Below are 103609 nucleotides of genomic sequence, written 5' to 3'. Positions count from 1 at the left end.
CATAGCGAAAAGGAGCTAAACTAACGTGCACCCATTTAAGTGAATACGTGTATTTACTCCTCGTTTTTTTTCGATTATGCAGACGGAATCTAAACAGTTGCTTGGTTAATTAGACGCTTTTTGTGCACGGTCTCGTGTAATCTGAGTGATAAATGAAACCTGCACGCTTTTCTTTTGTGTCACAGTGTTTAAAAGCAGCCACTGCACCCACAGTTTCCCTGCAGTGAACCCAGTGCTCGGTCCCACCGCATGTTTAGCTGCACGTGAACGCATCACTGTAGTTGGAAACATGCAAGCTCATATTGCATCAAAAAACATGTTCAAATAACTCTGAACGCCTGTTTTTTTTTGTTTGTTTGTTTTCTTTTTTCCAGCCTCAAGCTAATTCTTTTAGCCAACAATCAACAAGGTTTTGAACACTCAGCTCTACAGCCTGCTGGTTATTTATCTTTTTTCTTTTTTCTTTTTTTTTTAATAAATACAAATAAAAATAAGCTGCTTGTGGGAAACACGTCCCTGTTGTGCAGCTGTTTGTGCTGGCAGAAACGCACATGTGTGCAGGAAATGTGCGATTATTTCATGTGCGAGTTTGTCATTTACTGGCTGCCCATGTTTGTGTAAAATAATAGAGAGAGCGACGGAAGCCCAACAGGGCCAATCTGTGCAGAGATGATGCATTAAGAAAGGTTAGGCTTTAAACAACAAACAACAACAACACACACATTGGCTGTGTGTGTGTGTGTGTGTGTGTGTGTGTGTGTGTAGGGGTGTGTGTGTGTGTGTGTGTGTGTGTGTGTGTGTGTGTGTGTGTGTGTGTGTGTGTGTGTGGTGTTGTTTTGTGCCAAACGTTAGGTCCACAACTGACATCTAAAAGAAAAAAAAAAAAAAGCTATTGGAAATTGGAAAGGGGTTGTATTGTGTATTTTTTGCATTATCCGATTAAACCTTCAATCGTTTTTGTTGTTTTTAATGACTAAAATGATTTGAAATGATAAATAACTCATTTATTTTCTAATGAACCCTCTTTTCATTATTGCTGAGAAGCCGAATCGTTGGTTTTAAAATAAGGAAATTACAAAAAAAAAAAAAAAAAGAAAAAAAAAAGACGAGATTGAAACGCGTAATGGAGCAGAGAGTGTCCCACGTGATTTATCAGTGACGCTGTTTGGCTCCGTGGGTCTGGCAGCGTCAGGCCTCCTCTGCTCTCTGCTCTCACACCTTGACATTAAACACACCGCCTTTGATTTTGCCTCAAAAGCACTAAACGCGTTTTGGTTGTTTTGTTTTTTATAATGCGTTTTAAGTCACGAACATCCTGTAGGATGTAGGATGCACTTTAGGCTCAGCCTTAACAGCCTCTAATTGTGCTCCTCACACATGAATAAATGATCAGGAATAATTGAACTGTTTTGCAGCCAAATGCAGCCTTTAACGAAATCTTCTTTTATTCATCTGATCCGCCTCGTCCGCTCTCCTCCTTCCTCCGTGTCTCCATGTGTCTGAGACGGGTCCATTTTTTTCACCCCCCCCCCCCCCCCCCCATCTCGTCCACAATCTGTGCTGCATGCAGGCCTCCCCTCTGTCAGCACTCAACTTACTGCTTTCCACTATTTGCCAAACACAGTCGATACATCGATGCCTCCGCTCGATATTTGCCATTTAAAACAAACAGCCTTGATTAGATCTTCGACAAAGTGTAAATACCAATCGGGCACCACCGCGACGCACGACCCCGAAAAACACGCCAGCGCGAGGCAGGGGACGGTGTCCTTCCGCTCTGATTGGCCCGCAGCGTGCAGAGCGTGGGCCCCGGGCTCACCTGAAACTGACACACTTAACACAAACACGGACCCGGTTCTAAAGGCCCCTTTCTGTCCGCCCTCCCTTTGTGGGACTCGAGGAGGCCTGTGCGCTCTCTCGTCGTGGCGTTCGGCCAAACACAGCAGTGATGAATGTGAGTCTGCAGCAACAGATGTCCATACACAATTCTTGGGGTTGAATTTGTGTTTACTCAAGAATTGCGTTTGGACAATCAGTCGCTAAAGACCCCGTGCGTCCTCTGCCAGGGTTAAAGGAAATTGAGAGGAGGAGGAAGAAGAAGAAGGAGAAATTAAGCATTTGGTTATTTCATTCACAAGTGAGCACGGAGCAGTTTGTGTGCAGGCCCCATGGCTGCACCTGCTGCGGCTGCCTAAATGCCCTTTGACAGCGTGAGCTGCGTCTCAACCCCCCAAAAAAACTCTCCTCTTCACCCCCGGTGCCCCCCCTGCAAGACCGGGAGTTGCAGCACTGTGCGTTATTTTTGACATTCTCATTGCTCAGCAGAGCCTCTGATTCGCCTTTGAAAAAAAAAAAGAAGCATCTTTCCCACTGTGCAATTCCAACCGAGCTGTTGCAGCAAAAACTAGACCTCGAGGTATTTATTTACGATGAGAAATATTAAAACACAGCCTGTGGAGCAACTTTCCTCTAAACTAGACTTCTCCAACACGCTTGAGCACGCTCCCTGGAGTCTGGACTGATCACCATCTAACTGTCCAATCCTTTTTTAAAATGTCTTTTTCCTTTTCTTTTCTTTTTCCTTTTTTTTTGTGGATAATGCTAAGGAGGCATTGTTGCAGCCACTTTGTGACTCTTTCCACTGTTGCTCCCCTATTTCCCCCCCTCCCCTCCCATGGCTTTACGCTAGTTGGTAGTTGTAAAGTTAACCCCCAAGTCTGGTCCACGTCTCTGGGCCTCTTAAGATGGCTGATGGCCGCTGCATCTTTAAGTAAAAAAAAAAAAAAAATGTCATCTCCCTTTTGGTTCACCGGAGAGTTTCACTTCCAAGAAAGTGCCTCAAAAATGAAAAGAAAGGAAAAGATACATTTTTTTTAAAGACAGGAAAAGGAAGATAGACGCTCAGCTAGACTTTCTTCTTTTCATTTTTTTTTTAAAGTCCGAGGGGAGAGCGCCAGCAAAACGTTTCGCCATTTCTGCACCTGTGTACTGTCATCGATTTAGGGAAAGACTGTTCAGTTCTGGTGCCTCAGGATGCACAAAGGCTTTTCCACGGATGTTAAGGCGAAAAGAAAAAAGAAAGAAAGAAAAAAGAGAGAATGAGAGAGAGAGAGATGAAAAAATAATAATAATAAAAAAGATCCTATTTGAGGAGAGAGGCTCGGAGCGTTTAGTTTGATCGCTGGTGATGAAGCCGGAATATTAACAGAACAAATAAGGAAACCCCTTTTTTTTAGTTCCTGTTGGTGCGTCCTTGGTTCAGTTCCCACGACGTGCGTTCTCTCGGATCTCGGTCCAAAATGCCCCCCAGCGAGCAGCGGTGGATGGTGACACAAAAAAAAAAAAAAAAAGAAGAAGAAGAAGAGAAAAAAAAAAAGGAGGCTGTGGAGCAGAAGAGGAGAGGAGGCTTCGGTACACTCCGGGCAGACGCTCCTGCCTGCCTGCCTTCTCGCCTGCCTCCCTTCCGTCCATCCTTCCTTCACGGGTCTCTCGGACTGACTGACTGGCTGACTGGATGCGTGTCTCTCTGCCCTCCTGGCTTTTTCTTTGCGCCGCTCCTCCAACAATACGCGCTGCGGCCGCGACGCGAGGCGGAGAGAGAGGAGTGGAGAAGGTCCTCGCTTGGTACTGAATTTGAATAACACCACGGGGTGATAAATGTCTATTGTACTGCTTAAGTAATGAATCTCCGCTGTCCTCTATCACACACACACACACACACACACACACACATGCACACACACACACACACACACACATACACACACACACACGCCAGCAGCTGCGATGAGGGACCAGCAGCCCCTCTTAAAGACACAACAGCCCTATTTTCTCCCCAAAAAGAGATTACAATCCCGACACTGTTTACTCTCTGACCGCACTGCATGACGTTTAGTGTTTGTCTTGTGCCCCCTCTCTTGTGTGAGCAAACTAGTGCAACGCTGTAACCAGGCACTTGGGCATAAAGCGGTGCCTTCAGCGCCATGTGCGGCCATTCTGCTGCAGGAAAAAAAAAAAAGAAGAAGAAGAAGAAGAAAAAGAGGGCAGCCTACTGTAGGCCTGTGTGGCAAGTGTTGTCCGGTGGGACGGAAAAATGAGTGGATTATATGACGCTCGTGTGACAGAGCACAGACGCCGCTTGTGTAATGTGTGAAACAAGACGAGTGTTTATTTATGTTGCGCATTTGATTTTTATTCTTATTTATTTATTTATTTTTAGTAAAACGGGATTAAAACATTCAAAAAGCGCACAGACGGCGTACGCGTCTCTCACACTTTAAACTCCTGATGGTTTTCACTCGTGCGGCTGTTATTTTATTTATTTTGACATAGCACATGAACACTGTGACTGAGTTTAAGTATTTTTCAAGCGTTAAAGCAATAAATAAATAAATAAATAAATAAATAAAAAAGATTTGAGGTGTTTTGAGCGTTTTCTCTGTGATCGCCCAAATAATTGCCTTCCAGTGCGCACCGAGAATGCGTAAAAACGGATTTTGGGTACATGTCCTAATATGTATATGGGTGTCATTCAAGAGGTAAGGGTCTCACCCTCTTTCCCTCTCTCTTTCTCTCTTTTTCTCTGGAAACTGGAATCCGAATCCATCCTCATGCCGTGCATATCAGCACTTTTGGATGCTGCGTTCGCGCTGCAGCGTTTGGATGCTTACAAACGCCACCTCTCTCTCTCTCTCTCTCTCTCTCTCTCTCTCTCTCTCTCTCTCTCTCTCTCTCTCTCACTAATAAATCATCCTGTCTGATCCCGCCCCGGGCGCAGGGGGTCCTCCTCTTTAAAGCTCAATCCGTTTTTTCCCTTTTCATCCTCCTGAAGAAGCCGAGTTAACCTCTGCTGATCCACAGGGCCAGAGCCCCTCTCAGCCCCGGCCCGCCTCTCATTCATTCAGCCAGTCACTCATTCATTGCTCTTTTTTTTTCTTCTTCTTCTTCTTCTTTTTTTTTTTTGGGAGCAGTGAAAAGCAAACCCCTCCATCTCCACTCCTCTCTCTCCCTCTCTCTCTCAAACACACCCTCTCTCTTTCTCTCTTCGCCTTTTCACGCCCTGACCCTCCAAGAGGCGGGAAACCCGGGAAGAAGTCAAGAGGGTCCACTTTCACTCTCACCTTGACTTCTCAGGGCAAAACCTCACTGACAGCTCAACAAACGATGTCTATGATACGTGGGATCAAGTGCAGCACAAATAAATAAAACACACACAGTAAAACACATTCTTAAATGAATATATGGAACTTTTTTAGTCACCCATGAACAGACACAGCGGTCTTGATACAAGGAATAGAAGTTTGCAAAAGCTGGCGTGAGTTTTAGATTTACTTGAAAGACATATGTTTGCGTTTTTGTCCTACAGTTCAATGATATCAGACCAAAAAACAATTTTAAAACAGTTACACACTGTGCCTTTCAATGTGCAGATTTGTTTTTTCTGACAGGAAACATTTTAAAATGTTCCCTAGATTATCCGTTTGCAGTCATGAGCACAAGTTTGATCCTTCAAAATGTTCTTACCTTTTTTCTCTCGTAAAGAATCAGTCCACGCAAGAATTTAAAATGCATCTGCTCGCCCCAACAAAACTGTTCTGGAGCTTCACAGCAAAAGAAAGAACAGCAGCGTTGCATCATTCTACCAAACAACTGAAGTAAACACACACACACACACACACACACACACCAGCTCACACACAAATTTCAGAGAGGATGGATTACCTGATTCTGTCACCACAAACATGGATCAAAATTTTCTTGATGTCGCCTTATAAACACCCAGTTTTCAACTACCAATTGCTCAGACCTCTCATCAGCAATATACAGTTTAACACAGCTGGAAAAAAAGTCCTGACCGCACATAAAAAACATATCCAGCGATGTCACCCTTACAAATGTTGAAACAGCAGCACAAACAGTGGTCTCTCTCAGTAGCTGCCTCAACTAGCTGTTACGCGTCCTTGTCGTGACAAAGTCAGCTCATCTTCGTGTACATTATGTGTCACGTATTGTAGCAATGTTGATATGATACATACGAAATGTACAAATGTAACATTTGCAGAGACGTACGATGCCAACATTTCTTTCTGGCATCTGGGCCGGAGAAAACACAGAGCTGAATGTAGAAATGTGTTCCAATTATGCGGTTTAAAGACTCTAATAATGCCAAAAGAGTGGCACAAAAAAAAAGATTTTTTTTGAACGCTATCCACGATCATCATTTGTTGAATTAAGGCCTTTTTAGCTCCCAAGCTTTCATCTCGGCTGTTAGTCTTGGTGGTGTATAGTAGGGGTGTGTGTGTGTGTACACAGAAACAGTAGGGGACCGCTGCACTCCACGCAGGGGCCACTGTGCTTCCCTCCATTCACAAATCAATGTTTAACCCGCTGGCTAAAAGGCCTGGCAGGGGAGAGGGAGGCCCAGTCGATGGGGTGGGCTATGAAACCATCCCGTCGAGAGATGGAGAGGAGAGAGAGGACAAAGGGAACAGGGGAATCCTTAAAATAAACCTCCTCTGGTGAAGGCATCTCCTCCCTGCTGCTGGGGGCACGGCTATAGAGAGCGGAGAGTGCAGCAGGGAGGTTAGCTGGAGAGAGAGAGAGAGAGAGAGGCAACGCCGCTGGCAGGAAATGTCAGTGAAATTTATAGTGGGAGGCATATTTAGGCAAAGACAGGACACAGAGTCAAACGGACAAAGAGGTGAGTTTGGGAGGAGAGTTTTGTTGTTTTTTTTTTGTTTTTTTTTCCGAGCGGGCTCAGTGGACGAACACAAGTCCTCCATCCACACATCCACATGTATCTACCTGCACTCAAAGGGGTCATTATGGGGGCAGTTACATTAATTCCATCCGGTAACCATGATTAAAGAGGGATTGTGCCGACAGATAGTAATATTTAGAAGGATACATTTTAAGAGATAGGCAAGAAATACGATGCACTAAAGGAGACAGACAGCGAAGCCAAGAAGCCCATTACAGAGAGGCACTGAAGTCCTGAAGGGGGACTTTTAAACCTGGGCCCTGTGTTTACATCGTTTGGTTCAGCAGATTGTTTCAGCTGACGGTTGTGACCCGGCTGCAATGTGATCCTTTGGGGCAACTGTGACTGGCAAAGCTGCGTCTACTGAAAGCAGAGATAGAGCTTTTTGTCAAAGAGCAGTTTTCCTTTTTGTAACCAGGAACACAACTCTCGCTGGTGGAGAGGTCTCGCTCTGAGCTCTCGCGAGAGGTGAGATGTCGCAGGGTGATGGAAACGTTGGGGAGAGTTGGAGAGAGGAGTTTGGAGTTGACCTGGACTAGAGGAAATGCCAGCAAGAAATTCAAAAGACACCGCAAAATACTGAGCCGATTTTGAGAAACTAGATGAGACAACAACTGAAACAACTTCTTGCGAGATTTCAGAGCGAGACTTTTTTCAATTAGTATTGCCCTCATTAGCAGTAAACTGTTAGTCGGTGCTTTAATTAGGTAACCCAGTAGCTGCCAAACACACAGTTAACTGTTAATACATTCATTTAAAAAAGTGTGTCTTACCCTTAATGAAGCAAAGCTTTGTAAAGCTGTAACAATTATCACGATTATTAATGCATATATAGTCTTAGTAATGATAATAATTGTGTTATAAGGACATATAAGGGCCTTATTACCTATCAACTAAAGCTTAATAGAAGGAGTGTAATATCAAGCGGTGCCAGCTGCGTTTCCGTCACTACAGGGGTGCTGCAGCTGCCAGTTGATGCAATCTGACCGCGTCGAAAACTATTGGTAAGAATGTATTATTTACACATAAGGTGACCAGATCCCACAAAACAAATGGGAATCAAATAGTAAGTAGTGTGGGACAGTGTGGGGCATGTTACCAATGCTGAGAGGTGGTTAATAATGTAGAATTCTATTCTGTCCTTTTGCCCTGTGCTGTCTTGCTACTTGTATCATTGGGAGGGCTGCACTGCTGTTACCAGTCCTACTTTACATCATATGTTGACAGCCTTCCCTGTTTCCTCTTCACAGCCATTGGATGAAAGCTAGATTTTAGGAAAGCATGTCAAAGCATCTGTCCTGCAGTGGTTTCTACTGGCAGTGGACTCCAGCCAGTCAAAATGTGGGGCATTGTTTCAATATGTGGGCCACAGGAGAGGGGATAAAAATGCTGTTCAGCATGAAATAAAATGGGACACCTGGTCACTCTATACTTGCAAAATATAATATAATATATAACACCAAAAAACCCTGCCATGACACATGAGAGAGACAGTTTTAGCTTATACTATGATGTCTGTCTCTAATGTCATGTGTGAGCTGGACCAAACCTCACATCGGGAGACTGCTTCACGACGTGGGTCAGGAATTTGACCTCCTGGCACCATGGAAACGCACTGCAAACATCAAAAAACATACATTTGTGTGAATGCAGCGAGCAAGTGCTGAGAAAAGTTCACTCATCGCCGATCAGCGGTGTACTTTGTGACACTGATGAGAAGGCCGGAGTGTAAAAATAGGTCTTGAAAAACATCCGAGGTTAAAAGATTAAAAGAAAAATGCTCATATAAATGCACAACAGAGAGTGTCCCGCTACTCTCTCCATTCAGACCAACACACACTCCTGGCTTCTCCTCTGCCACTACACACACACACACACACACACACACACACACTCCTTCCCCCCAAGCATGCCGCTGCCTAAACATCCCCCAGAATTCTTTGACAGTGGCTGCGTTGTTGCTTGGCAACGAGGCGACGGACAGCGTCATCCAGGGAGTAACAGCGAAGATGAGAAGCAGGGAAGTCTACACTAATCTCGCCATTACTTTGTAGAGATCACAGAGGCTGGAGGGTCTCACAAATACCCTGCCATTTGTTATTGTGTGTGAGTGTTTGCAAGATTTAAAGACACAAAAGTAAGCCCACCAACCTTTGAGGCGCAAAGTTGGAGATTTCTGTGAGTGTTTTAAAGGTTAAAGTAGCTGAACTGAGCTCTCTAAAATGACTCTAAACGGTAGCAGCTTAAAGAAAGATGATGAGCCAAAGACAAAATCTCTTTATTCATAACCTCTTCACTTTAAGGCATCAGCTACTGTAAAATCAATTCCCTGGGCAGGTATTCTATTTGACAATATTAAAATTGAATACGTTTTTATGAAGAAAAAAAAAAATGTTTTGTTGATTATCCGTTTCATATTCATGAGAGCAGATAATGCAATCACACCTGTATCACTGACCTCATAATCACATTATTTCAGGCACTGCTCGAGCATTTAGTCTGGGCATCAGCTTCTTTGTGCTGACTAAGTGGTGTTGTGTAAAGACTGGACCTGACAGTCATTTTTTTTACTGAAGCAATTCTGTTTAAGTGCTTGAGTCAAATGGCAGTACTGGCCACCTGGGGTAAAAAAAAAAAAAAAAAAAAAAAACGCCCAGCCCACTGGTCTGGCAGTCAATTTATCTATACTGCTGCCGGCTCCTCTTCTGACCAGAAACATGACGTCTGTAGGGTCGAGGATCTGTGAGTTAAACATCACTCTTTACAAACACGCACGTGCACACTGACCTGTCGTTGACTTAAATAGAAACTCTCGCCAAAATGCAACCTAGGCTTTTTGTTGTTGTTGTTGTTGTGAATGAATATGAGTCAAACTTTCATGTAAAAGCATAATTATGACAAAAGAGGCACTTTTAAGATTCACCGTATTTTTGTTTTCGGGTCAAACTCATCATAAATGGGAGTGCCACGGGCAAATTAGCAATAGCATCAAAATTGCTATTTTTAAAACACTAAGAAGACTCGACACAGTATGAAACTTTGCTTGTTGTATCACCAGGGTCTCTACACATGAACAGGAGCATTGAGAACACTGTTTGTGTACACAGAGTTTACTAAAAAGAGAGTTTTTTCACCTCTGCTGAGGTGAGTTGTCCAAAGGTTTCTTCTGCAAGCTGCCGTCCAGCCTGTGGAAAACTATCGATTTCTGAATGCGATGTAACATGGAGGTGAGTTAAGGTGGAACGCTCCTAAATGTTAGTTCCATAAATAATGCACGGATAATTCCTTGTTATGTCTTTAGCGAAAAACAATATTGACCTTGAAGTTGAAAAAGGAGCCTCATATAAGAAACAATACTAAAAACAAAAGATAAGTCACGTGAGATATTGTGTCGCATTGTTGCCGGAAGACAGTTGTGTTCCACCTTAACTCTGCGCCAAGTTACGTCGCATTCTGAGGTCGATACTTCTCGGCTGCCATGATGGCAGCTAGCGCAACAAGCTACTGCTAAGGTGAGTTAAAAGTCACCTTTCTCAGTTGGAATGTCCTCTCCAAAACTACATAATGCACCTCAAATGTAATGAAACAGTGACTGATTTAAAATGATCATACTTCAAGTCACAAGGTTACATTTTCCTTCCTGACATTCTTGAAGAATGTCTACGATGCATTACAGCACATTATGAACCTGCTTTTATTGTGTTACAATGCAAATATAGTGCTGTATAATCATAGATAAGTAATCATGACTAATGATAATGCGTTAAAACAATAATAATAACTCATTATTACACTGATGATTATTTGTAATGCATTATGAACGTTAGTATAATGGATCGTTTGTTCATACCTGTTCAAAGAATGTGTTTTACAGTGTGGTGCTGTTTTTGCATTGACTTCATCTTTTCTTTTCACTTTTCCCAAACAAACAGTGACCACTGATAAAGATTTATAACCACACTGAAATGCATTAATCCTCCAATACCACAGGGATTTTGTTACTGCATTAAAAGCACCCAACGGCTACTCACAGTTACGTATAATCACACAATATTACACATTATAATACATTATAATTGTGATTATAATGTGTTAATAGTGTATTACAACAATAAGAATTTGAAGATTTTTACTTGTATCAGATATTCCGTCAGTTATATTTGTAAACTGTAAACTGATTTGATTTGAATACACTGTGATGCTCGCAGTGAGTGACCAGCAGGTATGAAGTATTTATACGCCACCTTCTAAGCTGTCATAAAATGCTTTATAATGCGTGGTTGTTGGTTTACAGCATTCCGAATAATTATGTAATAATTATGTTTAAGTATGTTTATAATGTGTTGTAGACAGGTGAATTACAAAGCATCATTAATATTCATGAATGCTCATAACTGTGTTTAAACAGTGCTACAGGCGCATTACAGTGCATTACAACATTTGTTAAGGTAACATAATGCATTTTAGACATGGGCTTCATTGACAGTGTGGCCACTTTTTTGATTCATAAAGATCTTCGTAAGAATTTTCTCAACCAACAAACGATTATGTAATCGTTCGATTCTTCAATAAAACAACTGACCACAGCTGGAATTCAGTGCTGGAAAGATTAACCAATCAGTGGATTGACAGAATGATTTATTTATAACAATGCTGATGCTCTTTTTATCAAGAAAGAAAAATGCGAAAACATTCTCTGGCTCCAGATTCTCAAATGCAAAGACCTGCTGCTTTTCTCTGTTTTATATCATTGCAAACTGAACACTCTAAGTTTTGGATAAGTTTCATAGCTCAGAAACAATACATTGCCCCATCAGAGTCACCGTAGATTTTCACATTTGGATAAAAAAAAACAAAAACAAAAAAAACCACAGGACTCTGTAGATTGTGAAAACACCACACTCCTGAGATACACTGGATGACATGGGAGGAGGCGAGCAGTCAGAGCAGGGCTGCTGAGGCTGCTGAGTAAGAGGGTATGTGCCACGGCTCAGACCCTGAGTGACAGGTATTGACCCGCCCAGCCAAAAGACGTCTCTGTGGGAACGCTATTGATTATTGCCACAGCAATAAAGGTCCCGGAAGCTTGTGAGAATGTCACGACTCTGTGCTGCCGGTCCCAACACACAAACACACAAAGACAGAAACACTTTGAGTCTGACACATCCTAACCTGCAGCTACTCCTTCTCCTCTGAACAGGCGAAGAGAAAGATGAAGGAGAGGTTGGCAGAGCTGTGCATTTGTGTGAGTGTGGCTGTGAGTGAGTAGCTCCATAATTTGCCCACTTAAGTTTGGGATTTTTTTATCGTGTTGATATCTGCTGCCAGAATAAATATTGGTGACGCAAATTTTTGCAAACCACAGATATGTTGAACTTCACATTTCTTTGCGTCTCGACCGTATGTTCCTTCAGGTTACATTTTTCGATTTCATGCTGTGACAACACTGTGCTTATGGTCTGGTTGGGTTTAGGCACCAGACTCACTTGGTTGGGGTAAGGAAAAGATATGTTCTGACTTCCCAGGTACTGTCGCCACAAACAGCACAAGCTAAACAACCTAACCTAACCCTGACAAACACAGCTGGTAACTGGTTATAGAGTTTCATCAAAAACACCTGGCTTTGCGCACACGAACATGGCTGGAAAAGGTATCGAGGTCTCATTAAGTTATCCAGTGGTTTAGTGCAGACAGAAGTTGGAACCCCTTCTTGTACAGTTGTCCATGGCTTAACCACCATCTCGCCCAACTGTGCCACCACCAACATGACAGTCAGCTCATACAGTACACTTGGAATGTGCACATGAGACTTTTTGCAGAAATGTTTATATGGTTAACTACAAATGACAACATTGGACTTATAATGGAGGTGAGTGCATTTCTTTTGAGGTGCTTAAGCAATGAAAAATTAAAAATGTTTCTGTCTTTCCAGAGTCGGTGTCCCAGACTACGTAGTTAGCTTGCTGTTTTGATGTTGACACATCAATGACAAACTGTAATTTGCCTCCATTGTATCAGGAAAGGGGGAAAAAACTTTAATATCTCTCATACATCTCAGGTGTTGATACTTTGAAGCCTGCATAATTAAAACTATATCTATCTGCAGGAGCATACAGACCTACAGGCCCTACATGTTCATCCACTTTTCCTTTTTTTCTCGCTCCTACAATCTGCTCAAAACAATGAAGACTTTTCTTTTTGTCTTTCCTTCCTTCACACACCCCCACACGCACAAACGCCATCTCCACCCTTGACCTCGCAGTGAAAAGTTAGCGCACCCAAGGTTGAACTCTCCCAGCTCTGCCTCAGCCACAAACGCTGGGAAAGTGCCCCTGACATACGAATATGTGCGCACGAAAGCGTGTGTTTATGTGTGTGAGTGTGGCAACACTTGGGGTGTCATGAATAGGAGAGATCTGACCCTCGACCCCCTGACCTGTCCACACAAACGGCCCCCTTTAACCCAGCTCGGCTATTGTCAGCCATGACTGCCTTCGTTTATTCAGAGAGCCCACCGAAAGAGTCAAAATTCATTATATACCACTTTGCTTATTATTTTCCACCCACATTTACGCCTCATTCTCCTTCTCCTGCTCCCATTCCCGCTCTCCTTGCTGTTCTCACAGTCTCTGTCCTTGATGCTTCACTTGAGCACTGAGAAGATTGAGCATGAGCACTAACATATTTGCATCTTCAAATTCGTGACGGTTTTAGCATTACTCAGTTCTCAGCTAATCACGCAAAAAATGAGTCAACGCCTCATCGTAAGTGCCACAACATCTTTCCAAAAAAAATGATAACTTTCACTTGAAATGAATGTTTTCCCCAAGTTGCTCTAACATTTATCATTTATTCCCAGAAAAGCTGATGTCACATCTGAGATGTGTAAGATTTCCTTGAAGGGTTAAAGTTGCAATATGCAAGAATTGTAGTTTAAAAAAATAAAAAACTAACAGAAATTATCGACATAACGGGAAGAAATAAGAGTTTCAACACTATGGTATGTCAAAGACATCTATGCATGTATTTTGTTGCAGGGGTGTCTATTAAAGTTAGCATGCCAGCCATGTGGATGTGCATATGATGTGTTTTATGAGTGATGACTGCTGCACATGATTGAACATGATAGATCTGACATTGTTAATATAATCTAGAATGTGATATTGTGTCTATTCAAATTAATTTGGATCACCGGCTCCAGTTATGTTGTTTATTACGTGGAGGAAAGTTGCATGTGATATTATGAATTTTGACGGTCTTCCGACACTGGTGAAAACATGCTGAATTCAACCATTAGAAGGATCTTCTTTTGAAAACAGTCCTGACAACAGCCGTCAAAGGACTCTCTCAAACTGGGCCCCTGGGACCCCAAATGGGTCACCGAGGAGGTTCAAGGTGGTCCCCTGTAGCAAAAACCTGGTCTGAACCAACACTTGTGTTGATCCGACATTTTGAGGAAACACAATGGGAAGTGGAGCCTGGAGACGCGAGTAAATACCAGTTAGGACCTCATTAGGAAGGAGGCTATTAAATAAAAGGAACCTAGGACTGAGAGTAACGGCAGCTTCTGTCTCTGGTTGGCACAGTCCTTCGCTTTGTGGCTGCTGGATTTGTCCCATCAGTGAGAGACCGAACACACATTTAATCCTCTGGCCTCGTCCATTCACGGCTTTGAAACTCACCCCACTTCTAAACTCTGACCCCAGTGTGGCTGTCTGCTCCTACATCCTCTACTCAGGTATGGATTGTCTCTAGCAACCAGCACATTAAAGAAGCATCTTTGACTCTCTTGTGTGCTGGGGGACTTAATGTGTGTTTTTCTGTTTTAATAATGGACTCTGTGAAAAAAGTGCTGCAGCCAAGACCACCAAAACAGAGTAGACCACAACTTTGAGGGGATTAAACCAACTCAACTCCAGGACCAGACCAGTGTGTATAACGTATGCACGAGTGTACCTTGACAGATGTCTTGTTGAAATGATCAGAAGGCACTACGGAGGTCATTAGTATGTGTGCGGATGATCCTTTTGTTTCTATCAGCAAAGAAATACAAACATTTAAGGTGCTGAAATCAACTTGACCATTTCTATTGAGCAACCCTTTTCTATGCTTTACCATCCAACTAACACAGTGCAATATTTTGTGCAAGCATCAGGTTTCCTGGGCGACTCAACTTCCCCTAGAATCCAACATGTCAAGCCTGTCTGCTGCTGTATGCAGACTATGCAGAGTCATAGAGGCCCTGAAGCAATGATGGGGGTGTACTGTAGTGACAATCTGGGCCCATTTATTTATTGTTTTGTTTTGTTTTTTCGGATGGGAAAGGGATGTTTGTATTTATTTAGTTTAGTGGGCTATTTTTGTTTATACCTTAACACATTTGTTCATGATATTGAATTAAAATAAAAAAATTCCCTATACATTTCTGGGAGTTTCTTACCGTAGGGGAAGCACGATGTTCCCATTTATTATCATTTTCTGTTGTTTTGAATTGCTGGGGTAAACTTGGAAAATGTCAGACCTGAAAAAGTTAAAGGTTTATACACATCTAACCTCTTTTCCTCTTGGGCTGCACAGAATTGGTGCTTTTGAATGCTTGTCTTAGAGGGTTTGGAATCCCCCACCAGTTTCCCAAAACAATGGCCTCTTGGCATAGGGCCCCCCTTACAGCCCTGCAACAAGTACATAACAGTACACGTATCAAAACTTTATTCAATACCACGATGTTCACACAGTTGTAGTCTTGCCTGGCTATGAAACAGAATCTCAAATCCTCTTTTCCTGAGACCAAGACAGGGTAATTAGATCGCGACCATTCTCGAGTATTACAACACTTCTGTGAAAGTATCAAATCCCATCTCTTCCAAACAGACCACTCAAGCGCCGTGATAAATAAATGAATAAAGCCAGAGTGCAAATGGAAATTGACAAATTACAAGTTGTATTTCAAATTTTAAAGAAGTCCTTTTGGCTGAATTCCAGAAACATTCTGATTCCAGTGAATATTAGACTGGACCTCAGGCCCATTGATCACTCCTCCGCTGATCGAGCCTCCTGTGTTTACTACTCTAAACTCATTACTTAACCCTCTTTATTGGAGTCTATTGTAGCCATGAGGCCCTCCTGCAACTGTGGCACTGCATTCCACCAGACTCTGCGTGTTTCAGAATGTGCGGCCACCCAACACCACCTTCACAAACGCAGTTAGATCACCATTAGCTTAAATAAGTTCGTATCTATATTCAAATTGCCTCTTGACTCTCACTCACATCAGCTGTTTTTAGAACCTTTCTGGATTAATTTCAAGCAGCATATGTAAAAATAATAATAAAAAAAAACCCTCTGACTTGTGTCTTTGAAAGCTCAGTGTGACTTTCGACACAGTCGGTCATATACAGTGGAAGCAACAATACCAAAGTGTAACAGATCACGCATCCCCACGGCCATCAGACTGTTTAACTCAAGCACTACCTGAACAATCGCTTCTCACTCACTTTGTTTTTTGTATATCTTTTTTTTTTTCTATTTATTATTTTCTATTTAACTTCATGTGTATTTGTCTGGCTTTTTTCCCACTGTACTTGTTGCATTTTAAGCTTTTGTAACAAGTGAATTTCCCTGTTGTGGAATAAATAAAGTCTATCTAAACTAATCTAATTTAAACAAATAATATTTATGTAAAAGTACAGAAGTGTTAAGAGCAAAACAGACTTGAAGCATCTTAAGTAGTCAAAATGAGAATGTCCCCTTTCATTGTTACATTTTTACACTTTTGCAGCCAGTTATGTTCCCTGCTTTACACTGCAAGCACTGTTGTGTACTTAATCTACCACAATGCATCATATTTTCTAAACTGATCATGTTTTTTCCATGTTGTTGCTGATACTAGTAACTATTGTTGCACAATGAATGCAGCAGGGTTCAAAAGTATAATGAATTCCACTAAGTGCAGCAGATTATAAGTATGGAGTTGCATTGAAATTGTTCCTCATTACTTGTAATTAGAACCCACACAACAAAGGCCTCAGACAGACACACTCCTGACTGACGGGCTCTCTCTTGGATCAAAACCTCCCTCTGCTGGCGAATCTGTGGAACTTCTGCCAGAATAAACAACCAGAAACAACCTGGACTGATGATGGTACATGTGTTCACTTCCTGGACTGATGATGATGGTACACATGTTCACTTCCTTGACTGATGATGGTACATGTGTTCACTTCCTTGCCTGCCATATCTCTTTTCCAGATGTTGTTTCCCAGCATGAATGTGGATGACACCAACTTCACTGCAGTCAAAGTGTGTGTCCCCCAAACTTCCATCAGTTGACCCACAACTGATGGAAGTGGAAAATTGTGACTTTGATGATTACATGTCTCCACACATGTATCCTGCAGTAACTTCTGATAAACTGATGTTGTTGTTTTTTTTTTGTTTTCCGTCTGGATGTTAAATGATAAACGTCATAGTTTCCCCTCTCTCTGTGTGTGTGTCACCACTGTGGAACTACTTCTGGCCAAATCACGCCTCCTTCATCTTTCTGGATAACGTTGTCAGATTGTTTTCCCCCTTTTCTCTCTCGTGCCACAGAGCCTACCTAAAGCGGAAGTTGAAACTGAACCTTCTCTCGTGACTCGGTTTGGACTTGCTGGGGGAAAAAAACGAGCCAGCTTGTATAAAATGTAAGAAGAAAAAAAAAAGGAAAAAAAAAGAGGGGGAGGCTGAACATTTGGGAAAGCCCTTCTTTTTCTTCCTGGAGTGCTGACGCGTCCGGCTGCTTCGCCTACGTGCCGCGCCGACAGCACCGTGGACCAGACCCCAGACCCCCTTCCACCTCCTCCACCATGTCGCTCCGCTTTCTGCTTTTAGGGGCCCTTTTCCTCTCTCGAGCCGAGTGTTACTTTTCGGAGGAGAAGTACCCGGAGGAGTCGAAAATGCAGCCTCCGACGGTGGTTATCGCCATCATAGCCAGGAACACCGCTCACTCCCTGCCCTACTACCTCGGCGCTCTGGAGAGACTCGACTACCCCAAAGATCGCATCACTGTGTGGTGGGTTTAGCCTGCATGGGACACTGTGTGGACTGCATGCACTGCCGGGCTCGGGCTTTTCTCTCTCTCTCTCTCTTTTTTATCCGACTATAGCAGCCGTTCAAAAGGTCAATGGCATTTAAATGAGTGTGTGAGAGCAGCAGCAGCAGCAGCAGCGGAGTTCTACCCCCTCCTCCCCTAACCTAACCCCTCTGTGCCTCTCGCAGCACAGGCTGCCTTTCACTCCGACTCATTCAGCTCCTGCTGAGGGCTGCATGACATTTTATCTGCTGTACACCTAAAACTAACTCATGTGCTTCATTAGCAGCGATTCTGATATAAAGTGTGTCTGATGCTAATGATTGAAAAACCCACCAACTGATCTGTCCTCTAGGGGTTTTTCCTCACCATCTGCCTCTGTGGGGTACTTCATGTGATCTCATCTGTCTGCTCAGTTCAGAGTCTGATTTTAGTGGACCTGTACCTCAGCAAAGGTGGAAGAAGTACCCAGATCTTGTGCTTGCGTAAAAGTGCAAAAGTATCAGTGACGAAATCCTCTTAAAACACCAGAGGTAAAAGTAGTCAGCATGAGGAATAAAGAATCTGATGTCATCTATGTCAGCTGGCAAAGGTGGGGAGGATTAATCAAGTTTTGTCTTTGTAACATTACATCATATCACATTTATTTAAGCACATTTTAAACTTAATCTGCAATGTAAACAGGTAACTAAAGTCTATGTGTTATAAATTGTTTAACAAAATCTCTCGACAACTTTGTAATGAATCAGGGTGTATGTGCGTTGCTTTCTGTCCAATCAGAAGTTCCCAAGTAGATATTGCAGCTTGTTGGTGTTGAAAACTATCAAGTATCACTTCTGAGGATTACGCCCAGTTGCTAAAAGTTATAGGTTAGTATCATGAAAGAGCCAGTGGGACATCCTCATTGAAATCACCCCACTAACTAGTTCCCACTCTTATTTGGCGATGCTCTTCAAAGTGCTCTTCCCTTTTCTAGAAAGCTTTTTCAGAAATGGTCCTCTGAGGGAAAAGAGATCTGAAGCATGTTTCGGGAGGAATGTCATACGCAGTTATAGCATGAAAGTGGCTCTTAATCACAGAGTGAAGCTAGTGATTATTTTATAGGTCTTAAAGATATGTCGGAATTCATTTTCGTCTACCATTGAGGCAGCATTCGAAAACACGTCAGATCTTCTCTCGTGCCTTCATTTCACTCTCTGTTGTCTCTGTGCTCCTCAGGGCGGCCACGGATCACAACGCGGACAACACCACAGCCATACTGAAAGAGTGGCTCACTTACATGCAGAAATATTACCATTATGTCGAGTGGAGGCCGATGGACCAGCCTACGTAAGTCAAGATCATTTTTAACGTTCTGGGTTTTAATTTACAGCCGTGTTCTGTTCCTGTAGGTCTAAGCAGATCTGGACACGTCAGTAGGTGCGTTAGTGTGAAGAAGAAGAAAGAAGTAAGCCGACTTTCTCTCTCTCTTTTTTTTTTTTTTTTTGTATCAGGGTCGCAATGAGAGATTCCATCCAAGTGTCACTCTGTTGGTGATGAGTTGAATTTATCAACTGGGGGTAACCAAACGAGTCAGGGAAAACGGTCCGAGACTGCACCTTAAGCGGCCGATCTTGCCCGCTCACTCTCACCCTTTTTTTTTTTTTTTTTAATCCGAAGCACCGTGAAACTTTATTAGCGCACCTTTACAGCACACCTGTTAGTCATGGCGGGGGCCCACTGTACAGCTTCAGATAACACTCACTTTCACTTTGCATAATGAGGAATGATGCAGCACGCCCCTGCTTGTCCGTACGCGTCCGTAAATCTGTGCAGACATCTGAAGAGGCCGTTAGTGGAAATTACTTGCCGCATGTTTAATTATACAGTCTGACTGAACTCTGCTAATCTGCTTACCGTCACTGAACTTTACAGGCTGTATTTCAAGCTGTCATATATGGACCATATATAGAATTTATTTGGGAGACACATCCAAATAGATTTACTCCACTTCCTCAAGTTTTTCTCTGTATTCTGGTGTTTTTACGTCATTCTCTGACAGTTCATAAAACCTTTTTACGATCTCCATTAATTTAAGAATGGCTCAGTACAATGTCTGCATTGTTGCTCTCTGTTTTAGGTCCTATGTAGGCGAGTTGGGACCCAAGCACTGGCCCAACAGCCGGTACGAGTACGTCATGAAGCTGAAGCAGGCAGCGCTCAACTTCGCCAGGAAACGCTGGGCCGATTACATTCTGGTACATAAGTAAAGAATCTTTAATGTGACAGCCGTGTAAGATTCATATCGGGGCCCCTTCTGTTGATTTATCTGATGAGATTTGTTCCTCTTTGCCGCTGTTGTCTCATCCAAGAAAAAGTTCTGGCGCCAGTTCCAAATAATTGACACCACACTCTCTCTCTCCTTTTTTCCCCCCACTTTCTTTCCTTTCTTCCTTCTGTGTCTCTGTTACAGTTCGCCGACACAGACAATATCCTCACCAACCCAGACACCCTCAACTTGCTGATAGCGGAGAACAAGTCGGTCATCGCTCCCATGCTAGACTCTCAGGGAGCGTACTCCAACTACTGGTGTGGGATCACTCCGCAAGTGAGTGTGTCCTTCAACATCTCTGATACGTGCACCTGTAAATATTTGCATCTGTAATGAGTGTAATTGTTTTATTGTTAAACTTCATGCCAGTGTCAGAGATTGAAAGTTATGTTCGAATTCACCATACTTTTTAATATGTGCACACTTTCACTGTATGACCCAATCCGTCTGTCTGCCAGGGATATTACCGGCGAACCGCAGAGTACTTCCCCACCCGCCACCGTCACAGAACGGGATGCTACCCCGTGCCCATGGTCCACTCCACCATGCTGCTGGATCTACGGAAGGCAGGCATGAAGAAACTGGCGTTCTTCCCTCCTCACAAGGACTACTCGTGGCCCTACGACGACATCATCGTGTTCGCCTTCTCCTGTCGAGCTGCGGGTTAGTTAGCCCTCGTTTGTGGTTAGATTTTCGTAATCTTAAGAAAAGACAAATAATCTGTTCAACTCGAATGTTTCGATCATTCATTTATCTAATTGACTGACTCTTCTTCGACGCTGATTAGAGATACAGATGTACCTGTGCAACAAGGAGCGCTACGGCTACCTGAACGTTCCGGCCAAACCTCACCACACGTTGGAGGACGATCGCTTAAACTTTGTCCATGTCCTTCTCGAGTCCATGAGTAAGAACACAGTTTCCTTTGATTATCTACATCTGAGAGAGAATGAAAACAAAGTGATACAAGGACAGAAAAAAATAAGAATGTTTCTTGTCTCTTCTAACTTGTGTTTCCTCTTGGTCAAACAGTCGATGGACCTCCAATGAGCCCCTCACGCTACGTCCATATGTTCCAGAAACAGAGAGACCTCATGGGCTTTGATGAGGTGAGAGACCTCATTGTTTATCTGGAAGGGATTCAACGAGCTATCGTTTATTCTTTATTTACTCTGATTCTTGACTGGTACTAATCAATGTCTGATGTTCAGCCTGTCTGTGTCTTGCTTGTCTTGACGTGTGTTTTTAATTACACAACAAATAAAACAATAAAATGAGTGAGAGAGAAGCACTCACAGCACAGAGAAGTGTTTCTGAAATGGACTTTTTGAGGAAAAAAAACAAAACGTAAACTTCCCTACCGAGTTGTCTGTGTACAACTCGGCAATGACACACAGTTAAAGTAACCATTCGCCTCCCCTCTCCAGATCTATCTGGTTAATCTGCGGCGGCGTCCTGACCGCAGAGAGCGGATGCTGTTCTCTCTCAACGAGCTGGAGATTGATGTCAAGGTGGTGGATGCTGTGGACGGAAAGTGAGTACATTCTCAGGGAAGGACTCAGTTCAGCGAGAGCACTCGAGTAGTTTTGATGGAAAGTGTGTTTTGAGTGAGAAAAATCAATACCAAAACTAGCAGGAGCAAAAAGGTGTATTGGTTGTTGAGAGAGAAAGAAATTTCTCTGCAGATATGTTCTAAAACTTCAGCAGGTACTGGGTCCCAGTAGTATCCCGATGTTTTAAGCAAGTTCTGAATGACGGTTATTGGAAAATATCTGACTTTATGATACAAAAGAAGATGTGCCTGAACGGAACCGTGCCTGAGTATAAATTCACATTACATATTGAGAAAATCTAAATGAAGGCTTGAGACCAAGTAGATCTACTTTAGTATTTGTATGCTCTGCAGCCTGGGAGTAGTAGTGTTGATGGAGGTTTTGTACATTATGGAGCATGTTTCTGTCTGTTGTAATCTCAGACACAAAGATCTGTATGATGTCATCACCAAGACTTTTTTATGAAATGGCGCACGTTGAGGTTGCCTGTGGAGATTTGGTATTATTATAATATGATACCTGTCCATGTTTTTTTTTTGTATGCAGTGCACTGAACAGCAGTGACATTAAGGTCCTGGGTGTCGACCTCCTTCCGGGCTACTATGACCCTTTCTCTGGACGCACCCTGACCAAAGGAGAGGTGGGCTGCTTCCTCAGCCACTTCTTCATCTGGAAGGAGGTGAGAAGACACACACGCACAAACACACACACACTATACATGACAGTCTTTATAGGCATGGCTTTAATATGTATTGCCCTCTTGCATTACCGCTTTGATGTGGTTTTTCCGCCCCTGCCCCTCAAACATCCTGAGTCTGCCACCAACAGCAATTTGGTCCCAAAAGGAAACAGCTATTACAACACAAGCCTGCAAGGGACAACATGTACTTAAAACACTCTCAGCTCATATTATGACTTTTTAAGTGTTTGATCTTTTCTTCCTCAATCAATTTTTCAAAACAAAAACTCAAGTGTTTCTTTTTCTGTGTGCCTCAACCATCTCTCAACTAAATGTCTGTCCCTCTTGCCCTCAGATGGTGGACCAGCAGATGGACAAGGCTCTGGTCTTTGAGGACGACGTTCGTTTCCAGGCCAACTTCAAACGACGTGTCCTCAGACTGATGGAGGAGGTGGAGCAGGCGGAGCTGGACTGGGACCTCATGTAAGATGGCCACTATTTATTCACGTGGATCTTGTTTTAACAGGATGCAGGTTGAAGGCTCGTAGAAAGTGAGACTTCCATATCTTTTTTGATTGACGGATTGAGGAAGAGGAGCAAGATGGCGGTGACCGCGAGCCTTGAACACGACAATGGCGGAGCAGCGCCTTCCGACCTGACACGTGCCTTTAATCACAGTGTGGTGTTGGACAGAGCTGAATCCATCCCAAAGTTAGGGTGTGCGTTACCGCGCACGTGTCAGAGTAAACAATGGCTTGGAGGCCAAGTTAACACCACTACCAAACGATGTGCTTCCGAGAGAGTGTTTGTGTGGTTGCGTGTAGGTGTGTGTGTAAGTGTGGGTTAGGAAAGGAAATAGAGGGATAGAGAGGAGGAAAGAGAGCTCACACTCATGGAGGTGTCCTGACGACACTAGAAAGACACAATGATTGCTTTTCCTTCAGTCAGAGGCCGGTGTACAGCCACCCCTCTATCATCTTTGTACCGGATAGAAATACGCTTTATTGTACGCTCACATGGTGGCAAAACTAACACGGTCAATAAACAAAGTGGGAAAGCTCAAATCAGCACGGCTGTTGATGCAAAAACAAGAGCAGAGCTTGTGTGGAAACGTGGTATGTGATGCCTGCTTATGCATGCGAGAGCTAACCAGTCAGAGCAGACTGAGCTTTTCAGGGGGAGGGGGCCTTCCATCGCACATGGAAAAATGTAAAGAACTGGCCACCTGTAAGAGGCAGCGTGTAACTAGAGTAATTGCTAACTGCTGCTAAATGTAGCTGCTGTGAGCTGCTCGGCTCAGTTAGCCATGCAGTCAGCGGTCCGGACTGGGAGCTTGAATCATTGGCGCTTACACCCGAGAGTTTTGGACTGGCACGGGCTGGGGCTAGCTGGTTGGTGTGCTAACTTTGGCAGATATCTCTGCAACACAATACATAGATGTCATATCATTAATATAGTTATTTCTTCTCATTTTGGTGTTAAATCTTAGACCATTTTTGAATGTTTTCAACTAAAATTCTTACACTTTGCTCCTTGGAAATAAAAGTATGAACCTGAAAATGAGCGCTATATGGAACCTATAAGGCTGAGTGTTAGGCAGGAAGTGTTAAGTCAGGTTGAGTCAATACAGGACGCGCAATAGTATGTTGTGTGTTTGTTTATTAGGGGATGTGATGCTGGAGTCCAGGAAGGCACATCAGTCATTTGCTTGTGAGCATTTCTATGGTTTCCACAGCACATGGTAACCAGTGTTTTACGTTGAAATCATGCTGAAATGACGGGACAAATCTTCAGACACATGATAAAAGCTTTTTGAACATGTAAGGAAGATTTGAACATGTTTTTTTTTTTGTGTGTGCGTTGCTGTTTCCATAACTTGTTGTTGTTTAAACACACATGCAGGACAAATGGTGCAAAGTGACAAGAACAAAGACAATGCTTCAATAATGATTTCCAAACCATTTGGCAACAGATTTCAGCATCCAGATGTTTTCGATATAGTGCCTCCTTTCTTCCTCACTGCTGTTTTTTTTTTGTGTCTTTTTTTTGTTGCTGCAGATACCTCGGCAGAAAGCAGGTGAATCCAGGAAAGGAGGAGCCGGTGGAGAACGTTCGCAACTTGGTGATGGCCGACTACTCGTATTGGACTCTGTCGTACGCCATCTCACAGCAGGGAGCCCAGAAACTGCTCAACGCTGAGCCACTGTCAAAGATGCTGCCAGTCGATGAATTCCTCCCCATCATGTATGACAAACACCCAAAGTACGTATGACACCAGCACCGAATCCACCGGCGGAACAGCTTGTAATTTGCTTGTGTTCAGGATGAATGTTACGATGAAATCTTGTTTGTGTCAGTCATATTCACATATGGAGACTTCTATGGTAAAACTTTCAAAACTCTACAGCCTCCATCTGCCAGACCTATAAAGCTAAAGCAGACATCATAATTGCTAAATACATACTTCCCTATAGTTGCCTGAACTTGTATACTTACTATATATTTAGCTAAGTTTTGTTTTGCTGTTGGTAGATTAAAGAACTATAGTGAAGTCTGTGGTGAACCTCTACATGTTTCTTTTAATTAGGTCAGCTTTCGGACATGATCTCTATTCTTGTCACATATATAGTGCTTGTTGGGTTAAATCTGAACACCACATTTCAAAGAAGGGCTCTAATCTTTCTGAGCATTTTTCATTTTATGATGTACAGATTTTATGACACTACCTCTTCTGGGATTGATGGAATCTGGGCAATGTGAATTTCCACTTTGGGTGCCGTGTGGTTGCCAGATAGACTCGAGCAGCCAGAGGGGATTCAGATGTGTTTTCTGGTCTGCTTGTGCTGAACTTCTCTAAATGTAACGGCCCTTTTAAAGTTTTTAGTCACGCTATTGGTATGGCTAAAGGGATGGGAAAGTTGGCTGCTGTCACAGTCCGCTCACCACTTTTGTTTAGAATGAAATATTGCAGCAACTATTAGATGAGATATTTTACTGGCATTCAGTTTGTCCAGAAGATGACTTCCGGTGAATTTGTTTACCCCTTGATTTTCCTCTGTGTTACCATAAAGTTTCTGGGTTTTTTGGTAAATGTCTCCTGCAACCACACGGCAGCAATTTTCCGTGGCGGGATGCTCAAATATTGTACAGCTGTGTTCAAGGTTGCAAGTCCAAGATGTGTGTTGATATTTCAGAATTTATATACCCCTCTCCTAATGTATCACCTAACAATGTCAAACAGAAACGTTAGCGAGGAGGTGGCTGAATGCTAACAAAAATGGAAAATGGCTGCCATGTGAATGTTCAGTTGGTGCTATCATCAGGTCAAAATGTTGACATTTCAAACTTTGTCCATCATAATATCCACCTTTGAGGAAACTAATGAGCCATCAGCCTCAGTCGTGCTTCATGTTTAGTGCCAATAAGCAAATGTTAGCATGCTAACATGCTAAACCCTGCTGGAAAAAAAAGCATCATAGATCAGCACCAAAACACAACCAGTCACCAGCAGCACCAGCATATGTTGTGTTTTGGTGCTGGTCTATGCTGTTTTTTCCAGCAGAGAACTCAAACAGTAAACATGGTAAACACTTTACTGGCAAAACTGCATGCTAGCATTGTCACTGTCACGTGCTGCTACCATACCAACTTTAATGATATGGTATGGTTTTCTCAGTGGACCGCTGTGCCTCACATCAGTGCTAGCATGGCTGCAGACAGTTGCACACTTTCTTTTATTCATGTTAGCTTCTCAGGTGGTCCAGCCACGGTTGTTCTCAAAACACCAACAACATCGAGGTCCTCCCAGCAGTCCAAAAATACTCTTCCTGCTCTTCCCACACTCACTCCTCCTCCATCCCATAACTGCCTTAACTCAGTCAAGATGGTTGTTAAGTCATTTGTGGTTGCTGTTTGTGGTTTATTATAGAGACGGAGTTACACGCATCAGTTGTGTTCCATCTTAAGTTTTGTAACATATGTCACCTTAATGTCGCTGCATCTATTTGCAACCCTGACCCCATCTGTAACCCTACCATCCAGACATTAGCCCCAACCAAACCAATCCCACTGTTATCACCTAGCCGAGGAACTGAGACACACGTGAGGCTCTGACTGTGAGAGATGAAATGCACCTTGGGCTAAAGGGCCTGCAAACCAGAAGGCTTGGCAGCGTCTGTGTGCTCCGTCATGTGTGGAAAACTGGCTCATGGCCAGCCCACTTTCTCTGTCCTCTCTCTCTCTCTTTCTTTCTCTCTCACCTCTGATTCTAATTCGATATGCTTGACTAGTCGGCGACGAATGCACAATGACCGCACACCAAACATTGGTCCTGCTGTCGCCCTTCATGCTAAGAGTAGCTGATCTGTGTTTGAAAGTCAGCCTCTGTCTCCATCTCTTGTCAAATCAGTGAATTCCAAGTAAAGGAAAAAATGCTCTGAGTACACTTAATCTCTTCTGTTATGCACTATGTATTTTTTTTTATTGATAAATCCTAAATCAATCAAAACCATATAATCTCTATCACTCTTCTCTCTCTGCAGCGAGGACTACAAGTCCCATTTCCCCAACAGGAACTTACAAGCCTTCAGTACGCGCCCCCTCCTGGTCCAGCCGTGTCACTACGCCGGTGATCCTCAGTGGGTGAGCGACACCGAGACGTCGACTCTGTGGGACGACGACTCCGTGCGCACAGATTGGAGGGGTTCCCACAAGACCCTTAAAGGTGCAGCGCCACCGCCCGACATGCTGTCAGGCACCTACAAGGATGAACTTTAGTGCACAGCTGACGTAGCTGTGGGAGAACCTGCGGGTCAAAAGGCCACGAGGTCAGAGAAGACAGACGCCGAGAAGAGAAAGTGTTCTCAGACTTTACTTCAGTCCACTCTGTGTCAGCGCTGCGACGCTTGAACTGGACTTTGGTTTCTTCAAAGCATGTTAGCAAGTGTACGGCACAAGATGACTTTTTTTTTGGGGGGGGGGGTTAATTAACTGTAAAGAGTTGTAAAACAAAAGTTGTTATAATACTTGTACAGATGTCTTAAGCAATTCAAATGCTTGAATTTGCACAACAGATTATTCTTGAGTACAATCCATGCCTAATTTTTTCTTCTTCAGTTTTTAGAGTTTAAACTGTTTGTATGGCTGCTGCCAAGAGCATTTTTGTTTGAATGTATGCCTGCGGTGGTGTGTGCTCGCGCTAACAAGAAACCAGAGAGGTGGTTTTATTCGTTCATCTGTTGAGCTCTGACTCCAGTACCTGCAGTGTTCACAACCCTCTGGCAAATCCGGACAAAGGCCTTATTGTAATCAGCACTATTATTTCTTGTTGATCTGTCCATCCATTTCTCGGGTATTCAACACAAAGTTAGACTGACCCTCATTAATGTTTCCCTTGGCTTCAGAGCTGATGTACCTCAAGGTTTCTACTGACAGATGTTTTTTGTGGTCTCCAAATTGTATCAAGAAGTATTTTGTCAGCAGAACTAACACATTGAATGTTTGCATTTGAATAATTTAAGCTTCTTGAAACTGTTTCTTTTTAAATATTGAGTCATTAATAGATTAACTGAGTAAAGTAAATAGGCAAAGTACACTGTCTGCATATGTGTCTCCCTGCAGGTTCACAGTCAGGGCTGTGACACAGCAGGTTAATGGAACAAACAACGTTGAACTGTCAGTGGGCGGCTGATAAATGTGTGTAAATTGCAGGTCGAAGCTGCTTTATCATAACAACACCTTGCATATCTTTACTGCTGAGTTGTCTGGTTTCAGAACATACGAGCTAACCGGCTATCGGATTTAGTCCATGTGGTGTGTTCAAGTGCCCCTTTTTGGCGACGTAAGGTCAGCTGGCTTGGTAAGGTTTGGTAAGTTTGGGCCTTAACACGGCACAATCGAAAAGTGTTTTCTAATTCAAACGTCTTTTTAATTGCTGTCTGTAAGCTTCTATAAAGCCCCTTGGTTTTCATTTTTAAATTATCAGTGTTTTGACAGTATTAGTAATAATACGTCTCCAACTGTCCACTTCAAATCCTGAAATTCAAGGGAATCGGGCCTGGAAAGTCATTGAGATTGATGTTTAAGAAGGTGTCTTAAGTTTCAGCCAATTTGAATCTCATCATCAGTACCTGAAAACAACATGTGTACATGTTGTTTCAGACTGTTTGAACTGACAGTAAATATGCTTCTTATGTGTTGCTGTATCCGGTGACAACTTCAGACACAAAAGTCATTTTCAGTGTGCTCAAATATTTGCACAAGATCAATGCGACGTGTCGAGATGGGAGCTTGAATTACAAGTCAAAGAGGGGTAACTTGTTCCGCCTGTTTGGCATCAAGCATTCCTCCCATTTGAGTGCCGCTACTTTTGTTAACAAGTTTACGTCCCTGTGCCACATCGTATGTTAGAGGTGACCCCACTCGTGTACCAGAAGTCTGTAACAGCCAGATTGAAACACAGCCTTGAACAGCCTTTTTGTAGCATCACTCGGCTCCTTAAATCCTTAACTTTGTCTGCACCGCGTTGCAGTGCAAGTGACTGATGTCATTTTGACGTGGATTTAAATTACAGCCATCAAGTTACGCTAAACATCTATTACTGTCGTCTGTCTTCGTAAACATTCCTGATAGTCGTTCATTTTCTATCCGTTATCGTGGGCGTTGCTTTTCCTTCATATGTCTTAATTTATTTGTCGAGTCTTTTGTCGTGGTCGATGGATGACAATCACAAGCAGCAATCAAAGTGCAATGGTGGCTTTTTTTTTGCCCAATTCCTCTCTCTGCGTGCCTTTGAGCAATACATTTGCATTCAAATGTTATCAAACAGGATGTCAGGACAACTGTATAGCAATCTTTTGAAATTTTAATAAAAAATGTTTTTCCTTTTTTTCAGTGACTGAATGTGGTGCATTTCTTCTTAAATTACTTATAAACCAAAATGTATGTGGACGTGGTTTGAAACAAGCACCACCAGATGTTGTACTAAAATCCAACACAAGAGGGTACAATACAGTTTTATATGCAAGAGCTAGGTGGACCAGATAAAAGCTGGCGTCTGCATTTGTGGCTTGAATAATTAAAAAAAAAATGTTGGGTCTCGAGATACTTCTGCATTTTATTTATTAATCAACTTCAACAATAATGATCATCAGTGTAATCCAATGTAATTTATTTTAAACACAACATCATACATTGTCTGAGTCTCGATCGCTGCATTTTCAAAAGCTACTGTAGTCAATAATGCGATGTTCTTAGAAACAAGTGGTCTAAAAATGTTTAAATGTTATGGCTACATGTTGTGTACAATAACTGTTACTACTTAACACATTTTAAATACATTTAAATTACCACCAAGGTGCACTGAGCCAAACCAGATCCTGTGAATATTCTCAGGTGATTTTGTAAGAACAGACTTCTTATGCACCAATAATACTTTTGTTACAACATAACTTTAAAACTTTCAAGTAATTTGATCAGTGTAATGTAATTTATTTTTCTCTCTCTGGACACATACACACAAACCTTGGCACACGTGACACAACCACAAGGCTGCATGTAAACACACTCTGCTACCCTGTAGCATACCTCAGCTGTCTACACACACACCCATCTTTCCAGATTACTCTCTGGGACAGCGTGTCACAGTTAATGAATGAAAAGTTACGGCCCAACGTACCACCCATGTGTATATATATACAGTGTTTGCACGTGCGCTTGTAAACGTGTGTATGTGTGCGTGTATTAATGCCACGCTGCACTTGATTACCATTCAAAAACTGTTATACAACCCCATGGAAAGGGTTTCAAGACGACGAAACAGTCCAAAGTATGGTGCCGGCCATTTTCTCGGTTTCAGACACATGCACACACACATATACACACACAGACAGTACATAAGCTAGAGACTTTCTGCAACCCTCCAGATCTTGCTGAAGGCTGTATAAGCCGGAGAGAACCTCCTATAACAGGAGGGAACCCAAAGTCAGTGCCTGATTGGCTGCTGGCTTGGAGGTGGGGATTCCTGGGGTCAACTTGGCAGGCAGAGAAGCTGCAAACACAGCATAAGGTTTCATAATGTCGACTTACAGAGGCAGCAGTGTCAGGGCTTCTCTCGTCTCAACCTTCACTCCTCAGCTGCAAGATCCCCAGAAACGCCTGGAACACACACACACACACACACACACACACACACACACATAAATGCTCCTCATACATGATGTCATATGTTAATAATCTGATGTGTTGCTTCTGCTTGGTTTGGTCTGTGGACCTCGAGGACTCGCAACAACAGCTGCTACCCTAACACTCCCCCCAACACACAGGCTCACATCAGATTAACACAATCTAAACAGAACAAACAAGTCATGCAAAGTTAATTGTACTCAAATTTGTAAAAAAAAAAAAAGAAAAAAAAGAAAAAAGAGACTGATCAAAGAAACCAAGAGACAGCCAAGAAACTGCAATTTTTCTATAGATGCACATACATTCCTTTGCACTGTTTGGTTGGTTCAATTAAATTACTCAAGGCGTAAAAAGAAAAATATTAACCAGCACCACATCCTGCACCCTGCTGAGCCTTGGACTTTTGTTAACCCCCTGAAGGATGATACCTCTGCAGGTTTTGACTCCATGTATTTTACCTTAAAGGGGCGCAAGAGAGAAAAGTCATTTCAATCAGAAGAGAAAGATCTTCCTCATCCGAAAGAACAAACTGACCCGCTGAAATCACACTGTTTCACTTCGTTGACATTTGGTGGACCTACCTTAAAGGGGCACCATGCAGTTTTGGAGAAGAAATTCATACCCAGAATTGAAATATTTACAATATCAATGAGGTAATACTACATTTTTTCCCCCATAAGTGAATAAACAAGATATTCTCAGGGGAAAATGAGGTCCCCAGAACACTGTTTATAGCTAGAGAGGTGGCAGGGTCCGCCACACATGAACAAAGTAAAACGGTATGAAATTGTGTCGGTCCTTTCAGGTCAGTTTGTTTATTCAGTCATGGAAACAAAGACAGTTTGTTTAGTAATCTTTCACTTCTGATTAACGTCGCTTCCCCAGAAACTACATGATGCACCTTTAACGTCGACCGGGCTCTGACACTTAGTCGATGATCAGTTATTAATTTGCCCTGTCCTTATGTGACTGACACACTTTCGCGTGTTTAGCAGCCTACTAATGTGCAGCGTGCAGTGGGGTCGGATGAGGAGGGGAGGGATCAAGACAGGAACTACAACTGCAGTCCCGGCTGCATCTCACATAACCTGACAGCTGCCGAGCTACAGCCACGGGGGCCAGACTTTGTTTTTGTTTTTTTATTTGTTTTTGTTTTTTAATCGCTGTCACACGCTTGTATTCACAACCATTCGGCCATTTTTCGCGACTAGAGCGCAAGCGGAGAAGTCCGAATTTTTTTTTTTTCTCCTCGCCTTTTCTTGATCCCCGTCGGGCTCGCGTTTTCTTGTTTTTACTGCCGGTCCAGGCTGTAACCGGCGGAACCGAGTGTAAGTGTGCAAAGTTACGAGTGTGATGAAACTTGCAGGGTTGGTGTTTGGGCTGCTTGCTGGCTGTGAGATCACGTGCGGAGGTAATGCCACGTTCACTGCCTCCACACTGGGCTGTTAGGCTGAAGCGATCGAGTCTGTGGACACGCTGCTCACAGTTCACGGTGCAGCGCGTCCGCAGTTTCTACACGCTTTCTCCAAGCTCGTTCTGCCAGTCAAGCTTATTCTCATGCACAACAGGACCTGAAGTCAATGCCACGTGGGCAGGAGAGTAATTATGTGTAAGTGTACATGCAAAGCAGATCCAAGCCTGTTTCTCTGCATTCTCTATTTGCACATGTGCAAACTGGTTTGTGTAATCAGGGTAACACGTCTGTCTTCTGCTAATGTACACTTCACACACCACTGTAGTTGCTTCTGAATGTGATGGTCCTCTGGCTGAGAGTGATCTTACAGTATGGCAAGAAACAATCCTGCCATTCATTGACCATATTAAAGTCACAGCTTGATCTTGTTCGGGAGACCGTGCAGCACTGTGAACCTTGATCTCCACAAAGGAGATTTGTTTTCAGGTTTGTCCAGATCGCAGCCAGCTGCAGGTTCGCAACCTTTGAGCATAGAAATCGAAGACACCTGTGGCCCCCTAACAGGGAGCCTGCATCAATAATACATTGACAGATTTCCTGCAATGATTTTGTACTGAAGGGAAAGGTGGAAATAAAGTGTCTAAGCAGTTTACTACCCAATCAAAATTACTGAAATTGTAAATACTGTCCCATTTATCCCTTGTCTGAATGAGGGATTTGTCCCCCCCCCCCCAAAAAAAAAGCCGGCCCCAACCTTGCCCCCCTATTAAGATGGGTCTAGAACCGCCACTGTGCGTTCACAATATCATCCTTCAAAAAATCTTAAAAATGTTTCTTAAGGCTTTGAAATAATAATAATGATTAAAAAAACAACTGAAGTTGCATTTAAACATGCTGGAGTCACTTCAACCTTACACTTTGTTGGGGAACGAACAACATTTTGCAACACAGATAGGATACATCTCTTTATTTTAAATTGTAAAAAAGTAATCATTAAATGGTGGTGACCTTATCTCTCTCTAGTTCTTTGGTTTTGAATCTGTAGTTACTGATACGGTCTAACTTGTTTTTGTGGGGGATACATTGTGCAAGCCATGCCTTCATTCATGGTGACGGGCGTAGGCAATTCAAATTTAAATCCAGAGAAACCAATAAAGGACTGTATGTCAGCGAGCTAGACTGCTTTGTCAGGTCATTCATGTGAAACTATTTTCCGATCATCTTGATTCACATTTATCCCACTGAACTGGACCGTTTCCTCACTATGAATAAGCATGACTTACCTTCTCGTGTCCTCTGACTGTACACAGGGGCCATGGCCTTCCTAGGTAGCGCGGTGCGGCGGGTGGTGTCGGCGGTGCGGCCCCCTCTCTCTCCCCTGTGCCGGACGACAGCTCGGTCCTACAGCTCGGAGCCTACCAGCGAGAAAAGTGTCCCCTACGAGAAGACGCTCAAACAGCAAGACGGCGCCTCCTCTGGACCCACGAAACCTTTACCCAGGTTAGCTTGTATCGCAAAGATGATTTAGGCTGAAGGATACGTGCATAGCTGGGTAAGCCGAGGGTTCGCTTCTACTTTTTTAAAAAATTCAGACAGGGAAAAAAGCTTCAAAGCTATAGGTTCAACATTTTGGGAAAGGAGTTTATTTTCCAGCTAAGAATTTGATTAGAAGGTTAATACCACTCTCATATCTGTCTGTTAAATATGAAGCTGAAGCCATTAGCAAGTTAGCTCAGCTCAGTATGGAGACTTGAGAGGCAGAGAAATAGCTAGCCATGTGTGCATCTCTTCATGGATTGAGCATGGTGATACTTAACAGTGTTTACACCATTGTACCTTAACTACATGTCTTATTCCTCATTTGTGTTAATGCAAGTTACTCATGCTATTTTGCCTGCATGCTAAATTGCCCCATTAGCTGTAAAATAGCGAGCTACAGCAGGCGCCAAGGGTGTTTGGTCAGAGGCTTAATGGCTGTACATGAACATTGACACAAAGTCAGCACTCACCAGTGACTCCAGTTCTTGCTGTTATCCTCCACTCTCTGTTGTTTTTCCCATCTCCTCTCTGCAAGGTCATGAGGTAAAGTACATTTCGCCTCCATTCGGCAGTCAAATAAGGGAATTGTAATACATTGCAGTTGATTTTGGCAGCTCCACGCTGGCTGCTGCAGAGGCTCAGAAGCAAATGTGAAGATAAATGAATTTTACATCCTAAAGTAGAGCAATAAACTGCAAGGCAAGCCATAATTTTTGGACAATATTTGCAGGAAAAAAAGCACCAAAAGCCACTAAAACCATAAACCCGGCCAAGAAGTACAGGTTCAGGACTTGAAATGAAGCTGAGGCGAGCAGGCGCTGTCGCTCAATACGATCATGCCCTCAATTGTGCATAACTTTGCACCTTGATATAAGTTAAAGTTGATTTCATAAAAATGTATGCTCTGCACAGTTTTATATAGAGACTAGGCCATAAACGTGTTTAATACAACTGTAAAGTTGAAAAGTTTAACACAGGGTCTTGTTGGGATTGACTTGTTTTTGCCCATACAAGGAGCTGCAGCTCCTTGTACCGCCACGTTAGCTCCATTTTCTTTTTGCCCTGGAGGTTGCCGCTTGACATTCTCTATGCTCAGCTTAGCAAAACGCTTGTAGGTTGGAACTTCATATATGTTATATAGCAGACAGATATGTAAGTGGTACTAAACATCCCTCTTTGAAAGTCATGAGCTCAGCTGTCATTCTCTGCCACCTGCCTCAGATCGGCAGATGCCGTGGTGATCGGAGGAGGCAGTCTGGGCTGTCAGACCATCTACCACTTGGCGAAAATGGGGATGACCAACGTGGTTCTGCTGGAGAGAGACAGACTGACTGCTGGCACCACCTGGCACACTGCAGGTAACAAACTGTGAGACGATGACATGTGTAAGGAATATTCTCTTATTGTTCGGCTGCGTTGGAAGCTTTTGGGACCGCGTAAGCTGGTAGTGCGGTACAGGGGTGTGACGTTCTGATGGCATTCAAAACAGATCCTTCACCCATCGAATAAAAGAGAAGTGTCCCTCACTTCAACGCACATAGCAGAGTTACAAGACCGAACAACAATAATATGGTAGTGTGTCTGGCAACTTAGCCAGGTGGCTCCCACAATTGATTAGCGACGATTATGTGACGCGACTTTCGAGCAAAAACTTTTATTCGCAATGTCTTGGTCACTTTCCGTTGTTGTGGTTACTGTCCTCGGAAAGGATATGGGGAAAAAAAATCACCAAACTTAATGAGGAAAGGTCACTGCGATGGTCAGCACTGCCGGGTGAACGCCTTGCGAACAGCATTCCTCTTTGCGAGTGAGAGCCAGACAGGTCCGCTCCTTACTGATGGTGATTATGTGATGTTACACATTATCTGTCACATCTCTTTGTCACTTCCCATGATGCATGATCAGTCAGGATCTCAAGAATCTCGGTCCAGTGTGAAAATACAAAGGCGGTATAGAATTTTGTACGCAAAGGACTTTACTCATTTCTTATCTGCCTGTAAATGTGTTCTTGCAAACAGGTTAATCAAGTATTGATAAGGTCGCTGTACATTTCTCACTTGCTTGTTGCTCACACACTCTGCATGCGTTCCAGTCTAAGACTCTTCAGTACATCCGTCATTGTGTGTTTCTGCTCACAAGGCCTGCTGTGGCAGCTCCGTCCCAGTGATGTTGAGGTGGAGCTCTTGGCCCACACCAGGAATGTGATCAGCAAAGACCTGGAGGAGGAGACGGGTCTCCACACAGGCTGGATCCAAAATGGGGGACTCTTCATTGCCTCCAACAAGCAGAGGCTGGATGAGTACAAGCGCCTCATGTCGGTAAGAGTGGAGATTGTTACAAGACTATTGGTGCAGTTATAGATAAAGGATAAAGGCTTATCAACAGACACCATACTTCTCTAGTGCAGGGACGGATTTTGGTGTGCTTTTTGAAGGAGGTTTTTTGGTGGGTTTTTTTTTCATGCGATGAAATGAGACAGGTTCAGTGCCTTAATGCTTGATGCAGAGGGAGATATCGAACTGGCTAACATCTGCTAATGCTAGGCTACATGTTAGGGCAGAGGAACCGTCCCTGTGAGAGCAGTGAGGCGGGATGAGCGGGAAGATCATCACACATTCGCTCTTATTCTTGTTTTCAAAATAATTTCACTCTCAACATCTAACTAAATTAGCAAAGAACAAGAAACAACCTTTTCGTAAAAACTCAGACCCGTCTGTGCTACAAGGAGAAGTTAATATTTGGGTTTGTATGTGGGTGTTGATTTGCTGAACAAGATGGTAGCACATGACGGAGGAATAAAGCTTTAAGTTTATCTCTATTATTTGTGCTGGAGGCTCAAGGTTCACTTGGAACGTGACCAAACCAATACATGGTGTTAAACTGGTCGAGCCCCTAAAAGAAGTAAACATTCTTAGATAAGCAGTCCTCAGTTAAAACCAAATTATGGACATGCATTTAATGCAGAATAAACATGATACAACTGATCCTGTTAAAATGAAATGCAGGACCATAGCCAATAAAAACACGCCATCTCTCCTTATTTCTAGCTGGGTAAAGTTTATGGAATCGAGTCCCACGTACTGTCACCTGCGGAAACCAAGGACCTGTATCCTCTGATGAACGTTGATGACCTGTATGGAACCCTGTACGTGCCAAAAGATGGCACCATGGACCCAGCAGGCACCTGCACCACCCTGACCCGGGCTGCATCCGCCAGGGGCGCCATGGTAACGTGAGCTGGTGTGCGGACTGATGTATACACAATGTTTTCAATTCAATTCACAAAACAAGTCAGATAGAATGAAACAGACTAGATAAACCAAATAAAATATTTACAGTATTTACATGAGGTGCCAAGTAGCATTGAGACAGGTTGGGTTTCACATGAAGAGGCAGCAGGAAGTTGGTGCAAACGGGAAAGAGTTTTTACTCTATTCATGGATATAAATCACATATAAAAGTGTATGTAGATGTTTATATGTGCAGTCTGGTCAACCCAACAAAAATCAGGAAATTTCTCCTTGTTGAGGTAGAGAGCTGCTAATTCACTACGACGAATCAGATCTCTTTAGTACCTGCAGCATGGAGAGAAGACCTGCAGTGTTCCTTATATTTCTGACTTAAATACAACAGAATAGGGGTTGTATCCTTTTACGACAGTCATTAGTCACTTCTTCCCAACACAGTGACCCCATGATGCGTTTCCCAGGGCAGTGACCATTTGATGTTTTGTTGGAATGTAAATGTCATCCGATCTCCCCTCCCGTAAACACCTCAGGCAAAGAGAATTGTCCCGCATTTGACGTTCTGACCTGTTCTGATACTAACACCACCCCCACACCTTAGGTAAAGGGGAATCTCCCCTCTTGTACACTACAACACAGTGTAACTAAAAGCTTTTACAGCCATTTGCATGGGACTCGAGCTTGAGTTCAGTTTTGCATACTTTTCTGTATGCAATATATCATGAACATTGCCTAGATGTGTTAAATCCCACTCATAAAAGTTGCAAATATCTTTAAAAGAAATGCTTTAGGATGTGAAGTTGCACTATGTCCTTTTTTGGGGAAAAAAAATGAATGGAAACCAACTGTCTTTAAAGGACAACACAAATTTCAACACTGAATATTATGTATACGAACAGTTTGGAGCTTTTATTTCTTTACAAAAAGTACATAGTGCACCTTTAACCTTTTGTGTTTAGTCATTTTGATGCCTTTGTTTACATTTGGAATGTAGTTTTTAAAGATTTCTATCGTGTACAAAGATCTGCTGTGCGACCTGTCACTCCAGCTATTTAGTGCTTCTGCCGAGCTGCAGCTTTTTGGGTGTGACACAACATCGACTGCGTAAAAATAGCACCCTTATCTGAGCAATAGAACCTAGTGTAGATAGCCACGCCACTACCTGTTGTACAGCTCGAAGTTAATGGCTGTTTCAAAAGAATGAAGTCCCGAGTGGCAGTGAGTGTGTGCAACACACAAGGCCACACACCACAAACTTTCTAGCCTGTATAAGAACTGCATATTAATGATGGTCGGTGCTTTTTAACAAAAGCTTTTTTCTCACAGCTTCAAAGGGGTCAGATATTATTCCGCTGGTTTACTGTACAACTCCTCTATACGTCACATCCAGGGGTGTAATGGAGCAGAGCATGTATCGTCTCCTTGTTGCATGTTGAGTAACTCCACACTGTCCTCTTTGAATCAGGTGATTGAGAACTGCCCTGTCACTGGCATCCAAGTGCGGACAGATGATTTTGGTATAAAGAGGGTGAAGGCGGTGGAGACCTCTCATGGGACTATTGAGACACCTTGTGTGGTGAACTGTGCAGGTGAGATTCAGAAAACGTATAATCCTGGAGTCCCTAAAGAGTAAAGGTTAAACACATTTTGGTTTTATTTGACACGGAACGTTTTCTGACTTAGTGTAACTGTGAGGTATTAGCAACATCTTGCATGCATAGTGTAATGCAGATACCCAGAGATGAACTTAATGTTTACTTCTAGTCATGAATAGGGAGAAGTCGAAAGCTTGCAGGCAGAGAAGAACAGGCTAACTTATCTAGACAGGGTTAGGCTGAGCAGCAGAGGACCAGAGGTAACAGGAAGCTGCAACACTTAGGTTTGAGCACAGTAAACATTTTGGCAGGGAATGATTGAAAGTGGCTTAGTGTATATACATACTACAGACCTAAGGAAGTGGTATCAGGTGTGCAGGTAGACAGGGGTAGATCAGGTGATGGGGAACAGTGGGGAGTAGAGATACTGCTGGGCTGGAGGGATTGTCATGACAACCTGAAATGACAGACGTGAGCACAGTACACGGGGAGAGTCAAGACTGTCACCAAGATTCGGTACAATGTTTAAGGTGTTTTCGCCCAAGATGCATTTACTCAGAATTGTATGGCATTTTCTGTCTGTGCGTTACATGCAGGGGTGTGGGCCACCAAGCTGGGGGAAATGGCCGGAGTCAAGGTTCCTCTCATCGCGATGCATCACGCCTATGTGGTGACAGAGAGAATTGAAGGCATACAGGTAGGGCCTCCATCTGTCATATCTGACCTCCATCTGTCATATCTCTGTTCATAGTGAACAGTTCAGTGAAGCAACAGAAGAGCTGTAAAAGCGTCTGTAAATGTCTTTAAACAAGTTTCTGTTATGTGGTCATAAATGTCCTTTGATGTAACAGTTTAAAATGTTTGGGGGACTTTTTTATACTCAAACATTTCACCATTTCTAGAGCTTGTACAGTATGAGATGAAATGAGACAGTATAAATAAGCCTGATGTTTATAGCATCTTACAACTTTTCAAAAAGAAAATATACATTGCCACTATTCTCCTGGGACATTTTTTTGGAATATGTCATTATTAATTAAAAGGTGAGGAGGAAATTCTAATCAGAAGACAAAGATCTTCATCAACTTTTATATACCTAAACTAAATAAACCCTCTTCTTTTTCATGACTATATAAACAAACTGACCTTAAAGGACAGCACAACTTCATACTTTTTTTATATGTGGCGGACCCTGCCGCCTTTCTAGCTTCAAACCTTGTTTTGGGGACCATATTTTTTTGTCTGAGGACAGCTTGTTTATTTAGAAAATAATTTAAATTGTGTTATTAATCACATCGCTCATTAATATTATGAATACCAACATCTTGGGTTTAAATTACTTCTCCAAAACTACATAGTGCCTCTTTTAAAGTATATAACTTGGATTATACTTATCATTTTTGCTTGATTTCTTCATCTGTCTGTATTCAGTCTGTGTGACCAGCAGAGGGCACTGTGGCATGTTAGATTTCCACCTGTGTTCAGGCTGTTGTCAGTGAGTGTTGGAATGAAATGTGTGTGTGCTTGTTTGTGTAGGAGAGAGAAGGGGATTGTTCTGTTTGCAAGCCTTAGTGCTCATAACGTGTGTGTGTGTTGGGGGGGGGGGGGCATCATGGGTAGGCCTCTGTATGCAGATGTAACACATGTGCTTGTGTACTTGTTCCACTGTCGCTCTGTGGTTGTTGACATTGTGTGTGTGTGTTGTTTGTGTTGTGTATGTTGGATTTAGTTATTGTACACAGGCCTAAATGCGCTCATCCTCCAGAGGCCGGTGGTTTTGGGCGGACTGTCAGCGCTATGTAGTTTAAGAGCAGCTTAACCAACATTACTGCGACATCACGTCCAAAGACATCAGCCCACACACAAAATGACACACTCGGATGCCGTCAGGAAATCTGCTCCCACGGGGCGCGCGACTCGTCAGATCAAACATCTCATGCTGACCACACGCCTGTGTGTGTGTGTGTGTGTGTGTGTGTGTGTGTGAATAGATGTGATTTTCCCCTCTAGAGGCTGTGGTGGGTTTAAATGTATCAGTGCACAGAGATACGGAGTGTGTTGAAATCCAGCGCAGAGTATTGATCACATGGAGTGTGTGCTTTACTCAGCACAGGGAGGGAGAGAGAGGGAGCGAGCACTTTGTTTTTTGTTTTTTGTTAAACGTAGTGCGCCGTTCTCCAAATGTCAGCTTGTTCACTGGTATTTTAAGTTTTGTACCCAGAGAGCCGGTTGACTTTCGAAAAGAAAATTGCTGGCGATGGAATGAATGCAAATGACATGGCATACTTCAAGTGTAGCTATTCGTTAGACATTTCTATGAGAATGTTTACTCGAGGGGATGAATGCTCCTCTCTGCCGTGCCATGAATGGAGATTTCATGGTATGTCAGCAGCTGCCATACCATACGTAAAGAACTGCTATGGCTCGTTAAGGTATGTCGTGGTATCTACCGTTGGTGCTGGAAAACATTTTATGGTTGTTATGTACTGTATTGTATATCCTCTACTGTACATGGTGCCACTGTGTAAAAGGCTGAAAAGCTTTGAAGACCATGTAAGAGTCAGAAAATCAGCTTTTTTATTGCAAGTTAAACAGCTTGGTGAGTTCCTGTTCCTCAGCAAACTTCCCCCATCTTTATAATCTTCTTCTTGTGCAGAAATCAAACGGGCACTATGTAGTTTTGGGAGAAGAAAATCAAACTCACAAGAAACTTTTTTTTTTTTTCCCCCATATCTGAATAATTATGGAAAAAAGGTCCCCAGAACACTGTTTGAAGCTAGAAAGTTGGCAGGGTCCACCAAACACAAACAAAGTCAAACAGTGTGAAATTGTGTTGTCATTAAAGGTCAGTTTGTTCATTCAGTCATGACAATGAAGAGAGTTTGTTTAAGTGTAAAATGAAATAAAAGAAATAAAATAAAGAAAACAGTTAATCCTCCTCTTTGTGTGACGGTCAGTCTACCCATCAGGTTGTTGCTGTAGCACATTGTGCTTGGACTAATTCATGTTTTTTTTCACTCTTCGCAGAACATGCCGAACGTCAGGGACCACGATGCATCAGTGTACCTGCGCCTCCAAGGTGACGCCCTGTCGGTTGGTGGTTATGAGCACAACCCCATCTTCTGGGATGACGTAAGCTTGGAATGCGATTCTGAATCGTTAACAGTCTCATTCTGTCGATAGCCTTTGAGACTCTGAAACCCAAAGTATTGACTGTCTGTGTGAGGGGCACCACGCGCCCGTCTGTCTTGTCCGACATGAAATCAAACACTTCACTTAGGAAGGCGAATAAAGTTTAATTCTGTTTATGTACTTCTCATTCCCTCTGTCAGTTTGACCTCATCTCTTATTAAGTCTGTTTTACTTTCCCTAGTCATTCATTACTTGCTGCCGTATTAGCTTGGAGGTCAAACTGTTGTCATAACAGGACTCATAAAAGCGTGTGTGTGTGTGTATTCACTACTCTTTTCCCACAGTGGTGGAATGAATATTGGAATCCTTTGTTCTGTAAAAGTAGCAATATCATAATATAGCATTACTTGATTGCAGGTAAAAGTGCTGCATTGAAGACTTCAAAGGAGAAATATTTTGCCAATTTCCAAGTTAATAATTTTATCTTGAGTTACTGCTGGAACAGGTTTACAAGCTTTATTGCTCAAACAATACATCAGTTTTCTCATAATGTCCATAGCTGCGGCTCTGTATTCCCCCTCTGTCTTAAAGAGGGGGGAGAACATAATGTTACCTTAGCGTGAAGACTGGAGGCGGCAGAAACACTTTCCTTGGCTCCGTCCAAAGGTTAAAAATATCACGTGGAATAAAGCTGACTAAATATATCTCTTTATATCTCCGCACATAAAGTAAATGTATCATTCAAATTGAACTGAATTGTCATTGTACAACACCAGATCATAGGATGGACATCCAGCTGTCCTTCCCTAAGCTCCAAAAAAACCCTGCACAAATGAATGAATAGAATAGAAACTTCTATGGAAATAGATGACTATTAAATTCAATACTTTCCAGTTCAGACTAAATTGTATGTGCTTTGCACTGAAGGCAGTATTTATTAGTATTGAACAACTGAAGCACTACAACTTCTTTCATTGCTTCGCCAAAGGACGGGATTAAACAGTGGCACGTTTTAAAAGAGGTTGTCACATTTATAAAAAGACATTTTCCGAAAAACGTACCTAGCTTGCATTGTGCTGTCATCCCTGGTGAAACTCGAGTGTTTTATTGCCTGCACGCCAGATATTTCATCGCTAATAGGCAGATTGATGAGCGTAATACAGGCACCGAGGGAGATAAACCCATGGATTCTTAATGACTTAGCGCCACCCACAAACCTTTTCAGCGCCACGACTGGTGAAAATCTCTTTTTATTGCAGCATTAAAACCCAAGCGTTTCCGCGAAAGTTCTGAAATTACAAAAAGGCTGTGAAGTCAAATTATTCAAACGGCTCTTTGGCAACTCTAACAGCGATCGTACAGGCGGTTCTTTCTTGCACACGCTGACTCTAAAGAGGTTCTTGACTTTAGAGATTGCCCTTTTTGTAAAAGCCTCGGAACCCACAGGTGGTCTTGGTCTTAATGGATGTGCACTTTTCTCTCAAAGATGGGTTTCTGGGAACAGTTTGTTACCCCGGGCTTAAAGGGTGTGCTCTTACACGAGTTACGTTACTGTCTGTTCATGTTAAAGGATAGGCCTCATCAAAAATACCTGGAGTCGTAAAACTTCGATGAAATTACCAAGCAGAGGATGGGTCCCAGTTTTTTATCAAAGGCATCGATCCCAAATGTAAGTTATAGATCTATATTTAGAAAGTCTTTATTAAAGGGTTTTTGCAGGACACCGATAGTATCTTCTTGCCTGTCAGACTTCATGACTCTCTCTCTCTCTTTCGGTCTGGCGACAGACTCCTCGCTGGTTTTACATTTTAGAGGATCTCTTTGTGCAGAAGCGGCACCTTTTGTTCCCGTTCTGCAGCCGAGCATCGCTTTGATGTCTTGGGGCGGATGGAGGAAGAAAGAGGAGATACAGAAAGGAGAATTAGCGGGTAGACGGAGAGAATAGTGGATGCCTACTGAGTGAAGATGAGCGGGATCGATGGCTTGCGAGGGATTGAGAGAGTGCCGAGTCCCGGACAAAGAGCGCCGCTCCCTCAGATACTCCAGTTTGAGTGTCAGCCCTCCGTAATAACGTGGAAACTCTTTGTTCACATGAAAGCAGCCACCGTCAGCAGGCACATCCCCATAACATTTAAGTCTTAATCTAAACCGAAAGTGTCAATGCTGACGCTAATTGTGAAACCGCAGGAAGTCCTTTCTCCTCCTTTCTCAAAAGAATCACTTATATTGAATATATGTGACGCTCTAGCCATGATACGTCTGCAGTGACTTGGAATGACCGCCTACCTGAGGAGCGGCAATTGCATTTTTGCCATTCTACAAACATGACAGATAAAAATGCTGCACAGGGCGTAAGCTAGTGTGCAGGGCTTTTTAATTTCAGCACCCTGAGTCAGTCTGATTAGTGTGGGAGGGGGAGAGTTTTAAGGCGAGGGCGGTCCTCGTTGCTTGGCATGAGTTGTAGGAGCTAAAGGCTGCATTTCTTCTGGCCCGGACCAAGGAGGAGGGAGTTACAGAAGTCCAGATGGGAGCAAATTAAAGCTTGGACAGGGAACTGAGAGGGAAGGGTCTGATTCAACAGACGTTGATTCTGTGGGGAGAGAAAGAGTTGATTCAACAGATGCTACAGGATTGTGTTGCCCTCACATGTGGCGACTTGGACTGAAGTCTCAAGTGCTTGTCAACAGTGATGAGGAAGAAAAGGGAAATGGAGCACATCTGTCTAGATGTCATTTGCTTTGAGGGTCAACAGTCCACTGCAGTAGTGGTGGTTTATTCGGTGAGAGATGAGTGAGAGATGAGTATGTCAAATGTCTAAGACCTCACCAACAGAAGCTCCTCTCTCCCACGGAAAACACTGCTCCTGAAACACCTCGTCAGTCGTCCTGCCTTCAATTCTGTGACTTTGTGACATCACACTGTCCCCATGTCACACATTTGCATAATTTAGTGCTGCTGCACAGGACAGTATGAGAAGCTGATGTGTTTTTTGAGCATTAAGCATGTCAAACTATTACAGTAGTAACCCAAAAACAAATTCTGATCCTGAAACTGAGCATTTCTCCATTAAAGGTGATTATGTCATTATTATGTCGATGACTTGTTGCTGTTGCCCTGATGTAGCCAGAAAAATTGCAGATTAAAACCTAAATGTAATAAAAACCCAGTACAATGATACACAATCTTCCAGACAAGCTCTTGTTAGTGCTTATTGCTTGCTTAAGGGATCTTTAGTCCATGATAAGTCAGTAATTAGCATTTTCTCTTTATTCTATTCACTCTTTCTCTGTGGAAGATGTTTCCCTTGTAACAGCAACCTGTTTACGAAGATGGGTGCGTCCTTGCAGAATGATAAATAATTGACTTTAAACATAAAATCTGTGCGAAAACGTGTTTTAAAAATCTGAGCATTCTTTTCTGAAGATGCGTAGACCTTAAAAACGATGGTCTCTAAATGGGCAGTATTGAGAAATAAGCTAAAATAATCAACAGAATGTGAAGAAATAATCGTTTGGACAAATGTGTAACAGAGAGGTTAGGTTGCTAACCAGCTAGCTCCAGCCCCTCCCAGTCTAAAGCTACTGTGCTAGCATGTAAACACCAACGCACATTTGGTCCCCAAGCTCCCAGTATGGGCAGCTAGCAGCATGGCTAATTGAGCCACCTAGCTAACGGCTGTTACAGTGAGAGACAATTAACAGTTACTCTGGTGACACAGTATGCTGCTCCTTATTTGTTTTGAGTATGAATTCGACAGGTGGGCAACTCTTACATACTGTCCCTTTTTAAAAACACAGCAAGCTATCTTTAAAGATATCATACTTCTCATTTTCCATGTATTTGTGTTTGGTTTATTTCTCAGGTGTCTGATAAGTTTGCCTTCAGCCTGTTTGACCTGGACTGGGATGTATTCATGCAACATATCGAGGGCGCCATAAACAGAGTTCCTGATCTGGAGAAGACTGGGATCAAGTCCACCGTCTGTGGACCAGGTACACACACACACACACACGCACATAAAAACAGCAGTTCCGCTGAAGCATCAGCTATTTGCGGAAATCCTTCAAAATCCTTCTCGCAAATCTCTTTATGCATTACAGCAGGGAACAAGCAACTTTCATGACACTTGTTAAATTGGACACATTCTAATTTAAAAGTGAAATGTATCTGTCTGCGAAATATCTCATGCTCCGCTCCCATACCGCGCTGGCTCATGAATACCTAAACTAGCTAGCCGCGTCTCATGTTTGTAGAGGAGATTGTTTGATTAGCTCAAGCCCGGCTTCCTGTGCAGGCAATATCACGTTGCGGTGGTTGAGTGAGCCGGTGTGTAACTGTGCTGCCTGAACAGATACAGAGTCCATTTTGAATTTTTTTTCCGTCATCACGGTGCGATGCAGCTGTTGGTGATAAGTCTATGAAGGAAATGACAAATTGAAACATACATTTACACAAATAAACATGCAAATGGATGCATGGCCAAAGGGAGTAACGAAACGGCGATTAAAACATCTTCTCGTGACGGTAAGGAAAAATAAATGAAGGCCAGAAAGCAAACTGAGCTCAGAGGGTGATAAAGGTCTGATAAAATGAAAGAGATAAAAATGAGGATTTAATCAGAGTCCTGTCGCTGCTGCGGTTCATCTCCTTGCCCGTGACCTTTTACTCTAATGCTAGCTTTTGTTTCGTTTCAAGTGTTGTGTTTACACGAGAAGCGCAGCGTGTTGAGCACTTTTCACAGCGAGTCCTCAGCCGTCTCCTTGGGGAGGGAGCAGAAATCGCACGCCGTGATCTGAGTGTTATGGGTTGCATGAGCACTTGCGTCCTTGAGAGGATAGATGGTAGAATTTTTTTTTTTTTTTTTTTCAATAATGCACTTCATCAAAAGGATTGTTTATGATATAAGGTTGCATTTCAGCAGATAAGATTAAAGGTTAAACTTGTTTTCTTGTAGAAAATTCAGGTTGTCAAGGGGAATGTGGCTGAACATGTTGATGTGCGTCGTGATACATGAGCGTGTGTGTGAATTCATATGTATATATTCCTAAATTACTCGGAAACAAAATCAATATCAACTCTCTAGCCTTCAGATATTAAATTATCCTTTTTAATCTAGGTATTGTATGTATGTGTTGCAGATGTCCGCAAATAGCCAAGCTAACAATCATCAATAGCACAGTAAGATGAGACTTAAGATATGGATGAACCACTAATAATATCATTAGGTGCGGTATTATTGGGGGAAAACATGTCCTTACCTTACCTCTCTGGTAAGTCGGTGTATCTTACATTTGCTGCCACTCTCATTTACACAGTTGTCTCTCTGTCTGCTCCCAGAATCCTTCACGGCAGACCATAAGCCGCTGATGGGAGAAGCCCCGGAGGTCAGAGGTTTCTTCCTGGGCTGTGGCTTCAACAGTGCTGGTAAGTGAAGGAAAAAAAAAATCGAAAGAAAGGATTGTAGGAGACAATGTCAAAGAAACCAGAGGGAAGGAAGTGAGAGGAGTGGGGAGTGCACGGGGTTGAGAGGGAGTGTGAGATTGCAAACATCGTAATCTTTAACTGAAACGAGCAGTAGCATCGCTCACGGCGGTGCGCTTTTCAAACACTCCAGGGTGTAGAGCTTTCCCGTGGGAGAAGCCACGAAGCGGTAGAAGTGTGATAGTGAAGCGAGGAAGGTCAAAGAGAGCGTATGGCACAATAAACAGGGAGAAAACAAGTGGTGGGAGGGGAATCGGCCTAAGAGTGTTTTTGACCCCAGTCATCGCCGATCTCTGTGGACACTCTCAAGGCACAAATGAATAATGGAGTGCTTCTCGTATCAAGTCTGTCCTACAGAACACACACTCATGTGCACAAACAACAACCCGAGTCAAGAATTACTTTCTTACTAACTCCATTAGCGTACCTTTGACATCAGAGTGTGAGTATCTCGGCAATCTGTAAAACCAGAGAGAGAGAGAGGGGGCGTAAAGGGTAAAGTAATCTGCATCTGACGGACGGTTAAGAGAAAAGCCTTCTTCTTTTTTTCTGCTTAAGAGCCAAAGACTTGACTGGAGCTTAAAAAGTTGCCCCGATAAGAGCTGAGGAGGTGCGCAGAGGTGGAGCACTAATGAGCGAGAACAGTGTTATCACCGCTCACGTAACGCACTCTCCGTCTGCCGTCTTCTGCTTCTCAGCCGTAGTTTTTGTAAGCCGGATGATAGTTTCTCCCTAATTACTGATCGGCCGTCGCTTTTCTCGCTCTCTTACTACCCAACCACTTATCCCTGAGTCACTCTGTCCGTCCGTCTGGTCGTAGGTCGGTTAGTGTCTTCTTACCCATTGTCATGTTAACAGGGGCTCACACACTTCTGTTCCTCCGTTATGTAACTCATACAGAGATACATAGCGCCTCATATCTGTTTTTATGTTTGTTTTTTTTTCAGTCAACAATTGTTAAATGTTTAATCAAGATGAGAACAGATGGATGAATTATATTAATGAAATAATACTCCAGACTGTGACCGTTAAGTCACATTTCGCAATGATTTTTGGAGAAAATGTGACAAAAGTTTATTACAATGAGCAAAACATGTGTGCCGCACTTTTTTGATTTCTTGAAATCATCGTCATTTATCGTGTGAAGCACCAGTAGCAGTTTTGCACAGGTAACGTTTGCCTTGGACGTCAATCATCCACTTACTCAACATAGATGTTTATTAAACCTCCCAAGACTCTTAAAGTACTTTTTCATTCTGTGATGTTTTCCTCTCAAAAACAACAGAACATCGTAATTTCTGTAAATTGTCTATTTATTAGCAAATGATTTTCAGTATAGCATCAACAATATTATTAGGATGGAAATACTTCGAATGTGTACCATATTAGCCATTAGCTAGATCGTTAGCATATTCACTAGTTTTGCATAAGCTCATCCAATAGCTATCAGGATAATGTAGATATCTACGCATTACTTTGCATAAGCTCACTGGCCACGAGTTTAGAAGGAACCCTCAAGCTTTTCAAGTCTTCACTTCACAATATTTTCTTAAATTTGATATAAATTATTCTTATCTTTAACTGAAAGGCATGAAAAAAAATCAAAGCGTGTAACTGAGTCTGATGGCAGCTACATTGTGCATTTTTCTTTTTCCTTTATATGCATTTTCAATTGCAGCATTCCCATCTGAGCAGAGCCATATAAAATATTACAGCCCTGTCGTCCCCTAGTCTTAGTTCCAAAGTTTCATGCTGGCTCCAAGCTCATTAAAATGGGCCTAGCAACACCGATGTATCGCACCTGGTTACTGTGGTTTGATAATCAGGGTTTTTTTTCCCCCAGTCATGCACAGTAGGTATTCTCCAGATGCCTTCCACTAGTCCGACACACACACAAACACACTTGCACTCAGCATGTACACACACACAAACAAAACATCCTAGCTGTCATCAAAGGAGGAGCGTGGTGATTGTCTTTCCCCTGTGCGTCTTCATCCCTTTTGGCAAGGGGACGGTTTTCTGTCCATCTCACTCCATCGCACAAAAACCCATGCACACACGCAAACTCACAGCTTTTCTTTTTTTGGCTCAAGGCAGGACAAGACAGGGCGGCTAATTCAGACACCATGGGGTCAAAGTTGACGGATTCAGAAATCATTGCGAGCTCTGTAACTTTTTAAGCCTCCAGTTCTCTTGTTACAGTTGTTGGATTTCATTTCAGTTTCAAAGCGTTCAGGGAACTCTGCTGACTCTTACTCAGTTGTATTAGTTGCTTAGCAACTTTAGGTTACTTATTCTTTCTTATCCTGGTGTCAAAACCATCATGCTGAACTCTTATAAGTGCATTTATTTAATAATGCATTATCTGTTGTGATGATGGCTCTTTGATTGCGATTAACTGCTGCACCTCTTATCCACCTTGCTCATAATTATCATAATAAGGACCTTCTCAGGTATTATGGCAAGCTGAGGCTTTTCATCACATTAGAAGGCACAGAAAATTGCCTGTGTTTAAGGCAGAGCACAATGAAGGCATCAGAAACCACTGGCTTCACTGACTTAATGGAGTTAGTGACACACACAGCAAAGAGTGTGACCCTCTGAAGCTGAGATGTGCTGAGATAAATGGAAGGGTTGATGGTGATGGAGGCCGGAGGAGAGGAGCTAGTATGAGTAAGGGCCTAGGACACATTTCAAAACTCCAAAACACACTTTTGTTTATACATAGGTAAAAAGATATAAAGTTATCATGTATTCATATTAAATACTGGTGAAACAGTTTTGGTTTGACATTTTGAGAGACGGTTTGCTTTCCTTTCAAGAAGAGAAGCAGGATTGATTCAAATCTGTTCTGTCCATGGATTGAATAGTTTAACATTTCAGAGAGAAAATGATATTTGCAAATTAGATGAGGAGGTCAGTAGCACTGTCATGTACCAATCTACACCTACCAGCAGGTTGGCTTCATTAAGCGTGAAGACTGGAAATTGGGGGGAAGAAGCTAGTGTTAGTTAGTGAGCTGCTGGTAGAGATGCTGGTAAGTTGATTTTTTTTACTTCTGGATGGGGACACGCAGGCTGTTTCTGCCAGTGTCTTTCCAGTCCAATTTCCTCAAATGTCCTGTTTTTTTATGGTTAAAGTTGACTTTTTCACGTAATGGGTCTTATTTGTTTAAGTCGTACATGAGAAAAACATTTCAAAATGTAAATGTGTTACTACACAGTTGAGTGTAGTAAATATGCGCAAGTTGTTAGGTTTGGTACAAACCAAAACCTTTTGGTCACAAAAAACATCTGACAACTTTTTGATTCTACGCATAAGTGCCAGGCAGACAGAAAATGCTGTTGTATGTCAAGAAAAAACTACAACAAGTGGGCATGTTAAAGGTGCAAAATGAAAGAAATGACCACCCATTGATGGGACGCATATCACCAGATATGACTTGTAGCTACTGCTAACAGCTAGCTACCTTAAGCTAGCTAGCCCAGTTAGCTGTGCAGCTAGCTCTCCAGGGCTGGAGCTCGGAGTGGGTTTTAAGAGCCAGGATTTACTCGGCCTAGCTGGTTGGCATGCTAACTTCCAGAGATAATGTATCTGGAACACAACACGCTGACGTCTTTGACATAACGTTGTCTCATTCTGTTGACAACTTTAGTTAATTTTTTTAATTCTCACATATTGCGCCTATTAAATACACTGAATTCCAATCAAAAAAATCCAGAATTCCAATAAAACTTCAAAAAAAAAAAAAACTCTGATAAAAAAAGGTATTTTTAGTTAAAGTTAGCACTGATTTGCCAAAGAAGTCACCTGTAATCAAAATGGCTGCTATTATAGAAAAAAGATATATACAATTATGTATGTTTTTCCCATTTTTAGAAGCATTTTTTTCCATTGCAAGTGGCATCACTGTAAATGTCACAAGATTGGCAGAGAGCAGGTATCCTAAAAAGAATCTGAGAGTAATGAAGAAGAGAGTAGAGAGAGAGAGGGAGTGGTAGATAGTGTTCCAGAGAAAGGAACAAATGTTTGCCAAGCTTAACTGAACAATAATAGAGCGAGACACAGATAGTGGGGAGAGGAGAGGGGGAGGCACGGAGGCAGAGATGAGGTGACGACCAGACGAGTGGAAGCACAAGCGCGAGGGTCCACACGCAGATGCGCGCTCAGACATCAGCGCGGTCAAATCGGGTGACATTTATCAGCGCCACCTCGCCTTGCTGGTTGTCTCGGAAGAGCTCCATCATTCCCCGGCCACCCTCCTCCCTCTGTCCCTCCACCCCTGCTCCAATCCATCCACCCATCCTGCCATCCAAAGGTCCACCCAGGGGTTGGCCCCCGAGTGACAGTACCCACAGATGAGTGAAGCAATGGGGAGAGGGGATGCTGTGAGATAGGGAATTGGGGGGGCGGGGATGAAGGAGGGTTGCAAGGACACGCTGGCCGTGCTGCTGCATAGCGATGTTGCAGAGTGTGTACGACAACACACACACGCGTACACATGAGGTATGCAAATGAATTGCAGCACAACACAGGAAGGGGGTTGCTAAAAGGGAGCAGCTCATTAACCCAGCCGTTTTTGGGGACGGGATGCATGAAATATTGAATTGCCTGCGCTGGTTTGTTGGTGGAGTTGAACGAAACAGAGCGCTGCAGCCGATGAGGTCAGATTGCTCGGGGGCAGCTGTGAGCAAGGGTCAAATGATGGAACAAAGGTCAAAACAATCCTCTGTAGGTCACATGACATATACAGGCTTGCAGCAGAGGACAGCAACCGCTGTGCTCCTCTCCAGATTAATGAAACGTCCAGACAGACCATCAGTGGGAGAGGAGAGGAGAGGAGAGGAGAGAGGTCCTGTTTTTTGTTCAGATTTCCCTTTTATTTCCCAACTGTGGTTTCTGTAACCGTAGATCCAACTATTTTTGTGCAATCACTGTATAATTTCCTTCATAAATTTGTCTGACAATACTGAAACATGACCAAATCCAAGATTCTGAAACTAGCACCAAAACACGGGTAGTAAGGAGTGAAAATGTGCATTTTAGATTTTTAGGGCGAACTGTTCCTTTTTAATGTTGTTTCTGTAAGGGTCTGAACGTGATTATTTCTGCGTCCCATTTGTGTGTCTTTCTCAGGTATGATGTTGGGTGGCGGTTGTGGCAGAGAGCTGGCACACTGGATCATACATGGCCGCCCCGAAAAGGACATGTACGGTTACGACATCAGGTACGTCGGTGCACAAGAATCTGAGCGGCGGCAGGTAACGCAGGAAGGTGTGGTTTTGAGCCTCCAATTGCCATTTTCATCAAAAGGGAGCAGGAACTGGAATAATGATGAAGCTTCAATGAGGTCTGAATGATTGTGACTTTTACTGAGGGCTAATTTTTTTGAATCCCCCTCTCCCTCACAACCTCAGGCGCTTCCACAACTCGCTGACGGACAACCAGCGCTGGATCAGAGAGCGGAGCCACGAGTCTTATGCTAAAAACTACTCGGTGGTGTTCCCCTTTGATGAGCCGCTTGCCAGCCGGAACATGAGGAAGGACCCCTTCCATCAGGTAGACGAGCGGCTTGATCTTAAACGCAGCCCTTTTGAAAGAGTTCAAGGCAGCAGCCCTGATGCGCGTCTTTCCGGTGTGAGTTAGTCAGACTCCTTTCAAATGTGATGAGTCACAAACGTGGAGGCGCCACAGCTTTAATTGGCCAAGAAATTATTAATTTTTTGTGTTCTTTCACTTTCCACTTCTGTAAAATTGCTTTTGCGATTACAGAAAAAGAACCCTGGACAGATTGTGAATTCATTTTATAACTATTCTATACTGACACATTTTCAAGGGTTCCCACAGGCCCTTAAATTATGATTTAAAATGAATGAATTTGGGGGGGATCTTGCGTTAATCACATCCTGAAGTCTGTTGTTGAAAATGCGAATTGAGCGCTTCACAAGGAAATCCACTGTCTAGCAGCATGATCTCTGATGGCAAACAAGAGAATCCTGCTCTCTGTGTATTCATGAGCAGATAGAACCGCCTCTTTATTGAGTTCTCTGTCCTGATTGGATAACGTGGGTAAGGACACCAGAAAATGCCTTTTCTCTTTTACTGCATGAGCAGGCATGAGCAGGGGGGAGGAGAGATATAGGCTGCTGATGCAACACTCTATAACAGTGATTACTGTTGGAATGTAAAGCTGATAAACACTCATTTTACCAAAAAAACTTATCACTCACGGCAGCTTTAATACAGGAGCCCCTGTAATGTTAGTAAATAGGCTGCGTTCTGGCACGGCACTCTTCATTCAAGCCTCTGTCTCTTTGATTAATTGTTGTCTTTGAGCTTGTCTAATGAATTTCAGTGTTGTTGCAGTTATTAATCTTGATGCATGTCTCAAACAATGCGGTTAACTCCTTGAGTTTTGAGAATCAGGCCTGGAAAGTCTTATTATATAACATTTAAGAAGGTGTGTTAGTGTGTGAAGGTGTGTTATTGTCTGAATTTTCACTCATTTCTTCAGAAGCCTTTGTGTGCTCCCGTGACAGATAACTACTTCCACCGGCGGCTTTCCGTTTTCCCGGGTGCCTTGCAACTGCATGACTGACCGCCGCTGCCAAAACAACTAGTGTTATGTCATAAATGCTAAATTGTTTTTAAAATGAGCTCAGGAACAACATGTAGCATTGTTGGTTGCCACAATTGAGACTAAAATATCCCGAAAGAGAGTGTATGTTCCTTCCATTGCGTCGATAAAAAGCCCACGGAACCCTGTCTTCATCATTTCTCCACCTATTATTGACATTACTATAAAGCATGAACAAAAGCATATGTACTTTTCAGCAATAAAAGCACAATTACTTCATGTCCTTAAATATATTTAATTGTTCCAATGTTTAAACAATAGAACAGAGATATTTGGGTTTATGAATACCTTCCACAGAATAGCTGCTGCATGACTAACCCAGCAATGCACAAGCAGCCGCATGTCTCCAAGACTCCACTTTCCTTCAGCATCATCCACACTGTATGTTTAGCTTGACTGACACTCTGGCTGGGCTCCACTGCTGCCCTCAGACATATAAACTCAGTGTGTTTCTTCAACAGTACTTTCCCTATTTTGTTACCGTGCAGGTAGTTGTATGCTTCTGTGCTTTTGTAATTGCGTAACTCTTCACCGTCAACACCTTCAGAAAATACAAGATAATTAACTATGTCAGTATAGCTAATGTTGGGTCATTGCTTCAGTGAGAATTGACGGGCGAGGCGCTGTTACAGAACTGTCCTCATGACCTTTTAAAACATCCGTACTATGTTTCCATCTCCGATTTTTGTCCATTTTGTCACTTTCTTTGTGTTAAAAGCCATTTTTTTAGAGCGAGCATGACAGCTACACTAGCGTAAACACCGAGTTCAACCAGTTCAACCAGAAGAGCATAACCAACCTCCACTATGAACCATGGGTAAACTCGAGAAGTCCGGAATAAGGTGAATAAAATTGGTTAAATATCAAATATATGGGGATGGACATATTAACAACTGGTATCTGGAGTTCCTGTTACTTTCTCCATCATCAGTATATTCATACGTACAGTATATGTCTCATCTCCCTGGCATTATGTTACAGGGACCACATTCATATGTACACCTCCTAGATCTGATACATTTAGCGTGACCTTGTCTCTGTTGAAACAGTGTTGGTTAGGTAAGCAGCACTTGTATTTTCTGTGAAAAGGTGTAGGCAGCGCTGTGTGTACCCCTCAGGACTCAGACTGGCGGACACCTTTTGGCTCGTGTATGGCTGAGGGGGAAACTTTTTAGACTCGTATTGACGAGGTGTTCCTGGCGTAGGTGAAACCAGTTCACCTCTCTTAAGTCACAGGAGCGTCAGATGCCTTTTGTCTGACCGGCCTCATCCTTAATAACTTCCTCATATTTTTAGAGGCTGAGTGACTCACTCCTTTTTCGCCTTTACCTTTTGTGAGTTTTCTCCTTCAGCCATTCATTCCTCTCTCAGTGTTTGTCTACATTCTGTATCTACCCACGGCCTTCACTCATGTGTCTCTTCGCACCAGCTTTTTTCTGTTTTTTGACGTCCTCCCCGACACAATTTCCTCTTCTATTCATATTCCTTCCCCGATTACCGCGGTCGCTGCTGTTGCCGCCTTTGTTCCTTTTTATTGCGATCTGTTTTGTTTGAGAGAGAAAAGCGCTGCAGCTGTTTCTTCCCTTCAATTAACCCCCGTAACCTCGGCATCTGATTGGATAATTGGGGACATTGATGTGGCAACGGAGCAAATCAACAATCATCGTCAATAAACAATGCTGCTCAAACCCAAGGTTGTGCTGGGCTTGAACGCCGACTGGAGGGCTCTCTAGTCGCTCAGATTCGCGCGCATGCCTTTGTGTCTGTCGTTGAATATTTGCCGAGCGTGTCTTGAAGTACCGTTGATGCGAGTGTTTGCAAAGATATCATCTGTCAAACTCTGACCCCGTCTCTTCCGGTGTGTTTAACTCTCTGTCTGCCCCCCCCCCCCGCTCGCTCTCCTCCTGTCCTCTCCACTCAGATTTAGAGGCAAATGGCTGATTCATGCAGACAGCAGTTAGCAGTGTAACTTATCCCCAGCAGCTACATTTATTTATGTGATCTGTGCCAACACGATACACTAAGCTTTCGGTCTCCGACGTCTTTCAGCTTCGTTTCCCTGCTAAGCCCAGCACAGACTCCTAATGGGCATCGCCACCATATTTTATGCATTAACGACCCACTTAGTCTTGCTTTCCCCCGTTCCAGGCTTCATTTACCTTTTAACCGTTGCAATTTCTACCGCCGCTCACGCATGCAGGCCTTCTTTCAGAACGGATTACTGTCACACAAGTGGCATCAGCACTGTTGTTGATGTGTTTTGTAGATCACGTCCGCCGCTGTCTCAAAGCTTGTTGTATTTAGCTTCCCTCACACCTTTCATGCTTAATTAACAGGCTTTTTCTGAAGGACTTTGTACATAATAAACAAATGTTGGATTGATTATCTAATTCATTTCTTTTTGGATTAGACCTCGGCTGCTGTGAACTTTGATGACTAGCTTTTTGATGCAACAGGATTAAAAAATACAACTTTTAGATGTGTTTTGGATGGGCTTGAAATTAGTGTTCAGTTTAAGTAATCTTCTTCTTTTAAAAAATCAAAATAGTTTTTGGCTAAAATCAGGAAAACAAAGGAAAAAAAAGGAAAAAAAGCTTTAAAGGGTAACTTCACCACTTTTACACATTAAAGTGTTTTTACAGGTCTAAGGGAGTACTGCTGCATGTATGAAAAAAATTGTTTAAAGCCTTTCATGATTCTGGAGGAAGCTGCATGTAATCGAATAAATTGCCAGTGACATCACTCAGTAGCCAAGTTGCATTGTGGGTAGTGTAGGCACCAGGATTTAAAAGACAGTCCACTGGTGGACTCATAATGGACAGGTTAAAAGCAAATGAACAAAAGAATCTGGTGCCTACATTACCCACAATTTATCTATTTAATAGGGCTGGGTAATGTATATGATACATGTTATTATCTTGATATGAGAGTATATACTGTTATATCATGATATGGCAAAGATGTTGTCATTTTCCTGGTTTTAAAGGTGTTATTACAGTCATGTGATGTCATTTTCATTACCAGTTACATAACTGATCAGCATTTATCACAAATCTAATCATGCTAATGTGAGAGTCTATATAATCACCCCTCCAATATCATCATAGTTTTTAGCACAATCTGATTTACGAAGTGCTTTTGAGGACTGTAAACAAACTTTGATGGCTTATATTGGTGAAGTTATCCTTTAACTTCAGCATGATGCAAATAATGCTGTCGACGTCAGTTTATTACTTCTAGGTTTTCTAAAGAGAGCTTTCCCTGTTTCAATAGCGTCACACAAGTGACGCATGATGCACGTCAAACGACACGCACGCCTCCTTTTTTAAGGACTATAACACCCTCGCAGCAAATGTCAATTTTCTCATCAACTCTCCAGAACAGAACCACAGATCAGCTCACCCTGGTAGGTACTGTGCTATAGGAATCCACTGACGCACGCAGTCATGTTACAGTGTGACGCAAAACTTTTCCCTCACTTCTTGTAAAGTGTGGCATCAGCTTCAAATCTTCAAATAGCCATATGGTGACTGTTTGCCATTTGCCCGAATTGATCACAAGTATGTACATATACGCTGATGGAAACCTTAATGTGTCGGCACGCAGGGGTTATTTTCAGGCATCTGTGGCAGATCCAGTGCCCTTTTTGTCCAACGCAGACTTAATTCCTTACCGTTACAGCTTTTCTCCAGGCAGGACAAAAGACCTCACTTTGCACAATGGCAAGTGCAGGGTCAGGTGTTATCATGCCAAGTATAATCATGACACCAGGATTTTACGCAAGCGCTGAAAAGACACAAATAGCTGCTGTCAGGTAGACAGAGCTGTAGCTCAAAGGAGAGAGCAGTCCCTTTGAGACAGGGCTGGTCCAACCCTCGGCTGCGAGCCCATTAGACCCCTGCTAATCACTCATCGAGGGCCATCACCTAGCAACTAGCCCTTCTGCTGTTGGAGAGCCTGAGATGAATGTAGGGATGGTGGAGGGAAGACGAAAAAGCCTAATTATTATTTCTTTTTAAAATGAGCCTCTGTTCAAGATACAAGCTCTTGTCCCTAATCACGACTGCATGTATTATGGCTGAGAGCTACTTAAAGAATGAATAAGAAGCTGCCCCTGAGCAAATAATGAGACCGTCTACTTTTAGGAGGCAGTGGAAGATTATTTCAGAGCACAAACAGGCCATCTCCGACACTGCAGCTCACACGTTTTCTCCACCCCGGTAGCGCGGATGGTAAATATAGCTCGGTGTGGGAAGTTTTGGCAAGAGACAGCTAGTTGCCTGCTATGAGCAGAGCATAGCAGAACATACCTACCAACTGTGGGCGACTGTCAATTTTAACAAGGAGGGTGGTGAGGGTGAAATATCTTATTTCAAGGCTGGTCAGGAAGTCAGGAATTAACAAGCGCTCTGTAGACGCAACAGTTTGTGCTAAAAGAGGGTTTTTTAACCATCATTACTCATCCGTTCCCTCCACGTTAGATTGATTTCTTGTATGATATTTAATGTCTGCCAGCAAGTCTCACATAAGAACTTTATAAGGTGATGACATGTCGACGTTGTTGGAGCTCCCTCCCCCGCTTCCAGGTGGCCTCAAAAATCAATTAGTGCGGCTTGGATACTAAAAAGCAACCGGGAAAATTCCCTTGAGTAATGATGCAATCGATTGCAAGGCAGAAGTTGATTATCTGGGAAATCGTCCTTGGAAACTATTTGGAAAATATACTTGGGAGGTGATTGGACAAACTGTCTGGCCTAACTTCAACAAATCATATCAACAGAAGGAAAGCTCTTGGGAGCTATTTTAACAGATAACCACGCTTTCCATTGAGAAAAGCCTTCAGTGCTTTTCTTTGCTCTTCTTTCAATGAAGAATTGTAAAATAACTGATGATGTGGCAGCATCTATTCCGACCTCTTGATAAACGGCCATTGTTGACCTCAACAGTCCCTTCTCTCGCCAGGCGTCACCCAAACCATGCCTGTAGCTGCCAGTAGCTCCTCACAAGACGCTTATTGGTCTGAACCACTGTGGTTTGGCCACAAGCACACATCTCGAAGCCTGGCAAGATGGATTGGTGATGCCACATGATAGTTCCTGAAAGCACCGCTGTGCCCGAGCACAGCCGCACAGAAGTGCCAGCATGCCTGGAAACTCTTGTTTGCCTCGTTTTGTTCGCGTCGGCTTCGATGCAGTGTGATTGCAAATTGCATCATTAGGCTCAGCAGTCGTAGTCGCTCCAACTACTAATGTGCTCAGTTCTGTGGGATATTCAGACTGAAGCTGCTGAATGTGAGAGCAAATGCACGGCTTCACATTAATATGAAAATAGGCTTTTAAATGGGAAAAAAAGAGAAAATCTTAACTTCTTAATCGTCTTAACTTTGGTGCAGTGATTCCACAGTGAACCACCTCATGTGTTTGTTCTCTGCGTACCGATCTGATCTCTTTGTTTGTGCGTGCGATTGTTTGTCCTAGGTGCTGACAGAGCAGGGCTGTGTGTTCCAGGAGAGACATGGCTGGGAGAGACCCGGCTGGTTCAACAAAGACGGGCCTGCTCCTGTGAGGAACTGCACGCATACACACTGCACAATATTTACCTCCACATGTTGAATAATGGACAATACTGAAAGAATCTGGCCCAGTCCTTCGCTTTTCTCAAAAATGCTGATAATTAATTAGCCTCCCATTGTTTGTCTGTCTCTTTTCCTGCAAAGGTTATAGACTATGATTACTATGGTGCTTATGACATTAAGAAGAACACAAACTACAAATACAACGAGTTGCTGGGCAGAGAGTACACCTTTGACTTCCCTCCGCATCATGACGTGGTAAGTGTGTTTTTTATTTTTTTATTGAATTACGTGCAACTTCCTTTTTCATGACAAACAAAAATATGCCAAAAGAGGGTCACCAGATGAGTTTAAACACTCTGATGGCTCCCTGGAGGAGAGAGAACATGTGTCCTCTTGGGAAATAACAATCATGGACAAATGACAATGATGACAGAACAGTCAGTGAGGTTTATGATGCGTAAAGCGCATATAAACTACCTCAGCAGCTCAGGGGACGCACCACAAGGGGAGAGTCATCAACCTTGACGTCGAAAAACCTCTCCATTAGTTCTCCCCTTGATTTCACACCCCCGATGAATGTTTTCCTTCAAGGATCTGGCTCCAAGTACACACACACTCATCTTGTCATGTTTGGCAAAGAGAGGAAGACAATTTTACTTAATGTCAGAGTCTGCGTTAATTGGACGTGTGTTTTTGTGTTTTTCCCAAAAATGCAGATTAAGAGCGAGTGCCTCTCATGTAGACACGGCGTGGCCGTGTTTGACATGTCCTACTTCGGAAAGTTCTATCTCACCGGACCAGATGCCAAGAAGGCGGCTGATTGGCTGTTCACCGCTGATGTTAACAAGAAGCCGGGTCGGTTTGCTGAAGCAAGCGCGCACACATGCACACTCACACACACGAATGCGGACACAGATGGGAGAGAAGATTGACAGAATGAAGAGGGCAGAAAGATGGATCGAGGGACTGAGCAAGATGCCAGCACATTAGCAAGACGCTCCGCTTAGCCACAAAATCTCAAAATACCACAAATACAGAATGCCAGTATGAAGTGTCTCAGAGGTTATAAGTTCTAAGCGATGAGAAAGGAGTTTGCATTGCCAGAATTGTGTCGTAACTTATCAGAAAAATGAAAAGCCTGTCATCTTCTGACAGGTGTTCCCAGAGGTGAAAACGGACAGGATTCCAAATGCTCTGACATTCATTTCACAACGCTCCTCACATTCATACTTCACCCACTGTCAGTTTTCGCAACCAAACAAGATATTTCCCCTCTGTGTTGACACCAACATCCGTTCAGGTCTGTCTTCCGACCTTTGAGGCTTGTGTGGAATATGAAAATCTGTGATTCTGGAGACTCCACCTAACAGATCTGACCCACCGACACCGAATGAATTGGCAGAAAGCTTGAACACACCGTTTGACCTGATTTGACCATCAGGACGGACGGTAATACTCAACTGAACAGCCAGTAAACCTACACGCAAAGTTACTAACCTGTTTGCGGACGTATACAAACTAGCAGCTGTTACTTTTTCCTTTTGCTGGAATGTAGCTAGTTTAATGCCCTGGCTTGGTCGACAGTATTTTGCACTGGCACCGTCACTACATCTTGGGTAGAGCACCACCCAAGACGAATGAGATTGGTTTAAAGACATGCAAACAACCAGAGCATCCCCACCCCCCACCCCCCCATTCCGATATGAGACCTTTCTCCAGGGCTGACACAGTGCCGGGGAGATACACTATATTACCAAAAGTATTCGCTCACCCATTCAAATGATCAGAATCAGGTGTTCTAATCACTTGGCCTGGCCCCAGGTGTATAAATTCAAGCACTCAGGCATGCAGACTGTGAAACAAGACATTTGTGAAAGAATGGGCCGCTCTCAGGAGCTCAGTGAATTCCAGCGTGGAACTGTCATAGGATGCCACTTGTGCAACAAATCCAGTCGTGAAATTTCCTCGCTCCTAAATATTCCACAGTCAACTGTCAGCTCTATTATAACAAAATGGAAGCGTTTGGGAACAACAGCAACTCAGCCACGAAGTGGTAGGCCACGTAAAGTGACGGAGAGGGGTCAGCGGATGCTGAAGCGCATAGTGCAAAGAGGTCGCCGACTTTCTGCAGAGTCAATTGCTAGAGAGCTACAAACTTCATGTGACCTTCAGATTAGCCCAAGTACAGTACGCAGAGAGCTTCATGGAATGGGTTTCCATGGCCGAGCAGCTGCAGCCAAGCCACACATCACCAAGTGCAATGCAAGGCGTCGGATGCAATGGTGTAAAGCACGCCGTCACTGGCCTCTAGAGCAGTGGAGACGCGTTCTCTGGAGTGATGAATCACGCTTTTCCATCTGGCAATCTGATGGACGAGTCTGGGTTTGGAGGTTGCCAGGAGAACGGTACATTTCAGATTGCATTGTGCCAACTGTGAAATTTGGTGGAGGAGGAATTATGGTATGGGGTTGTTTTTCAGGAGCTGGGCTTGGCCCCTTAGTTCCAGTGAAAGGAACATTGAATGCTTCAGGATACCAAAACATTTTGGACAATTCCATGCTCCCAACCTTGTGGGAACAGTTTGGAGCGGGCCCCTTCCTCTTCCAACATGACTGTGCACCAGTGCACAAAGCAAGGTCCATAAAGACGTGGATGACAGAGTCTGGTGTGGATGAACTTGACTGGCCTGCACAGAGTCCTGACCTGAACCCGATAGAACACCTTTGGGATGAATTAGTGCGGAGACTGAGAGCCAGGCCTTCTCGACCAACATCAGTGTGTGACCTCACCAATGCGCTTTTGGAAGAATGGTCAAAAATTCCTATAAACACTCTCCTCAACCTTGTGGACAGTCTTCCCAGAAGAGTTGAAGCTGTAATAGCTGCAAAAGGTGGACCGACATCATATTGAATTCTATGAGTTAGGAATGGGATGGCACTTCAGTTCATAGAATGAGTAAAGGCAGGTGAGCGAATACTTTTGGTAATATAGTGTAGGTTTGGGTATGCGAGTTTTTAATTAAAGCCTGAAATTGACCTGGTTTATCAGAAGTTATTGTATTTATTATTTATTAGGAAGTTATTTACTGAGCAGTCTCAGAATAGAGCACCAGATCAATGTTTTGATCATTAGCGTTAAATATTAATTTACAGAATACCCAATGAGGATTTTTCTTCATCACTTCTACAGACTAAAGAGTACATTGTCTGTACTGGAGACTTGTAGCTATCAGAAGCTATCTGTAAAAGTACATGTAGGAGGGAAAAGGGAAAAAATACCCGTGCTGAGATGATAAGTGCCAAAGGCAGATGGATAAAAAACAAATATAGAAAAGATAATAAGATCCAGTAGTTTAAAAGCCAGGGAGAGTTGGTTTGACTCTCAAACCTCCTCTGACAGCTTTTTGCAGTCTTTCTCCTTTTGGACAGCTTAGAAACCTACTGTAATTAAGGTGCAATATTCAATTGCTGGAATAACCTCTACTTTCACTTTATTGTGCGCCACTCATTCTGACAGCAAGGTCTCACCCCACTTAGGAAGTTAGTTTCTTGAAAAAGAAAAAAAAAAAGTCTGACAATGCGCCCTCGGCCTCTTTGTCTGTCACTCTCCTTTTGGTGCTTGCAGTTCTTATTATACAGCTATTGGGGTGGTCACACTGTGGTCACACACTATAAGAATACCTAACATCTCAGCAGGCCAATTTGTGTTTTGCTCACACATTACACACATGATAGAACGAGGCTTGAACATCCAGGGGGCGGCTACCTATTAGCATGTCACCGCGGCCATCAGCTGCTTTCGCCCAGCGGATGACGGAAATGTTGTTATTTTGTCCCTTTAGTGATAAGCTAGAGACTTTATTCATCAGAAAATTATCATTATGATGTTGTCATTGTGAGTATCTTGAAGTGATGTTCTCAGAAGTCACATTCAATGAGGGTTACATTTCAGTTGTTTCCTTGGCAACACTTTTACAAAAAGAAGAACGTTCATATTTATTTTTTTAATTTTTTCAAAAACAGGGCTGTGTGGCGCATGAAACAGAGAAAAGCAATGAAAAACATGACAAAAAGAGGCAAAGCATTAGCCCGTCAAAGCAAGTGTTCGAGTGGCAGTTACACATATTAATGGAAAATGAATAAAACAAACACACAGAGAGTAAAGTTTAAAAAAACAAAACAGAGGTAAAAGCAGCTTTATACAAGCTTGCCGTCAATGACAATGAGATTATGAATGAATGCCCCTTTTAAAAGCCTTTAAGTTGTGAAAGAAGTGCGAGTACATGTGAGTGTATTAAAGATTCATTCTCATTAACACTGGCACAGTCACACAAAGGCTTCCAAACTGAATTACTCACAAAGACTCAGTTACACACAGAAGCCTGACCTCAGATCTGGGTTCATTTTTCACTCGGAGACTTCCATCGGCTCGGTTCCAGCAGACTGCACACTTTAAATTGGCCTACAAAGCCCGCCACGAGAATTAATTGTTCGTGTTGGTGTTTGTGTGCATTTCAGGCTCCACCGTGTACACCTGCATGCTGAATAAGAGAGGAGGGGCGGAGGCTGACCTGACAGTGAGCAGACTGGAGCCTGGTGCTGCCAACCTGCCCCTGGCACCGCAGTCCAATGGTGAGGAACACAGAGAACTGTGTGTGTGTGTGTGTGTGTGTGTGTGTGTGTGTGTGTGTGTGTGTGTGTGTGTGTGTGTGTGTGTGTGTGTGTGTGTGTGTGTGTGTGTGTGTGTGTGTGTGTGTGTGTGTGTGTATGTGTGTGTGTGTCTGCTCCACTGTTTATATCTCCTGCCCTCTCACTGTTATTCTTCTGTTTATCTCTCCATCAGCCATTGATGGAGAGATAAATAGATTTTTTATTCTGTTGTATCTTGTTTTGGATTTCTTGTTTCTCTTCTATTATTCTTTCTATTCATTATGTCGCTGCCCTCTGTCATTTCAGTTCAAAATATAACGTTTTGCTCCGCTGTATATGACTGCATCTGTTGTTGTGTTTGCCATTTTAGTCATTCTGTCTACTTTTCAATCTCTTTCCTCATCCACTAGCTTTTTTTCCCCACAATTTTCAATAAGCCAGAAGAAAAGCCAAACTTAAGAGAGAAACAGCAGGAAAAATCTGCACAAACACTTCATGCATTTTAACTCTGATGGCAGAGAAAAGTGCTTGGTCCCCCCACATATTAAGGTCACTGTGAGCTGAGCTTTACACAGAACACAGCAGCAGTGTTCGATCATGTTACAACAGACTCATTGACCGTAATGTTATCATTTAACAACAGAAATTTAATTTTCCGAGATGTGGCTCACCTTCAGACACTGCAGAACCCCGCAGCTGGACTCTCGCTTCACTTTGCTTTTATTGCTTGACCATGTCTCTTAGAATATGTTTAAAAATCCTCCTCATGACTTACAAGGCTTTCTGTGGCTAGAGGCCAGAATACACCAGTGACTCTTAACTCCTAATGCCTGACTTTAGGCCTCTTAAATTTGGATTTGCTGGGTATGTCTGCCAGCTGTCCTGCAGTCAAGGTTAAGGCCAAAGGGTGATCGAGCTTTTGCTGTACTGGCACCTCAACTTTGAAACGGTCTTCCAGTTAATATTTGATCTGCTGACATTTTTTCTGCTTTTAAATCCCATTTTAAGACACACTTTTACAGATTTCCATTTTTGCCTGACAGCTAGTTATTAGTTTATTACGTTCAGCTCTGCTGTGAAACTACCTTTCCCTGTCTTTTAATTTGGTGCCTGTACTTTGCTGTTCTTGTGATTTCCTTTGACATTTCTGATTGTTTGTTTTTAGGATGAAAAGAGTTATAGAAGTTATATATTGTGACGTCAACGTATGTGCTGCTGTTATTCATTTCATTTCAATTTTTACTGTCAGTTCTTTGATATTCCAGCTGTCATACTTCATTTAATCACTCCTTATTCATTTCCTTCCCTTCTTCTGCTCCAGGTGATGCATACTACCTTGCCATCGGAGGCGGTGTAGCAGAACACAACTGGAACCACATTAGAACGGTTCTCCAGGACCAAGGCTTCAACTGCCAGCTGACAGACCACTCTGAGGACATGGGGATGATCAGCATCCAGGGACCCAAGAGGTGGGGAAAGAAAAGGAGGTGGCAGGGGAGGGGAGGGGACACTGTCATGATTTATACATCCAGGTGAGATAAGGACAATAGAAGTGAGTGAGGGAAAAGAGCGGTGGAGAGGAGAGGGGAAAAAGAAGAGGGTAACTGATTGGTCTAAAGACGGGTTATGATTCACATCGTGGACACAAGCGGGGGGGGGACTGAAAGACGAGCTGCTGGATCGATGAGAGGAGAGAAGGTTAAGAGCCCATTCTCAAGACTTGGCCATAGGCATTAGAGGTGAGTGAGTGCAGGGATGGAGTTGGATTGAAAACAGCCGACAGAGGCAGAGAGGCTCAAGGGTAATTGTGCAGCTTAACATAGCCGGCGGCTTTTCCATGATGCCACAGAGTAAATTCAAATCTATTTTTCATCTGAATGAGCGATAATGATGAAGATTACTCAGAGCAGCTGCACTCTGTGTCTCAACAACAGTTTACACCCGGGGTTAGAGGTGTTCAAAAGCCTGAATCTTTGATGGACTTTCAAAACAAATGAAACATCATAGGGGCAAGAGCAACTGGATTCAGACTTTATACGGCCTGAATGTGACATGATTCCAATTGAAGCTCTGCTTGACTGGATTCAACCATCAAATGAATGGTCAATTATAGCCCTAGCAGCATAGCTAGGTATGTAGGTCATTCCAATAGTCAGGCCAAGACTGAAAGATCTCAACATTAGGGATTGTCATGACATTTTTGACAGACATTGATGGTCTCCAGAGGATGAACCTTACTAATTTAAGTTAACTTATATGTTCAGGTTGTCCATCTGTACACCCACACATCCGTCCGTCCTATCCTTGTGAATGCGATTGCTCAAGAATACCTTGAGGGAATCTCTTTAAAGTTTGGACAAACATCCACTACGACTGAAAGATTAACTGGTCAGATGGACTTATGAACTCATTATAGTTTGTCTAGCGCCACCAGCAGGAAGGCATGAATATGTCATTAAGACCTGGATTCTTCGGAGCCACCGAGCCTTTCATCCAGTTCTGCCCATTGTTCATTTGTGGCATTGCATAAAAAAGTTCCTCTGCCGCCAAAAGCATTTCCCCGTAATCCCTGGAGGTTTTCTGTCTGAAAAGTTTTCTAGCCAAGAAAAGTGATTTACATGACAATGCCCAAGTATTTGGGCTGAGCCAGAGAATCGCTACTACAAATACTCAGTGGGCTGTATAACCAGGAAGTAAACCCAGACGCCAGTAAGCCTTTCTGGTGTACAGGCCAAGTGAGCAATTCTCATACTGAACAAGTGCATATCTAGCTGTAGTTTGCATCTGTATCCGATCCCAATCCAACTGCTTTTATGATTTGGTAACTACTGATATGGATGAAAACATATATATTCATCTAAACCTTGATAGAATATGTATCTGACTGAAATGACAGTTGTAGTTTTTCACTTATTATAAGAGCTACTTGATCTAAATACTGAATGTCCTGGTTCAAAAAGTTTTGAAGTTAAACCTGATGTGTTGCAGTCTGTATCACTCTGTTGGTTTTGTCAGTCCACGCAAACTCTTTGGTACCAAGCACAGACACCGGCTGCAGAGAGCTCTAAAACCGACAGACATAACATTTTATCCTCTCACACTCTGATTCGATGTTGATTTAGTGACGGCTGATGTCATCCGCTGCCAGCAACATTTATCCTTTTGAACCTGTGAAAGCGACAGTCATTGCCGGTTAAAAATGAGCCGATACAACCTGTTTTGCTTCTATTTGCTGAGTAAATCAGACACGGTGAGAAGAGATGTGTTCTCGTCAGGCTTTAGTGAATCAGTGTGTTTTGCCAACGTCTGTGTCTGAACTCACACCGGCGTTACCGAGTCATTTTTTCAACTTCAGACAACTAATAGTCACTCACATATGCAGTGAAATGCTGCACTGTAGGCTGTCGTAAAGCAGGGGAACGCTGCTATACTAGCAGGTAGAGTGAAGTAAGTGGATTTTTATCAGGTTTTTAATTTAGCTGATATGGATCTGTTGAAAGAGGCACCAGTGCAGATCCATAGGGTCACTCCTCAACATCTCTAATCTCAACATCTACAGGATAGTTTGTATATTTATACAGGCAGCTCGACATTAATGGTACCCAGACAATAAATCTCAGACAAGAAATGTAACTTTGTAACTATAATCTAATAGTAGATACTATTGTTTAATTCAGCGCCTCCTGACCTTTGCTCCTTTCAGTCTCAAATCTAAATTTCCATAATAAATAAAAAAAATGTCCAATAGAATATAACTGAATCACCTGTCCTTTCGCTATGATCAGTGTGAACACTGTAGTGATGACTCTGCAGGACGAAACGTTAAAAAGTCATCTTGAGCAGATATACTGTCTTTATATTAGATATCATGAAGTTGTACAGTTTGCTAATGATTGTGCAGGGATTTTAAGATTAAAACAAGGATGACCAGGGATTGCATGATGACAGCAGTCTGCTGTATGTGCAGGTCCAGATGTATGTAAATGATCTTGAGAGTTAAAAAGTTTTGAAAGAGACAGGAATTGAAACAGAGGGGGAGTACAGTGCAGCAGCACGGGACAGCAGGAGAAAACCGATGTATTTTTTGAGCATTAAAACATCTAAACCTATTCTAGTAGTGACCCAGAGTAAAATTCTGAACCTCAAAATGAGCATAGTATGTCTCCTAGAAACTCCTTCTCTTGTGTCTGCTGTTGCACAGTTTTCCTTTTTTATTTTTTTTTACCCTCACCTGTCAGAACCGTCATCCATTGATTTCTTTATCTGGGCCTGAGAACTCCTGTACTACACGGGGGAAAACGTTGCTGCACATTCGGACATGGGATGCAGTCCAAGCTTGTCACATTTCTTTCTGGCTTCCTACAGCTTTCCCTTTCTTCTCCTCGAAAGGGCAAGCCGGGCCACCCTCATCTGAACTCCCCATCTATCTTTTCTCTCCCTCTCACCTCCTCTCCTCCCCACCTCCCCGTCCTCCGTCTTTGTTCTTCCTCCTCACCGGCAGCAGGGTCAGGCCGCCGTGTGGGCTGTGTCGATTTTCTTTCTCCTTGAGGCTTTTCTCATCTTCTGTCCTCCTGAGTTTCTTTCTCTCTCTCCGTCTCTGTTAGATCTTATCCAGCCTCTTTCATCTCTCCTCCCCGGTCCTCCCGGTTCCCTGCATTCTCCACTTCCCCTTTTTCCAGATTGTTTCATCCCTCTCTTGTTTATGATGCTTACGTCAAACCTGAAACGAGTGCGTCACCGGCAGCGGCAGCCAGATATATGTATGTGTTTCATTATAGATAGACACGCACAATAGGCTGCTGATTATGGAGCTCATTGACTTTTCTTGAGCATCCGAAAGCGCACTCAGCTCCCCGAGTGTTTGCGTCTGCGGATGTGTGTTGGTAATACAAACACGATTGGCGCTGCCTCTGTCGGCACAGCGCCGTAATAATCCTCGGCTCCTCCTCATTGTTGCTGCCACATGTGAGAAATTGCAGAAAATTGACCCTCCAATGTTTGGGTTTTGTTGCCTGATGAAGCAAATTGATCTCTTTAAAGCTTGAGGAGAGAGAAAATTAGGAGCGTTTATGGAAATGTCTCCCGTTTTCTCTCCCAGAGTGAAAGCATCGTTCCAATTCTCCAGAGAGAGGGGGAGTGTGTAAACTTGCAGGTTTTTTTTCCTCTCTCGTGCACGCAGTTTGGCGAAACCAGTGCTCTGTCGTTTGCTTTGTAATTACCAGCCTTATTTATATTATATGGAATTATGTGATATTCTGTAGGAGAGCCCTGTTTGTGTGTGAGTGTGTGTGTGTGAGTGTGTGTATACATCCTGAGATCTGCAGCTGAGAGCCTCAGTTAAGTGGCAAGTCAGAGAAACAAATTGGTGGTTGCAAGACTCTCCCCACCACACACACACATACACACACACACAAAGCCTTTTGCTGATTATATATAGCTAATTGGCCTCCCTCTTAGGATCTTGAGTCCAGTGTACAAACGCTCAAGGGGGGGGGCAGAAAATTGGAGGACAGTCCGGAGGAAATATCAGCCTTTGCATCGCACTCGCGTGCATGCGCCTATATGCAAGAAATGCTGGTTTTCCCTGCATGAGACCGTTCCCCCGCGTGCACACATCTCCACATCCAACTACGACGACATCGATTGCTCGACGCCAACACAGATGTACAAGCATGTAAGGTACACACAAACGGTAACCTGAACCCTGGCTCCCTGCCACACTGTTTCAAAAATATCTTCCAGAAACGGCCTCTACCTGCCCACTCACAGACACACAAGAAGCAAAGTGAGCTAAACTTAGTCCCCCTTTTTCTGTTGACTCATCTTTATGTAATATTGATTTTCTAGCGCGTGTGAGCGCGTGTTTGTGGGAGAAGGACAGATGATACAATTCAACAGCAAATATAGCAGAGCAGGCTGCCGCTGTTGTCTTGTTGTTATGTTTTGCTGAAATACTTAAGAATCTAACACACATGATTACATGATGTGTGTAAGCCGAAGAGACCATTGGTGAGAAGAATTATATAATTATATAGTTATCATATATTGTCATGGTCATATGTTACAGCACTAAAACAAAGTTTATTCTGTTGCACCATCATCATAATACAGTTATTAATCTTGCATAGCTACAAATAGTAGAGCACCTTACTGTCATGCGCCCGACCTACAAACCGCTGTGTTTAAACCTTTCAGCGCTTCACCATTGATAGTCCAGCAGTACCTACCTTGGTGTTTTTGCTCATTGCGATGTGATTTCTAGCATTAACTTCAAACGCTTCCTTAAAACGTTTCCCTAAAATCTGTAAGGTTATGTAAGTCAATTAATTATAGTAAAAATGAAAGTCATGAATTTATGTCAAAATAGCAGAAAAAAAAATATAATTTTTTCACCACTTTTTAGAAAATAAGAGTGCAAAATGCACTGACTGACTGAGCCCCGTTTATGATGTGTATGGTTTTGTTCCATGTGCAGCCGAGAGGTGCTTCAGGAGGTGCTGGACACAGACCTGAGCAACGAGGCTTTCCCATTCTCTTCCCACAAAGTTGTCAACGCGGCAGGGCATCAGGTGAGAACACACGCGCGCGCACACACACACACACACACACACACACACACACACACAGTGCTTTAACTCCTTCCCACTGTAAGTGGATGTGGTACATTTGTCAGGTTCAAAATAACCCTGTCAGTGCTAATATGTGCAAAATGTATGCAAATCACTGCTGCTGATGAGTGAAACTCATTTGTAATTTTCAAATTTTCAGTCAACAGAGATCGTGGATTGTGTGTATGCGTGTGTGTGCGTCTGTTACTATGTGTGTGAGGGACAGATGGAATGTCTCAAGGCGTCCTTGTGACTTATTTAGATGTCAAGCCCGCCCACATGTTTTGTTTTTTGCTACCTTCTCTCCGTCTTCTGTCTCTTTCTTCGTCTTCCCTTGAACATCTCCGAGCAAAGTTTAAAATGCTGTTGCTTGTGAGCACGGGGGAAATCACGTATTCATCCCGAGCTGCATGCGCTTTGTCATTCATTCCTCTCACAATGTTGCTGTGAAGTCGCCTCAGCCGTCAGGTTGACCTCTACACTGTTCCTGGCCTCGGATCAAGAAGAGCATGTTGCACCAGCACACGCTGCGACACATATGTCCACAAATACACACACACACACACACACACACACTCCCTCTGTCTTAGCTGCTCTTGCATGAATTATGCAACGCTCCAGTGATTGCAGTCCGCGTCTTCTCGCAGCGCTGCAGTTGTGTTTGTGCGTGTGTGTGCGCGTGTTGTACTCGCGCCGTGTTCCAGCTGGTTGCCGGCCTTGTCTGGGTGACATTTTAATGGCTGCGCTGCTGCGAGAACAGAGCTCTCTCTCTGCCCTCTGCTCCCCTCATAGCTCATTAGGCTCCCTCCGTCTCTCTCTCTTCCTCACCCGTCGGTTGAAGCGCTGGTGCTGGCATGCGTGTTAAGTCACACAAAGTCATGTTTATATGCATGTTTGTACTCATGTCTGTGCTGTGTGTGTGCGTGTGTGTGTATGTGTGTGTGTGTGTCTGTGTTTGATGTTTGCCTGGGAAATGTAGGAGTGACAGCCTGCATGAGGCATGCATGTATTTCTGTGTGTTTGAGTTGAGTTTGTTGCCCGTGTATCTGCTCGAGTGTGTGTGTGTGTGTTGTGAGTAAGCTCGGGCTTACATGTACTGTCCTCCCCAGAGTTTCATGGTGTACATATGGGGCCCAGGGTGATCCCTGGCTGGCCAGATGGCCTGGCTGTCATAGCACCCACGGGGGAAACTGTTGGAGAGAGTTTTTCTCTCCTCCTATTTCACTCCCTTCCATATTGTCTCACTCGCTTTCTTTCCTTTTCTCTTTACAGTAGTGTAGCCTCTTCCTGCGCAATTAATCACAACATGATTTGACTGAAATCGCAATATGGCTAAGAAGAGTAGCATATATCCAAATAGCAGAAGGCGCTTTTTTTTTTTTTTTGTATCAACTATTAGACAAATCAGCATCTAAATGCAGTACTGCAGCGCTGCAGAGGTGACCTGACCAGATGTAAGACAACATGTTTGTTTCATCATCAGCTGGAAAGTTTCATCAGTTGGTATTAATAACTATTGATCATTTTTAAAGACTTAGCAAATAAAGGTGCAATTAAACCTGTTAAATTTAAATTGTGCCTCTTCATCAAGGCACACAGGAAGCACGTTTGCATGTTAATACGACGACAGTGTTGACTGCCATATTGGCGAGACGACCTTAGCTTTTTTACTCACAATTTCCTCTCCATCAGCACTTGTTTTTTTTATCGCTCTTCATGGCGATCATGTGACGGAATGTACAGGTCTGTTGAATGACTCGTAGCTCGCTCCATTATCAAGGGATGTTCATATTGCTATCATTTTTTTCCCTCCAGGTTTTATCCCCACTAATCATGTATCAGATCGCAATGTTTTTTTAATTATAGCATGCAACTATTCTGCTATTTGTCAACCAGGGATTTATTCCCATGTTGCTTTTTTGTGTGTGTGAATGTAGCTATCTAATCATCTCAAATCCTTTGAGTCTGATGAAATTAAAAACAAAGTAGTCCTCTGAAAATCCCCGTAGCTGTCGTTGTAAACTGCGTAGCACGCTGGATCCACTTCTTGCCTGCTGTATCAGTGTGCACACACCAGCTTCCCCTGCGCGAGGACGAGGCTGCAGCATGCGTCCCAGAGATGTAGAGGAAAACGCAGGCTGTCACTTTGTGTCTGCAAGTCTTCCGAGTCGCAGAAAACATGAAATGACGAGATGCAGTGTGCCGTTTTTGCGGATTGCTGAAATAAGATAAACAGAGTGCAGTTATGGGTAATTGTTCCCCAGCTGCTGAGCAGTGCGCTACAGCAGTGACGGGGATTTCTAAGGCGCTGTTGTCTGTGTTTACTTGCAGTTGGAGGGACACATTTTTGAGATGATATCTATTAAATTGAGCTTGATTTGGGAAGCTGTGGGAGGTTCGCTCTCTTCGCCCCATTTGACGCCACTCTTGCTCCATTGTGTTCGTCACGTTTGATGACCTATATTAATAATGGACACGTTCGTGAGAATAACACCCGGGTTAATTTTTCACCTCTTAACCTCCAGAGGTGTCTTTTCCATACCTTTCAGCATTTTGCCGCGACATTCGTTTTCTTAAAAGGAGATTACAGCTTCCCTGTTCCCCTCCTTTGTGCGCCCCTTATCTTATCCTCGCATCTTTTCAATTCTGAATCAGTTTTTTTCTTTGCGTGTGTGAGTGAGCACGAGCAGACGCCTGGCAGCTTGGCCTCTCTCCAGATCTCTAAGCTCTCCTCTCTAACCCCTCTCTCTCTCGTCCAGGTGCGGGCCATGCGTCTGTCGTTCGTCGGAGAGCTCGGCTGGGAGCTGCACATTCCCAAAGACTCCTGCCTTCCCGTCTACAATGCTGTCATGGCAGCCGGCGCCAAGCACGGCATCATCAACTCAGGCTACAGGGCCATCGACTCACTCAGCATAGAGAAAGGTACCTTGAAATAGGAGGTCATGAATAAGTAAACCGCAGCTTGAACCACCTGTTGACCAGAATGAACCATCCTCCGCTGTTTTCTCAGTGCTTTTTATAGCCTAACGTTTTTTTGTCCTCCTCTCTTTATCAGGGTACAGACACTGGCACGCTGACCTTCGCCCGGACGACACACCCTTGGAGGCGGGGCTAGCCTTCACCTGCAAACTGAAGAGTTCGATCCCGTTCCAGGGCCGCGATAGGCTGGAGAAACAGAAGGAGGAGGGGCTGAAGAGGCGCATCGTCTGCTTCACCATTGATGAGTCAGTGAAAAGCCTCCGATTATGAAAATGGAAATGGAATATAATGTTCATAATTATGTTCCATGTTGGCATCGAATGAGCCTTTCACTTCTACAGAGGGAGCCTCTTCCACAGAGTCTGCCATGTTTCTACGGTAGCCCAGACGGGGAAAAAAAAACACACACACATTGGCTCTAGCGTTGTAGCAGCCATCATCAGGAAGGGTGCAACGAGTGGGATTCAGTTTGTTCAAAATTGAAAATATGCATCACACCTCTGTTTGATGAACCAGGTGTGTGGGAGAGGGACCCATAGTCTGACTTGTCTGACTTGTGCGCGAGACTTTCATCAGGCAGAATATTTCATGACCTTGGATTTTTTTTACCCTTTTTTGCAAGGACAGGCTGGAATGGAAACAGCCCTTTCCTTTTCAAGTCAATTCAGATAGTTTGAATGTTCTCGTGTGTTTTCAGACAAAAATCAACTGGTAGTTTGGTTATTATTAATGTTTAATCTTCAGCCAGAGAGTTACATCCACAGATGAGTTTTACAAACTCCTTAAATGAATCAGATGAGACTCGAACATTTTCCTCCTCACACAAAAACGGCTATTTTTGTTAACAGTAAATAATTGTTGTGATTATGGTTGGCATATGGTGTTTGGGCCTGCTAGTCGTCAACATTGCAAATTTGTGTAGCTGTGCGTGTGTTATGCAGCATACGCAGCTAAATCTTGTGTCTGCTGCATAACACAAACAGACTTCTCTGCATGTTACTGCGCACATGAACGCATTGAATTAAATATGCTCTGGATTCAGTTAATCTCTCTCTCTCTCTCTCTCTCTCTCTCTCTCTCTCTCTCTCTCTCTCTCTCTCTCTCAGGAAAGTACCGATGTTCGGTCTGGAGGCCGTTTTCCGTAATGGCGTCCCCATTGGTCACCTGCGGCGTTCTGACTATGGCTTCTTTATCGACAAAACCATCGGTTATGGATACATCCGCCACCCAGATGGAGGAGTGGTAAAGACCTTGATAACACAACACTTACACACACTGTATCCCTATCAGTTCCCTCCTTAAGTGTTCTGTCTTCAATATGTTTGTTTTCTCCACTGTTTAGTCTCATTTCCTGATTCCTCATTTTTCTTAAATCAAGAAAAATGTTTTTGCCAGCCTGGTGACACTAATTGATTTAACTATGGTAGTATCTTGATTTTGGGTACACCATATCTTATTTTCATAATTCTTTGAATGTGTACATACACCAGTAAAACAAAGTACTATATGTGTGGTTGTGCTTTTGCATAAAAGCGTGTCAGCTGGTCGGTTTATTGGTCTCCTCTTCATAAGTACTTCAGGTATTATCAGCTCTCTGTCACGTCCCACCACTCACTTCACGCTGAATAATACGTTTTATTGGCCGGTGTTTGGTTTTCTTGTGCATGTGTATGTGTGTGTGTTTCCCTCCTGGTGATAACACAGACACACACTGAATAACAGATGGAACATCAAACAGGAGGATGGAAGCAGCAAGAGAGACACAAAAAGTTATTGAAGCGGCGTGCTCAAAGGCAAAGGCAGTTTTGAGACTCTGAAAAATAGAACGATCCTTCTGTGATTTGTCGGAGCGCTTAGATCCGTATCTTGAGCGCGTGTGCGGGCACACACACACACCGTGCGGGTTTGTGTGTGGCAGCGCGCTGGCCTTTGTGTGCGCGCGCTCATTGGTTCAATATCCCTCCCCGAGTCGTGACCGGCAAAACAAAGAGGATTGACCCTCTGCTTTGTCGAGCACCTCGGTTTCAGAATTGTGCTCACACAAGTGGTGACACATGCACAGAGACACACACACACACACACACACACACACACACACACACACACACACACCATACACCGGATCTACTCTCCTGTCACTCAGTATTGCAGAGCACATCCCCTACAATCACATCACTGGCTCCAGCAGAAACAAGTGCATGTGAGTGAGAGGTGTCATCCTTCCTCTCCCTTCCTCCCTTCCTTCCTTCCGTCCCTCCTTTTTTTTTTTTTTTTTTATATATATATTCACAATCCATGTCCTGATTACATTTTCTCTTCAGCTCTGTCTCTTAAGTTTCCTAAGCAAGTGCATGGATCATCAGTGTTGAACAAGTGTCCCCAGTGTTCCTTGGAGCCATAAGTGGTTATAATGTTAAGCATTTGTCCACTACACCACTCCAATAATGATGTGAAAATGTCACATGAGTGTCTGTCCATTGGCCTCCATCTTACACCTCCCTCACTTGTGCCAAATTGTATCTGATAATTTTGATACATTTATCTGAATGTTTGCAAGTACAAGATGAGTCTGCAAAGATGTGTTTCACAGGAAGAGGAAAGACAGACGAACATTTGGATTTTTTTCAACTCGACCGTCAGAATAAATGTCGACAATGCACAGCACGCTTCTGCAAACAGTGGATATGGAAAAACTTTACATTGCTTTATTTTGCAACCTTCTTAGGTTCAGTTTGATGTTGTGACAGTGCTGCTTTGCTCAGGTTTTAGGCACAAAAACCACTTGGTCAGGATTCTAAAAAAAGATAATGTTTGTTAGTCTTTTCAACTCTAACTCCACCACCATCCCCTCTTCCACCTGACATGAAACTCACTACAAAATGCAATATGGTGTCGTTATCGCATACAGATGTGAATGTATCAGTGGTTTGCAGTGACGCTAACTGCCATCATTTTATTGACATTTTGTGACGCACGCATGCAGGATCAGAATTTGGTTTTCGTGTCACATGAAACATCAAATTTAAACTCTGTTAAAAGCATTGAACATATTATTCCAAAGGTAGTTACACAAGCCACTGCTAATTTTGAATAACGTTATCCTTAACAAGTAAGTGTTTCTTTGCAGTCATGAGACGCCTGTTCCAGGATGGCACATTATAAATACACGTCTACCAGGAGACATTAATGAATGGTAAAAGATTTATTTCATTTAAAGAGAAATAAGCAAACTGATTTTGTAATGGAATAGGAATCTTGTATCTTAAAATGGCAGTACACATCAATTAGTCATCATCGGGCTTCAGCAGAGCTCGATGACGAGCTGATCATTTGAATCAGGTATCTCGGGGCAGGGAAACTTTTAAAACACGCAGGACCAGGATTGAAGAACACTACTTAAACTTGTTGTAGTAATTGCCAATGTAAGGATAATGACACCACCATCATGAGCCTCACTTTCACTTTCACCGTGTGATCCCAGGGAAATGAAGGCTCGATTTACAGCGCAACCCTATCTTGCTTTCATGACTTTAGTATAGACTAAATGAAAGAATAAACATCAACCCCTGCTGTGGTTACTTGTTTGCGCGAAGCAAACCTCCTTTGTCACTCCAGATACAATTACAGCGATTATGGCCTCCTCGGAGAGCGAGCTTCTTTCTTCTCTCTTATTTCTAAAGTGGTGTTGGTCATTTTTGTCGCAGAAACTTGGACACAAACGCAATGCCTGTTGGTAGTTTCGCGGCTCTGAGGGAAAAAAAAAAAAAAAGGAAAGTGATCAGGTTGTCTTTGTGACAGCGGTGGCGACAATAACACCACTTGGAGACGCTGGATTATCTGGATTATTATTGTGAAGAAACGCCGAATACAGCCAAATACAAGTCTGTTATGGATGTTTTTTTCAATTAACCTTCAGGTTCAGATCATTGCAGCATGTGTGCAGTAATGCCCTCGTCTCATTCACGCTGAGGACGTCAACATCGTACGTACCTTCTGCTGTAATGTCACCAAGCTGCAGTAAAGGCAGCTCTGTCCCTGAATAAGGTTGTTAAATGGATAGAGCCGCATCACTGTTCCCTCTAAAGGCTGCCGCATGGAAGCAGTCAAAACTAAGTGGTGATGAGAAAGCTCTGTGTGTGTGTGCGTGCGTGTGTGTGTGTGTGTGTGTGACACTGACAGAGGGAAAGAGAGACAGAGTGACAGATCAGTGGGAGAGCTGCAGGGAGGGTAAAAGAGAGTCAGTCAGAGAAAATTAGCTCTCTGGGTTACGAGGGAGCTGACATTGACTCATGAGCGAGTGGATTGCTCTCAGTGTTTTATAACTCCCGCGCCGTCCTCTCCTGTCAGACGCAAACGCTGTGAGATCGCCCGCTCAAGTCGATGGACACTGTTTTTACAAAGAGCGTGGAATAATGGGTCATCTCACTTTCACTCTGTTTTAATCCCCCCCACCCACCCCACAAAAAAATAAAATGGCGCCCTCTTTTCTCTGCTCCTTCTTTTCACTAAATCTCTCTCTCCCTGTCTTCATCAGGTGAGCGCCGATTTCATCAAGACGGGCGAGTTCACCCTGGAGAGGATGGGCGTGACGTACAAGGCCAAGGCCCACCTCAAATCTCCATTTGACCCCGAGAATAAACGCGTGAAGGGCATCTATGCTTGAGGAAGACCGAACATGTGAAAGCGACATCCAGGCGCCGCTGTTTTAGTCCAAACTTCTCCATGAAATACTGTGTAGGTGTCTCAAATGTAGATATTTTTATTCATATTCTATCTGTGGTTTAATGGAAATGGAGGAGACGCGATTTGAAACGTAGATGATCTAAAATCTCTGTCAGCATGTCAAGGAGGAGCTGATCACAACCTGACGTGGATGTGTTGTTGTTCAGCTCTACGTTTCTCTACCAATCTCGAGTTTTGGGAGTAACCGTGTTCCTCTGGGAACATTACCATCGCTAGTATTACTGTGAAAACAAATTGAATCTGTGAAGTGCTGTATCGTAGGCCACTGGACTTTTTTCAGTTTCTTAAAGACGTTTCAACCCCCTCATCCAAGAGGCTTCTCCAGGCTTTTAAACTGTATGGGTGTGTCCTCACAGGGTGGTCAGGGACAGGGTCGTCAACTGAGAGGTGAAACATCTTCAAGCAACTGAAAAAGTCCAGTGGCCTACCATACACCTCTTATAACTACCATGACCTGGATGGCCGAGAACCTTCATCAACAAATTGAATCTCATCTCCAATAATGAAAGACTTCACACTAGCGCACCAGGGTGGACTGAAAAGACCCATTCAAGCTCAAGATCAGGCTAACTTTGATAAGTTTACCCTTCCCTAGATTGATCTCAAGGAGTCAGATAACAGCACATGGTTTGTTCTTTCATCTCGATAAATAGAAAACATAACCATACAACCTCTGTTCATGTCGAGCCATCAAAAGTCAAATCATACCAACTCCGAATGGGGCCTCATTCTGTCCATGTCATGGGGGATTACAAGAGTTGAGGAGGCCTCCAATAAGTTAACGGTGCTAAGCTTTAAAGGAGACGTATTATGCTCATTTTCAGGTTCAGAATTTTATTTTGGGCTACTGCTAGAATAGGTCTACATGCATTGCTCAAAAAACCATCAGCTTCTCATGCTGTACAGTGCTGCAGCTCTGTATTCCCCCTCTGTCTGAAATGCTCTGTTTTAACTCCTTTCTCTTTAAGGCCCCCTGTCCTGAATACCCAGTCTGTCTAACAACAACAGAGCAGCTGTGGTAAATCATGTATTATGTGCCATACTAGCCGCTCTGCACAAATTATGCAAATGTATAACAGACCGTACCAAATGGTGACTTTGTGTGATGTCACAAAGTCACAGAATTAAAGGCGGGATTACTGACGGGGCATTTGAGGACCCTTGTTTTCTATGGGATAGAGGAGCTTGTGTTGGTACAGACTGACCTTTTTTTTTTTTTTTTTTTTTTTGTACTTTTGCATGCAGAAGAGCCTATTTATACACTCAAGGAAAGGGATAAAAAGCACAGTAAGTCTCCTTTAACACTCAATAACTCATTGAAGTCTTAATCAAACAGACTGGCAGCAGGCAGTGGCAGTGTTATAGGTGCGATGATAAAGTTTTCTATGAAGCACATACAACACACAATCGTTTTCCCTTGAAACCCAAGGGCTAATAATGGTATTAAAAGAAACGTGTGCATTTATGCGTGTGAGTTCAACCAGAAAATTCACCCAGGCCTCTGTGTAGTTGAGCTCAAGAGAAGACTACAGCTACTACCTGTAGTAGAATTGGACTAATATTAGTACTGACAGTGTACAGTGTTATATTACATAGTATGGTTTCATTTCTAATTCATCCCATGGGACCACAGAGTCTCGTACGAGGGAATAAAAGTCGTCAGACTGTACACTCGGCCCTCAGGCAGTTTGAGTCACATTACACTGACTGATGTTTGTGCTGATAACATTGACTAAAAGCAGAGTTTTACTTGGTCTGTCTGCCTGTGATTTAGATACCATACGAACGAGTGTTTATCAGAGTTGGATGTAAAAAGGAAGGGGGAAAAAAAAAACACCCGGAGGCACATTGTACCAGCCGGGAACAAAACATTGCCGGAGAAAAATGACAGAAAAAGGGGGAGTTATCAGAAAGCAGCGGTTACAGATAGAAACCGCTCTTTTCTGATCCGTCCCCCCGCTGCTGTGCACCACGGTGATAAACTGCAATCAGTGCTGTTTGAAAACTTAATCTTGTTAGTTATTTTTATTTTTTTTTTTTAAATACATTGTTGTGTAACAAGGCTATCTACCAATTCAGACATCATTAAGGAGCTCTTGCTTTGTCTTGTTTTTCTGTTTAATCAGACTCAACATTTTGTGCTTATGCTTTACAGTAAAACCCTATGAGCAGTTCAGGGGGCAGACTTGCTTCTGCTTCGACTGTGACGCATCAGCACACTGAAAAATGCCTTCGCCTCATTAATTACTGTGACACTGTTGGTTCAAAATGTGAACTTAGCATAGCAGATAATGGCAGGACTGTATTGTGTAATTTAAAATGACAAAACATATGCCAAATCGGCCGCAAGAGTTCTTTTGGACAGGCCTTAATTTCACAATTAAAGCATAAGTTTGTTCCTAAAATTTTAGATTCAGACTTAAGCTACTCACCATCAAGATGATGCAAAGTTGGGGGAAGTTTTGTAGTACACAAAACATCTCTGGAGCTTCACAGCAAAACAGTGTTCCAGCAGTTTCCTAAACAAGTCCAGTAGATGGGGACTCGTCTGAAGGGGGGTGCATGAGCTCGACCACGCATCGAGAGTGCACTTTGGGATCTTGGGGCTTCCAGAGACTTGGATAAGGCCAGATGGAGTTGTATGGAGTCACTATATGTTGCATTTTCATTTTATATTTTTATTTCTTTTATTTTGTTGAGTTTGTTAAGTCCCAGTCTACTTCATTTGTTAGAAAGAATGCTTCAATGCCATTTTGCTCTGACGCCCCCAGACATGTTTTGTGGATGACAAAACTGTTGGCAGAATTTTCATTTTTGGGTGAACTTATCCTTTAATTCAGTCAACACATTGAGAACTTATGGTGCCCCTACATGTATACACTCTGTGTGTATACGCATAAAAACTAAATCTGCTAACAAGTGTGCTAGCTAGATTAGACGGACAAAATAATGTGTCTTTTTAGTTTTAACAGGAGAAATTAAGCAACTAGTTTAGCACAACGAAAACTAATCATGTAATAATTAAGTGCAGACGTGCACGGTAATGAAACATGTTTACTTAATTCTTTGCGTTATCATGAGCGTCTACAATCTAACTACAAATACATAGTTGTTGTTTAGATGTTTAATCATATTTTCTATCTGCGTGTAAATCCAGTCACACTGACACAGTTTAGGCCAACCAAAATACATCACACACACACACACACACACACACACACACACACACACACACACACACACACTGTGCAAACAGCAGCCAAAAAACGTGTGTAGTGGTAGAAGGAGGCATTTGTATGTACATCGACTACTCGCCTCTCAGATGTGTGTTGCTGCACGTTCAGCACAAAATGTTTACTAATGTGGAGTGATTCATTGATTCTGCCCAGAAGGCCATTAATCATTGAAATGGCTGTTCTCTGTAGTGGCTTAGGTTAATAACAAGATTTATGTGGGAAATGTGAAACAGACTGATAAAACACTATCACTGCTGGTCCTCTACCACAACATGTCCGGATGTTTCTGGGTTTATTTTTGTTTTGTTTTTTTGTTTTTTTTTCCTAATTCAGTATGCGGAATTTCTCCTCCTTCTCTTCCTTTATGTCTTGCAAAAGACAGAAAACAGATGAAGTCTACTCTGAAATGTAAAAACGATAAATTAATACTTTTAAACATGCTTCTGGGGAATGTTATTGTTATTGTCGTAATTGTCTTGAGAGAATTCTTTGACTCATTCAAAGAGAGAAAATAAGCAGGGGAAGGATATGTATCAATGATTCTGTCCACAGCTTTTCATGTATTAATAAATTCATTTTTAACTGCCAACATTTTTTGTAACATTTATTATTTAAATACACAAAAATAATGCAGGCACACAGGGGCATGTAGGAAAAAAAGTACAGTGGTAAATTATAAAGGTGATCAATGACAATTACATAGATTTTTTAGTAACTCTGAATATATATTTTCTCTTTCTAAAGAGGTCAAAGCTCGAGCAGCAGTTTATTGTAAAACCAACGTGTTTTGGATTTTCTATTTTATTTCAAGTGAAGTTTATGTGCACGAATGAGGACCTTTTAATGAAGTTTATAGAGGTTGATCTTCTCTCATTTATGTTTTATTATCATTTATTTAATTATGTATTTTTATGTATGGCTTAAAGATAAACTCAAAGATGTTCCTTTATCGATCCCCTTTGGGAGAAATTTGCTGGTAACACAGCAGCACAGAGGGAAATAAGTAGCAGTGTACGATGAATCTTGTTGCTCTTTCTACTCTTACTGTACGTAGCACTTTATAAACTATATTTTTATGAAGGTGTTGTGTGTATGAGTTTACATTAAATGGGCACATTTTGGTTAAGGCCTCTTCTGCACAAACTTGAAGACCATCTCTCTAACTTATGGACCAAATATGGCGTGACCCTTGTCCCTCATCCGACACTGCCCATTCCTGTCTCAAGGTCTTGTGCTAGTGCTGGAAGCAGCAGGTTAGCAGTTACTCTGGTGATATGTTCCCCTCTGTTTGTTTTGAGTATTAATTCAACAGGTTTGACAAGTCTTACATATTGCACCTTTAATTTAACCAAGCCACATATGAAGGTACTTCTTTGAAGGATATGTGTATGCCCTCTATATGACTGGTTGTCTTTTGGATGTATTTCTTTCTTCCTACCCTCATTCAATGTTTTTCTTAACATTTTTAATGATGATCCTGACAGCCGCAAGCCTCAACACATTGGTTCTCGAGTTCTTCTGTATATGACAAGTGCTGCTAAAGTTTGACCTCTTTAAACTTTTTTCCACCCTGGAATTTGGTGAAGTTGTGCCACAAACCCTAACTCTGCCATACCAAGATTTTTTTCTTTTCTTTTCCACCGTCATTAACAAATGTCCATTACATACTGAAATGAGAAATGATTCCTTCAAATGACATAGTAATATTTCTTACCGCCTTAATGATGCTTGTTAGAGATGATCAAAATAATGGGGCACACAATAAATTAGAAGGAATGGACAAATCAGCAACTGCATTTTGGTCCCCAGCGCCAATTAGTTAGTCACACTTGTTTTCGTTTGGTGCATAACATCCTGATCAGTCCTGATGGTGTCAGACTTCACACCCTCGTCCAATGCTTTAAAACATGACAAATGTGTGCACTCGTATTAACACAGACAGTGGATTTACAGTTTATGTAAGCATATAATTACAGCAGGTGTCAGAAAACCGAATGGAGAATGTCGTCTGTCCCCCCAAACGCAGAGATGAAAATCATGTAAGATTCTGCAAGCTTCTTTAACTTTTTCCCCAGATTCGGTGCTGTCTCCCTGGGCTGAAGCACGCCGTAATGCCCCCCCCAACACTTCACTCAGACCGTGGGTGTGAGAGGTTGGCTGGTGGGAGGCGCTCCTCCCTCGCAGGGGTAGCGAGGTTTTTCAAGGATGGAGGTAACCACCGGTACAGGCTGTTTGTCCCAGTCCCCCTGAACAGAAACGGATAAATGATGTTGGTGATGGGTTGTTTGGCAAAACAAGCAGGCGGTGTCCTTGATATTTAGACAGCAGGCTTTATTAGATATCTGCACAGTTGTCAGAGTACAATGTATCAAACGCGGAAAAATAGACTGAATGGCATTTTTTTGTGCTCTGAAGTGTATTTTAGTGGGACAGCTTTTGGACTGTGAAAAGGATGCTGCCTTGCTTTTTAACAAGATCCTGAACAGAACAGTAGTTCTCTAACAGTTTTTTGATGTAAGATGATTGATTTCTGTTCAGGTTATCAGCCATTTATTTTCTGATTAATCTCCTCATTCATATAGAATAAAAACAGTTTGGTGTATTTGTGTGTGAAATGCCACAGTATTTCTTTCTGTCTGTCTGTATTGCTGCAGCACCTCTATTCATCCTCTGCCCTAACACTCTGTTTTTAGAGCCTGTCTCTGTAAGGCCCCCCTCCAAAAAAGGCCAGTCTGCTCTTGTTGGTCAGCTCTCATAGGCCCAGTGTTGGGCTCTGCCTGTGTTTTTGTGACCTTAGCTATACTGGGGGACGACTTAATGATTACAACCTCACAGAAGTCCTGTAAGGCCATTTGAAGGGACAGTTCCTTAATTTTAGAAAAAAAGTGATTACAAAAAGTCTAAGGGCAGAGCGGTAAGGTCGCAGGCGTGGCCCGCATAACCAGGAAGTAAAGCAGCAAACCAGGAAACGTTCTTATTTTCTGCTGCTGGGTGAGCAATTCTCATTGGTTTGAATGGGCGCACTCTTTGCGTCTAGCTCTTCTACATGCTAAATCAGTGTTTTCCCCATGGACTGAATGTTTTGATACTTTCACAGTATTATATAGCAGCTAGGCCTGCTTTAAAAATCCCCAAACACATGGAAATGTCACTTTCTTTGATAAACTCCACTTTTTTGAGGGAGCTCCTGCCCGTACTGCACTTGGTGCACTGCTCATCATTCCTTGCAGTATCGACACCACAAAGACTTACAATGTGAGCGAGAGCCTGTCTGCTGAATGACTTTGAGATTATTTCACGCTTGACGGCTTCACCCAAAATATCTTGACAGCCGTTGTAGCCGGCGTCTTTTCCACTGCCTTCCAGCGGCCGCACCGTTAGTGGAGTGCACATGAAACGGACCACCCGTTGTGGCCGAAGTTAACGAAATAAGTGAATTACAATGAGAGCTCTTGGCAGCGTCTTCATATACCTACGCATGAAGAGATGAGGCGGTGTGCGCTTCCTATCGCGGCCCTCATCCTTTCTTGGATTTCCAAACCTAGATCAGCTCGCTTCGTGTAGGTGACTTTGCACTTGCACAGCTGAAGTTACACATCAAGGAGAAGGAGAGGCTTCTTTTTTTCGTTCAGACAGAGCAACTTGATCAAGGCCTCCACACAGTCTTGAACAGTAATTGATTTATTCGCTCCAATTCAAACATCTAGTTGTGTGTGTGTGTGTGTGTGTATCTGTGTGTATATTAAAAGTTAAAAAGCTGTCTGTTCTGACCGCGTCCAACTGACATCTGCCTTTGAACTGCTTTAATTGGCGGCTTGGCAGTCGATTGTAGCACGCGTGCATCCGTGTGTGTGTGTGTGTGTGTGTGTGTGTGTTAGACTTACAGGAAAAAGGCGTGCAGTTGACTGGTTGCAGTGCATGGACACAGGGGCCGTATTGTAAAGGGAGTCCAGCACCTCTCCAGCGAATGTGTCCCACTGTATCTGAGAATACTGCTCCGTCACACTAACATCACCACACACACACCGGTCGTTTCCGTGGAACCTGGAGGGAGCAGAGAGAGAGAGAGAAAGAGGGAGGTTGGAGGAAAGTCGATAAAAGAGGGAGGCAAAGTGATTGAGAAAGGAGGACGTGGATTGAAAAAAAAAAAGAAAAGAAAGAGCAGTTCGAATTGCCATTTGGAGAACACAGTTTCACTTTAAAGGACAAAGCATCTGGCTTTCGAGATTAAAAGAAGTAATCAGTCTGGTCCCTGGGAGCGGAGGATGGAGGGGGAGGGACGGATGCCGTAACCAAAAATTGCTTAGTCACAGAAGATGGAGAGGAAGATCCAAAATGAAAAAAGAGAGAATGAAGGACAAGGGGCGACAAGCGAGTGATTTGAGGGAGGGAGAGGCGGTCTGTGCGTGTGCTACCTGTTAATGAAGCTGAAGTATTTCTGCAGGTATCCCGTGTCGACGTGGGTTTTGCAGAGCTCCAGCTTAGTTCGAGGGTAGTAGTGAATGTAGTTAACACACATTTCCTCCATGATGCCAAAACCTCCCTGAGGAGACGAACGGAGTGGATGTAGGTGGATGAAAGGATTAAGAGAATATAGGAAAAAAATAAACATGGAGGGAGATTAGAGAAGCGATACTCGTGGCTCAGCTGTTGCAGACAAGATGAACGTCAGCGATATGAATGTATCCTGATTGTGTGCTGCTCACCACTGTGGGCTTGCTCCTGTCCTCCGTGTTGTAAGTGCACTTTGTTATGAGGACGTCGCCCTGCAGAATCCAGCACAAACACGCCCAGCGGTTCATTTCAAGTTTAGCAAGGCAGCGCAGGAGATAATTCAAGGTTACCGACAGAAAATGAGTTATTTAAGAGAGCCTGTTGTTTGCTGAGCAGCATTCTGCCTCACGGAGCTCAGCTGCTGTGTTCTTATCTCGTCTGTCTCCTGAGAGCTGATTATTTTTTACAGTCTCTCCCATTAACACTCCATTTTACGCACCCCATCCAGCAGCAAGGTGTTTAAAATCAATCATTTAAAGTGACAGTTCACCCCCCCAAAATCCTACCCATGGAGCTATTTATCCACCGGAGATTTGCTGTGGTGTTGGTGTTAGTTTTGGAGGTATTGGCCGTGGAAATCTCTCTTTTCTCTCAGATATAACTAGATGGCACTGTGCTCGTGGTGCTCAAAAGAGGAAAGAAAAAAAAATCATTTAAAAAAAAAACAAAGGTTCCTACATGGATCTGCTCTTGTCATGGTCTGTAGATTACTTCGAGTAACCAGGTTGAGATTTCAGTTCTGCTGTAAGTGTTATTTGCTTTTTAAGATAAGTGTCAACTGTCTCTCAAAGCCCAGATTTTTTTTTTTCCTCAGGTATCCCCGCCCACTTTAACCAATCAGGACAGTGCTGGCTCTGGTACCCACACTGGCAACGGTGGAGCAGGGAAAGCTGCCAATTCCAGTGCTCCTGGCTCTGTCTTGTACTGTCAAACAGGCCAAGTGATAAAAAAACAAAAACAAAAAAAAACACGAAGCAAAAAAAAAAAAAAGGAAAGGAGTCATGCAAGTGCGCTGAGTAGAAGAGAAAGGAAAGCATTGCTAACTGACAGGAAGTTAGCTAAAACGATGACAACACTTACAGCCTGTAAATAAATAATTGTAAGAGGAAAAATATGAATTGACCGTTTTGGGGTGAATTGTCCCTTTAAATGCAAACGTCTGCCTGTCAGACAACACTCTGAATATTAAATCTGCACAGTGGAAAACTAAAATCTGTGTCTTTGGTTATTAAAAATGCGCAGTGATCCATTTTGTACTCACGGGTAAAACGTTCACCATTTTCCTCAGAACCCGGATTGTCTGTGAGCCAGAAGAGAGAAATAGAAACAGTAGATTAGACGGGCTTCCTGTTCTGCCATCTCTGTGTTTGGACTTGTAATCACCAAACCTGGAAATAAGGCAGTGATGTGATAATGTGATTACAGTGACGATTTGTCATTTTCCAACACTGACAATGATCTTAGTGGATTTAGTTCCTTGTCGCCACTGCTTACATTTGAATTTTCCTCCCTAGCATCTCAATTTTAGGTATAATTATAAACATTTATTTCAAACACAAAAAGATGAAATACTGGGCTGCTCTTGATGATTTCCTTGAAGGCAGCTTTCATACTTATTAGCTGGGCATGTGTGAAATTGTCTTATTAGCTTTGCTGAGGATGGTTTGATAAAGTTCTCATACGCTGAATGAGGCTGCAGGGTCTGAAACAACAGCGCCACACAGGTACACTCCACATTATTCTGACATCTACAGCAGCTGGAGATTTTATCAGGCATGTAGCAGATGTCCTTCTCTGCTCTCTGTGGTGTGTGTGTGTGTGTGTGTGTGTGTGTGTGCATGTGTGCGTACCTGCCTCAGGATGTGGTGCATAAATAAAGAACACAACAGATGTTGTCTGCCGTCTCTCAATGATGCTAATGTTGTTGTTTGTCAGTTCTGATGCTGAATTGATGTCATATTCATGTCATGATTGATGTTACTGGGACTTCTTATCCTGGCAGGGTCACAACTTTCATGTTGAACCTTACTGGCAGGTCACTGGATTGTACAAGAGCTCAGATGAGTATCATTGTTTGGCTGAGTAATGGAAGCATTCGGTCAAAAGTAGGACAAAGATGTGCAGAATATGCTGTGTACTTTTATAACCAACACTTGAGAAAAGGGGTTATTTTTTGTTGTTGTTTTGTTTGTTTGTTTGTTTGTTTGTTTTTGTTTTTTAGAATACATTAATGGCAAAGCCTGAGCTGCTCACTCCTCTCTGCCATATTGTTTTAGTGAACATGTGTTCTTGTCATTTGCTCAAGATACTCACCAGAGCACCAAACATGGATTAATCTGCCACTGAACATAGTCCCCAAGAAAATGCACTCTTTGCTCCTGTTTGAGTAACTAAAAACTACAGGGCCCAGCTGTTTAAGGAAGTGAAGTACATCTACTACTAAATACTGCACGTAAAGGGTAACTCCACCAATGTTACACGTAGGGATGGATTTCGTTAGGATTTATAGATACAGATACTGATACCGATACTCCTTATCGGTGCCGATACTTATCGATACACTTATCGATACTACAACATGTAATTTTGTGTAAAAAAAAAAAAAAAAAAAAAGACTTTACAAGATGTTAAAAGATTCAACCTTATTTTTAGTACCACAAGGTAATAACAAAGCTTCAAGAGAACAGAAACTATGCAATTACAAATACTCCTGAACACATAACCAGGACCAGATATAAAAATCTGGCAGATGCCGGAGCACGACGCAGCAAGTCTGCTGAATTTAGCACCGAGCAGACAGGAAGTCAAGCACAGAAATAACAATATAACATCCGGTTACATTTCAAAATAAATCACTCCGTGTTGACACCAGCACACAAATCTAAAAAAAAAGGGACAAACACAAGTTCTTCTAATGTCCTTCGGTCGGGAACACTTCCTGTTGTGGTTTTATAACATAAACCTATAACTGCGGTCGACAGTGATTACGTGATTATCGCAGAGACTCCTCGGCCTTGCGACGCCTGCTGCCTACCGTTCTGCGCCGCGGCGGGCTCACGTTAACGTAGGTCGGAGCTGTAATGCAGCGGGCAGTATCCAGTGGAAATTCGGGGTAAGTAACATCACCAAACACTTGGAGTGTGCGCAAAGTATGAAGCTATAGGAGAGTGCAGAGTGTTTGATTGCTGTAACAAAGTAAAGTTAGCAGCCTGGCTAACGTTTAAGACTTTAGCGCCTGGCAGCAGCAGCCGGTTTCGATTCTGCGATTCAAGTCACGGAGTTTGTTGTTAAGTTTGTATCGTTTGTATGCCGGTCCTCGGTATACATCCCTAGTTACAGGTCTTGTGGAGTACTACTGTAGTACTGATACAAGTAGTTTCAAGCTTTTTGTGGCTCCAGAGGAAGCTGCATGTACTCGGTCAAATTGCCTGGAATGATGTCACTCAATGGCTAAGTTGCATTGTACTTCCACTGCAATACATTTTGGAGATAAGTATTGTTTGTTTACCTTTTTAAATACATTTGATTTATCTGCAATCAGATTTTAAAAAATGAATAACTCTTATAATCATGAAAACACTTAAAATCTCATCTGATATGTGATCAGGCCTGTGATTGGTGGACACATTGTGTACAGTAAAATACACGTCAACATATAAATTTAATATTCTTTATTTTCCACCATGATACTTTCTATGAGATACTTAAAGATGCTTTACTCAAGTAGTATTTGTATGAGTGACTTTCACTTTTACTAAAATCATATCTTAACACAACATCTTTACTTTTAAACCAGTAAAACTTTGGGGTACTTTTTTTTTATAACACTGGTCTTTTGAAATTAATCAGCCATTGCTTTAAATATTGCATTTAAAGATTTGCATCTATAGTATTGACCACTGGGCATGGTATTTCTTTGAAATATTAAAAAATACTTAAATATTTAGGATTTCAGGCCTTCAGCTGCTCAAACTAGCAATATGTGCAAATTAGTTTTTAAGTAATGGACCAAACTGTATAATTCGTACATTTGTCCAATTCCTTAAATATCACATAGACACTATTTTAACTTAAACACAAATAATTCTGCAGCATATGCACATGGTTCACCCACTGTAAAATATAAGCGGTATTTTGAGAAGCAATTCTAATGAAATGCCAGGTTTTTATTTCAAGGATGCAGTAAAACAAGTCAGTGGAAATACTTCACTTGACTTCACTTCAGACTTCATCTCTCAGTTATTTGTTGAGGCTGATCTTTGTCCCAGCGGCACACAGCTCGGTGTGATGTGAACTGAATCTCGCTGTTTCCTCAATCTAATACAGTACTACATGAAATGCACCGAGGTGGATCTCGGCGCCGAGCTCCTCCGATTCGACTGGAGCCTGCTGTTACTCACCTGGTAGTGAGTGCTGAAGTGCTGGTCCTCCTGGACCACCTCCAGCTCCTTGCCTCCCCTCACCAAAACTGTCCTCACCCCACGGCCCGCCAGGTGGGTGTGCAGCTGTGATGCAAATATATAGATTCCTCCCGGCGGCAGGGCCTAGATACACCGACAGACAGAAAGGTCAAGCTCCAGCCAATATATCTGTGCTGCAGAGACTGAAACTTTTAAAATATGTGGCACACCAGCCGAAATGTCCACCCAGTATAGCGTTTGAATCATAAATAATGCAGTAAATGATGTTTGTATACACACAGTCTGGGTACACTTGGAGGTGCAGTATCCACTGAGGTAGAAGGTGTGTTGTTTAGGTGGGATGGCCATGACAGGAGTATAAACGAGGCCCAGCTCCATAATCCCTGCATCATACCGCCTGAGACTGGGGGTGTAATGCAACCGAATCCCTGATGAGTCACGATGGCCTGCAAGAGGGATGTCATGGAATATTAAAATATGTCACAAGCCGGCAGTTTACCAGAAGAACACATTAAAACACCAGCCAGAATAAATTTGCACTAAACCAGGTGATACAGTACTTAAAAAGGAATTAATGAAAAATCAGGTGCTGCCCATCTTTAGAGCAACAGAAGATTTTAAAAGGTAACTATAACGCTCTACAAAGTTAAAATGTCACGTAAGGATTTTAAAAGACAAGAATTGCTATGCCTGCAAAGCACAAAAAAAACCCCTGCAACTTGATAGTTAATGTTCGTCCCCTCGTTGGCTGTTGCAGGCACCAGGGTGGGCACAGAAGCTCAGAACTGGTCAAATGCGGTGTTAATAAATAACAACTCTGTTTGCAGTGTGAAGACATTTTGCTTTCAAATATTGGAGTTATTTGACGGAAAAAAACATGAAAAAGCGATAACAGTTTGTCGCAATTTCATCAGCGTTCAGTTCTGTGTTTTGGACCAAATGTCTGACTGAAGTTGATCCACTGGACATTTGAGTATGTTGGAGTTTGATACACCCAGACACTCCATTGCACACACTTGTTTGTGGGCTAGTTGGTCGGCAACAGGATGTTTCCTGATGGGCCGGGGGTTCAGTTCGGGGCTTTATCATCCCCAATCTCTCTCGCCCCGTAATTCCTCTTATATCTCTACTCTCAATCTTCTAACAAAGGCTTAAAATGCTCCGTGCCTGAAAACAAATCAAGATCACCGAGGACGCTGGTGTTGCTATTACTCTGACTTGGGTATTCCTGTCAGGGATTTTAAGGTGATGCATTTCTGTGTTTTTCTCTGTCTCTGTTGGGAAGCCTGGAGGGAGATACGATGATCATAACAGAGCAAAACTCAAACAAAAAGATGTGTAGCGAATTCGAAGAAGTGTGTGTATTGTGAGGTCATGTCGGGATAAGTAAGGCAAAGGCTTCAGCGACTCGCACAGGCGAGATCAAAAGGTACATCTGGAAAATGTATAATGAATCTCTCAGCTGCAGATAAGCCTGGCGCTCATCGAAACGGGTGCGGGAAATCCAGTTGCGTATGTGGTCTGTGTGTGTGTGTGTAAAAGTCAAAGAACAAGATGTGTGACAATACTCCTGATCAGGCAGTTGTGTTCATGTGTGCACTGTACACACCAGATATAAGGAGAGGGTTGTGGTAGTGGACCTCCAGACGAAGGAACCTTGAGGAACCTGGTCCACCCATAGGTAGCCCTGCATCGGGAGGATAGTAGAAGGCCTGCAAGCAAACACAAAACACACACACACACACACTGTAACTTCTGCGCATTAAGGTAAAACTCAGGCAATTTTAGAGACTAATAGTAATGGGAGTGAGGGCGACAATAGGGTGAGCCGTCCCTGTCAGACATGATCCCCTGTCAGTGTCACTTATAAGCAACAATAATATCACCTTTTGGCCCAGCCCTCAGAGGTAATAACCTCGCTAATTTTAATGGTGCAGTCTAAAAATAAAGACGCGTCCACTAAAAAACTCCCAACCACCCACAGGATTTGAAATAGTAACGGCAGCAGATTGTAAGACCGACATAAACAGTTTAAACCGAGAATGAAACAGGAAATTGAATAGATTTCAATCTTTCAATCTTGGCTTTAAATGTCTTCGACGCCCTTGGGGATCTATGAGCTGCCTCAAAAAAACTTTTATTGATTAATTCTGCACCGAGTAAGATTGTATATGAAGACTCCCCCAGGGATGCTGGTTGAACCGGTGAGGTGCATTTTCCCTTTTTTTTTCGTCCCCGTTCATTCTTCTGATCCTGAACCGTTCTGCTTCTCATAGCAAAAAAAAAAAAAGAACCTCCGAGCCACTGCTGGCCCCCATGGGCGTCAAATCTCTGCGCTGTTACTGAGGAGTCTCGATTCAATCTCTAATCATCATATGTGTTTTCACCCTAAGCCACTTCTGCTGATGCGTTCAGTTTGTAATGGAAGAACAGAACTGTTTTATTTAATCATGTCGTAGAAGCGAAATCCTCAGAGACTTGCACACGCGCACCTCTCCTATTCTGTCGGGTGCTGTCCTCGCTCTCCACATTCTGACGGTGTCGCACATTGCTGTCCCACTCCTTTTTCAAACTTCCTCCACTCGTCCCCTCTTTCCCTCTTGTTTTGTGTGCTTTTGTTTTATTTTTATTCTTTCGTGAGGCCACGTTTCCCTTCTGATGCGGTGCCGCGGAGAATGAAACAACACTATTAAGAGGTGATGAAAGAGGCCTGAATATTTCCCACCTAATCTTGTCTTCACAGCTCACAGCTCACAGAAGGCATCCTGCTTGTTTTTGTTTGGCTGGCAGATAATCCAATCAGAGAGGGGCCAGGCTGGCTGCGATACAGCGGGGAGCAGAGCAGAGAAATATGGTGACAGGCTCGCCGCTCCCTGTCCTCCCTGCTTTATGTGACTAGCGAGCAGCGCGCTTGCTTGGTCAGCCGGCTGGTTGGTAGCCATGGCGCATAAGCGGGGTGATTTAAGGCCTGGTAACGTGAGTGACCGACTCTCTCGCTGTAGGAACAGGTGCGTTTCGCCTGCACCCACTGTTTCAGTGTGGAGCTCTGCCTCGAAACAGAACTGAGATTCAGAAAGTTGAACGCATGAAAAGAAACGGTTTAAATAATGGACTGCTTTCTGCTTTTTTTTTTTCTTTTTTTTTTTTTTACCATTGGAATGCCACCTTTTACAATAGAGGGCAATCGGGAGGACACTTTTGCTATGTTCGTCCAGACATGGGGGCACCAGGAGGGGCGATTGTCCCCCCTGCTCCCTCGCTTGGTCTGGCTAGCTGATTTTCTTTAAGTAGCCAGGATAGAATGAGTCGCTTGAGTAAGATTATTAGCAATGGTGAAAACTGTGGATGCGCCTCTTTCTAAGCTCCTAATGTGAAGTAGAGCTGCAAGGATTCACCGATTAGTTGATAGAAAGAAAATTGGTTGTCCAAAATGTCCATAACTGACTAATCATTTCAGTCATTTTTCAAGCAATAATGTCTGCTTCTTAAATGTTGGGATTTTTTTGTCATTTATGGCAGTAAATGAGGAGTCTTTGGGTTTTAGACTGTTGATTCGACGAAAGAAACAATTTGAAGACGTCACTTTGGGCTCCAGGAGACTGATTAATCTATTAGTCATGAAAACAATCTGCAGATAAATTGATAATGAAAATAACTGTGGTAGCCGCAGCCCTAATGAACATAAATATGTGGTTTTCAGTCGTGTTTGTGTTGAGCAAGTTTGCGAATATTTGCATTTAAGGGTGCTTCCCACACACAGACTGTCACCAAGCTCTTAATAGACTTGTGCTGTGTGTGTGTGTGTGTGGGATTATCTTTACAAGGTTCTCTGCTCACAGTTATAGGCCTGTATATTACTCGCAAGGGAGTTTTTGTTTATCTGTTATAATAGGCGTGAGGACTGGGCCAAAATGAGGCCTCATTCCAACAGTTTTTCAATTAGACACCTGTTATGTGTATGAAAAACTTGTCATCGCATGTGTTTCTGGCTCCATGTGATGGTGTTTGAATGGATGCTCTGTTGTTTCTGTGATAGTTTATTCGTATGGTGGCCTGAACCTGCCAAAATCATAAATAAATGAATAAATGTACAAATAGCTGAGTGAATGAATAAATATGCCATTAAATACACCAAAAGTTACATTGAAAAAGCAATGTAGTCATTAATTGATTTATAAAAATGCCATTAATAGATGTTTCTGCTAACCAGCTAGCCCAGAGCCTGAAAACCTTTCTCCTAGCAGTCCAAAGCTTCTGTGCTAGCAGTGTAAACACCACCACCAGTGGCTCAGCTAGCTGCATGGCTAACTAAGCTAACAAGCTAACGACAGCTACAGTCATGTATGTATAAACAGAATGCAGTTAGCATTAGTTAGCAGTTAATTGATTGGTTCTTGAATATTACAGCTTTATCTTTTATTTTCAGTGCATTATATTGGCAAATTGATTTATTTCTTGAATCATTTATATATTTCTTCATTTATGTCTGAGTTTGGCAATTCAATCCTCCATAGATTTGAGTCCCAAGTAGTTTCCAAAATTAGGGCAATGTGGTCGATTGTTCCATCCTCAAGGGGCAACTTCAGGGTTTGTTTTGGTCATCAAAGTTCTATTTGGTTAAGTGCTGAGGATAGGACTGTTTTTTGTTACACGCTTTGGTCAGTGGAAAGTTCTCACGAGGACAGAAGCTAGTGGATGTGCGTGGGTGCCTGTTTCCCACCATACCTCAGCACCCATGGCCCATGCAGCCAGCACGTGGCGGCAGAAGTTGAGCTTGCCCGGCTTCATCTTGTCATCGCAGGAGCCGCTGTAGTCGGGAACATCGCGGACATCCGGTGAACATTCAAACACTTCCATGTGATGCACGATGGCCTCGTTACCTGGAGTTATCACTGACTCATACTGACAGACACACACACACAGAGGGAGAGATGAAAAAAGATAGCAGTGAAAAGAGTGGTGTTGCCGTGTTTGCGTGTTTCTGTTTCTCTGGCTTAAAGTTGCAACCTCGGGAAGGTATACCACTGAATGTATCTCTGAAATGATTTAAATCCGATAAATTGTGCAGGAGCTTCTACGTCTTATTCTGCTGTGCATTTTTTTTTTTTGCTCAAATATCATCACATCATGTACAACAAATCTATTTCTGAGAGGACAAAAATAAGGATGCAAGGTGTTTGTTGTGTTTTCATCTTGTTTCTTCTCTCCAATAATGACAATGCGGCCCTTGTTTTGTTCGGCCCAGCTGGTAAACAAGGAGCAATAATATCTGCCTGTGCACGATCTCCATCTGCAACAACCCACTCTCCACTGTGTGTAAATAGACTAAGTGTTTCCATTTTTAGAGGCCTTTTATACCATAACAATGTGGTTCTTGGGCATGTTTTCAGGCAGCTTCTGTATGAAGCACCAGTAGGTGGTCTCTTGACTCGGTATGATGACGTTCGGCGCCAGGACCTCCAGCGTCCGCACATCTGGAGGCAGTGTGGGTGAGGGCGTGTCGGGCCGCAGCATCAGCACTCTCTGTAGCCCGGTGTGGATCCGGGACAGGTTCAGCTGCTCCAGAGAGGTGAGTGGTTGGTCCAGGAAGCCATAGATGATGTGCACAGTTCCTTCCTGTCAAATAAATGGAGAATGCTTGAAGGCTACGGAGCAGAACTGAAGCAGCTGGGGGGGGGGGGGACGTGTATTTCAGATTAATAGTCTCTCATGATCATCATTATTTGGCTGAAATGCCTGCTCAGGCAAACGCAGAAAGCTTTTCATTATGTTGTCATAGTGATGAGCATTGGCTTTGTGTCTCCAACTTTAGAGGTCTGATGTGGTACCATGGAAACCGTCATCATTATAATGAATGTTTCTTGGCTGGTTTTTATGTCCACACCTGAAAACCATGAACTCCGCATGATCAGATTTATTCCTTTTTCCCCCCCTTTTTTTTCACAGAGCAATAAAAATACTACAAAACACAGATACACACCCTCCCACGCACACATGGGCACGGTGCAAACACACTTGTCTCTAGGTTACACACATGCGCGCACCCAAACCCCATCTTTCCCGCCCTCCTCCAGTGTCATCTGCTTCTACTCGCCACCTGTTACCTGTCAAGTTCAGTCAGTTCAGGATTGACAGACGTGATTCTGGCTTGTGGCAGAGTGTGACATATAAAAGCGAGATGTGTGCTCGCCCTTTACATTCCTACATGGGTAAGAATGGAGGGATAACGTCAATATAGGAGGAGAAAATCCTGCTATATACATGGTTTGTATAGTGCTTTTCATACACGCTGGTACAGTTTAAAGTCCTTTACAGGTGACAAATGAATAAGATGGATAGATAAACAGGATGGGAGACAGTTAATGATAGTATTCTGCCAGAACTAATGTTTTATTAATGCATTCCATGGTTTCTGGGTATCTTTTGTTGACCATGCAGGCTAACCTTCCAACATGTTTCAGTCTATGTCGGCAAAGAGGGGACACGTCAAAAAGATTTTGATAAAGCAACATTATGTTGAAATTGGCATTTTGTGTGATTTGGCGCCCCCCACAGCCCCTGAGTGCAACACCACTGCTGAGCTGAAAAGCTTTCACAACTTGCAAATGAATAGTCTACTTGATAATTTTAAGGTAATCGGCTCTGTAATTTACTCAAGTGAGTACACCAGATTTTACAGAACTTGTGTAGAACTTACTTTTACTTGTAATTTTAATTCCAAAGAATGATTAATATCATACATTTTAGGGAGTATTTGTATAGATGACCTCACTTTTACCAAAGTAAAATTTGAGCACAGTATCTTCATCATCACAGTACTGCTTAAATTCATACATCAGCTACCTTCTGCTCCCCTGACATGAGCACACACACTGATGATGAAAGACTTTACACACCTCTATGAGATAGTCTCTGGGATCACAGGTACTGAACGGTCTTTTAAAGAGCAGGTAGTATCCGTCAGGTTTCTGCACGGCTTTGATCAGCTCGTAGTCTTGCTGGCTGTCCAATGAAACGTGGCCCTGGCTGTCGCTCCACGCGTCCTGACGGAGAAGACGCACATAATGACCTTGACAGAGCTGTGGTAAACCGCAATAAACAACAAAAGCTTGAGAGCACATGGTTTATTTGAGTAGTGTTGGAGCTGTGTTTTGGCCATATAAACATGTTTTTTACACATTGTAGCCCAGCTTGTGCTGTTTAATTTGATATATGACTATATTCTTTCATAATTAGTGCAGTAGTGGCTCTGTGGTTGTTCTGCATGTCTTAAGGGTTGGGGTTAAAATCCCCAAGGTCTTGGGGTTTAAAGGGTTAATGAGTACATATCAGGGGAGCTGTGTGTCCAAGTTGCCAGGTTGGAGAGCTTAAGTTAATATGATCAACGGACAACCATGTTTTCAAACTATTTTCTGTAGAAAAGAGAAACAAGTTGTTAGATTTTGCAGCAACATTTTCACAAAAAAGGAAGCTTTGAGCTAAAATATCACAATTTACGTCATAAACAACACAGTTTAAGTGGATTAATAAGGAGTGATTTTGATAGAATAAATGGAATTAAATCAATGAATCTGTAGCCGTTCACGATGTGAAACCTTCCCAACCCGTTGTACAAGACACCACTTCTCTGCCAGGAGGCTTCGCAGCAGCTCAGTCTATCTGCTTCTGTTATGTTTCTCACATTCATATCTGTCCAGAATAGCACCTAACATCTCTCCCTTTATTTCTGTCTCCTTCTCGGTCCCTCTTATATAACTGTTCCACACAAACTGCGAAGATCCTGGAACCAACAGTTTCGAAAAATACATACAGTATATATAAATCTTAAAAAAAAAATACATGTGGGCAGAATGTGTTATGTGCGTTGCATGTCTGTGTGCAGCTATGACCTCTGCAGGTGGCTGACAGACAGAGTCATGTCTTGATGTCTTTAGGGTTAAGTATAAAGTCTCGGTTCTAGTTTTGCCGAGCCTCAGTAAAGCTGGAATCCTTGAGAAGAACTTGTTTAAGGTGATTTCAACAGGTTTGTGTTACAACACCACTCACATGTACCATATGTACCCTGGTATAGTTACCGGCCACTCTTATAAATGGTTCAGGTCTTACTAGTTCTTTTTACATTTGCGATTCAAGTGCTTGGCCTCAATTACACCTGGCGTCAACCTGTGATCTGGATGAATTAGCTGTGTAATGACATCCAATCCTCTGTATTTAGAGGCAACCTGTGAGCGTTTACTACATGCAGCTTTTGCCGTACAGAGTGAAATTTCTTCTTAAGATTGTGGTCCCGCTTGTATGGATCAAATTTACACCTGGCTGACACCCGATCCCACTGGACGCCGGAGCATTTTGTTAAAGATGCATGATAAATATCAGTCAGATATTGGGAAATGTTTTACTGATGGCTATCTATTAATATGAGTGAAATTCTAAACAATAACCATCAATGATGCTATGAAGCCAAATCGCTTTCGTGGACCACATCACACTCTGATACAGGAGATGGGGAATAGCACCTTTACAGTTGGTTTGTGACTGAGGAGGAGAGGAGGAAGAAGAAGAAGGTACATATTCTTCTATATTTATGTGTAACACAGTGTCCTTACTTTTTTTTCTAAGTGGGGTTGAGTGTGACTTACTGTCTACCAAATTGGTATCACTAAAAATACTGTATGTGCTCATAAATTTGCTTCAAGCCATCTGACTGAAGAGAAGAAAGAGAGAAAAGAGAAAATTATTCATCTCTGGAATGTTATGTTGGGACAAAATCTCCGTGGCCTGATTTGAATAGATTGATTTAAAAAAGGGGGATTTTGGGGGAGTCCATGAAGCGGAGCATATCTAAAATGTGCCCGACTTTGTGAGAAGAAGCGTTTGTGTGTGTGCGTGCGTGCCTGTGTGTTTGTGTGTGTGTGGGTGAGAGAGAGAGAGAGAGAGAGAGCTGTGACATTTCCTCTGCTGGTAGTTTTAACCTCGAGGAAAGAGAGACAGACGGGGACAGGGAGAGGAAGACAGTTGGAAAGAAGGGAGAAGATCAATTTCCCAATAAAATACTCCACAGTGATGTGAGAGTCATAATAAAGATAAGGGATTGTCTACTGGGATTTGGGTAACATAACTGATAACAGGGCTGAGCTTAGAAACCAAAATGAATCCGGGGTTCAAAGCTACTCCGATTAACTAATTAATTTAAATGAATTACACTTAATTACATACAAGTTAATTCTATGGTGCCAAAATGCAAAAAAAGAGAAAACCTTGATTATCATGATATATGGGTTCTACCTCACCAGAGTTGTGGATAGCTATTTGAGCAACAGGGTCACGTACCCGCAGAAATCAATGTGCTGGTGTAACGGGACGGACCTGCCTGACTTGAGACTATGTGTTGCTTTCATCCATCCATGATATCAGCTGTCCGACAGCCTTCATGTTTGTGGCCTCCGGGGACCTGCAAGGCTCCCTGCTGCCTCACACACACTCACAGCAGCAGACATTACTGGCAGAGATTTCTTTTTTGGGTTTTTTTTTTTTGTTTTTTTCTATCTCTGCTAAGCAAGTCAATAAAATGTTACAAATGGAGGCGAGTGGCTGTGCTCTGCTGAAGAAACTCGAGAAGCTGTGCAACACCGCTGTGCATGACTTCATTAACTACTGCCGCAGTGATGAAAAGCAAAGACGTCATTTTAAATGGCCTCCAAATGTACGCTATGGAGGCCATCATTAATATGGTTAATTCAAAATCAGTCAGTAGTTATTTACCTGTCTATAAAGCATTTCATTGTTTAACAGCAAAATAACATTAACTACATTCTGATTAACATTAACATACCATTTATTAATAATGCTTAGTATAATCTGGGGTAATATTGCTCAACATAAAGGATGTAAGTGAAAGTCAGTCATAAATATGCAACAGCAGGACCCCACGCAGGCAGAACTTATTGTCAGCCCTTCATCATTTTTCAGCTCATTAACTTTTTACTCAGTTCATATTGCCGTTAATGTATAATGAGATTTATTCTGTAGATTTACATCCCTTACTGACGTTAACCATAGTCAAGGGATTAATTCAACAGCCTTCTGGCGACTGATCACAGCTTGTTTATTGACTTGCGGAAATGCCGTTTATCAAATCAACATTTCAGTTCATATGAGTTGAGTTTGTGTCATTGACTTATCAATATTGTACATGTTAGCTTTCGGAATTTGAATTTTTAATCCACAATCTTTAATATTACTATTCATCTTAATATTATTATTTAATCACAAATATTTTACTTATTTTATTTATAGGCGCTGATTAGAGTAACTGCTAACACCTGCAGCTATGAGTGATGAGTCCTCCATCATGCCGTGATGTGTAACAGTCTGGGGAAGGACAGTTTGGATTTAAGAAGCTGTCCCTGAACGTATGACCTGTACTGTTGCAGATATTGTGACAAAAAGAAAAGCGGCTCTTCAAGATCGCGCGCGTCTTCCATTTATCAACCAGTCAGATGTTTGTTGATACAGTCCTTTTGTTAATAATGCAGCAGAGATACAGTTTCCAATGAAAAATCTGAATTAATCATGTTCTGCTGCACCCGCCCTGAACCTGTTTCCCATTTATATTTTACACATTAACCCTAAGGATGAAATGCATGTGGAAAAAAAAAAGAAAAAAAAAAAAACATAAATGGGATTTTTATTGAGCGATTAATTGTTTTTCAGAAACATGTATTGGGGAAAAAGTCTTGTGTGTGAAAATGAAAATGAGGCGTTTTACACGTCTTAATCAGCGCAGGATTCAATTTTGATATGCTAATATTTGCTAATGATTCCCAGATGAACTTGAGCTATTAGTGCAGTTTGACTGATTTCCAATTAGCAGGGGTCGATAACATCCTTTGTGGCTGTGAGATCGTGAAGCGAGCCGTCCGCCGGGCTCCCTCGCGCAAAAAACCCCCCACCAATCTCACGCCCTGGGGACCGCACACACAGGAGAGGAGGGAAACCTCGGCTCCTTAAGGACGTTCAGGTAATCCCTCTGCATTTATGAATCTGACAAGTGAACTCAGGGAGGAAAAACTGGCAGAGAGAGTGAGAAAGTGATTTTACACCTCCTGTTTGGAAAGCCGCGTGATATCCTCATCTTTTTACAGGCAAGACTTGTGCTGGTTTTATTAAAGCATTTTTAAGTTGAAACATTCGAAGGATTAAACAGATTGAAACACGTTACCCCAAAGAAGCTTTTAGTTCCTGTGTTCCACAGCACCACCAGGTCGGCGTTGGTCAGCTCCCCGCGGTCCGACATCCCCAGCACCACGCCGTTTTTAAGCTCTGCCACCCTCAGCTCCATGTAAACCTCCTGGTTGGCGTAGCTGACGTTCCAGGCCAGCTGGAGCTCCCCGCGTGGGTCGAGGGGCACGCGGAAGGGCATGGGGAGAGGAGGGAGACGGCTGGAGGGGGTCTGCAGGTCGGTCACTTCCACAGCATTGCCAGGCGCCTGATACGAAGCTACCAAGATGACCATCAGAGCAGCCAGGCCGGTGAGGTACATGATGGTGACGTCCTGGAGGCGGAGGTTCTTGCTGAAGATCCTCATGTCTTGTTGTCAGTCTTCTTCAGCCTCGTCAGTCGAAGTTGAATCAGAGTTCAGCCCAGAGAGTTGAGAGGAGAGTTTGTTCTGCTTGTTCTCTTCTTGCGAGAGCTCCAAGTCCCCAAACTCCAACGCGCTCTGGTTCTCTTTTGCCCCGTCAGCTCTGCTCTGCTTTTCTGGCCTCAGCAGACTCTCTCCACAGTGGTCAGGCGAGCTTGTTTATTCTCTTCTTCCCATTTTTTTCCCCCTATCCTCTCAGGCCCTCGTTTCCTGAAAAGTTCGACTAACCTCTCAGTCTTCAGGTTTCTCTGCTTCCAAGCCCTCGTGGGTGCTGTCTCTTTCCTCCGAACAACTGCTCCGTCTTGTTCCCCCTTCCCCGGTTTTTAAGAGACTCCTCCCTTGCGAGTTGTCTGTTTTTATCCGGCCTAATGGTATTACATTTGTTGGGGAAAATTGGATTGTGTCCTTTAAGCCCTGGGGTCAACCATGATTCTGCACATCTGCCAGCCCCTAATTGATCCAAATTCAACCATGGACATTATCAAAGACAATCAGCTTAGACTGACTAAACTTTATTGCTCGCTCCATCTATGTCTCTTTTTCTCTTTTGGTGATTTTCTTGTACATTTCCTGTAAAAAGTATTTCTCACACACACACATACACACACATACACACACACGCACACACACACACACACACACACACACACACACACACACACACACACTTTATGCCTCACCTGGCTTGTTGGCTATTTGATTGAAAGCAGATTCAGGAGATGGCGGGCACTTGTGGAGGCGTAAACAAGCATTAATGCATTAGCCGTTTTCCTTAAGCCACGGCCCGAGGCCGCAGAAGACCTAATCAAAGTGTCAATTACGGCTTTCAAAAGCAGGAGGGACACATTCAGGTTGGCTTGAAAGGTTAGTATAGCCCCTGTGGAGAAGTGTGTGCGCCCTTGTTCTGTGCGTTTGGCGAGGAGTTACAATGGACAAATGGATGTTAATGGATTTTGAAGAGTAATGAAACGCTGCTGTTCCGCCCTGCCCCCTGCCTTTAGCACACATTTGAAAGAAATCAATACATTGCTAAAAGACTGCAAACAGGAAGCTTGACATGACACAGAATATGTCGAAGAAAATGAAAGATGAAGTTTAATGACCTCGGTGCCTCCATGTTTGGAAAAAAAAAAAGAATATAATGCTGCTAAAGTGCCCTGTTGGCTGCCCCCCCGTGGTGGATAAATCTTGATAGTGACTTGTCTTCACTATAAATTCACCCTGACTCTCTGCGTGCCGGTGCCCCACCGCATACAGCTGGGTGCCCCTCCTTATATTTTCAGCCCCTGCCCCCTCAAACATCCTGAGTCCGCCTCTGAGTACGAGGTTATGTAAAAACACATACAAAAAGAGCTTTGCAAACACTATGGAGTGTGACGCAGAGAGTCGAATCTGCCTTCCACCCATTGGTACTGGTTTGTGCTAATGACGTTGATCCGTATACTGAAGCCCGTCTCAAAACCAGCATCGCAGACAATTATAAAGCAAAGCACTGAAATGAACTCAACAAGGCAGAATAAAACCATCATTATGTAATAAATCTTTATATTGGCATAACGCGTTTTAAAATATGTCTAAGGTCACGAGAGGCCAACAACTTGCCATGGA

General features: G+C 42.9%; 3 protein-coding genes and 1 long non-coding RNA gene across 7 annotated transcripts; 3 read left to right on the top strand and 1 right to left on the bottom strand.

Annotated features, from left to right (window-relative positions):
- Positions 1 to 16868: 16868 nt before the first annotated feature.
- cercam (cerebral endothelial cell adhesion molecule) lies at positions 16869 to 29287 on the top strand. The gene is made up of 12 exons (XM_037118014.1): positions 16869 to 17810; positions 19047 to 19157; positions 19948 to 20065; positions 20281 to 20415; positions 20598 to 20802; positions 20927 to 21046; positions 21172 to 21248; positions 21567 to 21673; positions 22239 to 22371; positions 22727 to 22854; positions 24430 to 24633; positions 26913 to 29287. Exons 1-12 carry the CDS (start codon positions 17605 to 17607, stop codon positions 27145 to 27147), a joined length of 1779 nt encoding a protein of 592 aa, XP_036973909.1. The 5' UTR covers positions 16869 to 17604; the 3' UTR covers positions 27148 to 29287.
- Positions 29288 to 31612: 2325 nt separating this feature from the next.
- Positions 31613 to 83596, top strand: sardh (sarcosine dehydrogenase). 4 transcript variants are annotated; one of them, XR_005078262.1, is made up of 23 exons: positions 31907 to 32161; positions 33277 to 33466; positions 34727 to 34863; positions 35645 to 35823; positions 36553 to 36732; positions 38216 to 38339; positions 38942 to 39042; positions 41373 to 41477; positions 45340 to 45469; positions 46815 to 46901; positions 52095 to 52185; positions 52376 to 52517; positions 59073 to 59156; positions 59312 to 59425; positions 59887 to 60025; positions 63688 to 63801; positions 65141 to 65288; positions 70295 to 70388; positions 73187 to 73349; positions 73483 to 73651; positions 74513 to 74648; positions 77941 to 78140; positions 83461 to 83596. XR_005078262.1 is itself a non-coding variant. In XM_037117966.1 (22 exons), exons 2-22 carry the CDS (start codon positions 33282 to 33284, stop codon positions 78067 to 78069), a joined length of 2751 nt encoding a protein of 916 aa, XP_036973861.1. In that variant the 5' UTR covers positions 31613 to 31880; positions 33277 to 33281; the 3' UTR covers positions 78070 to 79011. The 4 variants fall into 4 exon arrangements, 3 of the variants coding, with proteins under 3 accessions (XP_036973861.1, XP_036973860.1, XP_036973862.1); XM_037117966.1 differs by lacking the exons at positions 31907 to 32161; positions 83461 to 83596 and adding an exon at positions 31613 to 31880 and having other exon boundaries at positions 77941 to 79011; XM_037117965.1 differs by lacking the exon at positions 83461 to 83596 and having other exon boundaries at positions 77941 to 79011.
- Positions 82031 to 102165, bottom strand: dbh (dopamine beta-hydroxylase (dopamine beta-monooxygenase)). The gene is made up of 12 exons (XM_037117968.1): positions 101582 to 102165; positions 97257 to 97403; positions 95719 to 95976; positions 95086 to 95262; positions 91970 to 92072; positions 90640 to 90806; positions 90340 to 90483; positions 87201 to 87239; positions 86092 to 86151; positions 85801 to 85928; positions 85270 to 85429; positions 82031 to 83631 (listed from the first exon to the last, which is right to left on the bottom strand). Exons 1-12 carry the CDS (start codon positions 101945 to 101947, stop codon positions 83518 to 83520), a joined length of 1863 nt encoding a protein of 620 aa, XP_036973863.1. The 5' UTR covers positions 101948 to 102165; the 3' UTR covers positions 82031 to 83517.
- Positions 89007 to 96563, top strand: LOC119030409. The gene is made up of 3 exons (XR_005078263.1): positions 89007 to 89051; positions 95751 to 95929; positions 96307 to 96563. It is a non-coding gene; the product is annotated as an uncharacterized LOC119030409 (long non-coding RNA).
- Positions 102166 to 103609: the final 1444 nt, after the last annotated feature.

The sequence above is a fragment of the Acanthopagrus latus genome, chromosome 12 (genome assembly GCF_904848185.1).
Source record: "Acanthopagrus latus isolate v.2019 chromosome 12, fAcaLat1.1, whole genome shotgun sequence".
Classification (NCBI taxonomy): Eukaryota; Metazoa; Chordata; class Actinopteri; order Spariformes; family Sparidae; genus Acanthopagrus; species Acanthopagrus latus.
This window is presented reverse-complemented; position numbering and strand designations above follow the sequence as displayed.

Coding starts and splice junctions, on each gene's coding strand:
- cercam (XM_037118014.1), top strand. CDS start 17,605: ATGTCGCTCCGCTTTCTGCTTTTAGGGGCCCTTTTCCTCTCTCGAGCC. Junction 21,674..22,238: donor GTGGATGCTGTGGACGGAAA/GTGAGTACATTC, acceptor TTTTGTATGCAG/TGCACTGAACAGCAGTGACA. Junction 22,372..22,726: donor ACTTCTTCATCTGGAAGGAG/GTGAGAAGACAC, acceptor TCTTGCCCTCAG/ATGGTGGACCAGCAGATGGA.
- sardh (XM_037117965.1), top strand. Junction 35,824..36,552: donor AGTACAAGCGCCTCATGTCG/GTAAGAGTGGAG, acceptor CCTTATTTCTAG/CTGGGTAAAGTTTATGGAAT. Junction 63,802..65,140: donor CCTGGCACCGCAGTCCAATG/GTGAGGAACACA, acceptor CTTCTGCTCCAG/GTGATGCATACTACCTTGCC.
- dbh (XM_037117968.1), bottom strand. CDS start 101,947: ATGAGGATCTTCAGCAAGAACCTCCGCCTCCAGGACGTCACCATCATG. Junction 97,404..101,581: donor GAACTAAAAGCTTCTTTGGG/GTAACGTGTTTC, acceptor CTTCTCCGTCAG/GACGCGTGGAGCGACAGCCA. Junction 85,430..85,800: donor TACTTCAGCTTCATTAACAG/GTAGCACACGCA, acceptor TGCTCCCTCCAG/GTTCCACGGAAACGACCGGT.